This window comes from Anas acuta, chromosome 14 (genome assembly GCF_963932015.1).
Source record: "Anas acuta chromosome 14, bAnaAcu1.1, whole genome shotgun sequence".
Classification (NCBI taxonomy): Eukaryota; Metazoa; Chordata; class Aves; order Anseriformes; family Anatidae; genus Anas; species Anas acuta.
In genome coordinates, this window is record NC_088992.1 from 5,965,059 (window position 1) to 6,096,031 (window position 130,973).

Below are 130,973 nucleotides of genomic sequence, written 5' to 3' on the forward strand. Positions count from 1 at the left end.
ATAGGCCTTGCAAACCGACATTTTAGTCGAGATAAAAAATGACGGGAACGGAATCCAACCGTGCCTCGCTGGAACTATAAATGGAAAGGTATTGCCCGTGCTCGGCTCCAGAAACGCGGCACAAAGCGAAAGCAGGGGACGGAGCTCGGCCCCAGGATCCCAGCCGAGGTGGGACGGGGATCCCACCGCTGAGAAGTGAGCGTGGCACGGGCAGAAAGCACCTCCTGATGTCCCTGGGATCAAAGGACTGGCACAGACCCCAAACTCCAGGGCTTTGGGGAAGGGGTAAGCGCGAGCAGGGTTTTTGGAGCCGCTCCTGGTGGTGGGCAGGGGGTGCACGGCCCGGCAGGGACCGCGGTCCTGCTCAGCACCGTTAATTTCACGCCGCCGTGCGAGAAGATGCAGAGTTGCTAGGTGACAGGAGCACGGAAAGCACGGCGAGCATCAAGAATCAGCACAGGTCAGCCCGGCACGGACACGGGCAGGGGACAGACCCCGTGGGGTCTGCGGCGGTGCTGGGAGCCCTGGGGGTGCCTCCAGCCTCCCCCCACCCGGGACCAGGGCTCCTGGCCCCACCAGCCCCAACTTTCTCCCCCTTGCAGCTCCCACATTCCTGCTGGAAATGCCTTCTCAGCATCAAAAAGTGCCGAGCACACCCCGCAGAGCCCGGTCCCCCCACCACGGGCTCGTCCAAAGCAGCACCGCCGCGGCCGGGGCCTCGAAAATCCCCCTGCCATTAACACCAGGCGCGGCCAAAGTCAACACCAGATTTGCCAGAGGTTTCTGTGGGATGGAGGGCGGCTGAGCGAGCGACGCCGGGGGCAGATTTACCGTCCTGGTTCTCGCCCAGGGCTGTAAAACTTGGCGCGGTGTGGCTCGGTGTCGTTAACATGGGCCGTGGGCTTTCAAGGTGATGGCCGGGGAAGCGGTAGCCGGCGGTTCTGCGTGCTGCTTCGGGGCTGTTGGCAAGCCGCACGCCGTAAGCAGCCCCTCTTTCATCCTCCCAGCCCTGCCCACAGACGGAGGCAATGTTTTCTCCCTCCTACTCCCCGGGGAAGTCTTCATGGCAGATCCTGGGCACGGGCGAGGAAAGGTGCCCCCTTCCCTGCCGCCGCCCCATGAGGCTGGAGGAGAAGGAGCCTTTCTTCGTTTTTTTTTTTTCCTATCGAATCACGAGGCCGTTCGTACTGACCACTTTAAACGAAACCAGGCGGTTTAGCCCAAACGATTACTCATGAGCAGCGTCTAATTAGCTCTAGTATTTAAAGGGAAAATAGAAAAACCTCCTCGGAGCGCAGGCTGCACGGAGGAGCTGCCCGTCCCACGCACAGCCTCGGGGAGCCGTCAGCCCCTGCTCCACCTGAGCAAAGGCACCTGAGCCCAGGTGGTGCCCAACTCCCTTTTCAGAGCAGGCTTTTTTTTAATTATTTTTTTCCCTCGTCCTTCTATCAATCAAGCATGGGAGCGAGGGGATCTCCAAGTTCACCTCCCCGATCAGAGCCTGGCACAGGTCACCCCCCTGCCGGCTTTTCCTCCACGCGATGAGGTTACGGGGAGCTGGCCGCGGCTCCTCGCCGGAGATGCCGCCAAGCCCACAGCCGCTGCCTGGCCTCCTGGGACCGTGGAGGAGGAGATTTGGCCTTGGAGGAGCCCCAGAGCGTGTTAGTCCTGTCTGGGACGGTGCCTCGGGCTGCTGGGGCAGACGGGTGATGCTCCGGGAGCTCTCGGGGCAGATCAGGGTGCAGGAAGCCACACGCTCCCTGTGCACATCACACCGCGGGGAAGAGGGGACAGGCAAGGGCAGCGGGGACCACTGCTTGCCCCAGAGCTCCCCATGGGACCGAAGCACCACGAGGAGCCCAAAAGAATGGGCACGGCCACGGCTACAGCCTGTGCAGTGTGACAGCCCAGCCTGGGCTCTGCTGGGACAAGCCACCAGGGCACTGGGGTGTCCCGGTCACCGAGCCGCCCCCATCCCAGCCCCATCTGAGCCTGGGTGGCTCCTCAGCCCAGCCGTGTCCCCAGGTCCCAGCAGCTTCCCTGCAGGCAGCCCGGAGGTGCAGGGCAGGCTGGCTGTGGCCACTTGCTGAGGAGTTCTTCCAGGATCCCTCTGCTCCCTTCTTTGGGAGCTCTCCCCTCGTTTGGCGACCGGACAATTTTGCCGATGCTAACTGAAGCCAGGTGGAAAAAATAAAAAAGCTCTCAGCTTCTCAGCACTGGGATCTCGTTTCCAGCCAGCATTCCCTCGCACTGAGGACTCCAGCAAGGGTTTTCCAAGAGCCTCGGGTCACCCGATCCCAGCCAGGTCCCCAGGGTGGGCTGCTGTCCTGTGCCAGCTGGGGACATCCCGGGGTTTGTCCAGGGCCACCACAACGCAGGATGGGACTTTGTCACCCTCTTGTGGCTGACGGGCTTGCTGTGGCTTCGAGGTGGCCCCAAGCAGGGTCCCTACTCCGGGGATGGCTGGGGAGCACCTTGGGCTTGGCCCAAAGTGGGGGCTCCACACTCCAAGGGGGCTCAGGAGGGTGCTCACCATGGGGATCCCTGGAGCATCGCCTCTGCCCAGCTCTCCAAACTGCCTGCCTGCCTTGTGAGCTGTGTCTTGGTAATAATTGCTTGCCCATGGGGTTTAACACTGGCCAAGGAAGCCTTCCCCTGGTTTGGATAGCCCATGGCACACAGGAAAGTGCCCGCGATCCGCTCGGATCGGGTTGCTTTAAGAGGCTCCCTCCTCCCCGGTTTAGGTGGCTGGAAATCTCCCACCCCGTTCCCAACCCACCCAACGCTCGGCTGGGAAATCAGGCCACAGCAGCCTCAAAGGGAGAGGGAGACTCATTCAGCTTTATCTGAAAGCCATTTCAAGCATGTCCAGATTCCTAAAGAAACTTGGATAAAACCCCAGAGATTAATAACAGCGCAGGGCTCTTTGGATGCCAGAGCTTTGTCTGCTTCCAAGAGAAACATATAGATGTGCTTCGGTGGAATCTCGCTGTACATTTTTTTGGCAGAAAGGCTGAAATAAATCCCTTTGCTGCAGTAACCCTCAAGCGAGATAAGGCAGGGAGCTCTCTGCAGTCCCCCTGTGCTGCTGCAGGCAGATAGCAGGTGGCTCTCGTTGTGCCATCCCCTTGGAAGGGCAGGGAGGATGGGGACTGTCACTGCCGTCAGGAGGGTGCAGATCCAGGCTGTGTCCCACCACCCAGCTCACTTCTGCTGGGAGGAGGGGGACATCACCCCCCACCGTACGGGGCACGGCTCGGAGATGGAGCCTGCCCTGAACGTGCCAACATTTGGGCACAGGGAGCTGGCCACGGGGAGGCCGTGCTCCTCACAGCACTGCCCTCGTCCTCCCGAGGCCAGGGCAAGGCACGTGTGGAAGGAAAAGGGTCTGAGGGTCTGGGGGTCTGGGGGTCCACCAGGACTTCCCGGAGCACGGTGGCTTCTGGCACCCGGCCACTCCCCTCCCTCAGCCGCTGTGGCTTTTTCCATCTTAACGAGCAGGGAAAGCAATCACCGTAAGGAAGGTTCTCTAAAGCTCTCAGCACGGCACTCAGGATGTGCCGAACGAAATAAACACACATCAAGAGCTCCTTAATGGCCCTCTCGGCGTTCCCAGCAGCCACGGCCAGGCACGAGAGGGACCGGGAAGGGATGCTAATGTGCAAAGCAGAAACACCCGGTAAGAGGGGGGTGCGTTCTCACCTCCTGCTTCCCCCCCAGCTGAGGACAGCCCCCTGTACCCCTGTGGCTCCGTGCTGACACGGGGCTGTGCCCGCACCAGGGCAGCAGGACGCGGTGATGTCCCCAGGAGCACCCTTCTCGGCGTGCTCCTCTGCCTCCCAGCCTCCCAGGCACCATTTGCTGTGGGATTTCAGAGCAAATCAACGGGAAGGAGGCAGGTGCTGGCTATGGGTAGGGATTTGGGGACAGACCCCGGGGCTGGGCAGGACCCCAAGTCCCCATTTCTTCCCCCTCCACCCCCAGCCGCGTGGCCCCGCTCCCTCCTTCCCCTCCTCTTCCTGCTTTTGCCATGAGTTCAATCAGCAAAGGACGCCTGGCGGGGGGGAAAACAATCCCCCAAACCCCTGGCTTTGCAAAAGCAAACACAGCCCCTCTTCCTCTCATTTTCCTTCCAGGTAGAGCTGCTGAAACCTGGGCAAACACGGCCGGGCTGTTGGTGTTGGCCTCGCCATGCCGCGGTGCTGCCAGGCCCTTTAACGAGGATCACGCTCACGAAGCAGCCCCGAGCTGGGCGAAAGCAGGGGTGGGATGTGGGCTGCATGGTGCTAACAACCCTTCTGCCTGCTCCAGCAGCGCGTATTAGAGCGAACGCAGGCACGAGGCATTAAACGCCTTAATGCTGGCGGCTTCCCGGTGCCAGCGCCGAGTCTCTGCCATGCCAGGAGACACGCAGGCAGCTCGACATACCCAGGGACGCCTTTCCAAGCTCGATCGTTAAAATTAAGCATATTGCAACCAAATTTTAATGTCACGTCTTCTGCTCGTCGGAGCTCTCGAATCTGTTCGTGCAGCCACCCGAATTACAAGGCTGCTTTATGCTCCGCGGGCTGAGGGGTGACTTTTTTTTCCACGCTTAATTAGTTAAAAACCAACAGGGCTGGGTCACTACGGCTTTGGGTCATGGAGCTGCTGGGTTATGTGTGTGTATATATATATATATATATATATTTTTTTTTTTTTTTCACTTCTGAGCTGCTGTTTCTCATCTGGCAGCAGGCTGCCCGCCACTGAGTCAATATTATTTGATGCCTGCCCCATGGCTTGGCTGAAACGACCCCATCTCCCCGAGCAAACCCCCAGCCGCAGGGAACCACATCACAGAACCCATCCGCACGGCCGTGGGACGAGGGCTGGGGACACGGCCCCGCTCCCCAAAGGGGCCACGGGCGAAGCTGGAGGTGCTGGGGACAGCTCTGCTGTTCCTCTCCATCCTCCATCCTTCTGGGGACCGAGTTCCTGCACCTTGTGCGGAAATCCTATAAACGCAACATGGGAATTTGGTGTAATTTATAACCCCGAAGGCAGTGCGGACCAGATGTTTCTGAGCTAGCTGCTCTTTCTGCCAACGATAAGGCCCCCTGGGCTCGGTTTTGACTCCAGAAATGTGGCCGGTTAATTAATTAACGTGACTCGAACGCCCCGGTCCTGTAGGGCACCTGCCCCCGGTGCGGACACCTCCGTGCCCCTGGCTGTGCCCGTGAAAGCCGAGGCAGAAAGCTGCCGAGGCGAGGCCGAGCCGCAGCGGGGCCGTGCACACAAAACAATGCCGTGATTCATCGGAGATTGCCATAACCCATCGCGTTTCATCAGGATGCTGTGGCATTTAAAATGGCATTTCCTCCCATCTGGTGCGCATTAGCAGACAAAGAAAAAGGAGGAGGGGGGGGGGGGGGTGAGGAGGAAGAACAGCATAACAAAACGGGGAGAAAAACGGGATTCCTGAGTCAGGCTGTTCTTGCGGGAGGCTCCTCGCCAAGCCCGAGCCCACCCTGTGGGATGAGGGCAGGGGGATTCACCGCGGACCCCTCTGCCCCCACTGCTCCCCCGGGCCCGGCAGCGAGGGCTGCTGACACCCGCGGTGACTCAAAGCCTCGCGGAGCAGCACCTGGCAACCCTCTCCCCGCACACCCCGAGCTGAGCAACGCTGGCTTCGGGCTGGCAAACCGGGGGCAGGAGTAAAACCAAGCCCCCCGAGCCAGCCGCTGTTGTGGCTTTTATTTTTCCTTGGCCGTTTCCTCCTCTTCGCCTCTCATTTTCCATTGCCTCCTCCCTCCCCTGCCTGATTTTCCCTTGGAAATGAGGATTTTTACCCGTCCCCACTTCTCTCTTTCCTCTAGCTTGGCTCCTGTGCTCCCGGTTCCTCTGCTCCCCATCCCTTCTCCCTCCTCCTGTCCCTCTTGCGCTGCCCCTGCCCTACCACATCCCCACTCCTGCGCTGCCCTAGCAGGGAGCACCCTCAGGACCAGAGCAGCCAAGGCAGCGGGTCCCGTGGAGCAGCCACCCTAAAGATGCCGCGTGAAGCACCCCCAACGATCCTTCCCCTAAGGGGATACAAGCAGCACCCTGCGCTGTAACCCCCAGCAGCAGGAGGCAGAAACATCCTCAGGCAAGCAGCCTGGGACCCCTGAGCAGCCAGACCCCAGAGATGCCAGGGAACAACCCAGCACCCGCGGGGATCACGGCGTGCCCTCACTTCGCTCAAGGCAACCTTCATTCCCCAGCATCACACAAGCAGAAGCAACGCCTGAAAACCTCCCCTAATGTGTGAGCGGACAAATCCCTCGAGCCAGAGCTCGTAGCTTGAGCAGCAGAGAGCAGAAAAGTGTCCCTGCAAGCCCAAGGGTCCAGCAGGCGCGCTCAGAGCCCGTCGGCTCCCACCCGGCAGAGGACAGGCAGCAATTCCAGCTGCTAGCACGCTCCCCGAGCCCGGCTTTGGCCAGGACACAGGCAGTCATTCAGGACGGAATAGGGACAGAGCAGCTTTCCCCCAAGCTCTCGGCGTTCAGGGCTGAGGGCACGGCCGGGGCCGTGCGGTTGGTAGCAGACGGAGCTGAGCTGGCTCCCAAATTACGGCCGCCTTATCCCCGTCTGGGTTTGACACGGCTTCCTCCCTTCCCTTCGTGACTCAGTGCCTTGGCACCGCGAACGCATACCCAAGAGGTTAGCCTTTGAAAGCCACCAGGGACGGTTCACCTTCCTAAAATAAAGAGCGGGCGAAAATATTTTCAACATCCCTGCGAAAAAAAAAAAAATGCCCCCGAAAACATCGCCGCTTAATAAATGGATGTTGTTGGGCCTCAGCTGGCTCTGGGCTGAGGTAAATTTTCCTATTTATAATCACGCAGCTGTTGGCTGGCTGAATAACTGTATTTATTATTTGGCATGTTTACTAACCGCCTCAAATACCTTCTCTACCTGTAATTGTGGTGCAGCGTACATATATATGTATTTTAGATTTCTTCATTCAAGTGGTTTGTGTTACTCCCGGGCTCCGCACTGCGGTTTGCTGAGGGTGCCCATGGTTTGGAGGTATGGAGCTCTGGACTCGGGTGACCCTGAACTGCAGCAGACCTGCAAAGAGACACCTGGGAAAAAAAATTTAGACATTTTTTAAAGCCATTTGTCCATTTGCACTCTGGGCTTTAGCATACTCTATTTGCCTCTCTGATGAGCAGCACCTCCTGAATGTGTTTCCCCCTCATCTATGCTCATCTCTGCCTCTTAGAAACCTGGCCAAACGCCCCCAGCCCAGCCCCTGAGCCCTGCAGGACTCTGAGGGTCTCCCTCGCCCTGCCCGCATGTGTCTGCCCCTGTTATCCGTCCCTGTGAGTCTCTGGGATGTGCTCCCTGCCCCTTATTTCTGCAAGTGGATGTTCTGATGTTCCTGATGACTTGCTGCTTGCTCACCTGCCCTACTCCCAGCGCTACATGTCCCGTCCTTCCTCCATTCACCCCAATCTAAGCGCTGCTCTTGCAGCTCCCTACACCCCAAAGGACTCCTTTTGCATATGCCGTTTGGTGGGAGGGCTTCATTGCCTGGCAGAGGGGCTCCTCTTTCTGCCCTAGGCATGGGCAGCCCCTCCTGTGCTCAGGGGGCTCCTGTACAGCATGGGGTGTGCAGGGATAGGGGTGCAGGAGGATTGGTCTTGTTTTAAGAATTTATTTATTTTTTTAAATAGAAGAACAAACAGAAAAGGAGGTGTAAAAGCATTGCAGATGGTTCTTGTTCCACGTCAAAGTGGGTCAAAATCTGTTCATCGATAAGCTTGCAGCAGACAGCACCCTTTGTAAATCTCAGGGGCTGCATCTCAACCCAACCCCATTTCCAGAGGTCCTGGCCCATAACATCCCCAGGAAGCACCCTTCAGGGCTTTCTGCCCCGGGATACTCTCCTTACAGGGCTCTTCTCCTCCACTGGAGAGGAGAATTGGGTCTCCAAACCAGGCTGCTGGCTGATCAAGCCTTGCACCTCTGTGTGAGGGTCATCTCGGAGCAAGGGGACAACATCTCGGCCAGCCACGCCGTCACCCTCGCAGGGCTGCAGCTTCCACATTTACCCTGAGCCTCAATGACCATCTGTGCCGGCAGAGGTCACCCCCAGAAAGGACTGGCCAGGTCCGTGCCCCATTTACAGGGGCTGTAAAACCGCCACCTGGCCGCTGGCTTTATGGCTTTGGACGACGCTGGTGTCAAAGAAACTTGGTGCGGGAGCCAGCTGGAGCGGGGCCAGTTTTATATTTAATCTTGCCTATAAATGCAAATAAAGGCTCTGTATTTGGAGTGAGTGACAGGCGCACCGTGGACATTATTAAACCTTCCAAAAATAAACCTCTGCCAAAGTGACGGGAGCCAGATTTTTCCTGGAAAGTATCAGCGCGGGGAAGGGGGGAGCGCTAACGGGGCAGCCCCTCTGCCACGCAGCCGCTCTCCAGCAGCTGCTCCGTGTCAGGGGCTCCTTCTTCTCTTCTCGTTGTTTGCTTGTTTTAGCCCAAAAATGCCTGGGCAGCTCCTCACAGCAGCTTCACCTCCATCCGACAGTAAATCAGCCCGGAGGGCTCAGCTGGGGAGAGCTCTGGGAGCAAGGAAATTTTCCTCACGGCAGGAAAATGCAGCGGGTAGTGCTGCGATAACCAGCGCCCTGCCCGATAACCACCGCCCTGCCCGCACCCCGGTGGTTATCCACTCGTCCTCTTTGCTGGGGGGGTCTGATGGCCTGCTGGGGGCTGGTGGAAGGGGTCACGGCCCCTCCTGGGACACCCCATTTCACATCTGCCCTTAACTGAGCCCCCAGGTGGTTCCTGGGCTATACTCGGCTCTGGTGAGGCCGCACCTCGAGTACTGTGTTCAGTTTTGGGCCCCTCGCTACAAGAAGGACATGGAGGCGCTTGAGCGGGTCCAAAGAAGGGCGACGAAGCTGGTGAGGGGCCTGGAGAACAAGTCCTATGAGGAGCGGCTGAAGGAGCTGGGCTTGTTCAGCCTGGAGAAGAGGAGGCTCAGGGGCGACCTTATTGCTCTCTATACCTTAAAGGAGGCTGTAGCGAGGTGGGGTGGGTCTGTTCTCCCACCTGCCTGGTGACAGGACGAGGGGGAATGGGGGAAAAAAACAGGGTTTTAGGTTGGATGTTGGGAAGAATTTCTTTATTGAGAGGGTTGTGAGGCAGTGGGGTGGGCTGCCCAGGGAGGTGGTGGAGTCACCATCCCTGGGGGTCTTTAAATACATTTATATGTTGAATGTGGAGGTGTTTCAGAGATGTTTAGGTGCTGAACTCAGCGATATGGTTAATGTCCGTGGTGGTGATTCCAGGCCCCTGGGGTCCTGACCCCATCCCCCCGCACTACATTTCCCAGCAAGCCCCGCGCCTCCCCCCACCCCCCTCTCCCCCAGCACTACACTTCCCAGCAGGCACCGCGCCCCCATAGCGCTCCGTACCCCCGAGGACTACATCCCCCGGCAGGCACCGCGGCGGGGGAAGCGGAAGTGACGCGTGGGAGCGCGGCACGCGGCGCCAGGGGGCCTGAGGGGGAGCGAGGGCCGCGCCATGGCGGCGGCGGCGGGCGGGCGGCGGGAGCTGCTGGCCCTCATCCACCAGCACCTGCTGAGGGCTGGGTACGCCAGGGCGGCGCGGGAGCTGCAGGCACAGCTCGGGCAGGTAACGGGGGGGCGGCCGGGGGGGGCTCTGGGAGAGCGGAGGCCTTGGGGGGGGGGCCTGGGCCTGGGGGGGGAGGCCTCAGGGGGAGGCCTCGGGGGGGGGGGGCTGTGGGGAGGGGGCTGGGGGAGGTCTGAGGGGGGAGGTTTATAAAAGGGGGTCTGGGGGGGGGAGGTCTGCAGGGAGAAGCTTGGGGGGGGGGGCTCTGGAGGGGGGGGGCTCTGGGGAGGGGTTTCTGGAAGGGGGGGCTCTGGGGAGGGGTCTGGGGGGGTCGGTGGAGAGGGGGTGTATGGGGGGGGTGTTGGAAGGGGAAGGTCTGGGGGGTGGGGGCTGTAGGAGGGGTCTGGAGGGGGGTGGTATGCAAGGGGAAGCTGGGGGGTCTCTGGGGAAGGGTTTTTGGAGGGGGGGTCTCTGGGAGGATGTTTGTGGGGAGGGGGTTTTGGGGGAGGTCTTGGGGGGCAAGGTCTGGGGGGGTGTCTGTGGAAGGGGGTGTAGAGAGGGGGAGGTCTCTAGGAGATAGCTTGAGGGGAGTTCTGAGGAGGGGTCTCTGGAGGGGGGAGGGTCTCTGGGAGGAGGTCTCGGGGCAGGCAGTGGGTGCTGCCCCCCCACAGGGTGCCCAGGGGGTCCCAACGCCTGACGCTCGCTCTCTGCCCCCCCCCCAGAAGCTGCTGCCTTCCCTGGCCACCTCTCTGGAGGAGATCTTCACCCACTGGGAGAAGTAAGTCAGGAGCAGAGCTGCTGGCGGCCGGCCCGTGCTACACGTGCAGTGATTTGTAGGGGTTTCCCTCCACGTGCTCTCCTCCGAGCCCCTGGTATCGGGCGGGTTGGTTCAGAAGGTGTTTGATAAAGTTTCCCCAGGTTAGGGGTAAGCTTTTACGTACCTCTCAGAAGCTGGAGGTGCTTCTTGGAGGTCGATACCAGAGTGTTGTGGGGGTGTCAGAGGCACGCTGCACTGCCAGGATCTCCCCCCCAGCCCTGTTTCACTTTCTTTTTAAAGCCACGTGCTGTACGGGGAGATCAGCCCCAGCCACGCAGAGAACGTGAGCAGAGGCTGAGGTGTTCAGGGCTCTTACAGGGCCTTAAACCTCGGCTTGGCTCCAGCTGCTGCTTTCACCCTGCCCGTTCAAGCCCCTGCACGCTCAGCCCGATGCCTTCCTGTGCAGTTCTCCCACGGAGCGCCCTGCCTGCAGTGAATCTGCTCCTACCCCGTGCTCTGGGTGCCCGGGTGCAGTGGTGCTGAGCCAGCTGGGGGCTCTGCCTGTGGTGAGGAGCTCTTGTTCTCCTCAGCCTGGCCATTGATGCTGAGCTTACCCTGTGACAGTTGTGCTGGGGGCTGCTGCAACCCCTCCCGTGCATTATTTATTACTTTGAAACCTGGGGGTGGCGGGGCATTCGTGGTGTGTTTGATTCCTCGGTCTCTGGTGGCACTCGTGTCTCGTGGTTCCACCCGTAGTGGTTTGGTTTGTGCAGAATTTGCCCCGCTTAGCCGTGTGGGTGAGCTGTGGTTCTCATTTTTTGTCACTTCAGAGGGTTTTGGCCCCAAAATGCCCAACCTCAGACCCTGTGCCCTGACTTACCCGTCTAACTGAGCCCGACCTCGCTGCTTTCCTGCAGAACTCTTTCGAAGCCAAGCTAACAGTAGGGATTTGCAGTTATTAAGGAGTGGCCTCCCTCCAGGGCTGTGTTTATTGTGCTGGGCGGGCAGGGAAGGTTGCAGAGGTGCCTGGGTGTGGTGGGGAAGCCCAGCACGGGGTGCAGGAAGAGCAGGCAGAGCGCTGCTGGCCTCTGGAGCTCCAAGCTGCTGCCCTCCTGCACCCCGTATTCAGACCCCTGGTTGCACGTGACAAATCCTCACAGCAGCTTCTGTCCCATTACCAGCCACTGCAGAGTCGGGTGTGCTGCCTGCGTGTGTAGCTTGGGTTCCCTGGGTTTTATTAAAATAAAAAAGGGTAATTGGAGTAAAAAAATAAAAGGATAACTGGAGTAGTTAACGGGACTTTGTAACAGCAGATCTGCCTTGGGTCTGGCTTGGCTTAAAACAAACAAGTGGAAGTAGCCCTGCACAGCTGAAACACTCTCCCAGGAAGCACCATCTTTCCTGGTCAGATTGTTAACTGGACTTCTTTTTAAATCAGATCAACAAATAAAATAAGGCAAAAATAACTGGCACAAAAGTGGTTTCTTTGTTTTCTGCCTCTGACAGTTACATGTGTTTAAGGGCTTTTACCAGCTTAGAAATGCTGCACGTGTGAATCACACAGACATGTGCCCAGCCAGTGTTACCCTCCCAATAAAGCTAAGGTTTTACCCGTGCCTTCATTTGAAAAGTAACTTTAGAGAGAACTTTAGCCATGTCATCTGTCCTGCTGGTACAGGTAGGATTCCGAGCCTGGGAGCATCTTTCTCCAGTTTAATGTTTTAATCCAATTAAACAGCTTAGGAGTTTAACGATTGTGGCCTTTCCCTCCCTTTCTTTCACCACATCTGCTCTAGGGCCAGGCACTTCCTTTCATAAACCTGTCTGTAGCCTGACCCTTACCTCCTTTTGGTCTGTGCACCCAAGTTCAAATGGTTTTGCAGCCTTTAGGCTCACGTCTGAATGACACTACCTGTCCTCAGGGTTGAGCCTGGCCTGAGGGTGGATTGAACAAGTGTTCCAACTTGTTCATCGTTCCCCTTTTTGACACACATTCTGTTCCCTCAGAACTCCCTCGAATGCCAGGAGAAGGAAGCTGAGCGATGACGAGGCAGCCATCCCAGAGAAGATCAGAGTTCCTGATCCCGTGAGCAGCTCGGAGAGCTCAGAGAAAGAAGAGGACGAGAAAGAGAAGATAAAACCCGTGAACGGTAGGAGCCTGCCAGCTCCCTGGCAGGGTAGCAGCAGAGGGTTGTGTAAGAGCAGTCCGATTTGCTCTTCAAACGATGGCTATTCCCTCGTGCTCGTATGAAAATAGGACAACAGATTTGTCACCCCCTTCGCGTGTAGCGTTTTTGGAGGAGCACAGATGTCTGCCGAAGCCAGCGAAAATCTGTTAGGATTCGTTGGGAAGGGAAGGAATGGGTGTTGCAGCTGGGGTGAAGCCTTGGGGATCTCACACTGCCCACTGCGGGGCACCTTTTAGCATGTCCCAGCTGGCCAGCAGAGGGTGGCCTGATTTATGGGTGAGGGAGGGGCTTTTTTTCATTGCTCTGGGTAGTTCTGCTACAGCTGATGTGGGAGGCATTGGCTTGTGCAGCCTAACAACAAAAAACCAACATGTATCTGCAGTGTTTTGGCTCAGTCTCATCTGCTGCAGACCAGCCCCTGGCAGTGTGCAGGTCCTGGCCAGTTTCTTGCCTTGGCTGTGGGCAGGACGGGGTGCCAGGAGCAGGGCACCTGCCTGCTGGAGCCCTGCTGCACACCGGGGCTGGTTCTGATGTCAGAGGCTCTGTCCTGATTTCCTGGTGCCTCTCTGTGCAGCAGCCAGCCGTTCCCTGGTCACGAACTCAGCAGTGAGTGCAGAAAGCAGTGAAGATGACGACTCCTCGTCAGAAGAAGAAATGCCAGCTGGAAAAGGAGCAGTTAAGGTAAGAGGCTGCTCGCCTTGGCTTTGAATGCTAACAGTACTCTGAGGCCAGGGCTGGCCCACGTTCTTTGCCCTGTACAGAAGTGTGGGCTGGGGTAGATCCATATTTAAATGGCCCTTCTGTGCTGGTAGAAGCCTTCCTTAGCTGTCTCTTAAGTGTTACAGCTTGCCCAGCTGCAAGGTTGCTGTTTAAGGTTTGTTGTGCCCAGTTTATCCCCTCGTATATCTATGGGCTTCTCATTTATTTTCTTTCCTTTAGGTGCTACCAGCTGTGGAGAGCAGCAAAGCTGCCAACTCGCTGCATTCTCCTCACAAACCCAGTGCTCCAGCGGGCAAAGCAGCGCTGCCCTCTGCTGCAAACAGAACTGTGGGCTTGAATAAGCAGCAGCCCAGTGCACCGGCTGCGTCTCCAGCCAAAGCTGGGCAGAAACAGCCTGCTCCTGGGAAGCCTGCACAGGCTGCAACAGCCGTGAGCAAAGGAGGGCAAAGCAAAGCACCGGTAACAACCAAAGCAGCTGAAAGCTCCAGCTCCAGCAGCAGCAGTGGCAGCAGCAGCTCCTCGTCGGACAGCGAGGAGGAAAAGCAGGCTCCTGCTGCGAAGCCCCCAGCCCCCAAAGTGGGTAAGGAGCCTGCGGGCAGAGCGAGCGCACACGTGCTGCGGCTTTGCTGCAGGTCAGGTGTGAGCCATGCCGTCAGGATGTCGCTTTTTCCCTGCTGGGAAGCTCAGAGCAGTGCTTGCTCCTGGGGAGGCTGCAGGAATGCAAAGCAGGCAGCTCTGGAGCTCTGCTGGATGAATCCAGCATGTTTGCTTCCGCTCTGAGCAGCAGATCCTGTGCTGAGGAGTTTTTTGTGTGCATCTCTGGCAGAATCCAGCACCACAAGGCTGGAGACAAGCGCAGCATATCTGGAGGAGGTGCAGCACTAATCCTGTAGACACTTCTGGCTTTCTAGACAGGAACTTCAGCATCTTCTCTTTTTTCTTTTAAGTCTTTAGGGAAATCTCTTTTACCGCTTTGAAGAGCGCTTGTTTTGGGACTGAGGAATAGATTGCAGAAGCTCTGCAAATTGTCCTGCTCTTGACTCTTTCCCAGAGGAGGTCCAGCAGGGTGTCCCTGCAGGAAGCTGCGTGTGGCTGGGCAGCTCCCCACGGGGTCAGAGTGCCCAGGAAGGGATTTCCCATCTCAGCCTGCACCTGGGGAGCGGTGTTTGTGGCTAAACATTTGTCTGGAGAAGCTGTTCCCAGCAGGCAGCTGATGCTTTTGGCAAGACTGGGCCCTCTTCCCTGCAAATCCCCTTAGCCTCTCTCTGCTGCTTGATTTGTTTTTTCTGACTTCAAAAGCCGCATTAGCATCATGCTCAGGGAGCTCGGCGCGGGCAGCAGCTGTAACAACTCCTTTCTTCTGATGCAGAACTGAAGCAGGCAGCTGGGGCCGCAGAGAGCAGCAGCAGCAGTGAGGAATCAAGCAGTGAGACATCTGAGGAGGAGGAGCTTGCCACTCCAGCAGTCCAGGTAACCTCTCCAACCCAGGGTCCTTGTGCCTAGGAAATCATTTGCTTTCCCTTGAAGGGGAGAGAAGATGCTGCAGAGCTGTAGTCTGAGAACATCTCTTCCCCGGGGTGCGTGAAATGCCCAAATCTAAGCCCATAGAAACGTGCTGCGTGGCTGGGAGCTGCGCTAGCCTCTGCCAGCAGCAACCACTCCGTTCCAGTTCCTCCCAGTGCCTGGAGTGAGGGGGAGACCCTTTGATCTGTAGGAGGCGATTAAGCACAACTCCATAGATGTGACACTCAGGAGGAAGGCAGACAGGGCAGGCAGTCTGTAGAAGAAGCAGCTCGGCTCAGCTGCTCCACAGCCTTTGAGCCTGAACAAGCTTTTCCTGCTCAAACTCAGCACAGAGGCCTTGCATAAAACAGATTCCACGTAGCTGCACCTCTCAGCCAGTTTCTTCTCCCCCGAACCTGTAAGATGTTACCTGCTTCTCCTGTTCTTCCTGTTCCCAGGCAAAACCAGCTGTGAAAGCAGCGCAGGTTAACGCAACGCCTGTGAAAAGCCCACCTGCTGCTGCAGCGCCCGCCAAGAAGAGCGCAGCGAGGCCAACAGCAGTGCCACCGAGCCAGGCCAAGCCCACCCCAACGACGCTTCCTGGGGCCGTGAAGCCTGAGGACAGCTCGGAGAGCAGCGACTCCTCAGACAGTGAAGAGGAGAAACCTCCAGCAGGACCCCAAGTGCGTCTCTCCGAGGCTCTCTCCGTGTTTGCCTCGCCGAGGCTGGGAGTTGCAGCGGGAGGAGGATTTTGTGAACGGATCTCGTGTATAGCAAAGTCATCTCGGGGGTGGGAGGGAAGAGGCGTGAGGGGGAAGGGTGTTTAAAGGCACCTGAATGTCTTTGAGCTTTAATCAAACCTTTAAAAAATAACAAAATCCACCAGTCCTTTTGAATTTAAAAAAAAAATATATATATATCTATGTATATATACACTCAGCAGTTCTTTTCCCATCTGAAGAGGCAAGTTGTCATGGTTGGATTTGCCTCTCAGCTATAAATTGCAATAAATAGCATCTAATTTGGCAAACCGTCGTGCAGCTTAGCTTCCCTCCTGTGGAGAGTGCTGCTCCTTTACCTCACTGGAGGTGACTGTAGTACCAGAAGGCCGATGAGAAGTGTCTGGTCTTATTTTCTCATCTTGGGAAAGTATCCCCAGCCAGCTGGTTGAAAGGATGCCTCGTCTTTCCTGCCAGTTGCTAATCTGTCAGCATTTGCCTTTCCCAGGGGGCTCTGAAATCTTGCCTTGATTACGGTCTGAGGAAATGAATTATGCTAATACGGGATTTGCTTTCTTACACTGCTCTTGTGTTCTCCAGACGAAGCCACCTCCAAAACCCTCCCAGGCCATACCACCCCCCGTGAAAACCACACCAGCAGCATCGCTCACCAGCAAAGCAGCTCCAGCAAAACCCCTTCCTCTGTCCCAAGGGAAGCCAGCCCCAAAACCAGCAGTGCCAAAGCAGGCTAAAACCCTGCCGGGAAGGACTGCTGCTCCCGCAAAGCCTGCTGAAAGCATAAAGCCGGAGGAGAGCACTGACTCCTCGAGCAGCGAAGAGGAGGATCTGCCTGTGCCTGTCAGCCAGAAGGTGGGTGGTACTGCAGGCAGCTCGGTCCCGAGCTTTGGGGTGTGCAAAGCCACTGGGTGCTACCACTGATCAGGTCGGGTTGATGGCTGGATGTGATGGTCTCAAAGGCCTTTTCCATCTTAACTACTTCATGATTCTGTGCTCCTGAGGGTTCTCCAGATCTTTCCTGAGGGGGAAGTTGCAAAAGCTGTTGGAAAATGCAGCAGGCAAGCTCAGCTGAGGACTGGTATCCCAGCAGCAGGAGAATCTGTGTGAGGGGAAGAAAAGCCAAGTGCTTCTCGCCAACCAGTCTGATATCAACTGGTTCGTTCCTCTTGTGCCTTGCCCATCTGAAATGGGCCTTCTGTGAGGGGTCATCAGTGCCATAGTCTTGGCTCTCCTGCAGAGGCTTGTTTTGATCCCTCTCTCTTTTGTTGGACCACCAAATCCCTTTGTGAAAGCATCCTCAGCTGTAAGAGCATCCTCAGGTCCTTTGTGGGGAGACCTGCACTGCCTGGCAGCAGCAGGGCCTTTTGGAAAGTGCTCTGAGAGCAGCGTTTTGGAAATGGCAGCTATTATCTGCCGGGGAGGAAGGGAACCTGGGGGCAGAGCCTCACGTGTCCTTGCAGGGAGGCTCTTTGTCAACACATCCTTACAGTACTGACAGGCAGGAGCCAGAGAGGCTCCGCGTTTTTTGTCTTCCTAGCCTTGGTCTGCCGAGGTGGGTGGAGGGGGACGCATCTCGAACAGTTGGCTCCGTGCTGCTCTCTTCCTGCGTGATTACATGTGAAAATTCAGCTCGGGGTGGCAGGTGCAGCTATTCTGCTAGCTGGACCGGGGGGGCTCATTCTAAATCTCTTGAGGCTCGTCCATCCTAGCAGGGCTGTAGGTGTGGAGCGTGCTAGGGTGGGTTTGTTTTCCCCCAGTGCTGATTTGAAGCTGGCAGCAGCAGGTGACTGTCTTGCAGGGTCTATTTAACCACATGGGCATCTTCCCTCCTGCAGACTGGCTCTTACCCCTCACCAAATGCAGTCAGCGAGGAAGACCTGGTCACTAGGGGAGCTCTTATTTTTACCAAACTGGCCTTTTCTTCCCGTGTTAGCAGCCTACAGGCAGAGACCTCAAGCGAAGGCTGAAGATTAAACCATTAGCTTAGCTGTGTCCACGGTCCTGTCCTCCCAGTCAAACTCTTCTTAGCTCATCCTCACCATCTGCTACTTGGGCATATGCTAACCACTGACTTACTGCATCCTGCAACTTCCTCTGGCTCCTGTGCAAGATCCAAACAGATACAGAGCGTTGGAAGCTGCTTCGTCTTTCCCTGTGGGGGTGGATTAGCACAATTAAAATGAACATCATGCCTAAATTGAACTGCTTAATTGGTATGTTTACCCCTGAAGACTCAGAGAAGTTGACAAGGTGTTTGCATATTTTTGGGGAGGAGGCTGTTGGAGAGGGACAGCGCAGAGTGACCTTAATGATGCTGTGAGCGGCCTTTCTTCTGGAAATGTTAGCTCTGCTCTGCTTCCCCTCTTCTGGACGTGGTGAGCCACAGTTGGCACTCAGGCCCTTCGTGGACAGGCTTCTGTTTCTGCTCAGCAGGACTGGGCACAAGATGCACGTGTTGGGAACCTCTGTCATCCTCCAGCATCCCAGGAGAACCCTCATGGGCCGTGCTGGTAGTTGTGCCTGCAACTTTTTGTCTTGGACCAGAGGGAGAGAGCTAAATCTCCCATGAGACAGTCCCTGCCTCTCTTCTGACTCCTGCTGCTGCTCCTTGCAGGTGGCAGTGACATGTTGTGACACAGCTGAGCTGCTGGCCCCAGCCCTGATGCCCTGGCGGTGCTTCCCCCTGCACGGGCAGCCACAGAGTGTGATCCCTACGTGGCCTGGTGTCGCTGTCCCCTCCTGCCATGCAGCGCTGCATGATGCCAACAGCCCCGGGTGGCAGATGGGTTGTGCAGGAGCTGAGTCATCACTTGTACCGAGCTGCAGGCAGCTCCTGCCTCGGGGGCTGCAGAGGGAGCAGGAAGGATGATTTCCTCTCCAGTTATTTTCCTCTTCTCAGAGTTACTCCAGTACCTGTGACTCGAAGCTGTCACAACCCTCCCCTCCTCTGTCACCCTGCTCCCAGGGTGGAGTTGAAGCCACGCTGCTGGCCCGATCCCGTCTGGAGCCTCGCCATGGGAAGTGGCAGCTGCCTGGCAGGGACCGAGATGAGGTGGATGGAGGGACCTTGGACTCCCTCCAGGAAGATCTGAGGAGTCCCGAGGCTGTAGAAAAGCTCAGGGTGGTTTCTCTGTGGATGCTGTGCTGCTCTTTCTGTGCCAGGATGCTTCTGCACAGCTCTTCCGTAGTTTATCTCTGATCTCTTAACTTAGAAAAGCAAGCAGTCCTCATGCCGTGCAGCCAAGGAGAAGGATAACCCAGTCCTGTTGCTGTGAAGGTCTTAAAAGTGAGTTAGTGGGGCTGGATCTTGGGAGATTTTCCCCTTGCACTGCTTGGGAAGGAGAGGGAGAGCAGCTCATGCATTCGAGTGGACCATTTGAAGTCTCATTTCTGCTTCAACTAGCTCTCTTTCTTCAGCGCTGCAAATCTGGCCTCTCTCCTGGAGATAGTGACTCACTGGTATCAAAACAAAACAGCCGAGCGAGGTTTGCAGCCCCCCCCCCCTCCCCAAGTGCTCGTGGAGGTTTCTGTTTCTCTAAGCAGAGTCAAAATGTGCTTGGCTTGCTCCGCGGGCTGTTCCGTAATGGGATAAACATGCAGATGCTGTTGTCTGTTTGGCGTTTGGCTGGGGGATGATAAACACTGCCCCGGTGGCAGTCCTCGGTGGGGCTGTGCCAGGCAGCATGATAAGATCTGGCCTCCCGGGAGGCTGCTGGGCTGCTGGCCAGGACCAGCCCTCGGATGGACCACGGCTGTCGGGGGGCTTCTGGCCCTCTGCTGCGGGGCTGAGAGCAGGCGTGGGCTCTGCAGCACCACGGGATTGGGAAAAGGGGGTGGCAGGGGCCGTGTGGCAGGGCAGGAATCCGTCCTCCCCTTCTTGCAGCAGCTCCTGGGCCCTCAGATGGCACCGAAGCCGGCTGCTGTCACGTGCGGGGTGGGATGGGGCCTGCCCGCCCTGGCAGAACAGCCCGGAGCTGAGCGATGAGTGGAGTAAACTGAGTGGGCGCAGAGCGCTGCCAGCCTGCAGCATTTCTGCGCCTGGTGCAGCTTCCAGCTCTCACAGGGAGCACTCTCTCTCCCTCTGCTGCTGCTGGCCTTCAGCGGGGTGCAGGAGAGAGGTCTGCAGCCCTCTGCCTAAACCAAAATAGGGGCTGGGAAGTGAGCAGCTCCCCCAGCTCACCCCCAGTTGTGTGCCTGGCGCTGCCGTAGCTGTGGCTGCCTCGTGGTGACGCATTGGCTGCTTGGGAGCCACCTTGCGGCCCGTCCTGGGGCATCTGGGTGTGGATGGTGCTGTGCAAGGCACATCCTAACGGGATTTCTGTGGTGTTTAAGGATTTTTAAGTTCTGCTAAAGGCAGTGACTGAAGCCACTTCCAGTCGTGGCGCTCCTGAGGATGGAGTGAGTGTTGGTCACAGCTGTTAGGGTTAGACAAAACCCAGCTGGAGCTGAAACTGCGCTTAAACCCCTCAAAAACGCCTTTACTAACAACATTTTTCTTTGCCTGTGTTTCTTTTTGGTTAAGAGGTTAACAGAACAGCCTGGGCCCGTTCCCAACCTGAGCCAGGCTAAAGCCGGTGTGCCCGAGAAGGCAGCGGGAAGCACTTTGAAAAGCCCAACCTCAGAGAGCGGGAGCAGCGACTCGTCTGACAGCGAGGAGGAGTCCCCGGTGGCACAGCCGCAGCCTCCGCAGGCTGGTGAGTCTCTGGTAGTGGCCGGGATCCCTCACATCCATCTCCGTGCTTTCCTCTTCTGCCCTGCACGTGGAGCTGCCCAACCTGTCAGTGAGAGCAACCTCTGCTTGTGCTGACGATCTGTTTTTCTTCCCCCTGCAGCAAAAACCAACGCCGTGCCCCAGCCAATGAGCGTGAGGAAGGCCCCAGCTCCCACGCCAGCCCCGCTGCCAGCCCCAGCCCCTCCTCCTGCGGACAGCAGCGATGATTCCAGCGAGGAGTCGGACTCGGATGAGGAAGTGGTTCCCCCCACGCAGGTAAAGAGCTGCCGACCCGCCGGGTGGGGCTCTCGGGAGGTAGCACAGGAGGCAGCAGTCGGGTGGGTGACAGGGAACCTCCTGTCAGCTGGAGGAGGGTTTTTTGGCAGCACCCCCGGGTCTCAGTGACCCCTTCTCTGCATGCACGTGTCAGCAAGCTTGCTGCTGTCTGTGAGAGCGGCAGAGGGTGTGAATATTTTGGCAGGAAGGTGACTGGTTGTGCAAGCCTCAGCCTAGGCCTCCTCTGTCCCCTTGGCCCTACTTGAGGGAGTTAAGCACGCTGGAAAAGAAGTCAAAAACCTCTCAGGCGGAATTTTCCATGGGCAGGGGAGCTCTGAGACAACCCACCTGCTGGTTCCTCCAGCAGCTGGAGCTCTCTGGACTCCTGCTGACCAAACCTCGGGAGGCTGGAAGGAGCTCTCCTGAAGTGGCACGGCAGTTGTGCTGCCCTGCAGCCAGAGGAGAAGGCAGACCACTACTTTAGAGAGTGGAGGTGACCCCGTATCCACACAGAAGACACTCCTGAGTGGGTGTGGAGCTGACCCCAGCTTTGTAATTGGGTCTAGGGCCTGAGCTGCCTCTGTGTGAAGCCAGTTTGTGTGTCCCTGCAGCTCTGCTGTAGTTTGAGCCCAAGAAAAAAGCATGAGAAAGCCTTGACTGAGGAGCGTGGCTGCCATTCCTACATGGTGGGGGCTTGGCTGCGCTGCAGGGGCTGGTGCCATGAGCCAAGTGCACTTCTTGTCCTGCACACGCCTGCACACATGCGTCCCCTTTCTGGCCAGTACCCTTGCTGGGAGAGAGGGATTACGTGCGTTGAAGGAAACCCTTCCCCGTGTTGGCCCAGCTCTAGGACCAATGGAAAGGCTGCCTCTTCCCCAGCTGGTGGGAAGGCAGCCAGCCTAAGAAGTCCTTGCTTAAAGCTTGTTTAAAATACCAAGACTATAAACTAACGCAGTTGCTATAACTCGAGTTCTGTGCAGGACGGTGGAGAGCTCGCGTCAGGTTGGCGGCTCTCCGTCTTGTGGAGCGCTGCCTGCCTTCCTGAAGGCCAGATGTTGCGTGAGAAATGTCAGCCCACCAAGGCCCAGCTCCTCAGAGATGAGGAGGGCTGCCTGCTAAGCCTCGTTTGTAACACGGAGCAGGAGGCTGAGCGCTCCCTCGTTGTTCCTGCTCCCTCCTCTGCTGGCATTTGTGTCAGTGTCTGAGTTCTGTGCCCCTGGCTCTTCTATTTTTAACCCCTCTTACGTTTAGTTGGCTCCAAGTGTGAGGAAACACAACTGCTTCTTGTTAATTTGCTCTCTAATCCGTGGCTTGTTTGAGGACCCGAAGGCACGTTTGCCCTGTAGTTGGTGTCCTTGCTTTGTGTCTGTAGCCAGCTAACCCTCAACGTGTGATATAGTAAAGGGAAAAAAATCTGAGCATTAGGGCTGTGCTGAAGATGATGGAAGGGCTCAGGAGCTAGCGGTGGATTGCTGTGTGTTTCTCTTTTTCCCTCCGAGTAACGCTCTGTCCTGATTTTCTCTCCCATCTATTTCAGAGCCTGTCCCAGCAGAACATCAGACCAAGCACAGCTTCCAGCACAGCGGCTGCCAAGGCTGTTGCCCCGTCCCCTTCTGGGAAGGGGACAAAAACGCCTGCTGTCCCTCTGCTGTGCAGAGTGCCTGAGAGCTCGGGGAGCAGCACGGTGCTGGGAGAGGTAACGGCAGGGGAGATGAATGTGGGGAGCTCCCCTGGGGAGAGGTGGGCGGATGGGGTGGGTGTGCTGGAGCCTGAGGCTGGAGCCGCGTCCCCTGCTGTGGGAGCTTGTTCAGGGAGGAGATGGGGGAGCAGGGACTGCTCTGTTTTTCAACCACTGTTATCACACTGCAAGGAGTTGGGAGCTGTCTGCTTGCCCACAGCTCCCTGCTTCACCTGTGGGTCTGGGCGAAATGGGGTTTTCTGCGCCCTGTGTGAGAGCTTTTGGGCTATCTTTGACATGATATGGGACTGAAAGAGGGCTGAGGTGGTCCGAGCCCAGCTGCTCTGGGCTGCTTCGTGCAGCTCCCTGGCAATGCATTCCATCTTCCTCTCCTTAGGCCCTTCCTCCTCCTTGCCTAAAGCAGACGGCCTCCCCAGGGAAAGCTCCTGCAGCCAACGCTGCTGCCCCGCAGCCTCCTCCAGTGCTGAGGAGCCCCACGGACAAGTCGAAGAAGCCAGGCCTGCAGCCAGCACAGGACTCCAGGCTGAGCCAGGCTGCGCCCCCCAGCAAGGCAGAGGAGAGCTCGGACAGCAGCAGCTCCTCTGACAGCGAGGAGGAGACGCCCAAGCAGCCCCCTAAACCCGGTCAGTTCTCCCAGAGTGATGCTCTCAGTGCTGCTGGGCAGGCTGGGGTGGGACAGCTGGGAGGTGTCACCTTCATGTCACAGCTGGAGCGCAGTTTCTTTCTCTCCAGCTGTGCCGAGTGCTCCCCTTTAGAGGCAGAAGCCTCGTGGTGGCAGTCCCTGTGCACTGGGTAACTGAACTCAGCCCCACATGGCAGGGGAAGGTTTAACGGGGTGAACTCTGCTCCTCCAGCAGGCATGCTGCAGAAAGCAAGAGGGACTGAGCCAGGCCACAGCTCTTCCTCAGACTCCAGCGAGGAAGAGGAGGCAGTGTCACAGGTACGGGCAGACTGGGGTCCTCTCCTGTCTCACCACTGACTCCTGGGTAGAAGGGAGAGGGCTGAGCGAGTTCTCAGCCAGAGCAAATGGGTGCTGAGTGGGTTTGCCAGCAGGGGAGTGGGGGCTCCCTGCTGCAGCGCTGTGAGTAAGGCCGTTTGATGTGGGAAGAAGCAGCTCTCTGAATCTGGAATGCTTCCCCGGGCAGCCAGGCCTCGTGCTGAGGGCTCGTGGCACCTTCCCCTGCAGGAGGGGATGGAGGAGGTGGTGCCGTGCAAGGGTTAAAACAGAAGAGCTGGCGCGCGGTGCCAATAGCTGCAGGATTTTTCCCCCCTTTTATTTGTAACTTAACCCGTGTCCAAGCCATTAAATTCTCTTTGTAAGTAACGTGCAGGGCGTGCAGCACATCTGCAGTGCATTAGCTGTGCGTGGGTGCCCGCTAATGGCCAGGAGCCTCCCCCGTGGCTGCTTTGCTGGGCGAGAACAAAGGAAAAGACCCTGTCACTGTCAGCTCTGGCTGCTGCAACCTCAGACAGGGTCTGGCAGTGCTGCCCCCTCTCCTGGCAGCCCGGCCTTGCCGTGGCCTGTCTGCAGGGCTGGCTGAACCCTGTAGGATGGCTCTGCAGGTGGCCAAAGGGGGCTCTTTGCTTGGGGTGCGGGGGCAGTAGCAGAAAAGGCAGGTGTGTGTGCCCGGTGGGAGGGAGGCTGCCCTGCTACGACTCCTCCTCAGCGTGTCTGTGCTGTTTCAGTCCCTCCTCGCAGGCTATCCGGGCCCCTCCAGCACCCCGGCAGCACCTCAGGCACCAAAGACAGCTCCCCCCCAGCCTGTGAGCAAAGCAGGGCAACGAAAAGCAGCCGTGCCTGCCGCTAATTCCCTCGCCAAGGTCCCTGTGAGAGCAGCCCCAGCTGACAGCGACAGCAGCGACTCGGAAACAGACGTGGAGCAGGTGTCTGCAAACCACAGAGCAGGTGGGTCCCTTGGCAGAGCCCGGAATCTGCTTGGCCCGGGAGTAAAGCTGTGCTGGCACGGCCGTGTGACACTGGGACAGGGGCCTGCTCCCATTGCAGCTCTGCTGCAGAGCACAGCGTGGAGTGCTGCTGCCGTCTGCTGGCTCTCCCTGGCCACGGCGCTGTCATCTCCTCCCCGAGCTCCCCTCCTGCGCTGGCTGCGTCGCGAGAGCGTGCTCTGCGCTCCTGCTGCTCTGTGTCCCTGCCTTTTCCAAGCTCTGCTTTGACTGTGGTAATTAAAGCAGGAAGCAGGCAGGGCTCTCGCTGAAAACTTAAGTGCATTGCTGTGCTGTGCTGGGGAGGGCTTGTAGGGAAGGTTCAAATGCTGCCTGGAGAGCATCCCTGCAGTGCCAGCACCCCTGGGGTCTTTCTGGGCACTGCTTCTGGAGGGCAGAGGAGGTAAGCGAGCAGGAAGACCTGCAGAGAAGCAAAACATCGTGCCATTTCCCTGCCTCCCAGTTTGGTTTGCTGCACCCCTTCCACCTCGGGGAGCCCCCGACTGGCTGGCTGCGGTGTTCTGGGACGGAGCGCTCTGTGCTCGCCCTTCTGCTGCTGCTGTTCCCCCTGCCCTGGTCCCAGCTCTCCTGGGATGTGGCCAGGCTGTTGGGGCTGTTGTAAGCCACTTCCCAAAAATCTGATGGCAGGCTAAGGCATCTTTCTCCAGCCTTTTGGTAAGGGATGGCCAGCAGATCGGTGCTTTTGGGGAAAGAACCGGGTATTCCTCCGCAAATGCATGTTTTCCTTCTCTGCTGACTGCATTCTGTGCAATGAATGCTCCCAAAGTTATCTCTCTCTTATCACTGTTCCTGCAGAAACCAACCCCACTCCAGGACAGGAAGCCCCAGGAGCCTCCAACAAAGAGAAGGCAGCGGGAAAAATGGAGCCAGGTTATACCAACCTCAAACCTTCCCCGGTCAAGAAAGCCCTGGCTGTGAAAGAGAACGATGTCGGGGCAAAAGGGACGCCTGTGACCCCCGTGCCAGGCACGCTGCTCTCCGTCCCACAGGCAGAGGATTCGAGCTCGGGGAGCGAAAGTGACGCCGTAGCTGCCAAAATTCCAGCACTGCAAACGTTGGGAGGGCCAGAAGAGAAAAAGAAGAAGAAAAAGGAGAAAAAAGAAAAGAAGGAAAAGAAGAAAGCTTCCTCTGCGGCAGGCAAGGCTGTAAAAACATCAAAGAGCAAAGACAAAGAGAACAAGAAGCAGAAAGCATCGCAGAAGCGGAAACTGCCAGGAGATGAAGGGGCCGTTGGGCAGCCAAAGGAAAAGAAGCGGAAAGAACAAGCTAATGAAGAAGTACCCAAAAAGAAGAAGAAGAAAGCTGATGACCTGGGGAAGCAGACAGGCAGCAAGGAGAAGAAAAAAACAAGTAAAAGTGAGTACCTGTGTGCTGTCGCCTGGGGCTGCGTTTGCAGCATGGTTTGTGCAGCTGTTGCGTGTTCAGCCTCTGGTGCAGGACCTTGTAAGCAGCACCCACCTTGTAATTAGCTTCGTCTGCTTCCCTCCTGGCCCCCCAAAGCCAATGCCAGGTCCCTCACTCCCCACTCCACTGAATTTTCTGCACTTTTGGCACCGGGTCACGTTGGCAGGGAGCAAGCTGGGCACTCCTGTCCCACATCCAGCCTGGTAGGAACTGCAGCAGGTCCTTACTGATCCTTGCAGGGCGAGCTGATGTCCCAGTGTGTCTTCTGGGGCATGACCTGTCCCACCAGGCCATTTTCCTTTCCTGGCCTTTACCAGGGCTGGCAGAAGCTGGAATCAAGCCTGCGCTGAACCTCCTGAGGCCTCTCTGCCTCCACCTGCAGCCCACCGGGCTCGGGGAGAGTTCTCACCAGGTGTAAGCCACCAGACCTCGAAGCTGTTCTCTGCCTGCTCTGCCAGCGATGCAGAACAGCTCTGATAAACCAGCCCCGGCCCCTCTGACGTGCACTGAGAGTGAAGGGGAACCGTGGCAGGTTGCTGTTACCTCCCGAGGGACTGACTTGCTCCGAGCAGGGCAGAGGAAGCCCCCTGTCTGTATGCACGGGGCTTTGTGTTGGAGCTGCCTAAAAGTGAGTGGCTCAGCCAGGAGATCTGGCTCGGGGTTGTTTCTGCTGCTTTTAAACCCTTGGAGAAAGGGGAAGGCAGCAGCCTCCTGCTTATTACTCCCAGTTAAGCATTTCCTGCCTCTCCTGCCTGTGTCTCTGATGCAGTTTGCTGCCCTAACGCAGTGACCTTTTTTTTTTGTTTGTTTTTCCCATTGCAGTACAGCCTGCATTTGCAAATCCTATCTGGTTCGGTGCTAGCTGCTGCGGGCTGCTTCCTTCCTTATGAGAGACAGAGAGAGAAGATGGAAGGGGTGGGCCAGATCTAGGATTCCTGCTCTGTCCTCCTTCTTTTTGGAGGAGGCAGACCTGTCCGTCAGCCCTCGTGGAGGTGCACAGAGCTGCCCTGCAGCCTCTTGGCTGTGCTGAGCTGTGTCCATCTGCTGGTAGCTCCCTGTGCTCTGCTTTCTGGCACGTGCCCAGCATCCAGAGCTGAGTAGTTCCTTGGCAGCAGGAGGTGGGAAGAGAGAGGCAGCCTGCTGAATTCTGCGTGGTGGGATTAAAGTACCCTGGCCCAAGGGTACTGGGGAAACAGGCCTGGGCTCTGCCCTCGCCCCGAGGTACTGCTGGGGTTTGGATGTGACCAGAAACACACCAGGGACATCCCCCTCTCAGCAGAGAGCTCCCGCCGTTCCGTGTCCCCTCTCGGAGCTCCCAGCTGACTTTTGTTTCCCTCTCCCAGAAAAAAAGAGTGGGAAAGAAAAGAAGAGCAAAAAGGGGTCTGCAGAAGGGGAGCTGCCAGCAGACGGCTCTGCTGACGTTCAGAAGAAGAAGAAGAAGAAGGTAGGTGAAACACCCAGGCTGGGGCAGCGTGGGGCAGAGCTGCTCTGAGGAGGGCTTGTGACGCTTCTGCCTGGCATGCGTGAGGCTGGAGAGAAGCAGAGCCGTGTCCTGGCCTCCTGTCGGTACGGGGTGGCTGCAGTTACTTGTATCTAGGTGTTTTCAGCAGAAAGGGGAACTCCTGAGGGCTTTTGGGGCCGTTCCATCCCATCCCAAGGGCTAGGAGAGGGGGCAGAGGGAGGCAAAGGGGTGTTCCTTGTTCCGGCTGTGTCCCTGTAGAGCTGTGAGCTGAGGATTTTGGCTCATGGCTCTGCCTGGCCCTTTATTTGTGGTGCGGGCAGTACTGATTTGTCTCCCACCCTTTCCTTTTTTCAGAAGAAGAAAACATCCGAGCCTGAAGGCATGTTGTGAGAAGGTACATGGCCCGGGGGAGCTCTCAGTCGGTCCCTCTGAGCGGCGGTAACCTTGGCCAAATTCAGTCCTCCTGGGCCAGCCTTGGGAAGACAGTGTGCCCCCTGAGCACCCTCTGTGAGCCCAGCCGGCCCTATGCTAGAGAGCCAGGGAGCGGAGCAGTGTCAGGAAAGCCACGTAGAAGTGTGCTGGCCTCTGGATGTGCTTGACCTCGTCTCTAGCTGCTGAGAACTAAGCGGACGTCCAGCCGAGGCGTTGCTGTCCCCTGTCACCAGCCTCGCGGTGTCCGCGCTGACCACAGGGAGCTTGGCAGAGCGATGTGGATCAGCTGGCGAAGCTCTGGCCGGCTGCAAGTGGACCAGATGGATCTGCCCTGGCTCTGCTCAGCTGTAAGGCTGTTCCTCTCCTTCCCCATCCCTAACTCTTTTAAATCCTCTCCCCAAAGGTACCGCGGCCCTGTGATTAAGGATTTATGGGTGAAGATCAAACAGAAGAGCGGACAGGAAGCTCATCGGGAGAATTCCGACTTTTTTTTTTTTTAAACAATAATTTATAACTTCTTTTAACTGTGACTTTTAGAGCAGAGCAGTGTAACTTTCTGCCTCCTCCTGTCCTGCTGGGGCCCAGAGCTGCGTTTATTGCCCTCCCCAGCTGCACCAGAACTGCTCCGAGGGAGGCAGTTTGACCAGAGAAGACCCAGCTCGTGTAGGCTGCTTCCCTCCTGGTTGACACCCGGCCATCTCTTTCTCCTCACAGAGCTCTATTTTTAAGAGAAGAAACTTTTACTCTCTCTTTTTCCCTTCCATGACTCGTGGTGTCAGTCCTTTTGCTGCCCATGGAAGAGAGCTGTTTCGGTTTAGTTTTTATTCTAACCCTGCTGGGAATGGTTATCGTGTCCCGGGAGTTGCACTGAGCAGCTGTTTCCAGCAGCTGTTCTCAGCCAAGGCTGCATATGTATATTTTTTTCCTTTTTTTATGGAATACAAAATAAAAGGAACGGTCAGACTTGGCTTCGGGTGTGTTTGAGGGAAGAGGTGCGAGGAGCCCTTTGGTGGGGGGGCAACCCTGTGGGGTTTTGGAGGTGGGGAAGGAAGGACCAGCCCCCTCCTGCTCCTTCCCAGGCCGTGCAGGCTGGCTGTGGGCTCTGCTGGCTGCCACCCTCAGCACGTGTGAGGTGTGGGCACAGCAGGGAGCTCTCCTTGCACCCCTTTTAACCCCCCCCAAATGCCTTTGAAGGTGATTTCAGCCTCCAGAGCTGGGCATGGGCCACTGGACAAGTGGGGTAAGGAACATGGTGTGTACCAGTGTGCCCGCAGGGGCCCTGCAGTTTTCTTTTCCTGAAGTCTTCGTTAGGGCAAGGACCCAGCTCTGGGGCTGCTTGCTTCTGAGGCTTTCTTATTCAAAAGTTTATTTGAAATAATTAGCTTGTGACATCGTTTATCAAGGAAGTATCAGATCGGTCAGGAAGATTAAAAGCCCCTCTGCCTCCAGGCCTGAAGTTGAAGCTGAAGGTAAGCACCTATCCCTACAAAACTGAGTATTAAAAAATAAAACACGAGAAATAGGAAGCTTTAGTAGAGCCCCTACCTACAGACTTTAGTTAAGAAGCTGGTGGAGGTGGTTTTGCTGCGTTTAATGTTTGTTCAGGCTAAGAAAGCAGGCGTTAGTGGCTCGATCTTCAGCAGGAGCAATCACAGAGCCTGGGCTGGGGGAGAAGTGCCCTGGGGGCCAGGCACAGGGCTGGGAACCAGCTGGTGTCCTTCACACAACGCCCTCACTGCAGCTCGTACCCCATCAGCGACAGGGGAAGGGACTGGGGGTCTGCTGCGGCTGAAAATGCTTCCAGCCTGCTCCACCTCCAGTTTTAGGAAACGTTTCCTCTGTGGCATTTATCCTGGGGACAGCCCCAGCCAACTCTCATCGACCCCAGGCCAGGCCCTGGAGCAGGGGAGGGTAAGTGATCACGGGGAAGGAGTGCCCGGGGGTGTTTGGGAAAGCGAGGGAAGAGCAGAAAGGGGATAGAGCAAAAAAAAAAAACCCGAGCTGGAGTGCTGAAAGCCGTGTGGGCAGCTGCAGGTGTCCTCTTCTACTTGGCTGCTGGGAGAGAAAGAGAAGGGAGGGATCAGCACTGAGCCCTCTCTGCCCCTTTTATCCCCACGGTGCCCCCCAGCAGCGCAGGACCCCCCGAAACCCAGACCTGTGTCCCCATCCCCTCCCATACCCGTATCCCCGAAGCCCACCCCTTTTTCTCACCTTTCTCAGCGCCCAGCTTGAGCATGTCCACCCCGGAGAAGATCATCTCGTCGGGCTCCGTCAGCGCGGCCCCTGCAGGGGGGGGACAGCAGCAGCTCAGCGTGGAGCCCCCACGGCCTCACCCAGCACCCTGGGGGCTCGGCAGCACGGCGCACGGGGCTTTAATTGTATTTTGGGGAAGATTCATGCAATTCCTCAGCTCCTGGGGCACCAGGAGTTGAGGGGACGGGTGCCAGCCCCGTGCTCTCCCTGGCTGCCTCTCCCTGACCGTGAGCTGGGCACGCTGCTCGCCCCGCCACCTACCCGAGCAGTCCAGCTCTCCCCGGGTGGCCGTGCCCTCAATCTTGGTGCCGTTTTTGTAGCAGCACCAGCAGTAGCCCGTGCCGGCGTGGCACTGCTTGGGCAGGTAGTCCCCGTTCTCATCGCACTCGGGGCGGAAGCGACCCGGATGGACACCACCGAAATTGGCCTCTGCCTGGCACTTAGTTTGCACTAGGGCAATAAAAAAAAAGACAGGAGAGGCCGTGAGCTGCTCCCTCGGGCTCTGCTACCCCCCAGGAGCCCAAAGGGCTGCAGCAGGGGGCAGGCAGCGGGGCGAGCCCATTTGGGGAAGCAGCAGCACTCGGGAGCGTGGCCTCGCTGGGATTTCCCCAAGGAAACCCGTTTCCCCTGGTGGGAGCAAGCACCGTGACCCTGCCTCCTCATCTAGAAGCAGCTAATTAATTTTAGAGATCCGCCTTGAGCAGCTAATTAACTTCAGCGAGCTCCCTGAAGCAGCTAATTAATTTTACCCCCCCCAGTGATCCCCCTGAAGCCCCGGGGTAACCAAACCCCGAGGGGTCCGGGCGCTGCTCTGGCTTTTCAGCCTTGCTTTTTCTCCCCAAGGGCCTCCAAAGGGAGGCTGACCACAGGAGGAAGAGGTCAGGAGGCAGGGGACAGGGGGTGCAGCTGCCTTTGGGGTCAGCCCTAACCCCCCACAAGCTCAGGGCCCCCACCCTGGTTACCTTTCTCCGCCGGGATGGCTTTACGCTCGTCCGGCTTGGGGCTTTTGGCCATCTCGAACAGCAGCCACTTGTGCATCCAGGACTCGAAGGACTGTGGAGGGGAGAGCAGCGTTAACTGGGGGCTGCCCAGGGTCCCCAGCCCCGGTACCAGCAGGATTTATGCTGCCCCCCCCCAGGCCATGGCAGCGAGGGAAGGGCAGGAGGACAGAGGCCGGCACCAACCTTCCAGTCCGCGTCGGTCATGGTCTTCTTCAGGCTCTTGAGGTTGCCCAGCAGGCTGTCCTTCAGCTCCGGGAACATCTTCTTCGGGTCTGCCTGCTGCAGAGGGCGCACGGGGTGAGACAGAGGGAGGAGGACGTGGGGATGGGGTGGGAGGAAGCCCGGCTTCCATCACCAAACCCAGGAGCTCCAGGAGCCCAAGGAAAACCCAGTCCCAGCCAGCAGAGCTCATTGTCTCATCGCCTCATCGTGGGGCTCGGTGGAGCTCCTGGGGGAGCTTACCAGCAGCAGGTGCCTGACTTGGTCCTCGGTCTTGTTGCTGGGGGGCCCCATGTCCTTCACGGGCTGGGGAAGGGAAGCAGAGGTGGGGGTGAGCACCAGGGAGGGCTCTGAGCCCCGCACAGTTTGGGGCATGTGGCCGCAGCGTGGCTTACCGTGTCATCTAGGGAGGGGGCGAGAGGCAGGACCCTCATGGCCAGGGGGGTGTTCACCATCGACATCTTCATGTTGCCGGCGGACTTGCTGCCTGCCAAGGGGGGAGCGGTGTGAGGAGCAGGGCACAGCCCCTCGCTGGGACCCCCCCGTTTTAATCCCCTGGCTCCAGGTGGTCCTAGGGCAATCCCCACACCCCCGGGGACCACCAAGCCCTCGCTGTCTCCTGGCTTTGGTGGCAGAGCAGGACCCGGTGCCTCTCCCCGTGCCCCCCCCCATCACGGCGATGCCCCGGGGGGTACTGACTCTTGGGCAGCTTGCGCTGCAACGCCTCCAGCTGCAGGTTTTGGGAGGTCCTGGTCAGCTTGCTGATCTGCCCGCTCTGCTGGTACACGAAGTAGATGGTGACGGCCTGGCCGGCGATCAGCAGGGCCACCAGGATGGACAGCGTGGACAGGGCGGCTCTGCGCCCGAAGGCAGACCTGCGGGACACACGGGGGGGGGACCCGGTCACGATCGCGGTGCGCATTGCCAAATCCCTTCCCAATGCCCAATGGAGGAGCCCTGTGGTTCCCACTGTCCCCAAACCATCCCCAAATCCTGCTCCGAGGAGCTCGCTGGCACCCAGACAAATGCAACCCCCCCCCCAGGTGCTGCACGAGCGATTTGGCTGCGCTCGGGTGGCCGCCGCGCACCGGGAACTGAAACCGAGGTGGGGACACGTGGGGGCTGCCATGGGGCTGGGGTGTCTGGGGTACAGCCCTACGTGGGGTGGTGAGGCCGCCCGAAGCCTGGCTGGTCCCCGGGGTCAGAAAACACGCCCTGATTTATTTATTAATTAGTACAAAAATTGGAGAGAGCAGAGGAGCGAAGCCCCCGCTCTCCGCAGCCTGGACGCGTGCCCGGGGTGCGGTGTTGGGATCGCGCACAGAAGCCAAAAAAAAGGCAAAAAAAAGGCAGAAAATGTCTACGTGGCCTGGCCCCGAGCCCTTCTGGACCATGTCCTGCCCCAGGGAGCCGCCCGTGCCCTGCGGGGTGCAGCACCCAAGGGTGCTCCCTGCACATGTTGAGATCTGGCCCCGCTGCCAGGCTGTCTGCCTGGTGACCGATGATGTCACTGCTCCTGGATTTTTCATTGGCTGGGGGTGTTAAATTGGGGGGGCAAGGAGGTTGGGGGGGGGCTGGCTGGGGCATGGCGGTGGCCCCATGGGGCTGTGGGGCCATGCTGTGCCCTCGTCCGCCCTATAACCAGAGGGGAACCTGCCCGCCCCTATAACGGGGATGGGAACCTGCCCCACAGCCAGGACAGGACCCCCCCTCACCCCACAGCCTGGACAGGACCCCCCCCTCACCCCACAGCCACGCCGTGCCCCCCCCAAACCCCACAACCAGCACATGAAGCTCTCGGCCCCATAACCACGCCATGCCCAAAGCCACCACGCAGCCACGCCATGACCCCACTGCCCCACCGCCACACCGTGAACCCACCCACCCCATACCCACCCCATACCCCAATCACCCCAAAAAACCCTCCGCGACCCCCCCTCGGCCCCCAATCCTCCCCCACCCCATAACCACACCACGCTGCTCCATATCCATGCCGCGACCCCTTCCACCCCATGGCCACGCCGCAGCCGCCTTCGCTCAGCCTCACCCCATTTAGCCCCCCAGCGTGACCCCAACTGCCCCACAGCCCCTCTGTCCCCCCGTGCCCCCCCTCTGGGACCCCCCCAGCACCTTTGGGTGTCCCCCATGGGGACCACCCCACTGCCGCGGTCGGAGATGAGGTCCCGCTGCTCCTCGGCCATGGCTGCACCGTCGGCACCGAACCCAAACCCGATGGGGAAATGAGAACCCTGGGGGGGGCCAGGGCTGGAAATACCCCCCCAGGGCACCCCCCCACTGCCACCCCCGGCGGGGGGGGGGCAGGAAAAAAAAAGCCCCATTGGCTGCTGGCACCCGCATCAGCTGTTGCCAGGCAGAGCTTTGCTCGGAAGGTCTCTGGTCCAGAGATGATGCCGGGTCCCGTCCCGTATATTGCAGCTGGGTGCAATCCCAAATATCTCGCTCCCATCCCAAATATCTCACTGCCACCACGTCGGGCATCGCCCCCAGTCCCACTGCCATGCTGTGACACCCGGCACAGCACCACGGGGCTCTGGGGTCCCCAGGGGTAGGGGATGGGGTGTGGGGTACAGGGTATAGGATGGGGAAAATGGGATGTGGGGTGCGTTGGGGAGGGCTCCCAGCCACCAAAGGGGCTGAGGGGCACCGTTTAATGAGCTGCCGGGTGTTCCCAAGCCCTCACACCCTGCCTGCGGTGGGTTTGGGGTGCCCATGAGCAGCCCCCACCCCACAGCCCCCACCCCAAAGCAAGGAAGGACGAGCAGCCCCACAAATTGGACCCCACACACCACAATGGGGCCGTGCAGCCCCCATCCCTGCACAGTGCTGGTGATTTTACAGAGGGATTTTACAGCAGGAGCACGGCCCTACAGCTCCACGGCCCCAGCTGTGGGACCCAGCAGGGCTGCAGGCAGGGAGAGCAGAACTGGGAACGAAATTAAAGGGGTGGCGATAAAGGTGTCACCAGTCACCGGGCAGCACTCGGCGCGCGGCTCCTGCTGCACAAAGTTGTGGTGCTGGGACGAGGACAAGCGGGGTTCTTTAGCAAATATTCCCATTTCCTTGACTTCTGTGCCAGCAGGGACTGCACTGAAAAAATAAAAATAAAAATCTCAGCCAGGCAGCTGAGAAATGTGGCCTGGGGAATAACCGGAGTCACCCCCTAGGACTGGGGCAGGGGCTCGCAGAAGCCCCCTTGCACCGGCCCCAGAGGCAGGCATTAATTAATGAAGATTAATGAAGAACTTCTGCTGCTCTGAGGGCAAACAACTCTTTAGCACGTCCATAGAAACCAGCAACACACCCTGGGCATTCAAAAGGGAAAAAATCCCATAAAACCACCCGGTAACACCTCCGGCCCTCCCCGCACCCAGCCCAGGGAATTTGGTTTCCTCGGCCCCTCGCTGGGTGCAGGGGGAGCGGGGCTGTGAGCCCCCAGCCCCGGGGCCGTGCCTCCACCACAGCTTTTGGCCCGAAGGGGGAAGTGGGGAGAGAGAACAGGAATTTGGAAAGCGAAAGCAGCGATTTCATGGAGCTCTGCCCCGTGCTGCGGGCCAGGAGCCGCGGGGGGAGAGGGAGCAACCGAGCCCTGAGCCAGGCCTGCCCCTGGCACCGAGCCCCCCGCGGGGCTTTCAGCACTGCATCAGCCCCGGCTCTGCACGCAGGGTTTTAATTAAAAATAAAAATTAAAAAAAAAAAAAAAAAACTTCTACTGTACACACGTGGCTGTGGCATTTGAAGTTTTGCAGAAGTAAGTTACCGGTTTTCCTAGGAAGATGGCGACCTTCCCTTTAGCAGCTTTCAGCCTATTTATTTATTTATTTATTTATCTATCTATTTATTTATTTATTTTCCCCAATGTCTCTTCCATCGCCTCAGGGCTGTGCCCAGCCCCCACCAGTGGGGTGCAGCCCCCAGCCCCACGTCCCCCACAGCCCCAGGGCCCTGTCCACGGGCATCCAGAACCGGGCCGTGGACCGAGACCATCCCAAATCCCTCCCCAAACCAGTCAGCACAGCTCCGTTGTGTGCTGCCCATGAGAGCTGTGACGCTGTTACAGGGGCTGGGGAACCGGCTGTGTTTTTTGGGGGCAAACCGAGCCACTTTGACATCTGGGATAAGGAGCAGTTTGGGGGCTTGGTTCCCACTTGTGTGCTGCCCCAAGGCCTTGACCCAGGCCTCAGAGCCTTTATTTCAGACATGTTGGTGGAAATATCCCTGGGGACACTCTCCTGACAGGGCTTGGTTCTGGCAGCCCGTGACAGCAGGCACAGAGCCGGGGGCTCTCACAGGGCCCTGGGAGCTACCAGCGAACACAAACCCATCGCTGCCACGTGCCTGCCACCTCTCGGCTCTGTTTTTGGGGGTATTTTTACAGGACTGGCGGATTCACACATGACTGCACGAGATAAACCAGCTCAACAGGGGCAGGAAGGGGCACAAAGCGCGCGAGGCCTCTCCAGGAGGCCCCGCTGGGCCCCGGGCCCTGTGCTCCCACCACAGGCCGGCTCTCCCCTTTCTCTTCCTCATTTGCTGTTTTCTCTTCTGGGGGACTTCACGCTGCTGCGGGAGGTTGTTCCGAAGACGTCAGATCAGCTGAAAAAATAAAACAGTTTGCCATTAAGCACCCAGCCCACGCACCGTGCTCGGTGCAGCAGGAGCCCCCGGCTCACCAAGGAAGGGCTCAGCGGCTGCTCGAGCAACTGGTGGAGAAAAAAGAGGCATGAATTGGGGTTACAGCCCCCGGTCCTGTGGGGACACAACCCTGCGGCCAGCCCTGACCCTCTTGTGTGGGAGAGCTCAGCCAGGCAGACCCAAAGCTGCTCTCAGAGCACACCTTCCCCTTTCTCCGAGCTCCCCGCACGGCGGCTGTGCTTCCCAGAGCTTTCCCCAAACACCCACCTCCCGAAGCCACCCAATTAACATCACCATGGACAGAGTAACACCAAAACAACAAGGTTTAACTGTATTTAGGATTATTTTTTTAATAAGGATCGCACTGAGTGGAGCTGCGGTGCCACGCAGCTCCCTGCTCTCGCACAGCTCTGCCCCGTCCCCTCCTCAGCACCAGGCTACATTCAACTCCGTGCTGCCTGAACAAACCACCCTTGGCTTCATTTTTTTCAGCATTTTCTCCACACAAAGTTCAAAGAACACTTAGAGTACAGGAAAATGGCTATTTAAACTGCAATAATGCACTTTTAAGGCAGAAGGGAAAGTTTATTTCTAAAGTTTTCCACAGCCGCGTATAAAATTACAAACAAAACACCCCGGCTATGCCAAGAGAAATGCTGGCTTAGGAACATGGGCCCAGGCAGAGATTTTTTTTTCCACACAAACGGGAAGTCATGTATTAAGCAACAGCTTGCAGAAAACCCACCGCTCGTTAGCTCGCTGACAAGCGTAGCTTTCTTTTCCACAGCAGGGACACCTCGAAGAGATCGTGACTAACTCCGAAACCACAAGCATCCAAGCTTTTTTAACTACAGAAAGTAAGGCGCGCCACGGCTTCAGATCAGTCTCATTTCCTCCACCGACTTACATCCCCTTTTACTGCGAGAGCTGGGGAGCTGAAAACGGAGCTCGGCAGGAGCAATGTGCCCTGGATCTCCTTTGGGGTGAGCGGCCTCACTGGAACAGAGCCTGCTTTGAAAGCAGAGCGCCTCCGACAAAGCTGCTGGCCCAGGTATCCTTTCTGGTAACGAGGGAGGTGGGTGGGTGAAGGAATCCTGTGAAGTATTTTAAGATACAAAGGTGTGGGAAAGCCTGCAGGAAAGGAGTGAAGTTCTCAGACATGAGGATCTTGAGACAGATGGTGTCCAAGGGCCCAGGATCTCAAGACACTGCCTTCCAGCTTTATTTGTAGGCCACACAGCAGCATTTATACAATGATTTATATTTGCCATGGAAGTGTGCTAAAAATTCTAAGTTTTCATCAATCCTGATTAAGACACAGCTACCATCACTTAAACCTGACTGCAAGTATTCCTGGACAACTGTTTTAGAAGTGCTCGCTCATTGCCAAGACAGACTCTCACTGCAGAGCATGGAATTGCAGCTGAGGAGAACCTGCCTCTGAAATAAGCTGCCTGCTGCCCTGCCCTCGAGATCAAAGGAGAGCACAAGACTGACCCACATCACCACAGGCACTGTGCAGTATTAGGGCTGTAGTCACCATCTCACAGGAGGAATTTTGATAATTTCATCTCCTGAAAGGCAGAAGCCACTATTTTAACCGTCAGCTTGACACTGTGAGCATACAGGAACTCAGCCATCTTAAACTGTACTTCTCCCTATGCCCACACACCTTCCCTTGGTCTGAAATCTTTCTATAGCCAAGGAAGTGACAAAAACAGGTAATTTAAAAGCTTGGAGAGCTGCGAAGAGAATATTTTAAGAGGTGGAAACGGGCATTTATTCCACGTGATGGCAGCACGTTCAGTGTAAGGTAAACATCAGCGCAGGAAGCGGGGCACAGCCGGGAAGTGAGGAGTCATTTTTCTGAAATACATCTGGCAGCATAAACGCATCAGCAGAGCAGCTGAGGGAGCTGTAATTTCAGTGCTTTTAGAAGCTTTTCTGGTGTACGTTCAAGCACACACAGCACCTCTGTTGTGGCTGTCATCAGAGTAAAGCTGCTCAACTTCAGAGCACGCCTCAGCAAGCAAACACACAGAGAAAAGGTTTGTAAGAGAGCTTTAATAATGAAAGGTGCAGCATTGTTTACAGACGACGTCCACGGCGACCACCCTTTCTGCGAGTACTGTCCGAGGGGATGGGAGTGACATCCTCTGCGGGAGCAAAGAAATAAAAACCAAGCAGTTAGCTTCCAGAGGAACCCCAAAAAAACAACTGGGCAAAGCCACCCACCCCAAGCAGTCAGCCCCAACATCCTGCACCTCAGCAAGCAGCTGTTGTAGAAGCCACGCACTGGCAGAACAGTCCGTGGGAGGTAAAGTATCCGTGAAATCACCAAATGCTGGTACCCGAGGATTTTAATGCCAAGGATGCAGAAATCCCCATCTTCCTGCCCACCTAAACCAAGCACTTCTAACGAAACAGACCGCACACAGTGCGACTTTCAGGGCAGCCGGCACTACCGCATCTTGCAACTCCCCTACAAAGTTCAGGATTCTCCCTCAAACAGTTTGAGGAACTCAGTTTAAGAATGAGTAAGTAATGACTACGACCAGCACGGTACTTCCAGGTAACCCAACAGCTCTGGCACAAGCAGTTACAGCACAGGCCCATCACGGAGCCAACCACTTGGAATCCGGAGCCAACTCACGCCACCTCCTGGTGAGTCTTCAATTAAAGAACCCCGTGGCATGTAGGCCCAGAGCTCCTTCTGCTTAATAATTCCTCAAAACTTTACTTTAGCAGTGAGGCCCCACACTGACACACGGTGCCGCGTGCCTCCATCACTCACCGATACGGCCGATCTTCATCCCGGATCGGGCCAGAGCTCTCAGGGCTGACTGGGCACCAGGACCGGGAGTCTTGGTCCTGGAAGGGAGAATCACAGCCATCAGTCTCTTAAAGATTCACAAGCTGAACACAATTCACAAACAATTCATTTAAAAAATCAGTTTCCTCACTTCAGAACATCCCAGTACTGGAATTCACCTTCCTCCTGTCTCAGACCCAAACCGAACTGGTTCCAAGAGCAGGCACACCCTCTGTGTACCAGTGCCCGACCCCTCCAACGTACCTATTGCCACCAGTTGCCCGCAGCTTGATGTGCAGGGCAGTGATGCCCAGCTCCTTGCACCTCTGGGCGACATCCTGAGCTGCCAGCATAGCTGCGTAGGGAGAGGACTCGTCTCTGTCAGCCTTCACCTTCATGCCACCAGTCACACGGCAGATGGTTTCCCTGAAAAAAAGAAAACACGTTCAGAAAAAAGCAGTTTCCTTCCTACAAACCAGCTTCAGCGTGGTGATGGAACGAGCCATTCTGACACACTGCTGGATCAGTAAGCCACTCTGCAGTGCCTCAAGCACAATATTCACCATAGAGGTGCACAGCAAGACATCGATGATCGCAAACACAAAGCATCTTATCTTATAGCTTCTCAAGGACTGCCGTGCATCTTGCCAAATACAATCTTTGTTTTCAATAGTGAGAAAGCCAGGTACTGCAGTGAGGCGACCAGTGTGCAATACTCACTTGCCAGAGAGATCAGTTACGTGGACAAAAGTGTCATTGAAGGAAGCGAAGATATGGCAGACGCCGAACACGTTCTCTCCTTCAGCCACCTGAGGTCCCAAGCTGATGACCTGTTCTTCCTTCTTCTCCTTGCCCTTACGGGGTGCCATTTCTGAACAAAACCAACAAAATAATGCATTAGTACATGAAATACGCACGATAATAGATTTCGCAGCATTCTCTTAAAGGATTTTATGAGCTGCACTGCAATTGCAACCTCCTACAAAGCAGGACAACAGAGTTCCTGATGGCAAAATGCATCTGCCAATTTTGAGGTATAACTAGACATCGTAAAAATAATAATAATAATAAAAAAGAAAACCAAACAGGTATTTACAGCTTTGCTGTATGCTGGCAAGCAGGCCAGCACCCACAACTGCTTAGAGGGGTCTCAAGCTGCTGGTGCTTCTGCCTTTAAAGCCTACACCTCACGTGGATGGTGGCAAATGGAGCAATCAGGCATGTTTAGTTAGGTGCTTGGTGATCCCACACATCTGCTCGTGAAGCACAAAGTGATGGTTCCCTGTTGTCCTCTCTTGCCAAACACCAGCTACAGTAGGTGCTTTGCAGCAGAGAAAAATATAGCGACTTCATTAAGAAAATGAACTCAAGGCATGACCTACTTTTATCCACAAGCCTTAGCCTGGCGGCCTCCTGTTTACTTAGGAACAGCACGTAACCCTGTTAAATCAAGGTCTAAAAGGCCACTACAGGGCCACTCCAACAAATATTTATGGCATGCCCAGTGAAAGGCTGCATCGACATTACTGTCCCAAAGCAACTCCACTGCTTACAGGCACGTAAAGCCCAGCAGCATTCAATTCCCAAAGCAAAGTGAGCACTAAGCCACAGGCAGTTTTTACCAGGCTCTGCCCCAGCGCAACGCGCCTGCTGCTCTTCAGCACCCCACTGAGCACACGCTGGACGTGGACCCGGCACCCAGGAGGCCCTAAGAAGCCGCCACCAGACCCAGTGCAGCCCCCAGCCCCCCAGCCCTTCTCCCGTTCCCCCCGGCTGGCCGTGCCGTGCCCCTCCCGGCACCCCGGCCCTCCGCCGGCCGCCCACCTACGGCAGCCCCCGGCTCGGCCGCGGCCTAGCACCGGGCTCCGCCAGGACCGCCTCCCTCGGGCAGCCACGGGGCCGGGCAAGCGGGCGGCGAGCGGGGAAGCCGGGGAGGAGCCGGGGGGGGGACCGGGGAAAGCCGGGGGAAGGTGGATGTTATCGGATGTTGCCGGATGGCGGCGGGCGGCCCGCACTCACCCGCCCGTCTGCTCCGGCGGCCGCCGCTGGAAAGGAAGTGGCAGCGCGAGGGGGCCGGAAGGGGCCGCGCTCAGCCGGAAGGGATGGCGGCGGGAGGCCGGCTTCCGCCCGCACGCCGTGGCTGACCTCCTCAAGATGGCGGCGCCCGCCTCCACCGGGGTTGCCCTGCTCAAGATGGCGGCGCTGGCCGCTCAGTGTGCCCCTCCCCAACATGGCGGCGCCCGCCTCAAACGGCACCGCCCTCCTCAAGATGGCGGCGCACCCCCCCCATCCCCACCCCGCCCCCTTCAAGATGGCGGCGGTCGCCTCACAGCTGTCCCTTCCCCAAGATGGCGGCGCCACGCTTCAGGGGGATGCGGTCCCTCAGAGCCTTTCTCGGTGCCGTTGGGCGGTGTTTTGCCGTCATTAAACGTCTTCCTAAGCACTACACAGTGGTGCCACACGGCCCAGCTGTGGTGGCATGGGTCAGTGTGTGTGCCAGGTGTGGGGGCTACGAGGGCTGCCTCAAATGGCCACCGGCCCTGCTTCAGCTCCTCCATCCCGTTGTCCCAGGAGGCCGTCAGGTCTCTGTTTTAACCTGGTTTCACCAACAGAAGCCATCCTGAAGCAGAAGCCGCAGTGCAGAGCTTTCCGTTGGGCTTTGTGCACGCATCCAAGTTCTGTTCAAACATAGCATAGCCATGTGGCAAGTTCCCCCCGTATAACATGATTCAGTGAAACAAAATAAATGAGACGGGGAGCACTTAATACTGGAAGCACATGCCCGGAGCGGTTTCACAAACCAGCAGGAGGATTTGGTGCAGCTCATGCATGGGGACGGGACCTCAGGGCCCCCTGCTCCAGCAGCTGCCCTGGCACCGGGCAGAGCTGGCACCGCGCCTGGGAGGCCCCGGCAGAGGCCGGGCACCAGCTGCTCCTCCTGCACTGCTGGCGGGTGGCTGAGCACAACTGCATCTCCTGTGGGATCCAGACAGCCGCCCGGGTTCATCGGCTGTAGGAGAAGCTCAGACATGTTTGCTCCAGAACGCTGGAAAGGCCTGGAGTCCTGCAGGGCAGGGCTGTTTCTCCACCAAGACCCCATCCACCCGCAAGACTCCCAGGTATTGACAGCACCGGGTCTAAGCTTAACGTCTTCATCCAGGAGAACAGCTACCGCTCAGTTCAAGGCTTTCGATTAAGACCTTAAAGCCCTAGCTTAATGTGCAGCGACCTTGCCTGACCCATTAAAGAAAACCAAACAGAAAGACTCTCTACAATCAACATCTCTGCTGACATCTTAGACCTTCAACCTCGTTGTTCAGCTGCCTGATCCCAGGAGACTCCTAGATGAGGCTTACCTGCTAATGTAGCCCAGCTGTACGTGCTTCTTTGTCCTAACAAATTTCTGCGGGAATCAAGCAGGTTCCTAATGTTGTTACTGTCTGCCTGATTTCCTCCTCTAAGAGCTGGTTGCATAACACTTTCTATCATTCTCACAGAAAATTCATCACTATAAGACCATAAGGAGGTGTTCGGGAATTTTACCCGTAAGGGGATGTACATAGAGACTTTAATATGCATAAGTCTTTGGAGCATTTTCTCCTTAGGAGCTAATGGGAGATATTTAAATACACATAATTCTCTGCTGGGAAGTCAGAAGGCTGATGTAAGTGGCACAGACTTTATAGCTGTGAATGATGGTGCCGGGACTCCCTCCTGGAACAATTATCTGGGGAGACTTCTTACACCTCTACAGCAAATAGAATGTAAATTTGTAAAGTTTTACATTAAGGCAATCCAGCAAGTGAATATTTAAATCAGCTCCAACTGATTTAAATGGGGCTCAGGAGAGTAAAGATGGGAAACATCAAAGACCTTTGGAAAAAAGACAGATTGAACCTGACTTAATAGCACTTGCGATACGCTTCCTGGGCCTGATCCTGCCCCGCTTCTCCAAATACCTCCTCCGTGAAACCAGGGGAGCAGAGGAGAAGCAGATGGCTGTAGATGAGGTCTGAGGGAGGCTCCGTGTAATTGTTCCACCGGAGGGATTGCACAATCTGAAGGCCCGAAAACCCTTCTGCAGGGAGGGTCCAGTGCCTCTGCTTGGACAAAGGAATTTGCTGCTGGCTGGTGGGAAACTTTTGAATCCCCTTAGTGCCTTGCCTGGTGCTTTTTTGCTCTGGCATGAAAAGAGGCCAGTGCAATGCATTTGTCTGCTGCTGAGTCCCCTTGGATAGCACCGTCTTCTGCTTCTGATGCAGAGGGCTAGGAAGGCTGAGAAATCCTGGGGTGTTGAAATTTTTTTGTCCCTCCAGGGAGAAGAGATTTGTTCTGTAAGGCTTCCCTGCACCTCCCTGTGCCTCCTCCCAGGAATGATAAAGCCCACTTAGCTCCGTGGGCCACCCTGCCTGCTCCTCTCTTCATTAGCAGCTTGCCGCTGCACCGGGGATCTTCCAGTTTAAATATTGAATGATAGTCTTTTAAAATATACATTGGCAGGACTGCTGTAATTCCAGCCAGGGGCTCCAGTGACACCGGCTGCGGGTTGATTTGACTGACGAGGGGAAGGACGGGGCTGGTGGCCTGGGCAAGGCTGATCCCCCCGTCACTGCTGCCCTTTGCCTGCCCTCTGTTCTGACACAAATCCCGATGGCAGGGACTCCTCCGTGCCCTATTTTTACCCAGATTTGAGGGGTGCTGATTTGAGGGGCTGGGTTTCCCTCTGTTTTGCCTTCCCTCCCTTGAATCTCACCTCCCTGAGGATCTTTCCTCCCCTTTTTGCTGTTTCTCTGCTTGCTCAGTGCAGCCCCGTGTGCGTGCACAGGGCAGACAGCGCTGATCTTCCCCGAGGCTCGCACCCGCCTGCAGATGATGTCCTTGTGGAACAGATGCAAGCCAGAGGCACGGAAACGGGCGAGCTTCCACGTGCGGGGTTACGGGCTGAAACAACCACTGGCGCTCCAGATGAACCTCCAAAAAACCCCAACAACCCAGCGCTTCCCAGTTAAACGTTGCCCACAGCCCCAGAGCAGCTGGGAAGCAGGCTGGGCCGAATCCCTCAAGGCACCCTGCGGGATGGGGTTTTCCTACTCCCAGGGAGGAATTCTCCCCTCTCTCTTTGCCCCAGGCTTTGCACCAGTCCTGGTGTGTCTGCAGGGGAGCTGCCCAAATGCCATCAGGACCAGGCTGCCGAGGACCCAGGAACATTCCCAGGCTGGGATGATTCACAGGAGGGGCACCCGGCAGGGACTCGAGGACTGCGTCCTCCAGCCTGGTGGGAAGGATGCTCAGGCCACAGCGAGGTCAGTGGCAGAGACGATGTGTATTTGCTTTGAGAAATCCCTCAGATTTAGTTCTTAAACATGTAATTAAAATTCCAGCCGCTCCTTGGTTGTAGCCTCTCCAGCCCATGGGAAACCCACAGACAGGGTGACGCTGCAAGCGGATTTCGTAACTCAGCCAGTGACTAAACAAAAAGGGAGCCTGAGAGCCGAAATGGGAATGCTGCTCTCCATCCCTCATCCTGCCCAGGCTTTGGCCCTGGTGGAAACCAGCCCTGGTTTCCCACTCACTGCGTGCTGCCGCTAGACCGATGGCCTCACTGATGGCCTTGAAATGGAAACTGGAGGAAGAAGAGGCCGAAGTTATTCCTGGAGGCTGAACTCTTGCCATCTGCCTGGTGTGGAGCCGGGTTTGCGCCTGGGACTCTCGTGGGGCTGGTGGGCAACAGCTCCAGGCCCTTCACATTGACATCGTTCCTCTAATAACGCCGATAAAGTGAAATTCAGGGCCATGAATGCAGCCATTCACGGGTTTAAAAAATGAAAGAAAAGTTTTTCCTTTCACTTCTAAGGCCATCGGGCTTCTTAGTTTTAGAAATGCCGTTTGTGCATGCACACATGTAGAACGATGTGTCAGAAACAGGCATAAGAAGATTAAAAAAAGAAATCTCCAACGCTGAAGTTAAAGCACTTAAGGAATTGGCAGAGACTTCAAGAGCCGGTGTCTGGTCCTAATGAAGTTGGTGGAAGTGCTGCCATGGACTTCAAGGGGACTGTAATTTGGCTGTAACTCAGTAGGAAGCTGAAGGTGTTGATTAATAAATTGGAGACAATGCAGAGGAAAGCTGCTAAACTTCTTTCCAACAGATGTGCTGAAGAGGAGCCTGCAAGTCAAAATATGTAGGAAAGGAACTGGTTTCCACTCTATTTGCAAACAGAACACAGGGAAAAAAAATAGCTGTCTGATATTCATGTAAAACGGTGGAACTGGTATTAATAAATATGAATGTATTTATGAGCAGCCTTCTGTGTCCAGCGAGGTCATTCTTTTCGAAAAAATTGTATTAGCAGATGCCTGAGCGAGTGTTCAACAAATTCCTTTTCCTCCAAAGTAAGTGTTCAGTGGAAAATTTTACCACTGGAGACTGTGGATTCTGGAGGTTGTCCCCAGATTTTGGTGTGTGCCTTTGATTACTCATCGTTGGCTTTTTGTTCGATGATTTGTACATGAGTTTCCTCTGCTAAAACTCTGACAGAGGTTAGCTTGGCCTCAGAAAGCTATTCCTAGTGCAGATACTCTTTCAGGCTGAGTTTGCGAATCGTTTAAGGCTGAAAAAAAAATTCCTTTAATATTCCTTACAGCAGCTCGCAGTTGAAAAATTTCCTGTTTGTCCCTTTTTATTTTCCGAGCTTTCAAGTAACTTTGGCTTAGGCATGATATTCAGAGATCTTTGGAGAAAAGACTCGTGAGAGAAGTGGAATGTTTAAGGATAAGGAGTCTTTGACTTCAATGAATGCTTCAGAGTGCGTTAGAAAATTTGCAGTCATAATTGTCTGCGATTCTTTGCGTCTCCTTCCCTATTATTTCCTTTTCTTTCATTCCCTTTTTTTTTTGTTTTGTTTTGTTTATCTGCTTGTTTCATTTGATTGAAATTGCTTCCTCGCCTCCTGTCGAGTAGGAAGCTCTCCTGGAGCGTGCTGCCAGAGCCAAACTCCAGACAGACCTTCTGCTGCGTCTCGTCCCCGTGAGCTGGACACGAAACCTCGTGGGGTCTTCTTCATGCCCTGCTGGGCACGGCCAGCCCCCGCAGCTGCCCCGGGGTGTGGGTAATGCACCCAGCCGGGCTGGGAGCAGACACAGCCCTGCAGGCGCAGCACGAGCTCCTGTCATGCCTTGGAACGGATGTAGGGAGATCTCAGAGAAGGTGTTTTGTTCTCAGCATTGCTTTGAAACGCCTTGGCAAGGCATTCCCCTGTCGTACGCAAACACGTCAAAATCCGGGATGGGAGCTCAGAGCCTTGGGGATAGGTCGGACGGGTGCGGAGCTCCCAGCTGTTCCTTCCTCTGCTTTGTCTTGTTTCTCCGTTTCCGAGTCAGCTCATCCAGCTCCACGCATTTCCTCTGCTTTGAGACGAGCCCACGCTACCCCGCGCCCTTCTGCAGCACTCCAAACTCCCTCCAGCCCCTCATGGGCTGCTCCCAGGGGCTGACCCCTTCCTGGAAGCAGGGTCCTCGTACCACGGGTACAGAGGGCCCTCTGCAGCCACACGGTGTGGCTCGTGCCACCCATCACAAACTCCTTCCCGATGGGATTGTGTCTCCACATGGCTGCAGAGCCCCTGGCAGCCCCTGTTTTAGCCCTCTCTGAGGAATGAAGGGAATCTGTGTGTGCACAAGGGTCCTGGAGGCAGCCAGCCCTTGACTCAGATGTACACCTTGGAGTTGGGGTGGGAGAGCTGGAATTTGTCATGAGGCAGCACTTTGGGATCAGCCCTGGGTTTTGCAGCTGGGGAGGAGGATGGGGATGACCTCGGGCTTAACCGGCTTCAAAAATGTGACGTGGAGTGTGCATGGAGAAAGATAAAAGGGCTTTTTGTGGGACACAGCAGCCCGGCACACCAATTACACCAAACTTGAGGCTGGGGCCGCATCCTTCACACACCCCGCTGCGCTCACCTCAGGGAGCAGCGGTGGGAGAAGGGCCCCGATGGGACCCTCACTGAGGGGATCAAACACGTCCCAGCCCCGGGGGGTGGCTTTGGGACCCTTTTGGGGACCCTTTTTGGGACCTTTTTGTGGGGAGATCATGGCACAGCCAAAGTATCTCGACGTGACGGGGGCTGAGCGCGGCTCCCCCCAGCACCATGAGGCGGGGAGCGCCGCCACACTGGGACCGTGTGGGGACAAACGGCGGGGACCGGGCTCCGCGCTGAGGGCACGGACACCTCGGGGGGGGCCATCCCCGACCCCATTCCCATCCCCAGCCCCAGCCCCGGCCGTGTCGGCCCGCAGGGGGCAGGCTGCGGGAGGCGGGCCCGGGGGCGGCGCTGGCTGCGGGGCAGGGCCGGGCCGGGCCGGGCCGGGCTGGGCTGAGCCGAGCGGCGGCGGCGGCGGGGCCGTGGCGGTGGCGGCGGCGCGGAGCGGAGCCGGAGCGGGGCCCGAGGCCGGGCATGCAGGTACGGGAACGGGGACGGGGAAGGGAATAGGGACGGGAACGGGAACGGGGGCAGGCAGGCAGCAGGCAGGAGGAGCGGGGCCCGCAGACAAAGGGCGGCGAGGCCGCGGGGACGCCGAGCTCCGGCCTGGTGCTGCTGGTGGTGGGGCTCCGGGGCTCCACGCTGGAGAGGCCGAGGGGACCCGGTGCTGCTGGTCCTGGTCCTGGTCCTGGTCCTGGTCCTGGTGCTGGACCCAGTCCTGGTCCCGGTCCCAGTACTGGTCCCAGTCCTGATCCTGGACCCGGTTCTGGTCCTGATCCTGGTCCTGGTCCCAGTCCTGGTCCCGGTTCTGGACCCAGTTCTGGACCCAGTCTCGGTCCTGGTCCCGGTGCTGGTCCTGGTCCTGGACCCGATTCTGGTCCTGATCCTGGTGCTGGTCCCAGTCCTGGTCCTGATCCTGGTCCCGGTTTTGGACCCAGTCCCGGTCCCGGTGCTGGTCCCGGTCCCGGTGTGCTGTGCCTCTCCCCATCGTGGGACCGTGCCTGGAAGCCCCCCGGTCTCTCAGCACAGCCCCGCAGCCCGGCCCCACACGTCTCCATCCCACCACCGCCCTCCCAGCAGGTGCCCACCGCCATCACCTCTCTGCCCCTTGCAGCCAGCGCCCGGCCAAGCTGTGGGGCTCACGGAGCCCCCCTGGGATCCACATGTTTTTGGGGCAGCTCAAGACACGACGCAGGTGCCTGCGTTTGGGTGTCTGGGCTCTCCTCCTGTCCTCCTGCTGCTGCCCGGCTCACGGAGCTAACGGGGAGTGAGGAGGAGCAGGGCTTGCTTTCCCCAAACCCGCCACCCCCTGCGCAACTTCATGGCTCTGCAAGCTCCTGGCTCCATCAGGCCTCGCATCCCTCGGGGTCCCCCAAGCTTTCCATCCCCAGTGTGCCGCGCTGGGGGCTGTGGAAGAGCAGAGGGAGCAGGACGAGCCGTGCAAGGTGGATACGAATGCCTTCGCTCCACAGCATCGGGCTCCGAAGGGCTCCTGACCTCTGTGCGGTACCAGGGGATGATGCAAACCGGCGCTGGGAGAGGTCAGAGCCGAGCTGCAACGTGGGCACGAAAGGCGTGGGTTGTGAGGCCTGTGGTGTCCCCACTCCCGAAGAGCATAAGCGACGTTAATTAAAAATAATAAAGGATTAAAGGAGATCCAGACAGCGCAGCCAAGAAGCGCCGTAATGGTCCACTCCTGGCACTTGGCGCGGCTTTGCTGTTCTGGCTGGAGTCTCCAGAAAGCACCTTATAATCCCCTCTAGAGGAGATCCTGGTATTTAGTCAGCCAGGAGTGAACTCCCGGAGCTTTAATGCGTAGCTGTATTCTTTCCTGCCCAAAAATCTTTTGGTTTTTGTCTCCGCCTTTGCCTTTGTGCAGACAGGTTGTCCCCTCTCGCTGGGGGACAGCCCGGGGTTCCCAGCGGTGCCAAAGCCGTGCAGTTTGGCCCTTGCTGTCACCTGGAAGGCTTTGCTTCTCTCCGAGGCTGCTGCTGGGGATGTGTGGGGTCAGCTCACCCCTCCTGGCGGGCTGGGGTCCTCCTGCGAGCAGGGGCTTTCCCTCCCCACGTCCTTGCTGGGTCCTCACACTACCTGCACTCACAGGCTTGGGGAGCCAGCGCTTTGTCAGCGGCAGCCTTGAACCAGCAGCTCTGCCCTGAACCAGCAGCTCTTCCTGCAACAAAGCAGCATCTTGCTTCCTTCAGCCTCAGCAGTGTGTGTGTTTTACCGGGGCTGAGCTGGCTCGTTCGGGGCTGAGGCGCGAGCAGGGAGCTGAGCGAGCTCCGTGCCTGCTCCCGCTGGCCGCGCGTGCGGGGAGCACGGTGGAGGAAGGGGGTGTTTTCCAAATCCAACAGCCGGGAGGAATTCGATAGGAAATAAGCTCCTCGCTTCTGAGGGATCTTGCCGTGGGTGGAGAAGAAGAAGGAAATTAAACAATAGCAAAAAACGTGCGTGGCGTGACAGGACAGGAAAAAAAAAAATCCTCGCTGGCCTCTGGCGGGGTGTCCGAGCATCTTCCCTCCGCCCGTGTGAGCACGGGGAATGATGAAGGTGGCAGCAGCGATGTTTGTATGGGATGTCCCTTTGTAGGAGCATCAGTGTGTGGGTACACTTCACCCCAAGACCCCATCCCACTGTCTGTGCGAGCCCACCTGCAGGCTGCAGCCGGCAGATCCCCCCCGTGCTGCATCCCCTGGCTGCGGCGGGGCACGGGCGGTGCTGGCAGGGCTCCGACACGCTGCATGTTTCCCCTCTTTCCCCGTTCCCTGTGTCTTTGGGAAGCTGGTGGCTCCGTTTTGTGTCTGTTTGAGGTGAGGATGGGAAACCCATCCCAGCCCAACAGGCTGCCTGTTAGAGGTGGGCTCGTTCCTTCCTTTTTCTTTCGGCGTCGAGCTGTCAGTGCTGTAAAGCGGGGCGGATTGTAACGCGCTGTTGGTGGTAACAGCAACAGCAGAAGCAAGAAAGATGCCTCGCAAGTCAGAAACTAGGCTGGAGCGAAGGGAGAATGATTAATATTATTTTTCTCAGTGCTGTGTCGTGGTGAAATATCGCGCCGCTGAGCTGCAGGGGTGGCACCGGCTGTGGGGGTGCCTCTGCCAGCGGCGCACGGCGAGGGAAGGCGCCTTCCACCCTCCTCCCCGGCACGAGGCAAACACTTTCTGCTTGCTTAACGGCCTCGTCTCAGCTCCTTCAAGTTCCTTCTCCTTGCAAATGGTATTTTGGGCTGCGTCTTCAGCGGAGGAGGTCACGGAAAGGGGGAGCCAGGTAGCAAGGTGCGAGCCGGGGGCGTGCGAGTCCCCAGCAGCTGGGCTCGGTGTGGGGGCTGTTTGTAGGGGGCTGGTTGGGAGGGATTGTGCCTTCCACGTGTGTATATATATTATATATATTTAAATCTCTTGCAGAGAGGCTGTTGACGTAGATCTTGCTGGAATTACAGTAGGACTGAAGGCAGGGAGAAGCAAAGTGCAGGTGGTTTTGGAGCAGGAGGAGGCAGGGAGTCGTGTCTTGGGGTCAGGGCGGAGGGGACGTCAGCTGCTGCTTTCTCAGGGCCTGTCACAGACTTTGGGGCCCCCGGGTGAAGACAGGGTCCCCGAGTGCCTCCTCACGAGGGCTGTGTGTGTGTCGGGCCCCCTGCACGCCCTCGCTGTGCCCATCCTGGTGCGTGGAGGAGCGGAGCCGTCGCCACCGCCGGACCCCTGGCGAGGCTGGGTGAGTCACGGTGCGGCTGGAAGGAGAGGGCAGCTGGTGATTCATTTTTGTTTCTCTGCAAAAAGCCATCGACTGGAATGGCAGGGCTGGCAGGAGACAAATCGATCCGCAGCCGTAAAATCCTGCCTGAGCCTGCAGGCTGGGCAGCGAGGGAGCTGGGGTGGGGTGGGCGGCTGCTTTGGGGTGAGCGTGGGGCAGGGGTGAGCAGCGGGATGCTGCGGGTGGGATCACTCCTCGTGCGTTTGCTCGGAGCCCCTGAAGAGGAGGAGGACGACGAGGCAGAGCTGATGCAACAGGTTGCACGTGGGAATCCTGCTGGGTTCGTGCAGCCTGGGGACCTGCAGCCCCGATGCTGCGCTTACGGGGGACAAATTGGGCTTTACCAGGGGTGGGTGAGAGGCTGGAAATAAATCCTGCAAGTGCCCCCTGTGCTCTGCACCTGCTCCCGGGCTCTGTTTGTGTTTCTCCTGGGCTGGTGGGCACCGCGGCCGCCTCTGCTACATTTTAAGGGTGGCAAAGTTTGGGCGGAGAGGTAATGTCTTTTATTAGCCCGGCTAATACCTTTAGGAAAAAGCAGATGTGCTGTGGGGCCGGAGGAATGCCCGCGTGCCCCGGCCGTGCCAGCTTTCCCAACTGCCTCCGTCGGTCTAATAAAAGATCCGACCTCTGCCTGGGCTGGCCCCTGACCTTGGGCTGGATTTGGGGAGCCAGAGCCTGCCTGGAGCTTCCCTGGCCCTTCGGAGGCTGAATTCCTCCCAGGGAGGCTGCCCCTGGCTGCAGGGCGGATAGAAGCCAGAGGGAGCATCCCCAAAAGCTCTGCGAGGAAGGGGCAGCTTGTGGGGGAGAAGCAGTGCAGACCATGAGCTGAGCCCTCCCTCCTCTTCAATTTGCTGTAGGACCAGGGAAAACCTGGTCAAGCAGCGCTGGAAATAGCAAAAGTTGGCATTGGAGGGGGTTTAATTGGTGTTTTTTTGGGGTTGGTGTCCTCATAGCAGGTGACAGTGCAGTGTGACTCCTTGCCTGCTCCCAGGGAAATCTAAAAATTCACATAAGATTATTTTCCTTTAGTCCTTTCTCTTCTTGAAGGTGCTTGAAATTCAGACCCTGCTCATCCAGAAAGGCTCTTGGACTCTTGGAGAAGCAGGAGAACGGACACAGCGCATTTCAAAGCAGTAAAATCTGATTCATCGAGGGGATTTTTCCTTCCCCCGTGAACCCACTTAAAATTCACGGAGAGTTTTGTCAGTCAGAACCCGTTTCAATTAACAGACAAAAGAAACTCTCCTCGTTAAGCGTCGCTTTCAATTAGGGTTGGGGCGAATTCCCCAGGCTCCCCTTCCTAACGCAGGTTCCTCATGAGTGCAGGCGTTCCTGAGGCTTCAAGGGCAAAAAATCCACGCCAGGAGGAGGAACCTACAGAGCTCCCCAGCCTTTCTGGGGGGAGCCCCGATTCCAACCTGGCCTTGGGCTCCTGGGGCTGGGTTCAGACCCCAAATCTCCACGTGGTGTCCTTGGGCTGGAAGGGACCTTAAAGATCACCCAATTCCAACCCCCCAGAATCACCTTGGGGTGCCCACGGGGCTGTGCGAGACCCCAGGGCCTCTGGGGGGGCAAAGGGAGGCGTTGGAGTGGACAGAAGTGTTTCCAAATTGCTGAGCTGAGCAATGCAATTAATGTCCTGCCCCTAAATCCTCGTCCAGCCAGGCTTAACCCCGTGGGCTCGCTTACGTGCGGGAGCGCGGTGCTTATCCCGTGTCCTGGCTCTGCTGCGGGATCCGGGAGCCCGGGGCCACGTCCCCATCCCAAAATCTGGGGGGACAGAAAGGAGAAGGGTCCCTGGGGGGGCAGTGCCCGGGGTGCCCCTCCAAAGGGTGCCGGTGGGGCGGGTGGGATGTTTGGGGAACATCTCCGCGGGTTGTCTGAGCGATGGGGACTGCGAGCTGCTGGAATTGGGGTCTGGACATGGGGTCCTTGCCCTTGTGGGGCTGGGGGCTGCCCCCCAGGAAGGTCGGTGCTCGCTGCATCCCCTGCAGCCCTTCCCGAAGCCGTGCAAGGGAGGCACGGGGGAGATTTGGCTCCCCCTCGGCCACATCACTCCCTCCTTTCAGAGCTCACACCCGTGCCCGTGCCGTGGTGCCGGGCCAGCTGATTTATCAGAGTTCAGGGCTCGTGAACCACCTGCGGCCGGAGCCGCGGCACCCCCGGTAAATCACAGGCTGCCGTGATGCTGATGCTGTTTGTCAGCCTCCAGGATTACGAGCACCGGCGCTAAGCCAGCCGCCAAGCGGGTGCTCCCCGCGTGGGGGAACGTTTTTCTTCTCCCTCTGCCCCTTTTTTAGCTCTGCCCTTCAAAATTCAAAGGGACGGAGGTGTTTTCACAGTCCTTTCTGGTTTAGCCCCGCTCTGTGCCACGGTGCCCTGGGCTGTGCCCCTGCACATGGGGTCGGGCTGCAGGGTTTTTGGCTGCTGTCTTTTAAACAACCACCGTGGGTTGCAGGAGGCACCTGAGCAGCTTCTGAGAACCAGGTTAAGGGGAAGTTTAGCTCCCGCTGTCCCCTTGCCAGCTCTTTTGATTATTTTTTGTTTTCCTATTTTACTCTTTCGGTTTTGTTTCTTCTTTTTTTTTAGAAAAATAGAGCAAAACCGTTGGTGTGCGGAACAACTCCTGGTCTTGGACCTAAACCCATGGCAGGCTGGCAGCGGGAGCTGACAGTGCCGTGCTCCCAAACACGGACCTGGCGGCTCTGCATCCTCCCCTCCCTTGCTGGGTTACTCCTGGCGGCTGCAAGTAACGGGAGAAATAAATCCAGGCGACAAAATCATCTTTATTAACGACTTTTTCTATTAATTTTCTTATTCTCTTCCCATTTAGCTCCCTGGGGAGGAGGCAGCGGGATTCCTGCGGCTTCCAGACCCCTGGGACACCGGGGCTGGGGGCTCGGGTGTGGGGCAGCCTCGCTCCCCGGGGAGGCAGGAGAGAGGCAAGGGTGTCATTGGATTGTTTATTTTGAAATTGGGGGGAAATGAAGGAGAAAAAAGCCCTCTCAGGGTATTTTTAGCGCCAGCAGAGCATTTTGGGGCCAGGAGGGAGGCATTCGGCTTGGCGCTTACCTCTGTAGGGTAAAGGGTGAGCTCCGTGCCCGCTGTGTCCCCGTGTCCACCCCTTTCCCTCACTGCCCTGTGTTTTGGTGCTGTTTTTTCCCCCAAAACTTCAGGCTTTTTTATTTTTTTTTCATTCTCCCATTGCCGGGAGGTTCGGGGAGCAGCCCGGGCGCGGGGCAGCCCTTGCAGCAGGTAAGGGCAGGAATGACAGGATTACCCTGCAAAGCCGCACCGTGTAATCCCCGTTCAGCTGGCCACGTTTAATCCCGTTACCGCCCGGATTAGCTTTGTCTGCCCCCTGCCCAGCCCGGCCTGGCTGCGCCCCTGAAATGCCCCACCAGAATCAGTATCAGTGCCAGAATCAGTGGTGTCTATTCCTTTTTTCCTCCTCTTTTTTTAAGCAGCCCTTTTACAGGGAAAGGGGAAAAAAAAAAAGAACAATTCCCAAGGTCCCTTTGGCTCCACGGGGACGCCCCCGCTCGCCTTCGCCTTCCCCTCGGCTTTGTCTTGCTGACCTTGGTGGGATCTGCCCGCGGCGCCTGGCTGCCTGCCCTCAGCCCTCCCCTGCCACCGGCCGTGCCTGGAAGGGGGCCGCGGCTCGGGGACGTGTGGGGCGAGGAGGGCAGCGGGGTCCCGGCCGTCCAGAGGGGCTCTTTCATCCCTGTACCAGCCCCTGGCCTCCTTCCTCGCCCCGCTGCCAGCTCTGTGCCTCCAGCCTCCCCCTCCTGTTGCTCGGGGTCCCGTAGGATCTAAAAGGGGCGCTTGGTTTCCCTGCTCCTGCTTCATTCCTGGAGCAGCCGGGCTCTCGCTGGGTGCCATAAAGCGGGGAGAAAGCGGGCACGGCGCGTGCCGAGGGACCCGACCGGCACAGAATAAAAGGGTGTGGGCCACGTGCTCGCAGCAGGGAAGGGAGGAGCGGCACTGCTGCGTGGTAGAAATGCTCAGCCAGATCCCAGAGCCGAGTTTGGGGCTGCTGGGGACCCCCTGGTGCCCCCACCAACACCGGGACCTCGCGGCACGCGAGCATCCCGGCCCCGCCGCGCGCTCGAGGCGCTTTCACTGCAAGCCCCAGCACGCCGGCACCTCTCCGAGGGAGCTGCTGGAGCCTCACGCCTGCCTAAACCACCTCCAAATCACAGGGCTGCGCTCTCCGTGCCCCCCTCTTTGTCCTCTCACCCCTTTTTTCTCTCTTGCAGGGCAGCGCGCGGAGCCGGGAGCCCCGGGGAGCCGCCATGGGCGCCCGCCCGCCCAGCGCCGCGCCGAGGCCGCCCGCCGCCCCCTCGCCCCTCTGAGCCCATGGAGCTGCTGTGGGGCTGCGGCCGCTGCCACCGGGATTTCGGCTGGCCACGGGGACCCTCGGTGCCTCTGCCATGGTGACATGAAGCGGGCGGCGAGGGACGCCGGGCTGCCGGAGGGGAGAGAGCCTGCGCGCGCACGGGCGCCCCGCGGGGCTTTTTAATTTATTCTTAGTCGCCTTGCTCCAGCTCCTTCGGCTCCTTTTCGTATCGCGGCGGTGGTGGACGTCTCTTCCCCTCCCCTGGGGCTGGAGAGGGGAGGGGAGCGGGCAGGGCTTTTGGGGGCCCCCGACTCGCCCGTGGATGCAAGGATGAGCGTGCTGGCGAGGGCGCGGAGGGGTATCCGCCAGGTGTCTCCCCAGGTGGTGCTGCTGCTGCTCTTCGCCTTCTGCCTGCTGAGCGTTTTCGTCTCGGCGTATTATTTATATGGCTGGAAAAGGGGCTTGGAGCCCTCCGGGGACGTGCCGGGGCCGGACTGCGATGAACCCAAGGTTGCCCCTTCCCGCTTGCTGCCGCTGAAGGCCCTGAAGGTGGCCGATTCCTCCCGCACGGACCCCTTGGTGCTGGTGTTCGTGGAGAGCCTCTACTCGCAGCTGGGCCAGGAGATTGTGGCTATTTTGGAGTCGAGCCGCTTCAAGTACAGGACAGAGATCGCCCCGGGGAAGGGGGACATGCCCACGCTGACGGACAAGGACCGCGGGCGCTTCGCCCTCATCATTTACGAGAACATCCTCAAGTACGTCAACCTGGACGCCTGGAACCGGGAGCTGCTGGACAAGTACTGCGTGGAGTACGGTGTGGGCATCATCGGCTTCTTCAAGGTGCGGGGCCAGAGCCAGCAGGGTGTTGGTTTTGGGATGAGTTTGCCCCGGGGCTGTCCCTCTGCAGGTCCCCCTGTGCTGTTGAGGCGCTGCAGGGGGTGGGAAAGGCAGCTTTGCAGATGGTTGCAGGTGAGGGAGAAGAGAGGGGAGGGATCTGGCAAGGGCACAGGGTGAGGGAACACGCCTGGGGTGGGCAGGAGCCCCCTGAAGAGCCAGGCTGAGAAAAAAAAGCCTAGAAATAACAAAAAGCAAAGCTACGTGGCGCTCGGCTCTCCAAACACCCTTCTCCCCAGCCTCCCCGTCTCTGCCCTGTCTCATTTAACCCGTCTCTCCCCCCGGCAGGCCAACGAGAACAGCCTGCTGAGCGCGCAGCTGAAGGGCTTCCCCCTCTTCCTCCACTCCAACCTGGCGCTGAAGGACTGCAGCATCAACCCCAAGTCGCCCCTGCTGTACACCACGCGGCCCAGCGAGGTGGAGAAGGGCGTGCTGCCCGGCGAGGACTGGACCGTCTTCCAGTCCAACCACTCCACCTACGAGCCCGTCCTCCTGGCCAAAACCAAGTCGGCCGAGTCCATCCCCCACATGAGCGTGGACGCGGCGCTGCACACCACGGTGATGCAGGACCTGGGCCTCCACGACGGCATCCAGAGGGTGCTTTTCGGCAACAACCTCAGCTTCTGGCTGCACAAGCTGGTCTTCGTCGACGCCGTCTCCTTCCTGACGGGCAAGAGGCTCTCGCTGCCCCTCGACCGCTACATCCTGGTGGACATCGACGACATCTTCGTGGGCAAGGAGGGCACCCGCATGAAGGTGGAAGACGTCAAGGTGCTGCTCTTACGTCCTGGCTGCGTGGGCAGGGGCTGAGTGGGGCTGGGGGGGGAGTCCGGGAGCTTTTTGTGCTTGTTCTGGGATGCTCCTGGCTCCAGGGATGAGTTTTCCTGCCCTCGGAGCATCCTCTGGCCCCTGGGAACCCCTTTCCTGGAGTGCTGCCGCTGCAGCTTCCTCAGGGCTTTCAGGGGTGAAGGTTTTTGCCCCGCTTTGCTGCAGGTTTGGTGGTGAGGCTGTGCCCTGCTGCCCCTGGCTGAGGTTGTTGTGCTCTCTCTCCCCCCTCGCAGGCGCTGTTCGACACGCAGAACGAGCTGCGCACCCACATCCCCAACTTCACCTTCAACTTGGGATACTCAGGGAAATTCTTCCACACAGGTGAGGAGGCCGAGGGCTTGTGAATCCAAAAATCCCAATCCAAAAAGGAGGGGAGAGGGGCTGCACGACACCACCCCAGTCCAGGAGCCTTTCTACTCCCCCTAGAGCACCCCTTGCAGCTGGCACCCCATGCTAGGACCCCGTACCCATTCCCTATCTCCGTCTGAGCTGCTCCCTGCCCATTTCCAGGGTTCCCTTCAGCTCTGTGTGCCCTGCAGTGACAGCAAGTGTCATCCCCGCAGGTACTGACGCCGAGGACGAAGGCGACGACCTGCTGCTGTCCTACGTGAAGGAGTTCTGGTGGTTCCCGCACATGTGGAGCCACATGCAGCCACACCTCTTCCACAACCAGTCAGTTCTGGCCGAGCAGATGACCCTAAACAAGAAATTCGCTGTCGTGAGTAAGACGCCGCCGGCGGGGGCGCTTATGGGGCCGGGAATGGGATGGGGCGAGGGGTTACAAAGAGCTTTTGTAGGCTGGGCTGTGGAGGTGTCCCCACGGTGCTCCCTGCGTGGCTGCAGCTGCGCACACATGGCCAGCACCGCTGCCTGCCCTGGGGCAGCGTTAGTGGGAAGGCAGAGATCACACCCAGAGGGCAACGGAGGGAAGCAGCCGCTTGGGTTTGTGCCTTGGACTTCACCCAAGCCTGAGGTTTCTGTTCAGCACGGTGTGGTTTGCTGCTGCCCTGACGCTGGCCCCTGTGGCATCCCGGAGCGGGGTCAGCGCGGCTGCGTCGGGGAGGCGCCGGCTGCGGGGAACTCCCTCTGCAGGCCGAGGTGTTGAGGGACTCGCTGGCTTTCTAAGGGCAGGCTCTGACCTTTGGCTTGGCTGGGGATCGTCTGTCCTCTTGGAAAAACCTTTATCGGGCCCGGATAGAGGCAACATTGACACCAAGTCATGCTGTGATCAACTGAGCTGCTCATGACCGTCATCAATCCAAGCCCAGTAAGGGCAGACCCAGTAATAACAAATTGGGTCCTACGGCCTGAGAGACGGCTCTTCATGCCAACCTGAATTCCCTGTCTGTTAATTAGAGGTGCTTAATTAAAGAGAGGGATTGGACCATCTTGACTTGCGTTGAAAGAGATGGGCATAGTGTGCAGCTTAAAATTTCCACGTTGCTTTATATCTCCTGCTGTAAACCAGCGCCGCAGCCCTGTGTGGCTTTGGCTGCTCGGTCTCCACTGACGAGCTTTGCTGGTGCTGGCCTCAATGACGAGATGGCAGAGGTGAGGAAAGTCCAGGAGCAGCAAGTGTCCACCCAGCGTGCCTGCTCCTGGACCCCCTTTTTCTGGAAACTGCCCTGGTTTAGAGAGGGTGCACGGGTACAACCTGCCCTGCTTGCAGTCCAGGTGCTTGGAGCTGGGCAGTTCTTGGGGGGAGGCTGGTTTGAGCCGGGAGGCTGCGGTTTTGGGATCTCCCTGCTCACCCAGACCCCGATCCTTCCCCTGCAGGAGCACGGCATCCCCACCGACATGGGGTATGCGGTGGCCCCCCACCACTCGGGTGTCTACCCCGTGCACGTGCAGCTGTACGAAGCCTGGAAGCAGGTCTGGTCCATCAAAGTGACGAGCACGGAGGAGTACCCCCACCTGAAACCCGCTCGCTACCGTCGCGGCTTCATCCACAATGGCATCATGGTAGGTAGCCAGGCTGCAGCTCTGCTGCTTCTCTCCTCTGCAGGAGATTCTCCTCTCCAGAATCTTGCTGTGTGGTTTCTGGGCGGCTCGGCTACTTCAGCCCCAGCTGGAGGAGGCTGAGGGGTCAAGGATCCCTTGCTAGTTTGGGAGGAGGAAAGGGATCCAGCCCCAGACTCCAGGAGGAGGCCGTGTGGCTGTTTGTTTCCTTGCCCCAGCTCCTCCACCTGCTCCAGACACGTCTCTCCCTCACCCCAGGTCCTCCCCCGGCAAACCTGCGGGCTCTTCACGCACACCATCTTCTACAACGAGTACCCCGGGGGCTCCAGCGAGCTGGACAAAATCATCAACGGGGGCGAGCTGTTCCTGACCGTGCTCCTCAACCCCGTGAGTACTGCCTGCCTGGGGACAGTGGCACATAAAGCAGTGTCCCCAACGATCCCAGCCGGAGCGGGGCACCCTGCCTGTTGGTGCAGGGCGGGTGAGGCTCTGCTAAGCCCTGCTGCGTTCCCTCCTCTTCAGATCAGCATCTTCATGACCCATCTGTCCAACTACGGCAATGACCGCCTGGGCTTGTACACCTTCAAGCACCTGGTCCGCTTCCTCAACTCCTGGACCAACCTGAAGCTGCAGACGCTGCCGCCCGTGCAGCTGGCACAGAAATACTTCCAGATCTTCTCCGAGGAGAAGGATCCGCTGTGGCAGGTAGGGAACAGGGGGAGCAGCCCGGTTTGATGCCCCAAGGAGAGGGAAACGGGGCTTAGCTGCCCTGATCTGTGCAGGAGGTTGGGCTGAATGGCCTCCTCAGCTTCCTCTCAGCCTGCATTTTCCTGTGATCCCATGGATAAGTGTTTTTTTTCCACCTCTTTGTGGTTCTGCGGGCAGTGCCAGGGCAGAATTTGCCCCACAGACCTGGAAATAACCCCAGTGCTTTGCCCGAGCAGCCAAGTAGCAGTGTAGGGTCGGTCCAGGCTGCCCCATCTCTGACCCTCCTCCTCCTCCTCTGTGTTTCAGGATCCCTGTGAGGACAAGCGGCACAAAGACATTTGGTCCAAAGAAAAGACCTGCGACCGCTTCCCGAAGCTTCTCATCATCGGGCCCCAAAAAACAGGTACCTCCCTGCACCCCCCGTGCTGTGTGCGTGCCGAGAGGCGTGCCGGGTCCCCTGCACCCCACAGCGAGCTCCGCTCGGCCCTGCTGACCCGAAGCAAAGCAGGTCTGGCCCAAATCAGCTCCAGTTTTCTCTGTCTGAAGGAACAACTGCCCTTTATCTCTTCTTGGGGATGCACCCGGACCTGAGCAGCAACTACCCCAGCTCAGAGACCTTCGAGGAGATCCAGTTCTTCAACGGACACAACTACCACAAGGGCATTGACTGGTAGGTCCTGGTGGTTCCCTGCCACGGGGGCAGAGCTGGGAGTTCTGGGCCCTTTGGGAGCAGGAGCATCGTTGTGAGGGTTTCCCATCACCCTCACAGCCGCTGGGCTCTGGGCTGAGGGGCTGGGGGAGCCCGGTTGCTGCGAGGTGGGACGGATCCCACACAGCTCTGCCCCTTGCCGTCCCCCAGGTACATGGAGTTCTTCCCCATCCCCTCCAACACCACCTCCGATTTCTACTTTGAAAAAAGTGCCAACTACTTTGATTCAGAAGTTGCTCCCCGGCGAGCTGCGGCCCTGCTGCCCAAGGCCAAAGTCATCACCATCCTCATCAACCCTGCAGATCGAGCCTACTCCTGGTACCAGGTGAGCTGCCTCGCCCCCAGCTCCCACTGGGCTGTGAGCTTCCCCCTCCCAGCTCGGTGTGGGACCTGGGCTAGCTCCAGGATCCCTGATTTTTGGCACTGAGCTGAGCGGGAAGCTCAAGAGGGGTGACCCAGGAGCTGCAGCGCTTCGTGGGCAGCCCGGGGTTTGTGTCCCGCGGGTGTCTGCTCTGGGAACAACCCCGCCTTGCTCGTGTTTGACAGCACCAGCGAGCCCACGACGACCCGGTGGCCCTGAAGTACACCTTCCACGAGGTGATCACAGCCGGGCCCGAGGCTGCTGCCAAGCTCCGGGCCCTGCAGAACCGCTGCCTGGTGCCGGGCTGGTACGCCACGCACATCGAGCGCTGGCTCAACAGCTTCCACGCCAACCAGGTAGGGACAACAGCCGTGGCACCCCGCTCACCCCGCCAGCCTCACCGCAGCACCGGAGCGGGACAAAAATAGCAAGCCAAGCTGTTCCTGGCTTCGAGCTGCCCTCAGGGGTAATCGGGGCTAGATCCCGACCCTGCTGTGACCTGCGTGGGGAGGGAGAGTGTGCTGCTGGCGGTGTACGGGCCGCGTCAGGCGATGCTGCCCAGCTCCTGAATGATTTTTCCATCATCGTTCAACCTTACGAAGCCTGTTAGCTGTCTGGTTCTGGCGTAATTGCTGTAATGTAATCCCGGCTGGCTGTGGGTTGGACAGCCCTGAGCTGAAGCTCTCATCTTGTCCTGGGTAGATCCTGGCTCTGACTTTTATTTGCGTTTAATTTTCCAGCAGCCAAGGTAAGTGAGCACTTGGACATGTTCACCCTTGGCATTCAAAAGGGGAGGCTGCGCAGACTCGTGGCAGATTTGGCTCTGAGGTGGCAAAACACTCGGGGAAGTGTTGAAGAAGAGAGGAGCAGGCGTTGTTACGCCTCAGGAGAGCAGGGCTGGGAGCCAGCGGGAGGTGGAAAGCTCACAGCCCTGCCTTCTTCCTCGCAGATTCTTGTCCTGGACGGCAAGCTGCTCCGAACAGAACCTGCCAAAGTGATGGAAACAGTCCAGAAATTCCTCGGGGTGACCAACTTCATCGATTACCACAAAACCCTGGCGTAAGTCCCGCCCTGAGCAATCCCTTTCTCGGCCTGGAGAGGGAACCTGCTGTTCCCCAGGGCACAGAGCAGGGCGTTGCTCCCGTAAATTCGGGGAAACGGGAGCACAGAGCTGTCCCGGGACAGCACCCAGCCCCTGGGAGCTCGGAGCAGACACCAAAGACACTTTCAGACACCTAAGTCCTCCATAGGAAGCAGAACCCTTCAGAGCTCCTAGAAAAACACAATAATTTACCTCTGTGCTGGTCTGGCCTGCATGTCTGGCCACCCTGAGTGTGGGCCAAGGTTCTGCGGGGTGCTGAGGGTGTCCAGGGCTGGAGGGCACAGCAAATACCAGCCAAAAACCCACGCAGCTCCCTTGCTTCCTCGCAGCAGGGCAGTGTAAGTAAGAAATGCATTTTTGTCCGGCTGTAGGGAAAACCTGTTGTACAAGTTGGTCGTTAATGAGCTGTTAGCTGGGCTGCTAATTAAAATGAGGCTCCGGAGCAGCAGAGCAGCAGCCGGGCAGCGGGGCTTGCCACCAGCCCTGGGAGCCCTGGGTGAGGCAGAGCTCTCCGTTCACAGGTTTGACCCAAAGAAAGGCTTCTGGTGTCAGCTGCTGGAAGGAGGGAAAACCAAATGCTTGGGGAAGAGCAAAGGGAGGAAGTACCCCGAGATGGATTCGGATGTGAGTATGCAGAAAGCCTCCCGGGACGCTGTTTTTGGTGGTGCTGTGCCCGAAACACGCAGCAGGGGGGGAGCTGGGATGGGGCAGGGCCCTGCCGGGTGCTGGGGTCGGGTCTGGGTGCATCGTCCCGTCCCGTTAACCCTCCTCCACCTTCTCCTCCCCTTGCAGTCGCGAGCCTTCCTGCGGGACTATTACCGGGACCATAACATCGAGCTCTCCAAGCTCCTGTACAAAATGGGGCAGGTGCTGCCCACCTGGCTGCGGGAGGAGCTGCAGAGCACCAGGTAGCTGCTGCCCCCAGCACCAACACGGCCCTGAGCAATATCCAGCTGCGGCCTTCCAGGGGACCCCCGAAGCCCCCCCGCAGCCCCCCGAGCGGGGCTGCCTGGGCACCGGGCTCCTGGCCCAGCACCGCCGCCTCTCCGCCTGCCCCGCGGCCGTTTTGTTTCTTGTTTTCTTCCTTTTTAATTCCGGGGCCTGGTGGTGAGGTCCTTTCCCGTCCCGCTCTGATGGGAGAAACTGGGAATTGGCACAAATTCCCCCTTTCTCAGCCCAAAACTGGCCCTGAGTCCCCTGGGCATGCGGGCGGTGGCAGAGCTGCTGTGCCTCCTCGGGAGGTGATGGAGGAGCAGCTCCGGGCGTGCTGGAGGTGACTGGTGCTGAGCTGGAGCAAAGGAGAGGAGCTGCTGAAGAGCCGACACACGAAGTGACCCTGCCCCTCACGGCAGGAATTGGGGATTTTCTGGAATTCCCCCCAAACCCAGCTCTAAAAACGGGAAGAAAGACACCGTTTTGTTTCACGGACTCGGATGCTGTTTCCTTGGTCGTCTCCGTTTGTTTTCACTCTCCTCCTCCTCCTCCTCCTGGTCTGTGAGCAGTGCGGGGGGACTGCAGTGGAGCAGAAAAAGGGTGCGGGGTGCTCGCAGCCCCTGCCCGAGGTGTTTTACACCCGTGGTGGTTCCTGTGGTACAGCCCCGAGGCGCCCGGCGGCCTGCGGGACGAGGCAGACTTTGAGATAACTTCAGTCGGAAGGATGCTGAGAACTTGGAACCTCTTGAATATTAAAAGCTAAAAGTATTTTAATAACGTCGGGGCGTGGGGGGGGGGGGGGGGGGCGGGAGGGGAGGGCTCGTTTCGTTCTCGTTTTGTTTTAATTCGGTGCCAGAATTTGTACCTGAACCTCGAGGGTTTTACGTGGTCTCAGCTGTTACACGCGACGGGGACAAAAATCGGGGGGGTGTGGGGGGGAACTGGGGCAGGTTTCCCAACCACAGCCGTGGCTCCAGACTGCAGCGGTGACGTGCAGGAGCTGCAGCCCCGCTTCTGCCTCTCCCTCACCCCCTGTCCGTGTGTCTGGGTGTCTGCTGCCACCTCTCAGCAGCGGGGTTTGCCAGCGTGTCCCCGTCCCCGTCCCCATCCCTGGCTGTGAGCGTGCACCAGGCTGGGAGTGTGAGCGTGTGTGTGTGTGTGTGTGTGTGTGCACCAGTGCCACCACTGAGCCGTACTGGGCTGCTGTGGGGAAGGGCCTCAATTATTTCCTCCTGGCCTCTCCGGGATGTGTGTGCCAAAGGCTGGGGCAGGGAGCAGCTGGGGTGCAGGGGGGGGATTTGGGTGCTGTGCGGCCCCAAACTGCCTGGCTTTGGGGTGCAGCGCGGGCACCCCCTTCCCGTGGGGACCAGGGGGCTGCCTGCCCCCCTCCCGGGCAGCACAGCATCGCCGGAGGAGCAGCCAAAGGTACGGGAGAGGATGGGGAGGAGGGAAGGACGCGTGCTGTCTCCAGCCCCAGGGATATTTGGGGTCGCACGGATGAATTCGGGGTGCTGGGGACCCGAGCCAGCCCCCGCCGTGCCCAGCACCCAGCCACGTGCAGGCAGTGAGGGGAGAGCAGCAGAACCGTGGGGCTCTTCCCCCCTCATTTCACATTTTGGAGGATGGAGCCCCGCTCCCTGTGGGGCCCCCAAACCTTTTCTTTGTGCATGAAGCTCTGCAGGGGCCGCCCTGCCCCTCCTCGGCTCCGTCCAAGCCCGTCCTTGGGGTTGCGTTCAGAGCGTCCCAGTGGCTGCTGTAAGGTCCTGATGAACTGCTAATAAAAATAAAAGGGGGTGCGCTGGTTTTAGCCGCTGCTTGTGCCTCGTTCCCTGCTCTTCTGGCTGGAAGGAGACATCCTGCGTTTCCAGGAGAGCTCCTGGTTTCCAACATTTCTGCCTGGGGTTGGAGCTTTTTGGGGGTGCTGGGCAGGAGCAGCACCCGTGTAGGGGCTGGGGGAGGCGGGGGGAGCCAGGACTGTGCTGGGGCTTGCGGGGCCTCGTGTCCCTTTTATCCCCCAAGCACAAGCAGGGAGGGAGCGAGGCCCCCAGCCTCATTTTCCTTGAGGTCTGGGCCCCATGGGGGTCCCCGGTGCTCGGATGGAGGCTGGGGGTGCTGGGAGGTGGCACCTGGCCCTTTTGGACCCGGTCCCGTTCCCATGGCACAGATCTGCTTTGGTGGTTATGGCCCCGGGCAGCCCGAGGGCTTGGGGAGGATTTGGGGAGGAAAGAGGTGGATTTGGGAGCAGCCTCACGGCTCCATGCACGAGGTGGCAGCAGCCGTCTAGCGCTGGAGCCGGCCGCGCTGCACAGCCCGCAGCGAGCACCCGCAGCCCTGTCCCCTTCCCCAGCCTCGTGTCCCCCTGAGCCGAGACCACCCTGTGCTCCCCCTGCTCCCAAATTGGGGCACAACCCGGTTTTTGGGGTGCTGATGATGCACACACCGGGCAGAGACGGCTGCAGCAGCCCCTGGGCAGGGGTAAGGCACAGCCTGCAGTGCCCCAAAACCCTGCCCCAGACCCCAAAACCCTGCCCCACACAGCACAGCTTCATGGCCATAAGCGCTGGGGCTTTGGGGGCTCCATCTGGGGAGCCCGCTGGCCTTTTTTCCTACAGATCCAGCCCGCCTGGCTGCTGCCTTCCCCCTCCTCCCTGGCCCCTGCAGAAAGCTGGAGGAAACGAAGCCGGAGCCTAATTAATCCCAGCCAGGCAGCGGCGGGGTTTGTTTGAACCTGTCCGAGTGACAAACGATGTGCGGGGCCGGAGCGGAGGGGGCCGCCGCCTGCCCCGGGGCTGCCCGCTCTGCTTTAGGGTTTTAATTTTCGGCTGTGCTGGAGCAAATCCCAGCCACGCGCCCTGTGCCCGTTCCCCGGGGTTTTCTCCCCAAAATGGACCCGCTTGGGAGAAGGTGGCCCAGCCCCAGTGTTGGCACGAGGTCCCCCTGTCCCCTGCCAGCTTGGGGCCGTGCACCCCCCCGCCTCACCCAGCCTGCTGCAGGTGGGACCAGCTGCTGCCCGGAGTTAATTGCTTGTTAATTAACGGGGTCAGGAGCTGGATGGGGTGGCCGGGGCGTCGTGGGATGCGCCTCGGGGCTCAGCTCCTTGCAGCAGCCCCAGCGTGTGGGTGAGGAGGAGGAGGAGGAGGGCAGCAGGCAGGAGGAAGGCTCCGACCTCCCCTGGCCCTTTGGCACCGGGGGTGTTTTCCAGCTCCTGCGTCTGTGGAAAATGTGCAAACGAGGCGAAATCTGGGCCGGGCTGGGCAGGGGCCAGGGGCTGGAGCGGCTGGGGCTGGCGGGGCGCTGCGGGGAGAAGCGGGAGCCCCGGCCAGCGTTTTGGGGGACCCAGCACCGCTGCACCCAGGGGTGCTCCAGCCTCCCCCTGCGGGCACTCGATGCCCTCGGTGAGCCACATGGGGCTTCAGGCCCTCCACGAGGCCACCTCGAGCCGTGCCTGGCACATCCCCGCGTCCTGACGCATCCCCTGGCCGTGCCGTGGTGCATCCCGCATCCTCCCTGGGTGCTCGGCGGTGCACAGGGGTGCTCCGGAGGATCCCCGCTGCAGGAGCGGTGCCCAAAAAACTGGTACACGGTGCCGGGCACCCCACGGCCTCGGCAGAGCTGCGTCGGGGCCAGGCTCTGGCCGGGAGAAGCGCAGTGCTCCCGACAGCCCCGTGCTGCCGTTCTGGCCGCCAGGAGCGGGGCTTGGCAGGAGGGGACGGAGGAGCCCGGCTCCAAAAGCTCCCGCGGAAGGTTCTCGAGGGGGAGCGGGAGCTGCAGGAGGAGAGGGAGAAGCCGTGAGATTCCCGGGTTTCTGCCCGGGAGTTCTGCCTGATCAGAGGGCTGGCGAGCTGGGTGATTTATGGCCCCCCCGCTCCCCCATCTGCTAGCAGGGAGCGCGGCTCAGCCGCACGGTGCGCGGCCCGGGAAGGGAGAGCCTTAACGTCCCGCTCCTAAAGGAGGGAGTTTGCAGCTTCACAGCCTTGCTTGAGTTAGAAAAACCCAGAAATGTGTCTTGCCGAGCCTCGTGGGGGGGCGAGGAGGAAGGCAGGGGCTGGGGATGGGCTTTGTAGCACCTCGAGCCAGCACAGGGGTGCAGGGGGCCGGGGTGGATGTGCCGCTGTGCCAGCTTTGAAATCAAGCTCTGCACAGCCTGCAGGTGGTGGAAATGAGAGTGACTGCCACCAGGAACCGGCCTCCGGAGCTGCGTGGAAGCATCGAGCAGGGCAAGAGCAAACCTGCCCGGGCTGCAGCCCTGCAGCGGGCACAGCCACGGCAGCTGCTCCCTCGCAGGGCGCAATAGGGGTGCCCTGGAGCATCAGGGACCCACTTGGAGCATCAGCTCCGGGGCAGCCCCGCTCTCAGCTTCATCCCAAAGCCTCCTGCGGGGCCCCAGGTCCCGTGCCCAGACCCAAACATGCCGGGGAAGAAGCCGTCGGGAGGTGCCCTGTGCCTGGAGAGCTTTCCAGGGGACCTACAGTGAGGCCGGGTTTGTTTAGAGAGGGTAATCAAAGAGGAGCCTCTCCTTGAACGAGAGCCATGCAAAATATTTCTTCTGATGTCCCGTGACTCCAAGTGACGTAGTTACATGTCCTATAAAGCGACGCCAGAGCCTGGTATCCAAAAAATGTCCGCGGATTTTTTCCTGCGCTGGGGGCTGTGTCCTGCACCGCCGGCACAGGGCATGAGAGGGTTTTTTGGGGGCGAGGTGTCCCTGCGCCAGGTGCCGTGGGTGCTCCCTGCACCTTCTGGCACAGCCAGAGCCGGGAGTCCCCTGGGAGGTGCAGTGCCCGTGGAAAAAGATACGGGCTGGTAGGAGATGCTGCTTTAATAATGCAGGAAGGCAGCAGGGGAGCGCACGGGGGCCGACCTGGTCACCCAGCCAACACCGCTGGCCTGCAGAACCAAACCCCAAACACCCATCTCCGTGCGTCATCCCTTAACCAGGGGCTGCTCGCATCCCTGCTGCCTGCCCCCGAGGCTCGGAGCATCCCCACGGGTCCCTCTCTGCCTCCTCCCCAGGACAGCACCCCCGGCTCCTCGGCGGGGCACCCGGGGAGCGAGGGAGGCGAAGCTGCAGCTGGAGGCAGGGCTGCCCAGCGGCACGTCCAGCCCTAGGTGCAGGCAGGGCATCGCCGAGGTTTTCCCGCTGTCCCACATCTGGGTTGAGTTTCCCCTCCAGTCCCTCCCCGCGCACCGCGGGGGCTCGCAGAGCTGCGCCTGCCCGTGGGGCCCCATCCTGCCGGGAGGGGTGCTGGGGGACGTCCCTCCTGCCCCAAACAGCGGGCTCAGCACCTCTCAGCCCCCCCAGATCCCCCAGCTCATCCCCAAAGCCCAACACCCCCAGCCCTGCCCCGCCGACCACCCAGGCGCACTCAGATGCCGAGGGCAGCCCCCGCTGTGCTTCACCTCCAGCTGGGGGGGGACACACGGCCCCTCCCCACCTCGTCCCTCCCCACCATCCCCACCCCACCCTGTGCCCCCAGCAGCCTTCCTGGGCTGGTTTCTCCTCGTTGCCCCTTCGAAGCAGGGCATCCCCTGCCTGCTCCCCTACCTGGTGCCACGCGGGCACCCCGCTGCGGGGTCCTGGCCGTGTGCGAAGCCACAGCCCTGCCACACGCTGTCCCCAAGGCCAGCAGAGAAGGAGGTGTTCCCACAGCTGCTGTGGGTCCAGGATGGGCTGCGGGGGGCCCTGCGGCAATGGGGAGGGGATATGGGACATATAGGACCGGGAGGGGGGGGCTGGACCCCACCCCGGGCTGCTGCTGGGGGTCTCTGCCCGGGGCCACACACAGCCCCGTGCGTGTTCCTCGGGGCTGGGAGCAGAGCACCCAGCCTCCACATGCACACGCAGACCCAACACGATTCAAACGCCTCGGAGTGAGCCAGAATAAATATTTTATGGTAAATTACCGAGGGCTAATAATTATAAAAATCTGTACTTCTGACCTGGAGCCAGGGAATGCTTTCCAAGCAGCTGGTGGCCACATGAGCACCCCGCTCCCCAACCCGGCTGCCGGCCCCCTCCCGCTCACGGCCCCCGTGGGGAGCGGCAGGGGGGTACTGGGGGGTCTCTGGAGCCCCGTGGTGGGGGTAGGGGTCTCCCCATGGCTGTCCCCATCAGCTGGAGCCCCCCACCTTTGCCCCTATCTCCGGTCGGGGCTCTTTGAAGGACGGGAGATTTGAGCAGCCTGGCGCATTCGGTGCTTCCCCTTCCCCCAGCGTTTTTCCCATCCTCTTTGCATGGATTCTGAGAAAAAGAGGCCAGATTTCAGGATTTCAGGCCCGGCTCTGCCTCGCTCCACTCCTCCGGGCTGGCCACGGCCGATGACTCAGGCAGCAAGCAGCATCCGCAGCTCGGCCCCGCTTGGCTCCGCTCCTGCCTGGGACAACCTCGGCAGCGGCGGTGCTGGCCCTGGGCGCACGCCCTTGGCACCGCAGGCTCCTCGCTGCGAGGCACCCACTGCTGGGGGGCTGCCCGGCCCCCCCAGGCAGCTCAGAGCCTTTGTCCTAAGCCCCCAGTGCCCCCCAGTCCTCCCCACAGCAGGATCTGCAGGGGGCTCGGTGCTGCCCTGCGCTCGGCGCCCCCCTCCCTCATTCACCCAGCTCCCCCCCTGCGCCGCTGCAGCCCTTGGCGAGCGCGGCGCTTGGCTGCCGGCGATCAACAGGAAGCGGGAGATGGATTTCGCGCTAAACTCGGGCTTTTCCATAAACAGTCTGCGGGGCTGACCCGCGGCGGCGGGAGCAGCGCCGCGCCAGGGCCGGGGCTCGCGTCTGGTTATCGCATTTTTGTGCTCTGGTTTCCTCCCCGCCTCGCCAGTGCACACCCGGGGGCTCCACAGCCCCCTTGCCCTGCTCACCGGGGCTCTCTGTGCTCGTTCTCCCCACCTGGGGCTGGCCCCAAACTGCTCCGACCCCACAGGCACACAGCCTCCAATTTTTCGGCAATCAGCTCTTGAGAAAACACGAGCTGACCCCGAGAGTGGAGAGGGGACCTGGCGGCGGGGGCAGCGCCTGCTTCCCATTAGCAGCGCTCTCCCAGCCTGGTGAGCTCCGTTATGTCCCTGTGAAGGTCCTGGCCATGAGGGAATTATCTGCAGAGCATCCCCCCGTCTGCCTGTCCATCCCTGTAGGATCACACCGTACCCATGCGCCCATACGGACCTTCCCGTGCACCGATCCCAGCCGGAGAGGTGACGTTGGGGCTGCCCCGTCCCCGTCCCCTTTTGGGCCAGGCTGGCTGTGTTTTGGGGCGGTGGGGGGGTCAGGGCAGGCGCTGGGGTCCGCCAGCAGCGTGGGCTGTGTTTGCAGAGCCGAACAAAGGGGCTTTCTTCCAGCTGCAGCCCGGGGGGGTGAGGACCGTCTGGAAGCGGAGCCGCCTGCGTCAGACGGCGGCGGGGCTGCAATGGAGCCCCCGGAGCTGCCGGGAGCCACTGCGGGGACAAGGGCTGGGGGAATTCGTGCCCTGAACCCCAGTGCCCCGGGGCTGGATGCTGGGTGCACGCATCCAGATGCATCCCTTGGACAGCCCCCGTCCTCGTCCCCGGTGGAGAAACCTGCCCTGGGCACTGCCAGCCCGTGCCACGAGCCGAGCAGCCCCAGCTTTGTGCTACAACATTTTTCCAGCTTTGACAGGCACAAAAGTGCCCCACCAAAAGGAAAGAGCTGGTGCATGGACAGGTGGCAAAAAAAAATAAATTGGGGAGGACCTGGGAACACCCTGATTTCAGCAGGGCTGCACCGACAGCGAGCACCAACCCCTGGCGGAGCGCCGGGCACCCGGCGGCCCCTCAGCAGCGCGCAGCAGCCGGCAGGGCCAAAACCCTCCAACAAAAGCCACTTGTGCGCCCCGCCACTACACAGCCTGCTCTGTGCCGCGGCACAGGCGTTGCTGGCATGTGCTCCGTGCGTGTTTTGGCACGGGAACGCACATCCTATTTCCACACGCCGGCCCCGCGAGCAGCGCACTGCCCCGCGGAGAGGGGACGCACAGCTTGGGATGTGGGGAGGTGGCATTTGGCACGGCCCCGGGGGAGAGCTGGGCTTCGGGAGGGGGCTGGCACCTGGGGGTGCTCGTGTGTGAGGACGCTGGGCTGCGTGGCGAAACAGAAGGGTTTGATTTTATTTTAGTTTTTGTTGTTCATTGGAAACGGCTTTTCTGATCTCTTGGAACAGAAAATGAAACATCACCGAAGGAAAACAAAACAAAACGCAGCGCTAACCGTTCCTCCCCGCCCTGAAAAATCCCCTTTGCTGTCACATTTTTTTTTCTTGCATGTTTGCTCTGCTGCCTCACCACCACGCTGGGCCTCAGATGTGGCTGTGCCGTCCCCAGGCGGGGATGGCAGAGCCGTGGCCTTGTGCTGGCACCAGGAGGATGCTCTCTGAGCAGGGACACCCAACCACGGGGTGACGATGGCAATGTTGGGCGGTGATGTGGGTGAAGATGGGGGCTGTGCGACCACCTGGGCTCCTGCCAGCGCAGCCACAGCCCCCTGGGGGGGTCCAAGCCCCCCGCTGTAAGGAGCCAGCAGGGGCTGTCCCAGGGCTGGGTGCGGACAGGAGAAGGGCACCCATGGGTGCTGACACCACCCCGTGCCAGGAAGCCCTGGGGTGGCCGAGCCAAGGCCCTGCCCCGTCTCGGCGCTTTCCCAGCGCGCCGCCAGCCCCGGCCCCGTGGCTGCGAGGCGTTTTGCATTCCTCCCCGCGCCGAAGGGATGCTTTATCGACGGCTTTTTATTATTATTTTTTTTTTTTTCCTGCAGACTATTTTCTTTTCATGAAAACATGAAATGGTCCGAGAGATAAGGAGCAAATTTATAGCAGTTCACACCAAAGCGGCCAAGACGCTGGCGAGGAAAAATGCCTTCCCCCCGCTGCCCAACCTCCCCGCGCGCGGTCCCCACCCCGGCCGCTTCCTCTCATTCTCTCCCAATTCTCGTGACTCCCACGACCAGCCCGGCTGCCCCGCTCCCCGTTCTTCCTGCCCGAGGCTGGGCTTGCAGCGAGGTCCCCACCGAGCCCGTGGCACGGATGGGGTTGGGGTTTCTCCCCCTGTGAGCCTCGCACGGCCCCGGGGATGCTGGCGAGGAGCGCGCCGGGGCGATGCGGCTTGGGGTTAGGGGCACACAGCCCGCATCCATCCCCTCGCCTTGGATAAAGCACCTGGGGCTTCAGGATCCTGCTGCTGCAAGGACTTCCTAACATTATAAACGAGTCCAAAATTGTTTTTGGGGGATGTTTTTGGGGCTCCCTGCAGTGGCAGTGCTGGCATTCGGGGTGGAGCCGGTGTGCTCCGTGCCGCATCCGATGGCGAGGGGCGAGCGCGGTCCTGGCGCAGCCGCTGCCCCCCAGCCCCCTCCCCTCTCCTGCCCCCATAAAGCTCCCCTTGTCCCGTCCCTGCCGCTGGGAGCCTGCTCAGCACAGTGGCCCCGGGGCTCGCCGCGCTGCAATGTTTAACTTACCGAAATCTGCAATAAATTTTCCTGGCTGCCCCCAATCAGCCGGCCCCCTCACTCCGCCGCTGCAGGTTTACGAGCTCTGAAGAGCTGTAAAGGCCTTTTACGGGCTGTGTTTTTTATTTCAAATTAGGGTCCGACTGGATAAACACCGGACAAAGTACCAATTGACCGTGGCTGCGCCGTGGCCGTGCGCCCGCGTCCTCTCCTGCCCGTGGGGTCGGAGCCGACGCCTCCTGTATGGGGAGGGGTGTGCAGTGCCAGGGATGCCCTCGCACGAGTGGTGCCACCCCGATTTTGGGGTGTCGTGGTCTGTCCCCGCGTGCCACGGAGGGAGGCACAGTGAGGAGACCCAGCACAGGCATTTTCCAGCCCTCCCGTGCCTGCTCGCTGCTCTCAGGGATGGTTGAGTGTCTCGGGGATGGGATGGGATGGGGCGAGCTGCCGGCCCCTCTGCCACCATCAGCCACAGCCCCACAGGCCCCCGTGTCACTGCCATGTCCCCAAGGCAGGGGGTGAGATGGGAGGGGAGGGTTTGGGGGTCTCACACCCCATGGATCTCCATCGTGGGCACACACATGTCCCTACAAATGGGGACATGGCCTTGAATTTGGGAGATTTGGCTGCCCAAAGCCAAGCAGGGGGTGATTCAGGGCTGCAATTTGGGCTCCCACCCCCCGAGGCAGGGGGGGGCCGGGGGCCGGGGGCCGTCTGCTGCTGCCTCCAGCCATGCCCCGCAGCCTAGCGCGGGGGCTGCGAGCGCTCGGAGCGCATAGGTGGTTAATGCCTTCAGCATGTATGAAATATCCCATATGCTGCGAAACAAAAGGGGCTCTGTGCTATTAAAGTTTCATTTCCCCACTCCCCTCCTCCCGCCCCTCTCCCCCCCCCCCCGGCTTCTCCCTGCCCTGCGCGGCGGCTGCAGGAGAGCGGGGCGAGGAGAGCCGGGCGCTGCCGGCCCCCGGCCAGGACACAGGTACTGGGATATGGGGGGGGGACATGGGGACGGGACCCCAGATTTGGGGGCACGGGGCTCCGCGTGGAGGGCAGAGCTGCCGTGGGGCTGTGTGTGATGGAAGGGGCAGAGCAGGAGAGGAAGGGAGGGAGAAGAACCGGCTGGGGGGCAGCAGCCGTGTCCCCCCACCCCGGAGCATCGGTGCCCCCTCGGGCACAGCCCCAGACCCCGGGGACAGGCAGGGGCTGTGCAGGGTTTGTCTCCAGCAGCTCCATCGCCCCCATTTCTGCCCCTCACACACCCACAGCCCCATCCTAAAACCTTTCCATCGCGCCCTGCAGCACGCGGCACCGCACGGGGATGCTCCGGGGCGCAAGGCTCCGGTGCTGGGCACAGCCCGAGGGGGCTCTGCTGCCTCCTGCTCCCCCCTCCTCCTGCCCGGAGCCTTGGGATGGAGCAAACCCCGTGTCCCAAGGCCACCATCCCGCAGTGCCGCCGGGCCAAGGGCTGGCAACGTGCGTGCGCTGCGCCTGGCTGCGTTCCCGTGGGGTTTTGTTTCCCATGGGTTGTCCCTGAGCGCTCACCGGGGGGCTCGGAGGGTCCCGTGCTCAGTGCTCGCAGTCCCTAAAATGGTAAATTGTCCTTTTTGGTGTGGTTCTGGCTGTCCCCAGGCTCGGCTGTGTGTGTGCAGCCATCTGGCCTCGCGCTCCCACCCTGCCTCCTGGGGGGCACAAAGCAAAGCGCTGGGGGTGCAGGAGCTGCTTCCCCTCTCCCAGCACCCGGCCCCCCTTCCCCAGCCTGGGGGGGGTCACAGTGGGACCAGCAGATGGGGTTTGTGCGGGGCTGAGCTGCTCCATCCCTCCATCACCCTGCTCCAAGCGCACGGAGGTCGCCAAAACTGGATTTGGGAGCTGCTGGGGGGTTTTCCTGCTGGGTGAAGGGGCCGTGAAGCACGTCTGCGGGGGGAGGCAGCCCCACCACACCCCCTCCGTGCTGCTGCAGCGGGGCTGTGCCTAATTAGCGAGCGTTCATCAGCACACACTCAGTAGCGAGAGGGGCGAAGGCTCCATCATGCCTGGCCCCTGAGCTGTGGGGTTTTAGTTTTGGAGAGGCCAAGCCGTGGTTTCACCCCTGGCACCCCACAGCCACCCTCCAGGGCTCCAGCCGAGCGCCCCAAACCCTGCACGGAGCTGGCCGGGGGTCCCCAAAGCCCCCCACCCGCCCTTCTCGGTGGCACGGGAGCCCTGCTTGTGGCACCCGAGGTCTCCAGCTCAGCCAAGCTGGCGCTTTCCTCCCCGAAACCACCCTGAGAGTGCTCCCGGGCAGATTTGACAGCCAGGGTGGGGCCGTCCTCACCTCCAGGAAGCTCGGGGGATCAAACCGAGCTTCGGCTCTGGCCTCGCAGGGTCCAAGATAAGCAAAGGGCAGGGCAGGCAGCGACCTGCCCCGCGCGGCGCTGAGCTGTGCGCCCCGGCACCAGGCGGCTCCTGCCCTGCCCGCGGCCATGCCCGGGATGCTCAGTAGGACCACGGCTCCGGGTGGCCCCGTTGGGGAGGACAGGGAGTAGGAAGACCTCCAAACCCCACCGGTAAGCACAGCTCCACCCGGGTGCTGATTTTTGGCAGGTGCAACCCCCCGCGGGGCACGGCGCATCCACGGGATCAGCGCCCCACGCACCCCGACCTCCCCCTGTCCCTGTCCCACTGCTCGGGGACGCCGGGGCTGGCAGGGGTTGCGTGGGGACAAGCTCTCAGGAATGTTGTTTTTTCCACCCCGGTTTCCGTCCAGGTAGTAAATCAGCGCTGCAGAAGGCTGCAGAAAGCTTTTGTTTTCCCTGGCACGCTGCTGGCTCCGAGCTACCCCAGCACCACCGCTGCCAGCCCCACGGGTTGGGGCCGTCCTCGGCTCATTTTGGGGCAGGATCCGTCCCAGTTTGGTGGCCCGGGGACCTGTGGTGCCGAGGGAGCACCCTGGTGTCTCCAGGGCTTGGCCACATCCATCCCTTTGCCATCCCAGCCCCGCTCTGCTCGGGGTGGCACCGAGCTGGCCCCAGCCCCTGCAGCTTTCCAGGCGTGGGGACGCAGAGGGGGGGTTCTGGGGGGGCACAGGATGGTGCTGGGGGCTCGGCTGTGCCTGCAGGGACCCCGGGGGTGATATTGGGTTGCAGCAGAAGGGCGGGCAGCCGGGCACAGGGTGGCTCGGGCACGGCTCCAGGCGCCGCTGGGTGACGGCGCAGCACCACGGGGACGGCTCCGTGGGGGCTCCCTCACCAAAACACGGGGGGGCTGCCACGTTTGTCCTGTGGGATGCAGCCGATCCTGGTGCTTGGCTGTGGAGGGACGGTGCCGCAGGGTCACCCAGCCCAGGGAGCAGCGGGGTTGGGGCTTTTTGCTTCATGGCTCATGAAAACGGTGCAGGAATCGCGCGGGGAGCAACCTGAAGGGGTTTGGGGCGGGTGGTGGCAGGAGCAGAGCCCTGCGCCCCTATCCCTGGGTCCCCACTGCAGGGATTTTGGTGTCGGGGGCCGAGATGCTGCGCCAAGCTCCCCCCCCCCCACACACACACCCCCCAGGGACATTCAGCTGCTGGCACCCAAAGGTGCAAAAGTCCCCAGCTGGATGCGCTGCGCCCGGTCTATTTTGGAAAGGGAAGGCGCCGATCTTGTGACCGGGGCTGGGGACTGAAAGTCTGGGCAGCAGGGGCCTGCCTGAGTGACAGCGCCCCGCTGGGAAACCCGAGAGCCTTCACACCCCCTGCCCCCCCCATCCCACCCCCTGCCCGGCCGCATTTAAGGGTGATGGAAAGCGAGCGGAGGGCGGCGATGTGTGCGGGGACACGGGGACGGACCCCCTGCCCCACAGCATCCCCGTGGCCCCACAGGGTGGGGGGCACCCCAATTTACCCCCATTTATCCACCCAGTGTCCACGTGCGGAGCTGGGACGGGAGCACCCAGGTCACCGTGGTGCCCCAAAACACCCCCCCGAGCCAGGTTTTGGGGGGTCTTTGGGGAGCTGTGGGCAGACGGAGCCGGGGGGGAGGCTTTGTGCAGGGCTCGCATCCCCGGGATTGGCAGCCCGAGTGCCAGCAGCGCCTGCCAAGAATATTTGTGTGGGAGGTGGAAAGTTAACTTTAGTTTTCCCTTCTCAATTTGGGGAGGGGGGGGGGGGAGCAGGCTGCGAGAGAGGCGGGCGGGAGGGGGGGCTGCTCGTCAGACCCCAGCGAGTGGGCAGGGACAGATAGCGGAGAGCAAGAGGGCTTCCTGCCGCCAGATTTCAGCACTTGGCGAATTTGGGGATATAGATAGAAATTTATTTTTTTTTTACTCTTCCTTCCCTTGGCACCGTTTCGCAGCTCACACATTTCCTAGGAGCACTGCAGCCCCCCCACCCTGGGCAGCCCCCGCTTCTGCTGCCTGCTGGGCTGAGCATCCCCTGCTGCCCTACAGGGCACCCCAAAACGCCTCCCCGGCCCCAATTTGGCACGGGTGGGCACCCTCCCTGGGCACCCTCCCTACCCATATTGGTGGACGTGGTGGCTCTCCACAACTACCAGAGCCCCGAATTGCAGAAAGAGCAGGGTGAGATCCCTTTTTTTGGGAAGAGAAACGCTGAAATCTACACCCCCACCCCCCCAGGATCAATTTGTGGAGCCCTCGCAGGCCGAGCGAGGCAGGGGGAAGGATTGCAGAAGTGACAGAAGATTTCCTTTGGGCATTTTCCAAAAAATGCAGCGTTTCACTTGGGAAATGCCCGAGAGCCTGGTTGAAACCCTCGCAGCCAAGCTTTCGCTGCCTGCTTTCAAAATGGCCTGCCTTTTTTTTTTAATTATTATTATTTTTCCCTTTCTTTTTCCAAACCAACCTCGCCAGGAGCAGGCAGAGTCCCCCAGGCGGGCCGTGCGCCCCGGAGGGAGCCGCAGGATGCTCGTGGGGCTGAAAATCCCGGCAGCGTTTTGGGGCGGATTTGGGGTCGGGCGGGCAGCACCTCCCTTCCCTCCCGCTCTGCTGCGGGGTGGCTGCGCCGGGGACTCAGGGCAGAGGAATTTCCCCTTGTATCCTGTCCCCGGAGCGAGGCCGTGCCCCAGCCGAGCAGGAGGAGAGGGAAGCGGCTCTGCCCGCGCTTGTCCCGGAGCCGTGAGTCACGGAATGGTTAAACACAGCCCGGCTTTGTTAGCTGAAGGATGGAGACGGAGCCAGGGCTGCCGCCGAGCTTGGGCAGGCACCAGGCTGGAGCCCTGCCTCTCCAAAACCTCCTGCCTGGGCAGACCCCGGCCCAAAAGCGCCCAGGGTGTGAGCATTTCGCCTCCCGGTGTGGTGACACGGGGCTGTGGGGTGGAATAGGGGCATCAGCATCCTGGGGGGGGCTTCCTCGCCCTGCCCAGGCTGGGCTGTGAGCGCAGAGGAGCTCGGTGCCGGCACTCAGCGCTCCCCTTCCCTTCACACAGGTCCTGGGACGCCGCTGCTCTGCCTGGCTGGAAGGGAGAAACTCCTGCAAAAAACCCCCCCCGTGGGTGACACCCCCTGAAGGCAGCTCCTCGGCTGGGATCCCGGAGCACACCCCGGAGCCAGACACCAGATTTCGGAGAGGAACAGCCCCGGGTGCAGCAGGGGAGCGAGGGGCTGATGCGTGGCCGTCGCCTTGAGCCCCCCACGTTTCCCGTGCCCCCCCTGCATCCCGAGCAGCCCTCGGACTATGAGCAGCGCCTTGGCTCTTTGGGGGCTTGAGGGGTCGCTGAGCACCGCTCCCAAAGGCACTGACGGCGGCCGGCAGGATGCCAGAGGGGCACACAGGGCTGCTGGCGGGGCAAACAAGCAGCAGGGAGCCCCATGGGGTCAGTGGTGATGTCCCAGACCCCGAACTCACCGGAGGCAGCCTGGCCGTGGGGGCCGAGCCCGCAGCTCCCCAAAAATCCCCCGACTCTGCCCCAGAGCTGCTCCCCACAGCCGCCAGCCCCACGGCTGACCCCAGCCAGGAGTGGAGGGTGGTGAAGATCAAGAGAGTCCTCATCAACCCCGCCAGCGAGCCAAGGAAAGCGAGTAAGCAAAACCCCCTCCTGCCACCTTCTGCCCTCCTCCCCCCCAAAAAAAAACCCGGCTGTGGATGGGGCTGGGGCTGCCCAGCAGGCTGTGGGGTGCTGGGCTCTGCCCATGCAGGACGGTGGGGACACATCTGAGGTCCCAGCCTCCCCGCTGAGCCCTGGCACGGGCTTGTTTTGGGATGATCTCCATGGCCTCAAAACCCTACAGGAATCTGCGGCTTCCCCCGGGAGCAGGGGGAGGCAGCGGGGGGGGGGTCATGCTCCAGCTGCAGCCCCTCTTGTGTCCCCGGGGGGATGCTCCTGGGGGAGATGCTCCAGCAGGGTCACCCCCGCCCTCCTGCAGGCCCATTTTTAAGCTCTGTGTCCACCCCTCTGCCTATTTCTCTCCCGAGCAGCTGTTACCTCAGCTGCTGGGGCAGGTGTGTCCCCATCCCGCTGGGAATTGGGCTCGGGGGGGGGGTTGTTTTCCCCGAGCAGCCCCCGAACCCAGGGAGGGATGGCACCAACCTCTCTCCTTTCACCCAGCAGGGCTCAAAATGAAGCAGGTTTCCCAAATCCATCCCCTGGGCTCCCTCTTTTTGGGTACCCCAAGCCCTCAAAGGCAGCACCCCGGGGACGGGACGAGGGCTTGCTGATGGGAGCCTAAATGCGCCCGCAGCATTTCGGGGTGCTGTGAGCAGAAGGGACAGCCCCAGCCAGCCCTCCCTGTCCCCCCCCTGCTCGGGACGGTCGATTTGCAGCCGAAAAGGTCAGGCCTGCCTGTGTCCGGGCTCAGCGTGTTCCCAGCCCGAGCTGCGATCCAGCGGTGCCGCTGCCAGGCTGGAATTTTCAAGTAACTCAGCAGGTTTGTTGGAAAGAGCGCGGCTGCCCCGCTTCCTCCTCCTCCTCCTCCGCCTGAGCTCACCGCCGGTGCCGCCGTCATTCTTTCCAGGCAGGATGGCACCGAGGGTCCCCAGCCCTGGCAGCAGCACCGGGGCTTCCCCCAAACCCCAAAAAATAACCCTAACCCTGCGTGTCCGTGAGGGGCAGGGCACCAAGCAGGTGGCTCCGTTTGCAAGAGCATCCCCGGGAGGTGTCAGGAGGCGCCTGCTTTGCTCCTTTTCCCCTTGTCTGGTGGCTCTTTGCGCCCATCCCCACCCAAAATTGGTGCAGGGGAGCCCCCGAGCTGTGCAGAGCCACCCAGCAGCTTTTGGGGAGCACGGGGAGCCCCGGCTCAAGGCTCGGGCTGGGAGCTGCAGAGGCAGGACTGGTTTCTCCGTCTGCTGTGCAAATCACCAAAAAGGTTCGCTCCCCGGGGGCTAGCGCCAGGCTCCCTCAAAAACCAGAAAAGCACACCAAAAAAAAAATAAAAAAATAAAAAAGCAAAGACCGGCAGGAAGAAAGGAAATTAGAAAGGCAAAAAAATAAAAATAAATAAGGCCAGGAGCTCATCCTGCAGGGCACGGGGCAGGTTTGGGGCGTGGGGTGGCGCCCAGGATCCCCCCGGCAGCGGGGTTGGGGAGCAGGTCCCCGGGTGGTGACACCGGGCTTGGGGTTTTTGCCCATTTCCAAGCGTTTTGGGGAATTGGGCTGCGGGGGGGGGCACCCTGCTGCCCTGCCTGGGTCTGAAACGGAGCTCGCTGCGCGTCCTGGTGGTGCTAGGGGGGGGGCGAGGGGGTGCTCAAAATTGGGTAAGGGGATGCTCAGGGTACCAAGGGATGCTCAGGGGGGGACCGATGGGATGCTCCGGCCTCTCTCACCCCCCCCGGGGGGCTCAGGGCAGACCCAGCGGGATGGGACGAGCAGGGCCGGGTGTCCCGGGGGGGTGCCAGGGTGGCATCAGGGCACCGGGAGCGGGGTCCCCATCCCCATCCCCATCCCCTCCCCTCCCGTCCCGTCGGGTTTGCTCCCCCCCCCCCCCGAGCCGAGCCGCTCCGTTGCACCGGGACGGGCACGGGCAGGGCCGGAGGGACCCGCAGCAGCCCCGGCCCGCCCGGCCCCCGCCCGCCGCCCCCCCCCGGGCTCTCTCCGAGGGCGGAGCTGCCGCAACTTTCCTGCCCGCCGCCTCCTCCCCCGGTGCAGTCGGGCGGCGGCACCGGCACCGGCACCGCGGGTAGGGGGGGGGGCGGCAGGCAGAGGCTGCCCCGGGGACGGGGGGGGGACGGGAATCGGGCGGGGGGGACACGGGGGAAGCGAGCTGGAGGGCGGGGGGTCGGGGGGGCTTGGATAGGGACCGGGGTTACGAGGGGCGCACGGGGGGCGCACGGGGGGGAGCGGGGATTTGGGGGCGCACGGGGGGGCGCGGGGGTTTGGGGGTGCAGAAGGGGGTGTGGGGGGGTCCGGGGGGCGCAGCGGGGTGAGGAGGGGTGCGTGGGTCGGTCTGCATGGGAAGGAGCCCCCCCAGTGTGCGCCCCCGGGGTGCGGCGGGCACGGGGAAGGACACGGATGAGGTGCCCATGGGGTGCCCACGGGGTGCCCAGGGAGTGCCCACGGCCCTGCCGCTGCGGGGGGGTGGGTGGATGGATGGATGGATGGCAGGGCTGCCCCGCTCCAGCTTCTTTTGGGAGAGCTGGCAGCTTCATTTTGGCCGGCCGGGGGAAATGCTGGCTCCACGTCGGTGCCAGCAGCAGCCTCTCCTTCCCCAGCGCGGGTGCGAGCAGGGCTGGTGCTGCCCGCTGCATCCCCTCGGCTGCTGTGCCCTAAAAAAAAAAAAAGCAAAAAGCCCCAACCCATCCCCTTTTTCCCCTCCGCTGGGAGATGGGAGCCCCGGGACTCGCTGCTCGGAGACTTTGGGGCGATTTCAGGCAGAATCGGGGCGAGTTTGGGTGCCGAGGGCCGGGCAAAGCCAGGGCACGGCCACGAGCCAGGAGCAGCGCGGGGCAGCGGGGAGGCAGAGAGCTCCAAATCCAGCAAAGCCCTCGCGAGCTGAGCGCAGGGAAAACTTGCAAGCGAATCGAATTTTCTCGCTGTGCCAGATCCTGTCGCTGGCAGAGGCACCCGCGAGGAGAGGCCCCGCGCTCTGCGCCCTGCCAGGCAGCTCAGGGCTGCTCCCACCACCCGAGCCGGGGGTCTCGGGGTCTGCCGAGGCCAGCACGGGTAAAAAACCTGATGGAGTTGTTATATCCAGGCTATGGGAGGGCTGGAAGCTGGGAACGAGGCAGAAAATTGTCGTATTTTTATCCGTGCATGTTAATTGTTCCTAGCTAGCCAGACTGCCTGCTGGTGCTACCCTTCTTGTTTTCCTAGCAGCAGATTATTTGGGATAACTGGGAGCTGGAGGGAAGAGCAGGCTTCGTGTGAGCGCGTCTGTGCGCCCTGCACAGCTGGAGTTGGGGCACGAGGCCAGCTGGCTTCCCTGCCCCAAAACCTGCTTAATTTCCGCGGTGTCCAAAGCCCTCAGCGCTGGGGTGGACACACGGGGTGCCCCCTCCCCAGCACCACCCGGCCGTGGCTGTGTTTTTTCGGGCTGGCCAAGGCGCCATGGTGTTGGGGTGGCCGAGCACCCTGGCCAGGAGCAGGTCAGAGCCCACGTGGATGTGTCAGGTGCCAGCGGGGCCCCAGGTTTCACGTTTCCCCTCGGGTACCTCGTGGCTTCTCCCTGCGAGGACGTCTCACACCCGGTGCTTGTGGCTGCCCAGCCCTGGCAGGTGACAGCCCCAAAATCACTGCTTTTCTTCCCAGGATTGCTGCGTAATTCTCTGCTTTGGGGCTCTTTCATGGCACGGTGGAGCTGAGTATGGCGCACTTGGGCCTGGGGCATCTCCCTGCCTGGCAATCTGGGGCCAGCTCCTCGCCTCATCCCAGCTCTGGGGGTTGATTTTTGGGCAGGACAGGCTGCGTTTGGGTGTGAGACGTCCTCCAGCACCATTTGGGGTCGGATGGCAACCCCAGCCTTTGCTGGATGCCTTTCAGATGCTCCCCAGTAGCCCGGCGAGGGGGCCCCCATCCTTTGCGCGGAAAGCTGAGCCAGAAGGATTTTTCTATTCCCATCTGGCCAGGAAGGGGGAACAACAAAAATGCCTTTCATCGCCCTCATCACCCTCACTGCAGGAGAGAGCAGAGTGTCGGTGCGGGGCGGCTGACAGCTCGGGGAGAGGCTGGGAAGCCCGGCGCTTTGGGGCTGCTGCTGGAACGCAGTCCTGGGGCGGCTGGAGAGCTTGGGACAAGAACCTAGGTAGGAATATGGACAGAGTTAGGGGCCGTGCTGGCCCCAGATGAATTGCTTGGCACTGAAATGATGCTCAAGGTGCTCACACGTGCCAGGGAGCACCTCACCTCCTGCCCCGGCATCCCAGCAGCGCAGGGGCTCGGGGATGTCCCCGGAGCGTTGGCAGAGCTGGGTTCATTGTTCGTGGCAGGAGCGGGGACATTTGGGGTTGGGAGACGTTTCCTTCCTGAGAGGCAGCGCTGGCGAGCCGGTGAGCGGCGTGGGAAGGAAGGAAGGGAGAGGGGAAGAGCGCGGTGAGAGCCACTCAGCCTTTGGACCCGAGCTTTGGACCGGGCTCCGTGCGTGGCCGGAAACCTGTCCCAGCACCGTGCGGACCTCGGATGCCCCTGGCTGCACAGGGTTTTGCTGTCACCTCCTCTCCAAGCTGCCCAGGGCTGCCCGGAGGCAGGAGGTGGCCCCCGGCCTTTGCTTGGGGGCTTGGGGTCCGTCCGTGGGGGCAGATCCTGGCGGATCAGGCGTGTCCGTGTGGGATCCCGGGGGCAGATCCCGGGGGCAGATCCCGGCTCTGTTTGGCAGCACAGGGCTGCGGGGGCTCTGCCGGCAGCCGGTCCAAGTGGGAAATCTCTGCCCCAGGGCTGAGTCATCCCCCCAGCACGGAGGACACCCCCGGAGAGGCAGCAGCGAGGCCGAGAGGCTCCCAAACGGCTCCGCGGAGAGCTGCGCTTCTTCGGCGGCTCTCGGCCTCCAAGGGAGCCCGGGCTGCTGGGGTCGGAGCACGAAATTCTCAGACATCTGGAGCCTGCGGCCGGTTTCCCAACAGCTTCCCGGCCCCCTTCTCCCCGCCGCCCCGCGGATAAACACGGCGAGGGCGCGCGGCGGAGCGGGACCCGCGGTGCTGGCCGCCCTCCAGCCAGCCCGGCCTCGCCGCCTGCCGGAGGAAGCCGCTTCCCCGCTCTGTGCCGCCGCCAAGGCAAATAGAAAAGTTGCCTTAAAACAATGCCCGGCCGCGGGAGGGAGAGGGTTGGGATGCCAGCAGCGCTGCTGCAGACGGGGATCATCATCCAGGAGAGTTTCCACTGGCGGTTCTCTCCCTCCTTGGCCCGGCTTAAAACCCACCCGCTGTGGGGCCGCCCGAAAGCTTGGTCTCCTTCCTCCTCCTCCTCCTCCTCCTCCTCCTCCTTCTTTTCCTCCTTCTCCTCCTCTCCAGCCCCTTCCTCCGCACCGGCTGGGGGCTGAGCTGTTTCTGCAGAGCACCGAGATGCAGGGCAGGGATTCGCACCCTGCTCAAGGGGTTGGTGGCCGGGCTCTGCGTGCTGCTCCGTGCGGGGCTCGGTGGCTTGCAGGAGTCCCCTGGCACCCCGTAAATGTGGTATTGCCCAGCCTGGGGCTCCTTTCATCCTGCAGCAGGTCAAAATGCTGTGAGCCTCCATAAGGACGTGGCATGCGAGGGATGGGTGCTGCTCTGGGGGATGTTTTGGAGGTGTGGGGAAGCCGCCAGCAAGGGCTGGGTGTGGGCGAGTCCCCTAGGCTGGAGGGAGAGGTGCCACCCATGGGTGCCACGGCACGGGGACACCGAGGCTGGGAGGTGGCGGGGCCACCCTGCATGCCCGAGGGGTGCCGGGGCTGGGACTGGCCGTGAGGATGGCAGGGGAAGGCAGGAGGGCTGCAGGGTGAGGAAGAGGAGATGCCCGGCACGGAGAAGCCTTCTCGCTTCCCCACGAGCTCTCTGGAAGGATTTGGCTTAGTCACTCATCCCTTCCCTCGCTGGTAGGCTGAACCACCGCTTAAAATATCCTGGAAGGCTCCCAAGCGGCACAGAAGGCAAGAAAATGAAAAACACATGAAGGGAAAGGGGAGTGGACGCTGCCTGCGCCCGAAGGAGCTGGGTTTGGGGCGGGCAGCCCCGGCCACCCACCTCCAGCCCCTGCATGGGGGGCGAGCAGGGGAAGGAGCCCCCAGAGAGGAGGCCGGGGGCTGCCCCGACCCCACTGCAGCGGGGACAGGTCCGAATGTGTCGGGTGGGAGCTGCCGGGCGCTGGCAGTGGCCTCGGAGGGGCTGGGGCTGCCCGGGCAGACGTGCGCGGCCGCGGGCGTTTCAGGGCGCGCTGGTAGGAAATGTCTCACCCCGAGAAAATGCCTTCCCGGCAGCTCCACATCCTCCCGGTGGCTGGGAAGGGCTTTCACCCTGACCTTTTGGCCAGCGCTCCCGAAGCCCGGCGGCTCTCACGGGGGCTTTCAGCGGGTTCAGCAGGCGCTCGGCCGGCTGTTTTTAGCACTTTTATAGGCTCCGAAGGAATGAGGCTGGCGCAGAGCTGAGGGCTGCGTTGGACGGGGTCAGGCTGTGCACGGCTCCTGTCGGCTGCTGCCATCTCGTGTTGCTGCACCAAGAAGCCCTGGGCTGGCCACCAGCCCCATGGAGAGGTGATGGGGGCCGATGCGGCCCCGTTGGGTTCGTTCTCCTGCCCGCACGGGGCTGTGCACAGGGATTTGGGAGAGGGGACACATGCTGGCCCCTTCCCTGCCCCATGCGTGTTGGAGCCGGGGGCTGAAACCCTGCGAGCTGCAACCTGAAACCTCCCGAAGCCTTTGGAGAAATTCCTTTCCCATACGGTCACGGCGATCGGCGCACAGAGCCCTGCAAGATAAGCTGTCCCGCGGCCGGCGGGGCTCGGGGACGCGCTGCTCCTCTTGTCCTTGTTCGGGGGCAGCGACGGTCAGGACAGCCCGGCAGCGGCTGTTTTCGGGGCTTCAGGGGTTGTTTCCAGCAGGAACAAGTCCCTGCTCCCGTAGGCAGCGTGTTCCAGCTGAAATAAGGCTCGGAAATTAGGAGGTGGGGCAGGGTTCTGCGTGCCCCCGCGCTTTGGTGGCTTTGGGATCGCACCGCCCTGCAGAGCTGCAGCCCAGCACCTCGGGCAGGGGCTGTGCTGGGTGGGGGAGACCCCCGTTACCCCAAACCGGGGTCCCCCCTTCCCACCCCAACCCCACACATCCCTCTGCTGTTGGTGAAGGGCTGGGGATCCTGGGGAGACCTCGAGGAGGGGCCGTGGGTGCTGCAGGGGGTGCCGAGCCCCGCTAACCCCCTCCCCTCCCTGCTCTCTCCCCAGGTGTCTCCCGCAGCTCCAGCCTCTCGGAGAAGGAGCTGAAGGAGGCGAAGGCGCGGAGCCGCAGGATCGTGGCGCAGCTCACCACGGCGCCCGGCCCCAGCTCCAAGGGCGTGCTGCTCTTCCACCGCCGCAAGCAGCGCGTCGACGGGCTCACCGGCACCGGCGCGGGGCATGGCACGGGGCTGCCGCTGAGCCCGGAGCCTCGGCGAGGAGCCATGGAGGAGGGCGAGGGGCACGGCACCAGGGGGACGCCGCCGGAGCCTGCCGACGCGCAGCAGGTCCCGCTGAGCGTCTACCTGAAGGAGAACATGGCACCGGCCGCCACCAATGGGCTGCACGAGAGGGAGAGGGCAGAGGGAGAGGCGGGGAGGCTTGGGGGGATGCAGGATGGCGTGGGGGGCAGCGTGGCTGCTCCTGTTCCGTCACAGAGTGTGCGCATCCCCGAGCAGAAGAATGGAGAGGTGGCCGGTGCGCCCGTGGGGACAGGCAGCATTAGCATAGGGACAGGTAACGCACCCATGGGGACAGCCAGCATAACCCTGGGGACAGGTAACACACCTGTGGGGACAGCCAGCGTGACCCTGGGGACAGGCAACGTGGAGATGCCCAGTGTGCCTGTGGGGACAGCCAGTGCGCCCATGGGGATGGCAAACCCACCCATGGGGACGCCAAACACACCCATGGGGACAGCCACCGCACCAATGGGGACAGCAAACTCACCCATGGGGACAGCCAGCGTGCCCATGGGGACAGCCAGCGTGCCCACAGGCATGGCCAATGCATCCATGGGGATGCCCAGCGCACCCATGGGGACGGCCAACACATCCATGGGGTCGGCCAGCGTGCCCATGGGGATGCCAAGTGAGCCCATGGGGATGCCCAGCGCACCCGTGGGGACAGCCAGCTCACCTGTGGGGACAGCCAGCACCCCCCTGGGGACAGCCAGCTCACCCGTGGGGACAGCCACCCCCTCCGGGCAGGCGCAGAACGGGGCTCGGAGCAGGCAGTACTACGAGGTTCACCTCACCCTGGCCAAGCCCAAGCCCGTGAAGAACCGCACGGCCAGGCCGTTCGGCACCCAGACGCCCGCCACCCCAAGCCAGGGTCCCGAAGGGGTCCCAAGCCAGCCCCCCGAGAGAGCCCCCCCTGCCCCCACCGAGCTGCCCCCGCCGCCCACCTACGCGGAGACGCTGGGCAGCCCCCCGCCGCTCAGCAGGGTCCGCTCGCCCCCTGCCTACTCGGCCCTGTACCCCCCCGTGGAGCAGAAGGTGCCACAGAGCCCCGTGCACGGGGCGGGGGCCGTGCCCCCCCTGCCCAAAACGGGCATCCTGGAGGAGTCGGCGGCCCGCAGGGCGCACAAGAAGTCCATGTTCACCTTCGTCGAGAAGCCGAAGCTGGGCCCCAACCCCGACCTGCTGGATTTGGTGCAGAGCGCGGACAGCAGGAAGAAGCAGAAGGAGCACGGGGAGCCCGGTGCCGAGGACGAGCCCTTCGCCCTGGGGGCAGAAGCCTCCAACTTCGTCCCCAGCAGCGCGGCCAGGGGCGGGCAGCACCTCGCACCGGCCGACGATGCCCCGGCGTGGTCGTCCTGCCTCAAATCCCCCCGCATCCAGCCCAAACCCAAGCCCCAGCCCAGCCACAACCTCACCGAAGCCAGGGGGAAGGGGGCCGAGCTGTTTGCCCGCCGGCAGTCCCGCATGGAGAAGTTCATCATCGAGGCTCCCTCCCAGCCCGAGCTGCTGCGCTCCCCGTCGCCCACCATGTCCCTGCCTCCCTCCTGGAAGTACGACGCCACCGCCTGCCTCTCGCCCATGGTCTCCAGGCACCCCGTGCAGAGTCCCTGCAGGCCCTCCAAAACCCCCCCGGCGTCTCTTTACGGCGCCCTGGCGGAGAACGAGGCGTCCCAGAGGGAGCTGGAGCTCTCCAAGCACCAGCCCTACCAGCTCCAGCCTTCGCTCTTCATCCTCTCCCCATCCAAAGTCCCGCCGAGGGCCATGCCACCGCCCAGACCTTCCCTTCCCGACGCCTACCCCTGCCCGCAGCGAACGTCCTGCCCGGCCTCTCCATTGCCTCCTTCCCCCGTTTGGCAGCCTCCTGCCATCGGGGCGGCCTCCAGCCCCTTCCCCGGTGCCAGCGGGGCTCTGCCCCTGCCTCCGAGCAGCCTCCCCGCTCCCGGAGCCTCGGCGGAGCTGCTGCTGGCCTCGCCGTGCCGCCGAGTGAAGGGGGGCTTCCAGGCGCCCCGGCCCTCCTACTCCACCAGGAACGCGGGGATCGAGGCGCAGGTGTGGAAACCTTCCTTTTACTACAAGTAGCGGGGGCGGAGAGACCACGGAGAGGGTTTTGGGGCTCCCCTCCGCCAGCCGAGTCCTCTCCGATTGCTCACGGGTGTGCGAAAGGCCGAACCGAGCCAAAAAAAGGGGGAAAAAAAGGAAAAAAAAGAAGTAGCTCAACGGCTTCCAGGGCGGTGCAGGGGGCGAGAGGACGCGGTGCCGAGCCCCCCGGTGCGCCAGGAGCCGCGTCTTTGTGCCGAGCGGGGCGGGGGGCATAAAGCACAGGGCCCCCAGGTGGTGACAGGAGCCCGGCCGCCCCGCAGTGCCTCCGGTGCTTTCCCTCTTCTCTTCCCTGGAAACTTTCCGGAGCATCGCAGCTCTGCCTCCGTCTCTTTTCTCTCCTCCTGCATTTCCAGCCCCTCCGACTCGCAGCCTCCTCGTACCACTCACTGTGCCTGCTCCTGTCTCTCCTGCTGCTCTCTAGGGACTTGTCCTTTGCTCCCACGCCGCCGAGCAGAGCCGCCAGCTCTGGGAGCAGCTTCCCGGGCACGCAGAGGCGCTGAGCTGCTGGGGCTGGTGCTGAGCAAGGCGGGCGCAGCGGGGGGACGAGGGATGGGCACGGGCACGGCTCGGTGCCGGCGCTCTGCAGGCAGTTCCCACGGCTGTGCCAGCACGTGCGGGGTGCTCCTGGCTCACCCCGGGAACAGAGGTGCCCCTCGCCCAGATTCTGGCCTCCTCGCAGCCTGGATGTTGGCCCCGTGCCTGCCCCAGCCTCTGCAGGGGGAAAAATCAATCAGGGTAGGGATGGGAACAGGGGGCTGCCTGCGCCGAGCTCCGTGAGCCCCTCTCTCCTGCTGCTCTCCGCATTAACGAGTTGCCTTTTGACTGTGCTTTTATTTCTCCTGCCTTTTTTTCCCCCTCCTCTTTCTGAATACACTCTCGTGCACTCTCAGACTGTCTCTTCTCTTTCCTGCTGCCTCGGGAGGAGCTGCGGGGCGGTGAAGCCTCGCCGTGCTCGGCACCGGGGGCTCGCACCCCCAGCACCTCAGGGGGCTCTGGCCCCGCCGTGCTGTGCCACCAGCACATAGAGACAGATCCTGGCTCCTATTTGGGGCAGGGATGATGAAGCACACCCTCGGGGGGGTCGTTAATGGCCCCAAATACCCAGGCAGGTGCAGGAGCCTCCTTGCAGGGATTTAACCCAGCCCCAGCACTGCGGCGCAGGGGGATGCGCCCATGTACCCGCACCTGCCTGGAGCTCTGCTTCACCTCCAGGGCTTCAAAAATGATCTGTGATAACGGTGGGGCATCAGACCCATTGGCTTCTCACCCCTTTTCCCCAACACCGATGCTCTGTCCCCTTTCCCCACCCCGGTGGGGCCGCTAACCTGCTCTCTGTCCCCTCCAGGACAGGCGCACGTCCCTCCCCGCCTCACCCACCTGGACGCCCCGATCTGCGCGGCGCCAGGGCAGCCTGGACGGCTGGGCCAGCCCGGCCTCGGTGCCCGAGCTGGACGAGGGCCCCCCCAGATCCCCGCCGTGGAGCGAGAGGTCCCTGTCCCCGCTGCGGCAGGACGCCGACCCCCGGGCCAGCCGGCAGATGCAAGCGCGGCTTGCCAGGAACATCATCAACGCTGCCCGCAGGAAGAGCTCCTCGCCCAAAGCCGTGGGGACCGAGGGCTCCCGGCCCTTCACCCCCCCAGCCGCCAGCCCCCAGGTTATGGGGTCGCCCGGTTTGCCCCGATCCCCCCGGCCGGAGGGGTGCAGAGCCCCGGCCCCGCAGGTGGCCACCTCCGCCTGCAGCGTGCCGGCCGCACCGGGCAGCCCCTCGCCCGGCTACAAGAGCCCCCTGCCATCGCCCCGGGTGGACGGGCCCCGCTCCTGTGCCTCCCCCGGGGTGTCCCGAGCCACCTGGGCAGAGGGACGCCGGCTCCTGCTGTCCCCAGGCTCCGCCGGGCTGTCCCCGACCCCCAAGAGCCCGCTGCCATCGCCGGTGGTGGGCGCGCGCTCCCCAGCCAAGCGCTACAGCTCCCGGTCCCCGACGGACTCGGACGTCTCCCTCGACTCCGAAGACTCGGGGGCCAAGAGCCCGGGCATCCACAGCTTCAACCTGTGTCCCCGCGGCTGGACCGGGAGCCTGCGGCTGAAACCTGGGGGGCTGCCTTCGGGGGCCCCCTGCACCTCCTAAAGCAGCCGGCCCCGGCCACGCCGCACCGCCAGCCCCCCGCGGTGCCACCCGAGGGGGTCCCCGGGCAGGGAGAGGCACGGGCAGGGGCTGGGGATGCGCGGAGCGTCCCCGTCCCCATCGGCGTGCCGCCGGGGTCAGCTGCCTCCCACCTGCCCGCGGTCCCATGGCCCGGCTCTATTTTTACCAGCCTAACCTTTCGGGGCAGGACTGCGTGGTCAGCAGGGAGAGCGGGGCAGCTGGCGGGGGGGACACAGCCCCTGGGTGTCCCCTGCAGCGCTGGCACCCCCATGGGGTCACCGTGCGCCCCTCGGGTGGGTGCCGTGGCCGGGACTCCCTCCCCCAGCAGGGTCTGACCCGGCTGGTTTCGGCCAAAACCAGATCTGGAGGAGGAAAATTCATGTTTTATTCCCCCGGTCCCCAAATCCTGCTTGCTTTTTTTTCAACTTTTTGACCCTAACTCCATGCAAATCCCCCCAAATTCCTCCCCAGTGATGACGAAGAGAGCCAAAGTTATTTATTGCCGTGCCGAGGGGACCATGGGCAGTCACCTCCCACTGCGCCCGGGCAAAGAGAGGGCCAGCGCCACCCCCAGCACTGTCCCTGTCCCCAGCACTGTCCCTGTCCCCAGCCCTGGGCTCACCCCATCCCCATCCTATGGGACCGAGGGACCCGGCAGGGACGGAGGGCACAGAGATGGGGGGGTTGTGGGGGTCAGAAGGCAGTGGTACAGGTTGCAGAGGGTTTGGAGGAGGTCTCGGTGCGGGAGGTGACGCTGAGAGGGTCCCAGGGACACTTTGGGGGCCCCACGGGAGGCAGCTCCCTGCACGGGGCAGAGCTCGGGGGCACGGTGCTGGCGGGGGGGTGCGCAGGGTGATGGGGAGGGGGGCAGCAGGGTGGGCAGGGTTACGTGGCAGAGCCCAGGGAGGGCAATAACGGGCCCCCACAGCGCTCCCCCTAAAAACAGGAGCCAGCCTGGGGTGCTGGGAGGTGCCAAGGCAGCGACCCCATGCCCAGGGGACGCAGCGTGCGTGGGCCATCGGGGCACGGCCCCAGGTAGGGGACCCCCTGTCACCCCACCCCGTCCCTGCTCCCTGCCCCTCCGCCCCCCCAGGAGCTGCCCTTCCCCACCACCGCCTTCGCCACCCCGTTGTGTACCCAGCTCAGCAATAAAGGGCCGTAACCCCACCGTATCCCACTGCCTGCCTGCCTCCCACCCGCCCCGAGGGGCTCGGACACGTGCGGCCACCTCCTGCTGGTGACACCGCCCTGGTCCCCAAGGATCAGCCCCACTCGGTGCCGGGGTGACACCGCGGCGGTCCCCAAGGGCTCACCCTGCTCCTCCCCCTTTCTCAGCCAGAAATAACTGCTGGCCTGCTGCGGGACCTTGGCACCCCGGCCGGAGCCCAGCACGGCTCGGGGCGAGCAGCAGGGAGCCCCAGGTGCCGCACGGAGCCAGCTGGGGCCACCAAAAGCTGGTGGCTGTGTCCTCGTCCCCAGCCCGGGCAGAGCGCATCGCCCCGGTATCACAAGGAGCCCCCCCTGGGCAGGTAGGGGGGGGTGAGGTCCCAAATTTGGGTCAGTGGGTGGGGGGCGCGCAGGGCATGGGGACAGCTGTGGGGTGGGGAGGGCACAGAGGGAGCGGGGAGGGGGTTTGGGAGAAGGGGTGAGGGGGTCCCGGGGTCTCCAGCCGAGGATGGGAGATATGGGACGCGGAGCTGGCGGGGAGCCCTGTGCCAGGCACCAGCCCTGGGGGGCCCTGCGCTGCCCGGGGCTTTTAGGGGATGGGGGCAGCTTTAGTTCGAGCCAAGAGATGCGGGATGCGCCCAACACCAAGCCCCCAAAACTCTCCGTGCTGCTTTCCGTGTCGCACATCCCGGCTGCTGCAGGATATTTTGGGCGGGCAGCACAGGGGGGGCACCTCCATCCTGCCCCTGAGGAGACGAGCTGGGAGCTGAGGAGCCCCCCAGCCCCACCGGGGGGGGACAGGAGGCGTCCCTGCACCCCGGCTCACCCCACTGCCAGGGCTGGGGTGGCCGTGAAGGGTCGGGGCTGCGGGTCCTGCAGTGCCCAGGAGCTGAAAATAGCTCTGCTGAGTGGCTGCGGGGCTGTCAGCACCTCTGCTCGGCCTGGGGGTGCTGCTCCGAGCGGGGCTCAGCCCTGGGGACACCGGTGCTGGGGACATTTTCTGCCCTAAAGAGGGGAGATGCCGGGCGTGGGGCAGTGCTCTCCCCCACGGGTTAACGGGGGCACCCCTGGGCCCTGCACAGCCCCGGGGGGTGTCGTGGGGAGCCCCCAAGCACCCGAGGCGGGGGAAAAGAGGCGACCCCAAGCACTGCTCCCCGTGCCCAGCTGTCACCCGCGGCCACCTCTCTCCTGCAGCTGGCCGGGAGCCGTCCCCATCCCATCTCCCTGCCCCAGGAGCGCGGCAGCGGGCGATGACCATCATGAAACCAGACCCTGGAGATGGTAAGTGCGTGAGGGGGGGGGGCACAGGGAACGCCACCAAACCGTGCGAGGGGCACCCCCGGCAGCTGTGCCACCCTCTCCCCTGGTGTCCCCAGCGCCCCGGCTGGACCTGGGCAAGAAGGTGAGCACGCCGCAGGACGTGATGCTGGAGGAGCTCTCCCTGAGCACCAACCGCGGCTCCCAGCTCTTCCAGCAGCGCCAGAGGCGGATGCAGCGCTTCGTTTTCGAGCACCCCAGCGGCTACAAGAAGGTGGGAGCCCAGCCCCGGGCAGCAGGGTGCCCCCTCCACCCTCGCATCCCTTCCTCGCAGGGCTCCAGCGGAGCAGCCACGCTCACTGAGGCTAAAAGGGAGGAGAGGGGACGGCTCGGCAGGGTGGGTGACACCAAGGGGGTGCCCCACATTCCCCCACCGACCCTTTTCCTCCCTCTCTGCAGCTCTCAGCGCCGGGTGGCTCGCACGGCACCGAGAAGGCTGGGCTGGAGGGGATGGCGAACGAGCGGCCGGTGGGTACCTGGGGAGGCAGCAGCTCCCCCTGCTCAGCGGGACGGGGATCCTGCCCCCATCGGGTGCTGAGCCCCGAGCCTTCCCTCCGCAGGCTGGGGATGCCGAGGGCCAGCAGAGCTTCCACTCGGAGCTGCACGTGGCGGCATCGCCCCAGGGCGGCCCCCCGGAGGTGCCCAAGAAGTCGGAGAGAGTCTTGCAGATGGGCAGAGTCCTCAACCCGGACAACCTGGCCCCAGGTGAGCGCTCGCACCCCAAAACCGACCCCGCTGGGATTGCCGTGCGGTGCCACGGGGACCCCCAGGAGCCCCCCCCCTAGCTCTGGCCCTGGGAGGAGGCGATGTGAGCGCTGGGCTTTCATCCTGCTCCCTCGCTGGGTGCCCTGGGGGGCTTCTCCTCATCCCTGTGAGGTTACGGGACCGAGGAAGCAGCCCTGCTGCACAGCCTCCTTGATCTGGGGCTGTGTGACCACAACCGGTGTTATACACACACACATAACCTCTCCCCCTGGCAGGGTACTCGGGGCCCCTCCGAGAAGTGCCCCCGGAGAAGTTCAACGTCACCGCCATCCCCAAGGGCTACCGCTCCCCCTGGCAGGGGCTCCTCGGTGACAAGGACAAGGCTGTGGGCAGGGAGAACCAGCTGCCCCTCCGACCCTCCTACGGGGAGTTCCTCAGCTTCAACAGGTAAGGCTGCCCGAGCTGCGGGTGCCACCGTCCGTCCGTGCTCCCCGCCAGGAGCAGCTCGGGGTGGAGGAGCAGCAGGGGCAGCCCCAAGCTCTCCGAATTTCCCCGGGTACCCGAGCAGCTGCTGGAAGTGCAGGGGTGCGGGGTTAATCCCCCCGCAGGGTGCTCAGAGGTCACCAGATCCCTTCCAAACGGGATCTGGGGGGGCAGCACTGGGGCAGAGCTGAGGGAGAGGAAACCCAGCGGGCAGCCAGGGGAAAGCAAGGAGAAGGCAAGGAGAAGCCCAGGTGCGATGTCGGAGGAGCTGCTGCGGGTGCTCAGCTCCTTGCTTCCAGCATTTCTCCCTTTCCAGCCTCAGCATTTGTTTGTGGGCAGGGACCGAGGCAAGGGCATGGCTCTGAATAATGCTTTCCCCCGAGCCGCTTCTCCCCTCTCGCACGCTGCCGTTCTATTTCAAGGCCCGAGCTGTTATTTAATACAGATGGATGCTAATTTAACACCGAGCCTCTTGCCACCTCCTCTAATTCTTCACTGAGGCATGAAGACTCCGACAGCCAATCTGCTTTTAACGGGGCTTTTCATGATCTCCCAAGCTGGTGGCTTTTAACTCCCTCCTCAGTTCGTCAAATACCAAACGGCACAGAAACGCTTTTGGGAACAGCCCGGCTAGCCAGCAGCCAGCAGCCTCGCCTCGAGCTAGGTGAATCCCAGCATGGCCGTGTGTGTCCCGGGGCAAGGCCAAGTTCACCACCTCAACAGCAGCCACAGGGAGGCAGGCGGATTTAATCCCAGCTTTACAAATCCGGGCTGTGATGCAGGGACCCCGCGACGGTGTGCCACTGGAGGAGAGAGCCAGAACAAAGCCCTGCAAGCGCCTGTCTTTTCCCAGAAAGGAGGCTGTTTCTGGAGCAACCCCCCCCCTTCTTTTACCTTTCCCCCGCTAATTTCTCGCTAGGACGCTGTTGCAAAACAGTGCCACATTACTCATGCTCCAGCAGCTTCCCAAGGCAAACACTCCCTCGTTGGGAGGTCAGCCGTGCCGCGCCGCTCCAAAACCAACATTCCTGGCGGCCGGGGAGCTGGCACTCCGCACATTGCTCCGGGAAGGGATGACAGCTCTTGCCCCCGCACTGCTCCTCCTCTTAGTCAGAGGTGGAGAAGCCGTCCCAAAAGGCTGGCTGGAACGGGGGCCAGGAGAAAGCCTGCACATGTGCTAGAGCAATCAGGAGGCAGCAGGAGGAGCCTCGGCCCCTGCACAACACATTAGCTGCAGACAAGTCGCTGGTGGGTCCATCACCACCACCTGCTCTCCTAATCCGAGCCCTTTCACATCTCTGGCTGGTGGCAGAGCCCGTGGTGAGGCAGCAGCACGCTTCCCCCCTCCCCGTACAGCCATGGGTGCTCACGCACCCAGAGCTGGAGCTGAAGGGAGCTCTGAGCAAGGGAAGCACCTTGCGGGGCGAGCAGAGGCTGTAACAGCATCCTGGGAGGGGAAAAAAGGGGGTGGTCACTTGTCACGGCTATCACTGATTGCTGCTGGGCTCCTCGAGGTAAAACACACTTTTTCCTCTCTGCGATGCGCTAAGTTCACTTGTCCTCTGCAGGACTCCCACCCCGTTTGACAGAGCAGTGCTCAGCGACCTCTTCTACGTGCCCCCCGCCGAGGTGGACCCCCTGAGCGGTCTGGAGCTGCTCGCCCAGAGACGCAACTTCAACAGAGTGCCGCAGGGCTGGGCGCGGGTCCTGCCGGAGAGCGACGAGCTGTAGCACCCCCCGCTCCCTTCCCCGGCGCCGCGGATGCTTTTCTCGCTAGACTCAGCCGTAGTAGGGGAGAGGGGAGTGAGTGCCCTCGCCTAGAATTTCGGGAAAGCCAAGCTAGAGGTCTCGGATCGTCCTCCTTTTCCTCGGGGTTTGAACAAGCAGCGTGGGGCCTCGCTGCTGCTGCGCTGGCACACAAGCCCTGCTCTGACAGGTGGTGTCCCCGGGGAGGAATTCCACCCGAAGGACAGCAAAAGGAGGCGAGGACTGCAGGACAGCAGCAGGACAAGAAACCAGAGGCATCAGCACGTTAAAAGCAGTGACCCAAGGCTTGGCTGGACAACAGCAGGGATGAGCTGGTCACCTGCCTGCTTACTGCGCTGCCCGGACAGGGAGGGGAGCACTGGGAGCTGGAAACTTGTGCCACTTTTTCCAGAAGCTCCTGGCTAGCACGTGACTGCTGTTTTTTGGGCTTCCCACCTGCACGCCTCGCTCCAACATCTCAGCCCTTCGATCCTCCGGTGCCAAGTTTGCTTCATACGGCCGGTCCAAAACTGCGCCAGTCTGGGGAGTCTGAAAGAAACTGCTGGGGGATTTGAGCAACTTCAGCATCAGTGGGAAGGAAAAGCAGTGCAGTCGCGTCCCTACAGCAAGCACGGACTTCTTAAATGCAAAAATCAGCAGTGGGGATTTGACTACACAGTTTTTTTTCAGCGGTGGGACACGCAGCTAGAAGTTCGTAGGAGAGCCAGCAAAAATTTAGGGAAAACCCTGCCAGCCGCTACCAAAGATCCCTGACACAACACGCTTTCTACAACTGCTTCTGTCAAGTTCTTTCTGTCACCCTTATTTAGCCCCATGAAACCAGGAGCACTGGGATAAAAGTATTTTTTCCACCGCTGTGGTTAAACCAGGTAAGTAAATTTTGTGGTAACGCTGCAGTTAACGGCTGCCTTGCTTGTACCGCGCATTGTGATGCCGTGCAGAGAGATTCCCAAGCAGGGATTCTGCTGTGACAACACAGCATTGAGGCAGGACACCCGCATTTCTGTTCTTCCCACAGCAGCATGAGGGGATAAGCAAATGTAAAGAATAAAGGTCTAGTCCTTTAACATTAAACATTTGTGATGTACGACTGCTGTCCTGTTCTAAACACACCTCTCTTCCCTCTGTCCATCAGCTGAAGAACACACACACCTCTGGGGAACCTGGTTGGAAAATAAATAAATAGCTGTAATGCACACCTTGCTTGCATCCAAGGTCTGTCTGCAGTGCTCACGGGCCCTGACTGGAGCCTTGGGGACAGAGCAGCAGCACACAGCACAGCCCTCCTGATCCCCCAATGTGCCTCAACGCCCCCAACACTGCCTGGGATGTCTCTTACCTGACAAAAACCAATTACCTGTGCCCACAGCTCAGCCCTTCCTCCAGGGAAGGCCAGCTTGTGCTGCAGCCCTGCCGCTGGTGCCATGGATCCCCTGGCACAGCCCACTCCTCACCCCGGCTTTGGCAGCAGCTGAAAAAATCAAAGTCCTCAGCCGCCCTGCTCCAGGAAGCAGGGTTTAAGCAAAGTGTTGAAAAACTCATGTATTTAATGTATTTTTTTTTAAACAAGCAAAGGAGTCTTCAGAACAGGTCCATCATGTTTTGCTTTACAGAAAGATGCCCACAGATGAGTTACATGAAAGCAGCAGACATACAGGGATCTCAAACTCCTCTAGCCATGTGCTCGTACGTCTTATTCAATGGCAGGCTCCATGCAGTTGCTCCTACACAAACGCTATAGTTGGAGCACAGAAAGGAAAGTTTCAGGTCTTATCAAATCAGAAAGGTGCTGGATCCATCCCAGAGTTTAAGAGGAGACTCTATCCAACTGCCTTGAAAGCCCTGATCGTGTTCTGAAAATGCACAGGATGAGTGTGCAGCCGTGCTGTGCTGCTGACAGCTGCAGGGGGGGCACACGAGCACCTTCTGGGGACCCACACCAGGTTAAAACTGCCAACCTGTCACTCCAGGTCACGCCTGCAGCACCAGGGGGCTGCTTGCACAACCCAACTTTTCTTGCTCGGGACACGCAGGATTAGAAGTGAAGCACCAGAAGGTTTTTTTCTGTTACAAGTCTTTAAAAAGTAGGGAAAAAAATAATTCTGTGGCGCTAGTAAGGCAAAGCCATGGGTTTGGCACATTGACAAGCTTGTTTTTCAGCTCTTCTTCAGTCCTGGCTCAATGCTACACGATTAATAGGTCATTAGGGTCACAATTCAGTGGCTACTTGACACAGAGAAGTCTCTCGTTACACTTAAATAGTCCACAGTGTTCAGACTGAGGATATCAAACGGGCTTGAAGAGGGTTTGGTTTTTGTTTTTCCAGAAGTTTATTTCAAAAGTGTGCAAATGGGATACACTACGAGCACTTAATCCTGGTACACCTGATCCACAGCCCCCCCCCGACAGCCCTTCTGTCTGCCCCCCACCCCCCGGTACTAAACGGAAGACCCGGGCTGCATCGACGGTAACGGTGACGCGGAGCTCAGCCTGCCCAGCGTCTGCAAGCAGGGAAAGAAGGCTGCTCTAGCTCACCCACAGCTCAACATACGGCACTACCATGGTAACTAGAAAATGACATTTACTTAAATGACAAGGGCGACACGATATGCTAGGGGCTGCTGTGCTTTCCCGCGTGGGCACCCATCCTCTGGGGATCTTGGGACGGGTAGTGAATGGGGCCCGGAGCTCTCATGAAGGGAGGCGGCGGCCCCATGGCGTGGAACATGTGTGGTCCAAAACCTGCAGGAAGAGTTGTTGCGTTGAGACACAGCACGAGAGCAAACCCCACAAATATCCCGCTGTTTGAAACTGCCGATGGAAACTGCTTGGCCACCAGCTGCAACTCAGAGAGGCGCACAACTCCCACAACTCCTCAAATTCCTTCCCTCTTCCCAGTAAAACTGGGAGCAATCCTTACCCAACACACTCCTAGTCACAGATATGAGCTGGTGGGGGACTGGCATGGGTGACTATCTAAATGCTTTATGGGATTTATGGGATGCCAATCTAAATGCTTTCTGCTCAGCTGTGGAGCAACTAGAGACTGACACCCCACAAAAAGCCCTCCAGACAGATGCATGTGCACAAACACAGGCTTGTGTTCAACCAGCTGTGGAAATACCCCCTGAAGTTCAGGTCAGTGCAGCGTTTACACAGCCAGCAAATGCGCCAGGTAGGTGTGAATACCCATACCAGGGATCTGTAACGTGCCTGAAAACTTGCAGGTGATTACCCACCACAACAGGCAGCTCAGTTTAATCAAACTGTGCTGACAGCTCCTTTTATGGCATTGTTTCAGCCTGTATCATCAGGAAAATCAAAGCAGGGATGCCTCAGTGCTGCAGTTAGGCTGAGCAAGGAGGAGCAGACCTCCAGCCCGCTGCGCTGGAACACCAATTTAGAAACCCTCATCAAAGAGGAAAAACAAGTACCTGGAGGTGGTGGCGGAGCAATGCCAGGAGGTGGTGGCAAGGCAATGTTCACCACAGCTGGAGGGCCACTTGGAGGTAGGTTGAAGTAATTTGCAGAAGCCTCCTCTTCTGCAGCTGGAGGAGGTGGGAGAGCTGCAGGAAAAAAAAAACAACAAACACGTACTGTGGTTATGGAAAACCTCATCTCTCCATCAAGAAATGCAGGCACATCTGCCTCCGAGGAGGAGGCACAACCAATTCTTCCACAAGGGCAAACTGCTGCTACTGCCACATGTTCGAGGTGGAGCAAGGAACAGAACTGCACCAATCCCCGGAACACTCCCCACTTTACTCCAGCAGAAACCAGCTTTGCTTTTTCCTTCACACAACACTCAATGAATTACAAAAACGTGAACAGCGTGGGTTGCCAGTATCTTGGACCTGAGTAACATTAATTAATGCAGCCTTAACTTTTCACTCATCACATGACAACCTCTCTTTCCAGCAAGAATTTGCTTCTAGACAAAGCTTGTTTCCCGTGCCAGGTTTTATCTGCTGCAAACCCACAGTCAGTGACTGCTCTGGGCTCACCAGTGCCTCTAGTGTCCTGAATTTAAAATGTTTTCAGAGGTTAACTCCAGCCTTTCTCATGGAAGTTCAGCATGAAACGTTTCAGTGATGAAAACTACTCCCTTACCTCCGGGAAGTCCTGGAACTGGTTCCAGCTTTATCCCAGATTCTGTGGTACCTTCTTTGTCCTTCTCTTTTCCTCTTGCTGCCTGAGACCTAAAGGACAGACAAAAATTTGAGAACAAGGATAAGAAAAGGCAGGATAAGCAGATATTTATACTGTAGTGGTTCCACATCATCTAATCTGGATCCATTTCTTCAGGCCAAGGATGAAAACCTCATTCCCAAAGATGGCTGATACAAAGTATGTAAATAACATTCACAAGGCCTGGAGTAGAAGCAGAACCATGAAACTCATCCAATGCCCTCAGCCAACACAACCCTTACACAGTTTGTGTCATATCCAACCCAGATCCTGCTACTGAAAGAAAAACAGACTGCAAGAGAACCCCAACTGTGTATCAGCTCAGTGCCTACTTCAGCTTAACGTCCATTGCAGCTCCTCAGGGCTGCATAAACTGAACAAAGACCCACAAAAAATGAATTCCATTTAAGAATCGAGCCCCTGAGGAGAGTGCTCACAAAGCATCTGAGAAAGAGGTAACGAGTGTGCACACCTCCCACCCCACTCACCTTCCCCATTTGACATTGAGCCTGCGGCCGTTGACGATGAGCTTGTTGAAGGATTTCTCAGCAGCCACTTCTGCAGCTTGCCGGGTGGCAAACTGGATGAAAGCACACTGCTGCCTCTGCACCACAGTTATCGTCCGAATTTCCCCAAACTGGTAGAAGTGATTTCTACGTGGAAAAACATGCATGTGAAATCCCGTTCCTCCTAGCTGCAGGGTAAGGTTTTGTGTGATGAAATCGATATGATCACATCCTTTCTTTTTCTCCATCACCACTTCTGAACAACCACTACAAATCAAGTCTCTTGGCTCCTGTGTGTCATTATGGAGCAATAAAATCACTGCAGCAGCTTTTCTCAGCGGTTGGCTAGACAGAAGGTATGGGGCCTTGTTGCAAAGCATAACAGTACCCCCAAGAGCTCAGGAGAATGACTCATCGTTAAGATTTCTCTCTTAATCAAAGCATTTTGAAGCATGCCTGTTTATCTGTTCTCCAACAAGCTGGTACTCCTCTCTACTTGCCCACCAACCAGTTCCCCATTAAGGAACACTGAAAGCCAGTGTTGTTTTGTTTTTTTTTCCTTGCAAGACAGATTCCCTCCCTTGAAGATGAGCAGCAGCCAAAGCATCAAATACAAAGGCAACACAGCTGCACCAACACACCTGAGATCCGATTCAGTGATGGTATCTCCGAGCCCTCCGACATACAGCGTAGTGATGGTCTTGTCATCAGGAGGGTCCAGTCGAGGCATGGTCGATGCTCGTTTCAGAAGCTTATCAGCCACGGGATCGTTAATTCCATAGTAACGATCTTTGATGTTCTGATCAGCCAGAGGATCATCTGGATCTGTAGGCTTCTCATGCCTAAGGTTCAGCAAACAAAGCATTTCTTAACACCAGTCACAGCTGCATCAGGTTGAAGTGACTACAACTGCTCCTCTCTCCTCTAAAGAACGTCTGGTTTGTAACCTTGTTGACATAAACAGGCCAAAATGCAACAAAAAGCCCCAAGAGCTTAGACTGCAGCTAACAACACGCTACAGGCAGGACCGCCTTCAGCTCTGAATGAATGGCACTTCTGAGAGCCGAGTATTCAGCACCACAAAGCACAAGAGCTGGATTTCAAACGGCCTCTTGTTCAAACACAAAGATCTCTGACGGAGGGGACTGATGCCACGAAGGGACGAAATGAACTACGCAGAAGAGCTGCAGTCACTGCTTTGGCCAAACACTACAAAACCACGCAGCAAATGCCTCACCACCGAGCTTGTCACAACAAAGATCCATTCAGTGGTGCTGCACGCCAGCTCCTTCAGGTTTCACACTGACCCCAATAATCACTGCATTGTGTCCCCTACCCACTGCAACATTTCCTGCTCCTCAGTCCCTAGGGGAAGATGTATCTGGCCACAGGGAACACATTTAACTGTTTGAAATGTACGTGTACCTGTAAGGACACTCTTCTCCTCGCTTGCATTCTCCTTTAACCCAGAAGGAGCAGATGTGAGGACGGTTACGTTTGTAGTACGGCGTGGTCCGCGCCAGCTTCAGTAGCATGTCACTGGTGGAAGTCGCTTTTCCTAGCGCGCCCACTGGTCTGGTGCCGTCAGAGTTGGCTATCTACACAGAAGTTAAAAGACAAATGATTTGCTGAGAGCTGTTACAGTATCAAACACTGTATAATATAAAAACATCAGAAGTAATGCACAGAATCAAAGCAAGCACGTGATTTTAAGATGACAGGTAATTCTTTTTCAGAGAAGGTGCATTTGGCCCCTTCCCTCCCTCATACACATCCACACAAACAGAACATGATTAAACCACACTTTCATACCTCCCGTTCCATGTTCTGGGTGTAATACTCTTTATTGACATCAGATTTAGGCATTTCATCCTTAAGGGAGAGTCCTGCATCTCGGACTTGGATTGGCAAACCTAGAATTAAACAAGCAAAAAATCCCTATGAAGCAGAAACCGAAAGAACAAAAAATAGCTCTTACATCCTGCATCAGCCAGAGGTAACTTATCTACTGCCCAGGTACACCAAGCTGTCCCTGAACCTTGGAAGAGATCTTATCAAGACTTGTTCTTCTCAAAGTCTGTCTGCAGACAACCACACCAACTTCATGCACACATTTAAAGCCATTTCACCAACTTTCATTTCAGAGGCAAGCAGAACTGCTTCCTCTCTTAGTTAATGCTTTTTGGTACTCACCATACTCCAGGTCAAGCAGGCAGGTCTGACAGACGTTCTTCAGCTTGCTGCACGTCTGGCACACTTCTGTTTTCTTGAAGCGCATGCGAACACCAGGGCACCAGCGGAACACTGTGAAGGGCCTGGCACAAATCTGAGAGACAGAAAGCAGAGAACTGAATCCCAAAGCACTGAACTTACCATTCAGGGTCTTGCATTATTAAAGATAAATTGGCAATTATTTGTAAATTGAACAGTCAATAGAATAGCAGCAAGCCCAGGGAGAGGTTATGGGACTTTTGGTCCAGATAAAAGCCACTGCCCTCTATGTTATCTGCAGGAAAGATGCATCTGCAGCCAATGCACGTGCAATCTGAGGAAGGAAAGCACGATTTCTACTCAAACCTTCTCCCCACCTCAGGTGACAACTGACAAAAGAAGCAGGGATGGACCTTAACTTCCATCAAGCCACAACAACTTTAAATATTTCCATCCCTCTCAGAAATAAACCTGGGTTATTTCTAACAGTAATCTCTAGCTGGCCAAGAATGACATGTTCACAGCAAACCCAAAACTCCAGTTATTTATGCACCGCTTAACAATAAAAAGAAACTTGCAACAGAAAGGACTGAACAAATTTAATGTTGCAATACCTTTAAACACAGTACAATGAGATTAGCAAAACCTAAAGATTCTGATAAACACGAGCAAACCCGAGGTCTGTCTGACCAGTAGTTTGACTGTTACAAGAACAGCCACGTAACAAAGCAGATTGTTGACCGACCTAAAATGTTACGCAGTTATGTATGCGTTAAGATGTTAACCCAGATAAGCACTTTCCTGAAGGCAGCAGGTATTTTATAAACATCACAACGTATTGCTCCTAGACGTGCTTCAAAACACAACAAACATACCTTGCATTCCTTTCCATACTTCTCTTTGGTCTGAAACACAATCAAAATCAAAAAAGAAAATGTGAGATATCATTAACTTGACCAAAAAAGACACAAAATATCAGTTACAGCACCGCATCCTCTCCCTTACATGCTGCACCAAGGCTCACCCACCCCCGTGTTTTGTGCTTAAGTGGAATCTTCCTTGGTTGGTGAACAGGACAAAAATAATCCTAAGAAACTCTCAACCCATTTTAGAATCACTCGTTTAAACAGAGTATGATGAGCCTTGCTTCATGTACTAGGAGAGGTGCAAATGAAATGGAATATTAATAGCCATGTTTAAACAAAGGTGATGTAATTATCTAAATCGAGCACAGAAAAACAAACCATTTCTGAACCCTTATTTCTATCAGCAATAAAATTTTGTTTCTTAAAAACGCTGTAATAGGTCTCAAAAAATTTGTGGAAAAGGAAACAAGGAGGGAACCTAAACCCTCATCCTCAGTAACACAGAAAAGCGGCACAGCACGGCCTGACTCAGCCTGAACGGACAGAACCAAGGTCAACAAGGCTTTAAATGACTGCCAGGATGCCTCCCTAAGGCAGCCTTAGCGTACCTTCACGGGTACAAACCCTGCACATCACAAACTGTGCTCATCTACTTAACGTTCCAGCAGCTCCCTGCAGCACACAGTTTCCTGGTCCCAGAGCTTTGTTTTCTGCTGTTTCCTGCCACCTTCCTCCCCTTTTTCCTAGCTTATTCCTACATCCTGTGCCCACCACCACGACATGACACACCAACAAAGGTATGAGCTAGATCCTGCTGTGCACAACCAGCTAATTGGGAGTGCAAACAGCTCAACCTCCTGTTTTCCAGCTTAGTTTTGCTCTCAGAACCGCAGAGTCCCTGGGCAGGCATCTGTGACTGGCCCAGCACAGGGCTGCTGTCACCACGCACGTACCATGCGAATGTAGGGGTTCTCTCCAAGACATGTCTGGCACAGAATAGGGAAATCCTGAATCGAGCAGGAAGAAAGAAAATGTGGAATTAGCAACGAAATCACTGCCGCAGGGCTTTAATCACCTCCTGCGCTAACACACCTGACTGTCACCCACCTGAGCACTGGGAGGGCACCAAAAGGCCGCCCTCAGGCACAGCCCCGAGCCCCCACCCGAATCCCTCTGGTGAGAGGCTCACAGCAGGCCGGCTGCTCCTGGTTTTCCCCTTTTTCGCCCAATTTTTCCCCAAATTTTCCCCCTTCTTCTTTTTTTCCCTTTTACCCTATCAGTGCCCGTCCATTTTTTCCCCTTATTCCCTTTTTTCTCTTTTTTTTCCCTTTTCCCCTGTCAGTTCCCGCCCCTCCCTGTCTCTGCCCGCCCCCCCCGCTGGCGCCCCTCACCCCCACACCCCGGCCTCGGGCCTGCCCCACGCCCCCAGCCCCACCCCGGGCTGTCCGAACGAGCCCATCCCCGTCCCCCCCGTTCCCCCCCAGTCCCCCCCCGGTGGCGGCGCTCACGGCGTCCTCCCAGTTCTGCCGGTTGTAGGTGTTGGAGCCCAGCGACGTCGACATGGCGGCCCCCGCGCCGCTCCGCCTCAGGGGGGAGGCGGAAGTGGCGTCACTTCCGGCGCCGCGGCGGGCGGGGCTGAACCATTGGGGCGAGGGGGACGGAACCATTGGGACGGGAGGGGGGGGGGGAACCCATTGGGATTGCGGACGAAACCATTCGGGCGGTGACAGGGGGGGGGAGATGGGGGACCGAACCATTGCGGAGGGAGGGGGGAGCCCAGAGGGAATGGGGGGAGAAACCACTGTGGAAGTGGGGGGGGCGCTGCCATTTTTATGCATTTATTCCTTTATTTTAACGATAATTAGTGTGATTATTTGCGACGGACAGCACGGGAGGCCGAGAGGCAGGCGGCTTTATTACTACAGCAGTCAAGCAGAAGGGCGGGGGGGGCACTCACACAGGGACAGACAGACGGACACACAGCCCCCACACAGCCCCAGGGGGCAATTTTGGGGTGTTTTTGGGGGCAGCGTTAAATTAGTGGGGTACAGGCAGGAGCTCCCGGCTGGCAGAGCCCCACATGAGCGTCTTTTGAGGAATTGAGCTGCAGGGGGCTGGCAGGGGGCCTGGCCCCCGCCACCACCACCACAGCAAGGCCTTGAGGCCAAGAGCTCAGCTGGGAGTGAAACTGGGGGCTCCTGAGGAGGGATCTGCTCCTGGAGGCCCTGCCCGTGATCACTGCTCGCAGCAGGGACTGCGGCCAGGTCACACCGCAGAGATCTGTCCCCATGGGTACAGGGTGCACTACTGACAGCACAACGCTCCTAGTACAACGCTCCTTCCTCCTGCACTCCCCTCCCACAACTGGAAAAAAAGACAAAGCACCAACCTGGCCAACCTCTGCAGCTCCTTTTTGTATACTGGGCCTAACTTGAACTCTCCACGTTTAAGTACTCTTCACTTGCTATCTTTTAACACACACCTATTAATACCAAGACTGCCAGGCAGCCTCTCAGGACCGCTGCTGCCTCCGCAAAGCAAGGCAGCAGGATCTGCTTTCCCAGCTCGTAATTATCTATCATGCTGGATCTGCTTTCCCAGCTCGTAATAATCTATCATGCTACCAACACCCAGCTCGCAACACAACGGGCTCACAGCGCAGTTGGTCACCACTCAAATCCACGAACACTACAGTACACTACACTGGGAGTTTAAGGGCAAACCGACCATCTCCTTTGTGAAAAGACGCAGCACCCCGGCTAAGGAAGCTACATGTGCCAGGGGCTTTTCACGAAAATAAAAGGGTTTCGTGTCCGAGTGCTCCACGGTTACTTGAGGTCTCCTACAAGGAAGCAGAAAAAAGAGAAGAAAGCAGCATGCTGCTGGCAACAGACTTGCCAGAACGCAGCAGACCTTGCCACCTCCTAAAATACTTGTTCGAGAAGGGCGTAACTCTGTGTGAGATGAGACATTCACTATCAGGTACGTAACATTAGGTTTGCAGGCTGACATGAAGAAAAACCAATACGGGTTCTTTTTTTTTGTTGACACAGCCAAATTCAGCCAGGAGTAGTGCAAACCTGGAGAAAGCTAGCTCGTTCTGCGTGCTAACACACGTGCTGCAAGTTAAACTAGCCTGTGGCAGTGTAGGGAAGCAGAGCGTTAGTGGGCACTACGATAAGAGGAGAACAAACCATCCCGAAGCACAGCACCCCCACCCCGCAGCCTCCTCCTCGTGGCCTGGCTGGGTTGCGTGGCGCACACCCACACAGCAGAGGAGCTGAGAGAAGGTTTCACCAGGGCGCACTCGTTCACTGACAGTCCGTCCTGCGGCCAGCCACTGGGACACAATTCGGGAGCTTTTAGGGGAGCACTGGGCCGAGGCTGAGCTCGACATGGTGGGTGAGCCAGATGACCTCGGAGATCTGGTCGCCTTCCTCGCTGGGCCGGATGGGAGCAGCCAGGTTTTTGAACTCGTGCTTCATCTTAAAGCTCACGGTCACTTCGCCCTCCTCTTTCTGTGGGGTGACCTTGATGAAAACTCCTACCTTATTGGCTTTTCGGAAGGCAATAATGCTGCAAGGCAGAAAACAAAAGAACTGGGTCAGCCGAGTTCTCCAACAATTGTTCTGAGAGGCTCATTCTGGTGCCGTGTCAGAGGGATGCTCAGTTTACAGCCCGCAGGCTGCACATGCCCTGCCAGAACAATTCTCCTGGTGTGTAGCTTGCTCCCTGCTGCTCTTCTTCCAGGAGACAGCAGCCCCTCCTGCCCCGTGAGCAGGATGTGGTACCCCCTTCATGCTGGCAGCTGACAAACCCACCACACAGAACAGGCCTGCTTTGGCCACAGGAGTTACAGACCCCGTTGTGCAACAGGGAGAGGCTGTAATATTTTAGCTCCAGTTGCTCTGTAAGAGCCTGCAGAGCATATTCCACTCTGAGGCCTGGAGGTACCTCTGTTGCACCCCTACTGCATAATTCTGGGCACTCCTGTGAACCCTCTGCTTACAGAGGAGAGGATTTCAAAGTATTCCCAGAGAGAATCAGTACCAGCACCTGTAACCCAACCCTTGCCTTAGATCAAACATCTCCTGAAGAGTCCAAACCACAAACAGAAAAAAGATTTGCACTGCTAATCTCTGACCGAAATATGTGGTCAATGTAACATGAAGTACTGACGAGAGAGGAGAGCAAATTACTTGGTTCAAGTGCCAAGTATTTAAGGGGCAGGATGCCCACAGAACAGACCGCACTCACTCAGGGTCATCCTGGAAGTCTTGAGGCTCTGCCAGCTCATCATACTCTGCTGCAGCATCTTTGCCAGCCAGAATTAGCTCCTTGGGAGGAACTGCCACCTGAAATGACACAAAGAGAAGCAGCCTTTTAGTACTCACCACCTACACTACAAGCAGGGCAGAGCACTCCCCTTCTGAGGCCTGCCTTACGATGGCTTAACAGAAGTGATTCATCCTTGGCTTTCCTCTCTAACAGTGCCCAGTTACCACTCTGCCTAGAAGTTGTGCATTTCTCCCCTGGGCTCTGGATCTCAGTGAGCAGACACCATTTTAAAATGCATTATGAGCTGACGCTTACACTGGTGATGGTCATTTAAGCCTCCAAGGAAGAAAATCAGGAGGGCACAGTACCTTGGCAGTGCTGTTGATGTTGTCAGGGTCTCCCTCCTCACACTCCAGCAGCGTGACGTGTGTGATGTTCTCCACCGGATTGGTCAAAGTCAGAAGAACTTGGCTTTCCTGGAAAAGATTCAAGAATCCCAGGTCAAGAAGTAATTATTCTAAAAGTCATCTTTACTGTGAGCACCCCCACATCCTGTGACTGATTAACACCTTCAAAATTGTCTCAGGTACTCAAAGGACTGAAAGCAAAGAGCCCCGTTCTGTACAAAAGGTGGCAATGTCACACAGCACTCTTTTTAATAGCAGAAATGCATGTCTTTGGACTCTAGCCCAGATAGCAACCCCACACCTTTTATTCATCAGCTATAATCATGTACTTGCAATGCCAGACATCACAGCACACCGTGATCTACTCATGCAGAGTGACAAGTACACGCAGCGTTATTCTGACCACTCCCTTAAACCCTGTGCCCTCTCTGCAAGGAGCAGAGTCTTCAGGAAACATTCATCACACCGTGCAAGCTCCCAAGAAGATCCCACGTGCACACCTCTCAGCTGTGACTCACCATAAAACGTTTCTGGAAAAAAAAAAAAAGCACTGACCTTCATGTAGCGCAGGTTGGGAATGGACATGATCCTCACTTCAGGGATATAGTTCCTGCAAGGAGAACAAAGCAAATGGGCACAAGGAACTGTGCAGCTGTCTGAAACCTAAGTGTGTAGTCATAGGCTTCCAGCAAGACACGTTCTACACTACAAGAGTTGAGCTTACATCAAACAGATAAATAAAGTGCCCTTTTGCTACGTAAGGCTAATTCTTTTAACTCCCGCTATGACATGGGGCTGGAACAGCACACCATCCCTTCTTTTAAACTGGTCTTCAGCAGATTATGAAGCAATCTTACTGAAAATTTACCCAAATAAATACAAAAGGCGATTACATCATTGTAAGAAATGACACAATCAATCATACAAGAGGTCAAATCAAAAGCACAAAAGAAATGGAAATACAAGGCTTTAACTAAGCGTTGGTAGGCAGTTGTTACTCCCAGCCCCTGCATCTTACTTACACAGCAACCAGCTGGATCTTGAACTTGATAGATGTTGGATTGAACTCTGGTTTGCTCAGGTTATGTTCACATTTCTAGAAGCAAAGATATTTTAGTAAACACCAGAAACAGCGTGCAGTCACAAACTGATGAATCAGAGCTGCAGGCACAGTGCCACCAGCCACAGCACTACCCCTCTAGCACAGCGCACGTAACAGCTATCTTGGGGTGCACGCAGTCAGACCGGTGTCAGGTTATTGATATTTTTGAAAACGTCATTCCAGCAAAGCTAGTGCAACCTCAGAAACACAGGATTCAGAACCAGGATGAAAAATACTCAGACACTGAATGCAGCAGGAAGAAGGCACAAGTAACTGCAGCCCTTTGACTTATGCTCCAAAATCCATTGAATAGCCGACAGCTGCAACCCAAAATTGATCTGCTCACAGACTGCTCTTCCAATACAGGCCCAGCCTGATGTTAATTATTTCTGAGAAAATAATCTGCATTTGCAAAGCACTTTGCATCTTGAATACTTAGGAGAATACTGCTCTATTAGCCTGGGAACTAGATCAATATCCCCATTTCACTGAGAAAGCAAGCAGCTTTCTGAAGATGATGTAGCAAGTCAAAGGCAGAACTTGGATTTAATTCTTGCTTGTCTTTGCAGCTCTCTGCTTTTCCACTCTTTCTGCCTTCATTCCAGGGGCAGTATCACCACTCTACGGTGCCTATCACTAATATGTTGTTTACTGACTTGATTTTTGTCTTTAATAATAGCAGAATTTTGTAATGCCAAGTGTACTGGCTGCTTTCTTCAAGTCCTCTGCTAGGCACAGTGCACAGACACTTCTGCAAATCCGCCTTTGTGCCTTTGTGTGTCTTTGACAGTGTGGCTACCCCTTCACATTTGTAGTCCCATCAGAGATGTGACAGTTTCCCTTGTAACTGATAACAGCACCGAGAGAACGTTCTAGAGAACTTACAACAACAAGAAGCATCTGAGCAGCTTCTTCTAAAGAGAAATACAGAGCCCATTTCCCCACAGCCCAATTTCTGTGAGCCTACAAGTGCTGTTTTGTATTTAGCCACCTACCCGGCAGCGCAGCGAGCGTTTGATCAGGAGATGCTTGTGACGTGGGTAGAGCTGGGAAGCACAGATCGGCTGGAAATCGGGCTGCAGCAAACGCTGATGCAGGGTCGTCACTGGGTGCACAAGAGAACACAAACCAAGTTCAAGCCTTGCCCAGGCACTCGAACTCAAGCTAGACTGTAAATATGTGCTGTGCTAACTGCACGTGTGCAGTGCGCTGTGCAGAGTTTAATTTCACCTGCACCCACTAATTCAGAAGCCACTGGTAAGTGTCGCTGCTCCTAGCAGTGAATGAACACAAGGGTAAGAGGGGTAAAAAGGGCTGCCCTGACTGGGCATGGTAACATTTGTACAATACAAGTGCCAAGCCAGGAGGAACAAGAAACCCCGATCTGTTTTTGAAGCTCAGCTGAGATGGCAAGAGTATTTTATTGACATCTAGAAAACAAACCATGCTTTTGCAAAGGGCAAATCAGATTTCATAGCCACAGCAGGGCACTGCACAAGTAGAACATCCAGCTTCTCCGTAAGGAGTTTGCATAATTCAGACTCATGCAGAGAATTAGTGACTGCATAGTTCCGAAGGCAAGGAACCACAGTGGCCAAACTCCCCGTGGGTTTCTCCCCCAAAACAGGCTCCTGGTGAATACCCCAGTGCCTAACAGGCCGCGAGCCACCTGGCTGCCCCCCTGCCAGGGAACCACTGTGAGTTGTTTTCTCCACCAGCATCGTATTTTCACAACTCTGACGGAGTTTTACCACAAAGATGCTCTGCCCCGTTCCAGAAAGCTCTCATGAACTGATGTTGGTGGACTTCGTGGTCCCACAGAACTACTGAGGACACCCGACCTGCTTAAAGCCACCTCAGCAGGAAGTCCACATCGCTTCCTGTACCCGCTGTTTTGTCCCATTCACCCCCCAGTTTTCTGGGCCGATTTACAATATTTGCTGATTAAATCACGAGCCAGCTAAAGCGTCCGCAAGCTGTTCCAAGCTGATGTCAAAATAACGCACAATTGTTACTGAACAGGCCAATTAAAGCGCCAACTCCCCAGCAGCACAACCACTTCCTTATTTCCTGCTACTATTTGAAAAAGAACGTCAGCCCTTTCCTCCATCCAAATCTTGACATTTCGCATGCAGAGGAACCAAGACCAAAAAAAAAAGAGGAAACAATAGTAAAGAGGCCTGCTGGTTTTGGCTCTGAGCTTTTCTCATATAACACAAAGCTGAGCTGCAATCAAAATTACCATTTAAAAGGTCAAAAAAAAAAAAATCACACCATTTCAACAACAATGTAAAAATTACTAAAGCCTCAGAGCACTAGGAACTCTACTGGCAAGTCTCCAAGCACTGCCCATGTTATAAAATGGAACGGCAGAAGTGCCGGGCCATTAAGGCATTACCCTCTGTCAGGTTGATTGGTCTGGTGTAGTAATCCTCAGGAAGAGGTTCCACTTCTTCCACTGCATCAGCTGGCTCAATCTTGATCTCCTTTTGGTCTTCACCTTCTTTCAGACTGATACAAAGTAAGGGAAAATGTGGTCAGAGAGAACACCTCCTCCCCTACACCTCCTGTCCTTCCCACAGAGATAACCCCAACCCAGGAACTCACGAGAGTCCAGCGAGAGCACTGATCGGGGCGCCGGGCCTCTGGCGTTGAAGCCTGGTTCCCAGGCCGTATTTGTCCTACAGGGAAAAAGGTGCTGTCAGAAAAAAGCTTCTGTCCTGCTTCCTGCCAGGACAAAAAGACCTCCTGCAAACTCACCCTTTAAAAACTGCATGACAAGCATAGGGAAACAAGCAAATTAAAGCAAAAAGGGAAAGGTATTCAAGGCCTCCCAAGATTATTTTTCCTGCTCAAGCTGTTAGTAAGGAGAAAACAATTACCACTACGCTGCAGCCTGGAAGAGGCAGGTGTGTGTGCACTGCTTATAAAATTGTTTCTTCCCTTAACCACCAGCCTGCACTACTGACGTGTTCTCTGTACTGAACAAGTAGTGCAGAATGAGTTCAACTGCCTAAGAACTGGGTAAACACGATTATGTGTCCATCTGAGATGCTCTGCAGCGCTCCTAGAAGCAGCTGGAGCCTTCAGCTTCCTCTGAGCCTTGCAGCTCTAACTTAGTTACTCTGACTCTCTTGCAAGGCACCACGGCTTGGCAGGAACAGCTGAGCTACCCCCCAGCTTCCTACAGCTGAGAAGCACACAAGACGTTAGGAAGCAATCTTCCTTCCGGGCAGAGCTGAAAATCCAATTCTCACCAAATGAGAAATGTGAGCGTCAGCCCTGGTGATTCTTCAAGGATCAGGAGACTGATGTCAGTGCCGTTTCCCCCCGGCAGGTAAGATGTCTGTGTCTTGGCCAGGCTTTGTGACGGAATGCTTTTAAACCACATGCTACTTACCCAAAGGCACTGCCTGCTTCTAAGCTAATAAGCAGTATTTTTTGCAACACGTTACCCTCTAAACTAGCTAGCCCTCGGGTGCCTTTGTTCTAGGCACGTCCAAGTCAGAGGCCCTGAGGACAGGTGACGAGCAGGACACGTTACTGCCCTTCAGTTGGTACCGTGAGAGCTTTAACAGCAGCAGAAACCGGGAAGAGACTTACCACTACGTGTATAGTGTGTTGCTGTGGAGAGCCCCCAAAATAGCAGCAGGTAGCAACGGAGACAAAAAATGCAGCCATAAGACACAAGCAAGGGCACAGAGCAGGCACAGTTAATTGAGAAGTAGCAAGCATACGCAGTACCTAGCTGAACAAAGTAAGCATTTACCTGGCAGGTACAATAAACAAGTTATTCAGGCCATAATCGAGTGTTAAAGTTCAGTTCAGATGAGATTTCACGCAGCAAAGCGCAGGATAATTCTGATCTGTTACCGAGCAGTGGTATGAAACTGTCCTGAGAGCTACCACTGGTATCATGAGTGCAGTTGTGCTGCATTTCACTGCTGGATAACGTATTCCTTCAGCTGGCAGCTACAAACCCTTCTGGTGCTATCAGAGAGGACTATCAGAGAGTGAGGCAAGGCAATACACAACGCGGGCAAAACTGCTCGTCCCCAAAGAAACCCAAGTGCCCTAGTGCATTTTCTTCATGATCTCAGTTAGGAACAAATAAAAAAGCAGAGCAGCCCTATCATGCTACCACTCGGCTAAGTTTCCAAGCTGCTGCTGCTGCACATCGCTGCTCCTGCGCTGGCAGCACGGTGCTCACAGCTCACCGAGAAGGCCAGCGGCATGTAGTTTCGGCGTCGCACCAGCTTCTTGCGGTCCCGCTCGATCTTCTCCTTCTGAGCCAGCTGCTGGTAGTACTCCACCAGCTTGTTAATCTGCAGGGACAAGGAGGAACAGATACACGGTGAAAGGAGAACAAACGCCAGACCAGCTGCAGGAGCCGGCGTGTCTTAATATTTCTGTGTCTTAATTCTGTGCCTCAGCAGTTTGGGTTAGTGCTGCAATCAGCACCTCCCCACCCAGAGGCTGATTTATGTTCAGTGCAGAGTCCTGACTGGTGGCAAGGAAAGGTCACAGAGGTGCAGTTCTGTTTTCCAGATCCTCTAAGCACTGCTGATCAGAAAGTAAGTTCTGTTCACATGAAGAAAGCCCACCAAGTATACTGCATGGCAGTAACTGGGCATAAGCCCCTTTTAGATTCAAGCCTTTTCTTCTTCCAGAGCAATGTGCAAGTTTTTAAACTTGACTGCAGTAAGAGTTTTAAATGGAGACCAGTAAAGCAAAATCTGATGTGCTCTGTCACAGGCTAGCAGCACTCTCCCTTAGCTAGCAGCCTTCCCCACGTTTCCCCAGTTCCCCAAGACACGCAGACACAACATGCTCATTAGTTTCATTTTAACAGTGCTGCTAGACATGACGTTTGCAACCAAGTTTCTTCTGAACTTGGATTTCACACCTTGGCATCCATGGAAGAGCCTCTCAGAGGCCTCCCTTCCACTGAATTCAGTCAAGATAGAGATCATGAGCTGGACCTGGCATCTGGAGAATTACATAGGTGCAGAAAAAGCGATCGAGAGGGCTCAGCACCTCTAACAGCTCTTTCTAGCTGATGCCACCGCAGCCTAAGCACGGCCTTCTCCTTCACTCACCCTCTGCGTGTGGGGATTCTCTGGTTCCTGCCAGCCGCCACTAGCTGTGTGAGAAAGAGAAAGAACAAACTCCTCAGGAGAAGGTTTCTTGATTCTACACAGAAATCACCAATACGCTTGAAACATGACTTGCCCTATGCTCACTACGCTTATCATTACAGATCTTCAAGCTCATACCTGCATAACTATCTACCTCTGAAAGCTTTTCCCAGGCAGGTTTGGGTTGAAGTCACTTGCCCAGCTTTTATACTGTGTTTTTAAACAACTGCTGCTTGACAGATGCTCAGCACAGCACGCAGCAGCATGCAATTAAGTTTACAAGAACACTCTCTTATTTCTAGCTGCCCGTGTCCCTGCATCTTCAGCTCCAAGTCTACAGTCACAGGAACACCAGAAATCAAAGAGGACCTGCTTGGTCTACTCAGCCTCGCTCCTGGAGCCAGACAGACGCTTTCTGCGTGCCTTACACGTCAAGAAATAGATAAAAGCTTTGTTCCAGTGCTGTCATTAAGAGAAAAAAAAACAAGTGCAAAGACTAGCACCTCTGAAATAAGCCTGAGTAAACAAAAGTGACACAAAATAAACTAGGTTTCTATGCTGTTAGACTGAGCAACTTCAAAGACTCTGAAGGCGAACGAGCAAGCTCTCCAGAAGGGGCAGAGCCCACCGACTGACACAGCCCCGTGTTTTACAGCTTCCTCACGAGGCAGGTAACACGAGCCTGGCAGCAGGCCAGATGTTACACTCACTCAGCTCTGCAGCCAAGACTTCAGAGACAAATCATTTTCCTGTGAATTCCCCAACCGTGACTCAAAACCTAGACAAACATTACACCCACCATCCAGCCAGAAACCACCTTTGATTATCTTTTAACTTCCGAAAGACGCCGGACTCCTGCTGTTAGCCTCGTGCCTTTGCCTGTCACTTACCAACAGACTTATCTGCCATGCCCACATCCCGGGAAGTCCAGCGGCAAAACCCGCAGGCCAGGTAATAAGCTTTCTTCATCGTAGTTTTGGCCGGGTCATCGGGGAGCGGAGCAGGAATACTGGTGGCCCGGGTAGAAAGGGTGTGCATGCAGCAGGGGCAGTCAAAGCAGTTGGCACACCTGGAAAAGAGGAAAGCCTACGTGTGAGAGGGAGCTGACGAGGCCCAAACGCAGCCCACAGGCACAGGAGAATGCTTTCAATGAGCAAATCATGATTAAAATAGTAAATGTTCCTATCTAATGCAGCAGCACTAGAGGAATGGAGGAGTTTAGGGTCAATGGCAGCAATGAGAAATGTCTGGGTGATAGAAGGAACGCTTCTCTTTGTGGTTTGAGAGCAGGTCACCAAAAAAAGGATGACACCAAGGGTATGTGGCACATTGTGGGAAGGCACTTTGTCCCCTAACGGACTAAAACAACATGAGTGATGTGATTTCTGAGGAGAGCTTCAGGTGCACGTGGCTGAGGGGAGCGGAGGAGCCGCCCTTACCTGTTCTTCTTCAGCTTGGCTTCGGCAGAGGGCATGTTTTCCAGGCAGCTGGGGCAGTAGTGCGAGTCCACCTGCGGAACAGCACAGGGACGGGCCCAGGCGCCCCGTGAGGCCCCGGGTTTGGGGATATTTGTGGGGTTTGGCTCAGATCGGCCCCTCCCAGCCCAAACTGACCCCACTGCCCCCAGCCCCAATTACTGTTTAATTAATCCCTGTGTGGGGAGGCTCCTCAAGGCGAGGGGCTCAGACCAGACACGAAGGGGCCCTCCTCAGCCCCCGGGGCTGCCCGTGGGGGCTCCGTGAGGCACGTCCCCTTAATTTGTGCCGTTATTGTGTCAGAAAGCTTCAATAAACCACTTTTTTCTTTATTTTTCCTTTTATTTTCCTTGGTCACCCACCAGGCCAATCCCCACACGTTCCCCAAGCGCCTCCCCCCTGCCCTAGGGCCATTTAATTAATATTAATTAACGCTGTGGCAATTAGCCAGGAGCAGGCGGCGAGGCCTCCCCTCCTCTCGCCCTCCCCCCGCCCTGTCACCGCCCGCCGCCCCTCACACACCAACCCCCCTCACAACTCCCGCCCCCCCAGCCCGTCTCCACCAATCCCAGCCCTCCCCGCGCTGACTGACAGCACCGCTCAGCCAATCCACGTGCCGCGCCCCTCCCCCTCCCACACCCACCGCTCCCCGCTCTGCGCCCGCCCCCCGAGCCCCTCCACCAGCCAATAGCGAGGCTGGATGAGAAAGATCGACAGGCGAGGCGGCCAATGGGAGGGCAGCGGCGCGGCCGGGCCGGCGTTACCTCGTGCGAGACGCACTCGAGGGAGCGGAGCTCGCTGCAGTAGCGGCAGAAGTAGAGCAGCGGCAGCGGCGCCCGCAGCTCCTTCTCGCCGCGCACCAGGTACAGCACCCGCTCCGACTGCAGCAGCGACGCCATCTTGCCGGGGGAGCTGCGGCCGCCGCCGCGCCGCCGCGCTGACGTCACCGCGCAGCGCGCGGGAGGGACACGTCATCGCCCCGCCCCCTGCTGGGGGGGGTGGAGGCCACGTGACCAAAGGGGTTAACCCCTGCGGTGCCGCGGGGGAGCGGGGGGTGTGCAAGGGGTGTGCACGGGGTTATGTGTGCAAGGGGTTGTGCAATGCACAATGGTTTAGGCAAGGGTCTGTGCAGTGTGCAATGGTTTATGCACGAGTTTGTGCAGTGTGCACAGATTTATGCAATATGCAAGGGTTTGTGCAAGGGTCTGTGCAACGTGCAAGGGGCTGTGCAGTGTGCAAGGGGCTGTGCATGGATTTATGCAGCGTGCAAGGGTTTGTGCAAGGGTCTGTGCAATGCACAATGAGTTAGGCAAGGGTTTGTGCAGCGTCCAATGGTTTATGCAACAGTTTGTGCAACGTGCAAGGGTTTGTGCAAGGGTGTATGCAGTGTGCAATGGTCTGTGCATGCTTTTATGCAGCGTGCAAGGGTTTGTGCAAGGGGCTGTGCAATGCACAATGATTTAGGCAAGGGTTTGTGCAGTGTCCCATGGTTTATGCAAGAGTTTGTGCAGTGTGCAAGGGTCTGTGCATGCGTTTATGCAGCGTGCAAGGGTTTGTGCAAGGGTCTGAGCAGCGTGCAATGGTTTATGCAAGGGTTTGTGCAACGTGCAAGGGTTTGTGCAAGGGTGTATGCAGTGTGCAATGGTCTGTGCACGGCTTTATGCAGTGTGCAAGGGTTTATGCAAGGCTCTGTGCAATGTGCAATGATTTAGGCAAGAGTCTGTGCAGCGTGCAAGGGACTGCACAGATTTATGCAGCATGCAGTGGTCTGTGCAAGGGTCTGTGCAATGCACAATGAGTTAGGCAAGGGTTTGTGCAGTGTCCAATGGTTTATGCAAGCGTTTGTGCATCGTGCAATGGTCTGTGCACGGCTTTATGCAGTGTGCAATGGTTTGTGCAAGGCTCTGTGCAGCGTGCAGTGGCCGTGCATCACCTGCATGCCCCCCGCAGCATTGCAGTGGCCGTGCAGTGCTGTCAGGCGTGCGCCTGCCCGAGCAGGACGTGGTGGCACAGGGCACACCCTGGTAGCAGGGTCCCCACCTACCCTGTGGGTGCTGCGGGGCGCAGCAGTGCCCAAACCAAACCAAACCAAACCACACCAAGCGACCCAGCAGCAGCCCCGTGCCGTGGGATCCACCAAAACGCCCCGCAGAGTGCTCAGAGGGCACAAGGTGCAGCAGGACCCGGGTCCTGGCAATGCCACCGAGGCTCCCCGCGGGGTGTCCTGCAGCGTGTGCCCCCCCCAGCCCTGTCCCCAGCCCCTGTCTCTGGGTGCAGCTCCGGAGGGAAGCGGCGAGGCTTCCTCTGCGTGCTGATAACCCCCCGGCAGCGTCATCTGACGGCAGCAGCCAGCCCCAGGCAGGCTCCGTGCCCTCCTGCCCCATTGCTGAGTGCTCGTGGGCCTCTCCTGCTGCTGGTACCGTGTCTGGCCCTACAGCTGTCCCCGCGTCTGTCCCCATACCTGTCCCTACGTCTGTCCCCATATCTGTCCTGTCTGTCCCCATACCTGTCCCCACGTCTGTCCCTGTGTCCATCCTTGTGTTTGTCCCCATATCTGTCCCTGTATCTATCCCCACGTCTGTCCCTGTGTCCGACCCCATACCTGTCCCTACATCTGTCCCCATATCTGTCCCCCTATCTGTCCGTGTGTCCATCCCCTATCCATCCCCAACCCCCCCCGTGCCCGTTCCCGACCCCAGCCCCTCGTTTCCCCCCCCCTTGTCCCGGCCCCCCCCGTGCTCCCCCTTCCCCTCCTCTCCTCCCAGCCCTGCCCTCCCTCGCCCGGCCCCATCCCTTCCCCTTTCCCTTCCCCTCCCCGCCCCGTCCCTCCCCCTGCAGCCGCCCCGGGACCGGGCTGTGGGATCGGGGCAGGACGGGGACGCGATCGCTCCCCGCTGCAGGTGAGGGTCGGGCACCGGGGGGGGGGGGCTTCGGGGATCGTCCCCACGGGGTCTCGGGACCGCCCGGTGCTGCTGGCCCCAGCCCCAAAACGCGTGGCCCCCGGGGCACCCCCGGCACGGAGGGGGAGGGTCCGGGGGGGTTCTCCCTGTCTGTGGGGGGGGGAAGCACCCCAAGGGGGTTGGGGTGGGATGGGGTGGGATGGGATGGATGGGGCTGAAATGGATGGTACTGGGATGGGATGGATGGGTGCTGGGGCTCAGATGGGTGCTGGGATGGGATGGATGGGGTTGGGGTGGGTGCTGGGACTGGGATGGGTGCTGGGATGGTGCTGGGATGGGGTGGATGGGACTGGGATGGATGGGACTGGGATAGGATGGATGGGTGCTGGGGCTGGGGTGGGTGGTACTGGGATAGGATGGATGGGGCTGGGATGGGATGGATGGGTTCTGGGGCTTGGATGGGTGCTGGGATGGGTGCTGGGGCTGGGAGGGGTGGTACTGGGAAGGGTGCTGGTACTGGGAGGGATGGTACTGGGAAGGGTGGTACTGGGAAGGGTGCTGGTACTGGGATGGGTGCTGGTGGTGGTGCTGGTGGTGGTTCTGGTGGTGGTGCTGGGGCTGTGATGGTCGGGTGCTGGTGCTGGGAGCTCAGCCCCACACACCCTTTGCACCCCAAGACCACCCCGATGCCCTCTGTGCCCTTATTCCATTAACGAGCCGTGCTAATTAGGCTGTGTGACTCAGTGGGGAGCTGCAGGAGGGGCTGCGAGGTGTGGGGGTGCCGTGCTGGGGGGGTTGGGACCTGTTGGGGTGCCCAAAGCAGCCGCTGCCCCCCGGGAACCTGCCCTGCCCCCCCCCCAGAGCCTGGGCACCCCGCTGCGGGGCTGGGGCAGTGCCTGGGGGGAGCGGTGGGACGCCGCCTGCCTTCATCAGCTCCTCTAATTACAGCAGCAATTAGCAGGGAACTTTTTTTTCTTTTTTTTTTTTTGGCTTTCATCCAGCCGCATCAGAGCGCGCCATAAATCCTCCCTCAGCCTTCCCAGAGGAGCTTTGGCTTTGTGCTCTCCGAGGAGCCCAGGCTGGAGGCGATCTCCCCGGGGTGCTGAGCACCCTGCGGCTCGGGGTGCCCCCCCGTCTTGCAGGATGGACCTCCCGGACCCCACCGCCCTCCCCAAGCACATCCTGGACATCTGGGTCATCGTCCTCATCATCCTGGCCACCGTCCTCGTTATGACGGCCCTGGTGCTCTGCCCGGCCACCGCCGTCATCATCTATCGGGTGCGGACTCACCCCACGCGCAACAGCATCGTGTGAGCCCGGGCTGGGCACCAGGAGATGGGGCAGGAGCCGGGCTGAAGGCACCGAGCCCCCCCCGGGAGCAGCAGGGAGCCCGTGGCCCCGGAGCTGGGGGGCTGTGGGGACGGGGAGGTGACGCCTGGATGGTCCCACGGTGCCGAGCTCGCCTTTGCTGGTGACCCCGGCCCCTCGCAGCTGTGTTGTTTCCCCATCGGGACCCTCCCTGGGATCAGCAGCTGGGCAGCAACGGCCCTAAATGCCCAGCAAAGCGGCTCCCTGCTGGGTGACCCAGCCCTGGGGGTGCTTGGAAAAGAGGAGTGGAAGCAGGAGCAGGGATGCGGCTTCTGGCTGCGCATCCAGAAACTCTGCTAAAGAGTCGGTGAAGGAGCCTGACCCTGCTGCAGGGCTGAGCAGCAGCTGGCAGCAGCTTTTCCACGTCCCAGCTATCGGCTGAAACTGCAGGAGAACTCCGTGGGGCGCTTGGGTCCTGCGCATCTCGTGGGGTTGAGGAGCGTGGGCAGCCCATGCCCGCGTGCCCCTCACCTGCCCCACTCCCTGTGGCACAGGCAGCAAAGGGGGCTCGTGCCCAGGCACTGAGAAGGGCTGAAAATCTTTTAGACTGCTCAAAAATAAACAGGACTTGGCTCCACGCGTGCGTCCTGCAGCTCCGTGCAGGCTGCGCTTGGTGTCGGGGCGCACGGCGGGGCCCCCTGGCTTGAATCAGCCCCCACAGCACGAATCCTCAGCAGGGGCTGCCGGTGCCCAGGGGGCTTCCTGGTGGTGCCGAGCACATTTTGGGGCCGGGGCCACGTTTCTCAGGCGTGGGCGACCTGCGTCACTGCCCCCACAGCCACCCCGGCTCGCCAGGAGCCCTGCACGTGGCAGGAGCCCCGCGGCACCCGGCGTCCCGGTGACTCAACGCCAGAGGGGCTGTGAGCAACGGGGTGAATCAGGCTGGGATGTGGGAAAGGCGGCGGTGGGAAGCGGGTTAAACCCTGATTGCACTGCCGAGGAGTCGGCCCCTTGGGTGCTGAAGGCTGGAAATGGGGCTGGGGGTGGGGAAAGAGCTGCTCAGGGAGCCCGGTGTGGGGATGGGGACCCTGGGGAGTGGGGATGGCCACCCTGGAGCTGTGGGATGTGGCTGTGCCGGGTAGGGGCACCCCCATATTCCTCACCCTACCTGGAAAAGCATTTTTACTCAGCTCTCCCCTCCTGGGAGGTTCCACCCGGATTTATTTGTCCTCCACCCGGCGCTGCCCGTCCTTTGTTCCTCCCTTCTCCCTCCCTCGCTGGCACACGCGGTGCCGGCGGCTGGAGGCGATGACGCCGGGTCTGAGCAGCCCCTGCTCTGCTCCCCCCCCCATTGCTCCCCGTCCCCCCCGGGCTGCCGGCAGCCTCGGCAGCCCCCAGGGAAATCCGCAGCGACGGCGGCACCGCTGCAGCTTCCAGGAATCGGCACCGTGAGAGGAAGAGGCAAAACCACGCGCCAGGCTGTGGGCGGCGAGGGAAGCCTGGCCGGGGGCGAAACGCTGCCGAGGAAAAGCCTGAGCAGCTCCCCCAGCCCTTCCCGGGGCCGTTTCCAGCTCCCCCGAACCTCGTTTTCTCCTGGGGGGTGTGCGTGAGGTCGCTTTTTGTGGTGGGAGCTTTCTGGGAAGCACGGCAGAGGTTTCCAGGAAAGGCAGTGAAAAGGAGGCTTTGTGCAAGGAGGCAAGAAGCCACTCGGAACAAAACAAGAGGCAACAGAGGGGAGGGCGAGGGGGAGCCGAGACATTTTTAAGGCATGACAAGAGGGGGGGATTGGGCTGGGGCTGCTGCACACTTGGAAATTCCTCCCGAGAGCCAGCAAGAGAAGCAAATCCTCGCGGGGCCCTCGCTTGGAGCAGCGCCCGAGGTGTTGGGCAGCTTTTCCCTGGGGTTTTGCAGGAGAAAAAAACCTGCTGCTGCCCAAAGGGAGCCGGGGGCTCGTGATGTGTGCGCCCAGGGGGGGTCAGGGCAGGTGCTGGGGGGAGGCTGCCGGCCCCAAGGACGTGGAGGCTGCTTGCGGCGAGGCGCTGACGCAGGATGTTATTTTTCAGCTCGCTTCCGAGCGGTGACGAGAGCTGCCAGGAGCACAGCGGCAGCCGCATCGCCTGCACGGCTCCTGCGTAACGCTGCCCAGCCGCGCCGAGGAGGTGGGGGCTCCTCGGGAGGGTCGCGGGGGGCTCCGGCAGCAGCCCCCCTGTGCTGTCTCCAGCTTCTGAGCCTGTCCCTGCAGGTCCCAGGGAAGGGGACGGGGTTTGTGCAGCCGTAAGAGGTTTGATAACGCATTTCCAGAGGAGAGCAGGAGCTGACCCCAAACATCTTGGCCAGGGGGGCTGAGGCAGCGTTGCCTGCAGCAGCTGCTGGCACAGGACCCAGACCAAAACCCTAAAGGGAGGCTCACGGGCTCCCAAACCTCCCTCTGAGCTGGCTGCAGTGGAACAAACAGCAGAGTCCTCGCACCCTGTGGGCTCCTCATTTCTCCACTTTGGGAAGGAACAAATCCCAGCTGGGGGCATGGCCGGGGGCTCCTCCGGCCGGAGGGAGATGGGGAGCACCCAGCGGCCACCCTCATCCCCTCCCCTGCCTGGCCGAGCCCCTCTCCCATCAGAGTTTGTTTTGCTTTTCCCTCCCGTTGCACACCTAGAACAAAAGTTCAGAGGTTGCCCTGGGACTGACGCTGTGCCAGTGCCACGCGCCGGCTCCCAGGCTGTGGCCAGGGCGCACGGGGGGACCCCTGGTGCTGTGGAGAAGGGACAAGCACCGCCAGGGGACACGGGTTTGGATGGGATCAGCCAAAAAGCACCTGGTGCTGTGCTGTGCACCCGAGCGGTGAGGGGCAGGATGCTGCTGGCCCCCGGGGAGGTGGGGACGGGGGCTGGAAGCGCCGCTGGCCCCCAGCCTCAGCCCCCTGCCAAACAGCTGCAGCAGGCGGGGGCTGGCTCCAGCCCGGCTCCGGAGGAAAAACATCCGAGGAGGGAGGTTCACGCGTGGTCAGCCCCTTATTTTAGTTTGGTTTTGGAAAAAAAAAAAAAAAAAAAAAAGCAGTTCAGGAGCGGGTCAGCTCTCCCGTGCGCGTGGAGGCGATTGGGGATGTGTGGGGAGCCGTGGCTGGGTGCAGCCCTCCTCCCGGCCCCAAATCCCTGGGAATGATAGAAAGCTACCAAAGCCCCACAGGGGCAATTAGGGCATGGAACAGGGGTGGGAGGCTCTGCCCGTGATGGGAAATAGCGGGGAGGGGGTGCAGCCCCGAGCAGCTCCGTGTGCCCCAGGGTGTGCAGCCCTGCCGGCTGCGGGACGTGAGCGACGTGCCGGCCCCGAGCTGCAGCCCCTCCATCCCAAACACCCCCCGAGCCCAGGAGGTGGGAGGGGAGGGTCGAGCCTGCTTTCTCTGGCTCTTGCAACCTCTCTGGTTTTGGCAAGGAGCCGCCTCGCACCGCCCACGGCCACGTCTGCGAGGGGTGAGCGGCGCATCCCGAGCACCCCCTGCCACGGGAGCACAGCGCTCGGGGCTCTGAGCGCTCCCCAAGCGGGGGCTGAGCGCTGTGGAGGATTTCATCTCCCACCCTGCAGCCCGCTGCCCGAGCCAGGAATCTCCAGCCGGGGGTGGAGAGGTCAAAAAGGCACTTTTATTTTTTGCTGTTGTTTGTGTGGAGCGGGAGGACCGCCCTGCAGTGCTCCGGGACAGGCTCTAGGGAAGGGCTGTGCCGCTAATCCTTGGGGAAAGGCCACCCAAAGGACAGAGGGACCCGCAGCGACTGCCCCACAGCCTGGCTGTGGGGTCCCCTCCACCCAGAGGCACCACTCCCTCGTGCAGGGAGCTCCCTGTGCCAGCTGTCCCCTGCCACGGGCATGCCCTGTCCCTAGAAAAGCCCGGAGGTTCAGTGCTCGGCAGCCCCATTTCCCCGATTTATTGAGCAATCCCAGCTGCTTCCCATCAGCAGCGTGTCCCTGCCTGCCGCATTTCCCCCCACGCTGGCCCCGAGCAGCCCCCAGGGCCGCTCACCCCAGCACGGTGAGCGTCCCCACTGCTCCCTCCTGCACCAGCATCAGCCCCCAAATCCCAAACCGCTGCCGGTGGGTGCCAAATGCAGCCCCCCAGGGTGCCCCTTCCCACATCCCAGCTCCTCTGTGCACCCAACGGTGTTTTGTAGCCAGCCTGTCCCAGCACATCCCGTTCCTGCCTTCCACGTGGGACGGGGATCGCTCCCAGCCTCCCCCAAAGCTGTGACCTCGCTGCCCTTCCCGGGAGGCTGCTCTTGACAAAGCCTTGGCAGGGCTGGCCCTGCTTTCTAGCAAAGACAAACTCCCACGCCGGTGCTGGCAGCGGGGTGTTTGGGGTCCCCCGGGGCTCCCCCACTGCCACCCTTTGCCCCGGGGCGGTCACCCCCTGACCGCAGCCTCCCCCCCAGCTCCTCTCTGGCTGGTCGATCCTCCCATTAAATTATTTTAAGGGGCTTAAGGGAATTTACACCTCACCACGGATTATTTCCTTGGAGCCGGCCCAGGATAAATGTTTGCATTCCCCGGTTAGGCAAGCAGGGCCCTGGAAATTCCTGTCCCTGGGGACAATGAGGGCTAAGGGACCGCCGTGCCCTGCCCCCGGCTGCTGAACACAGCATCTCTCGGGGAGCAACGCCCCCCCAAACCCGGGGTGGCTTTGGGGAAGAAGAGGAAAGCCCCATTTGCTCTGGCTGCAGACGTGAAGCTCGATGGATGCTTCTGCACCCCTGAGCAGCACGGCCACGGGGGGAGAGGGCGCTGGAGCTGGGGGGGGGACCCCACGGACCCCTGCCCAGGCTCCCGAGGGATGCTGACGGAGGGATGTGATGGGGTTGGTGGTGCTCAGCTCCCAGCCCCAAGCCCAGTGACCCCAGACCTCGTCCCCAGCCCGGTGACCCACTCCGCGCGCTGCCCCCCACCCAACACCCCCTCCCTTTCCACCCCGCAGCGCGTTGCTCCCCCAAAACCCAAACCCCACGCCCCAAAAATACCACCTTGGCCTTGCCACCTCCCCCTTAGAAAAAAAAAAAAAAAAAACAAAAACCCTTAAAAATCGCCCCCCCCCGAGGGCGGGGGCGCTTTGCGCAGCGGCCGCCCCAGGGCGCACACGGTTAACGCGCGGCCCCGTCCCTCCCGGCGGCGATTGGCTCCGCGGGGCGGCCCCGCCGCTATTTCCCCGTCGCCACCGGGCTGGGAACGGGCAGAAGGCGACGAGGCTGAGCCCCTCCGTGCCGTTTTGCCGGGGGGTGCCCTCGCCCACCCCCCCCCCGCAGCCGCCCCCAGCCATGGGGAGCTGGTGCCGGGGAGCTTGGATTTTGTCCCTCGTCTTGGCCGGGTTCGTCCAGCCGGGGCAGAGCCAGGAGAGGGAGAAGGTATGGGGTGGGGGGCGGCCCCCCCCAACACGGGGGACCGCGGGGATGGTGGTGTGGGGTCGCGGAAAGCAGCGGGGGGGAAGCCTCGTGTGCGCCCGGGGTGCGGAGCGGAGCAGGATCCGGCCGCACGGAGGCTGAGCCCCCCCCCGGCAGAGCCCCCCTCCCCGTGACTCTGCGTCCTGCCAGCTCCCAAAATAGCCCCCGGGTGCCACTTTGGTGCCCTGGGAAGGCGAGGTGCCCCCCCCCGGGTTAACCCCTGCTGCTCCACCCTCGCACTTCTCCTTGGGGACCCCATCCTGCCCCGCTCCGCCCGGTGCCCGGTGCCCGGTGCCAGTCCTTGTGGGGCTGTTTTCCTGCGGGCGCTGGCACGCTGGGGCTGCTGGCTGGCCTCTCGCCTCGCTGCGAGATCCCTGCTGGAAAAAAAAAATAAATCCCTGCTGAGCCCTGACCCCGCTGCGTGAGCGTGCACCTCTTTTTGCACACGCGTGTGTGCGCAAAGCTGCCCGGCTCACCGCAACCAGGGGTGGCAGGAGAGGTGAGGGTGACAGCCACCGTCCCCGTGCCGTGGGTTTGGGTGGCTTTGGGACACCCCCACCCCGCTCCCCGTCCCGCAGGTGAAATGCTATGACTCGGTGCGGGGCACCATCTACGACTACGGGGCCCTGACCATCGACGGGGACGAGTACATCCCCTTCAGGAAGTACGCGGGGAAGATGGTGCTCTTCGTCAACGTGGCCACCTACTGAGGGCTCACCCTGCAGTACCTGGGTAAGGAGGGGACACCTCGGGGCCCTGGGGACCTGGGGAAGGGGGGACGCTGCCCCCCCAGCAGCAGGATCCTGGCTCCCGGTCCCATTAACCCAGCCCCGGCTCTGTTTGCGCGCAGAACTGAATGCACTACAAAATGAGCTGGGGCCCTACGGGCTCGTGGTCCTGGGCTTCCCCTCCAACCAATTCGGGAAGCAGGAGCCTGGCCAGAACTCCGAGATCCTCCCGGCGCTGAAGTGAGTACCGCGGGGGTTGCTGATGAGGTTTGGGGGAGCCCCCCCTGTGGGTGAGGTGTGGGTCACCCCCTGCTGTCCCCCCGCAGGTACGTCCGGCCAGGAGGCGGCTTCGTCCCCAACTTCCAGCTCTTCCAGAAAGGGGATGTGAACGGGGCCAAGGAGCAGAAGGTCTACAGCTTCCTGAAGGTGGGTGTCGTGCCAAAGGGGGGGCCAGCACCCAGCGCGCTTTCTTTTTGGGGAGGGGGACACACAAGGCACTGACCTGTCGCCCCAACCTTGCAGAACTCCTGCCCACCGGTGGCGGAGGAGTTCGGGAACCCCAAGAACCTCTTCTGGGAGCCCCTGCGGAACCACGACATCAAGTGGAACTTCGAGAAGTTCCTGGTGGGCCCCGACGGCGTGCCCGTCATGCGCTGGTACCACCGCGCCAACATCGCCACCGTGAAGAACGACATCATCGCCTACATGCGGCAGCAGCGGGGGCAGTAGGGCCAGGGAGGAGGGGGTCACCCCAAAATGCCCTCTCCCCCCTGAAGACCCAACCCCATGCTGCATCCCCATCCCTCTCCCCAAGGACCAGTCCCCACCGCCTCCTTCCCACCTCCACCCCTGCTGGTGACCCCCCCCAAGCCACCAGCTCGGCCACCAGCTCACCCCAAAGCTCAGCGGGCGCAGGGGTCGCCCCCCCCGGGGGCAGAAGTCCGCATCTCCATGAAGGTCTGGCCTGAAAGCCCCCGCTGTGGGGCGGGCCGGGCCTGATCCTGCCCGGGCGCGGAGCAGCTCTTCAGTGCATTCAGGCTGCCCGCGGTGCCGCGCAGGGACGCGCTCCTCTCCCAGCCCGGGGGGCCGGACCCCGTGTTCCCCCCCCCCTTAGAAATGCCAAATAAAGGCTCTGCAAACGCGCAGCCCTGCTTCTGCAACAGGATTGGGGGGGCACCGAGAGGGGACACAGGCGTCACCTACCTCGGCTATGGGGCAGGGGACAAGCCGAGGATAGGGGACAGCATTTCCAGGCAGGGATGACAACTGCAGCCACCCCCGGCTGGAAAACCTCCCGGTGTTTATTACGGCTTACAGCAATCACGGATTTATCAGCCTGGCTCCAGAGCCCCTGGCCGTGCCAGGCTGGGAGGAGAGCACTGATCAGGTTTCAGTCCAGAGCAAAGAAAGGAAAAACCACGGGCAAAAACAGGCAGGAGGAGCGCTGCTGCGAGCTGTAAGCAGCACCCAGGTCCTGGAGCAAAGCATGCCCCGGCTGCACGGCTCCTGCTGGCTCACACGTGACAGTGACGCTTGCAGGCTGGGTTTTATTTTTTCCCCCTCCAGACTTGTTTTCCTGGAGCGAGCTCAAGTTGGAGCAGCTGGCCCCGGCCGCAGAGCCGCAGGGAGCGGGGGGACGCAGGGGACAGGGGGCTGAGCAGGCAGAGCAGGAGCTCAGATAAATAAATACGGGGTTGCTTGTGCAGCGATTCGGTTCCTGTTTTGCTCTGGACACGTGGCTACATGGGAACAGATCTGGAAAAACAGTCTAGACAACTCCCACCTCGAGCATTTACACCGAGGCTCTTCCGGAGAAAGCTTTTCTTTCAGGAAGAAAACAAAGAGATTCAGCTTAGCTTCGGTCCTTAAATAAATACGACGACACCAACCACCCTCGGCCCGGCTGTTCGCCTGCGGGTGCGGGCTCCCCCAGCGCCGGGAGGGGACCCGCTGGGGAAGATGCTCCTCATGGGGAGGAGGCAAAGCTCCTGGACCATGGGAAGCCCCTGGGCAGCGCCAGCTCCTCTTCCCGAAGACGTGGCCCCGCTCGCCCAGCCGGGCACACGGCCGTGCCACCCGCGGGCCCTCCGGTGGCGCCGCGCTCTCCTCGCAGGGCTGTCCGGCTCCGCGCAGGGCGAACGGCCGGAGGAAGGTCCTAGCTCTATGTACACGGGCACACACACACATCCTACTTCCTTCTGCTGCTAGCCTGTGGCACGGCGACGGCGCTCCTGGGCGTTACGGCAATCCGGGGCCTGCCTGTTCTGAGACAGGAGAGACACCAGCACGGCCTCAGCACCGCTCCTCGGCCACCGCGTCTCACTCTGGGATGAGGGGCAGGAGTGCAGGGCCCCAGCCCACTGCCATTCCCACCCAGTGCCATAAACCCCAGGGATGCTCGGGGTGCAGCGCCCGCAGGCATTTCCAGCACTGCTACCAGCCCCTCGTGGCTGGGGGGCTTTAGGGAAGGGGATGAGCAGGGGGACGGAGAGGGGACTGACCCCACGGCCAGGCTGGGTGCTGCACACTGCTCATCTCCTCAGATCAGTGGGGGCTGAGGGGAAAGCACTGCCTGGAAACCCATCCCATGCCTCCCCAGCAGGAGTGCTGCCTGCTGTTTGGGGCTCTGGGGCTGCAGAAGGAGCCTTACCCAAATCCTTGGGGACCGGTTTCACCCCAGGCACGGCCGGGGCGTTCTGGCTCCGGGACATGGCGCAGGGCGGGCGCCAGGGATATTCTGGCTGCAAGAGCAGATGGAAACAGAACCGGTGAGTGACCAGGCATGTACGGCACGAGACTGCACTCCATGCAGCCCAAAAAACCCCAAACCCGCTTGCCCAGGGGACTTTGTGCTCCCCGTTGTGCTCACCGGGGGGAAATGGTGGAAGTTCTGTCCCGGCGCGTGCTCGCCCGGCATTGCCGGCGGGTATCGGATCTGCTGCCACTCGTCGAAGCCGTGGTAGACGGGGTGAGGCACGGGGGGGCTGTACTGGTACTGGTACATGGGGCAGGCGGGGCCCAGCGGCCCCTGCAGTGGCTCGGGGTGCAGCCGCTCTCCAGAAGCCTGCGAGGAGCCGGGGGAGATGCTGAGAGCCCGAGGGCAGCCCACCCACGCCAAGCACCGTCCTCCAGTCCCCCTGCCCGAGGCTAGGAAGGGTTCTTCCCTCATCCCACCTGTTTGTGCTGCTTCAGCATCTTCTTCAGCTTCTCCTTCTCCTCCTTCTCCCTCTGGCAGTCGTCCTTGGAGGCCCGAAGCTGGGGGCAAGAGGAAAGCTTAGTGCAGAGCCCACCCTGATGCCCAGTGCCCCGCAGGACTGCCTGCACCAGTCTCCCCAAACCGGACCTCCAGGAGAAGAGCAGGAGGGAGATATTTGGGAGGACATAGCCCCAAAGCCTTCCCCATGGGCACAACCACGTCAGGCTCACTGTGGATAGCTGCTGACACCTTTCAGAGACACCTTCCTGTGCCAGGCTCATTTGTCACCCGTCCAGGCAAACTTCAGCCTGCCCAATCCAGCTCTGGCAAGGACAAGTGGCAGCAAAACCACCTCTCTGCCCCCTCCGTCCCTCCTCACCTCCTGCTCTGAGCTGGGCACGGTGACCTCCATGCTGACGGGGACTTGCCTCTGCAGGACCCGGCGCTGCTCACCTGGTTGTTGGAGACCACCAGCTGCTTCTGCAGCTTCTCCAGCTGCTGCTTCAGCTCCTCCTTCTCCTCGTTCATCCTCTCCCTGTCACTCCGCTCCCTCTGAAAGTCCTCCTCAAAAATCTTCACCTGGTGGAAAGCAGGGCTGGGTGGGTGCCTGGCTTTCCCCAGGCAGGCACCGCTGCTGCGTTATCATTCCCTGAGCCCATCAGCTGCACCAAGCCCCCGGCACGCGTGTCCAGCAAAGGACTGAAGGTTGCTGAGCTCCCCAGCCCTACCGTGCCCCTTGTTCCTGTCCTACCTGCTGCTTGAGCAGCTCGTTCTGGGTCAGCAGCTCCTGCTGTGGCACCTTCCCGGCCGGCTCCAGGGTGGCAGCGAAGATGGGTGGCGGGGAGGCTTGGACGTTCAGGGCCTCCTCTAGTGCCTGGCGAGGGAGAGGAGGGACACGGAGGGTGTCAGAGTGGGTGACATCTCTGGGGGGCCGTGGGAAGGGGGTACAGCTGGGAAAGGGCACGAAGGACTACAGATATCCCCACTCTGGGGAGCCCAGGGGGATGGGGTGGGCATCTCCTGACGCTGGCACCCCCCAAGGAAGAGGGCAAGCAGAGGGCAGGGGGAATCTTCCATGGCTCCTGGGCAAGGAGCTGGGCTGGAAGGGGCTGAACACGATCAGGATGTGAGGGAGGAGAAGAGCACAGAAGCCATTTTTCAGGGGCCGTGCCCCGTCCCTCACCTTGTTCAGCCGCTGGATCTCCTTCTCCTGGTACTCCCGCTGCCTGGTGACCGGCGCCAGCTGCTCCTGCAGGAACCGCATCCTCTGCTGCAAGTCCCGCACCTCCATGGCCAGCCTGTCCTTCTCCGCCTGCAGGGTTTGGGGTCAGTCAGGGGAGGGGGATGGGGCCGGCAGCCTCCCAGCGCCTGACCCCGGGGACTCACCTCCTCCGTTTCGATGCGGGATTTGGCCAGGAGCAGCTTGCGGTCGAAATCTCTCTGCTTCTGCTCCCGCTCTGCCTCCATCTCAGTCAGCGCCCGCCGGGCCTCGGCCAGCTCCTGGTGCACGTCTGTCATCTGCCAGCAGGGAATGGGGACATTGAGGCCACCTGGAGCTCAACAAGGCACAGCCCCAAGCCCTTTCCCCACGCGGTGTCTCCTCCGAGCACCCTCTGTGCCCAGCAGAGGGATGAGCCCTGAGGACACAGTCCCAAGCCCTACCTTCTGCTCGTATTTCTGCTTCATGGCTCGGAAGTGCTGGTCCCACTGCTTGTTCACCTCCAGCAGCTGCGGGCAGAGAATCCTGGCTGAGCAGGGGCCCAGCACACAACCCCACAGCCCAAACCCACCCCGATCCTCCGTGCTGCTGCCTCCGTCCCCGCCCCATCCTCACCTCCCTGCGCTGGTGTTCCAGGATCTTCACCTTCTTCTCCTTGGCCTCCAGGTCTCCTCTGCCCAGCGCTTTCTCTGCTCCTGCCCCGCTCTGCTGTGGGTGCACACATGGGGTTTTTGCAAGCTGTTTTCCTTCCCACAGCCACCCCTTCCCTAAAGACCCTGAGAAGGTGCTCCAGTCATACTGGGAGAGAACCCAGATGAGGTGGGGGATATCTGCCCAGGTGTCTGCTGGCTCCCTGCTCCCTCAACAGCCCCTCTGAGGACAACACTGCCCCTGTACCTGCTGCTGCTCGGCAGCTTCCCTCTTGGCACTTTCCTGGTTGCTCAGCGTCACCATTCTCCGCAGCTCCTGGTTCTCACACCTGCAGGCGGAGACCCCCGGGTCAGTGGGGAGAAACCCCCCAGGGCGACCCCATCCTCTTGCTGCCGGCCACCCTCACCTGAGCTTCTCCAGGGCCTGGTTCCTCTGCTCCAGGTCCCTCTCCAGCTTGGTTCGCAGCTCCTTGTTCTCAGTGTGCAGCGTCTCACACAGCGTCTGCGGGGTGAACACCAGCAGCGTGAGGATCCCCCCGGCACCACTGTACACAAACACCCTCCTTTTAGCAAGGCTGACAGCCCCAAGACCCTCCCTGGGTGTGCACCAAGCCCCTGGCATGAGAACCTCCTTCATTCCCAGCTGTAGGGGGGTGCCCACCTCACAGAGCTGCTACAAAGGGGGTCTGGTTAAATAAAAAGGGAAAAAACAAAACTAAACAAAACCCGAAATGGGCAGGGTTGACTCACCTGCAGGAATGACGTCCTCTGCTCGTTCTTGTGCACCTTGGAGGCCAGGCGCTTGAGCTCGGAGGCCAT

General features: G+C 59.4%; 11 protein-coding genes across 26 annotated transcripts in view; 6 read left to right on the forward strand and 5 right to left on the reverse strand.

The window, feature by feature from the left end:
• Positions 1-9,497: 9,497 nt before the first annotated feature.
• TCOF1 (treacle ribosome biogenesis factor 1) lies at positions 9,498-28,423 on the forward strand. 7 transcript variants are annotated; one of them, XM_068697852.1, is made up of 18 exons: positions 9,498-9,671; positions 10,331-10,386; positions 12,373-12,515; positions 13,129-13,235; positions 13,494-13,854; positions 14,644-14,744; positions 15,236-15,460; positions 16,097-16,366; positions 20,037-20,208; positions 20,347-20,501; positions 22,039-22,197; positions 22,577-22,823; positions 23,055-23,140; positions 23,887-24,106; positions 24,958-25,528; positions 26,918-27,010; positions 27,383-27,422; positions 27,864-28,423. In XM_068697852.1, the coding sequence occupies exons 1-18, from the start codon at positions 9,561-9,563 to the stop codon at positions 27,882-27,884; spliced, it is 3,138 nt and encodes a 1,045-aa protein (XP_068553953.1). In that variant the 5' UTR covers positions 9,498-9,560; the 3' UTR covers positions 27,885-28,423. The 7 variants fall into 7 exon arrangements, with proteins under 7 accessions (XP_068553953.1, XP_068553956.1, XP_068553950.1 ...); XM_068697855.1 differs by having other exon boundaries at positions 24,958-25,518; positions 26,910-27,010; XM_068697849.1 differs by having other exon boundaries at positions 27,383-28,423.
• A 613-nt stretch (positions 28,424-29,036) lies between these two features.
• On the reverse strand, positions 29,037-33,221 carry CD74 (CD74 molecule). 2 transcript variants are annotated; one of them, XM_068697857.1, is made up of 9 exons: positions 33,064-33,221; positions 31,633-31,808; positions 31,329-31,420; positions 31,177-31,239; positions 30,898-30,993; positions 30,676-30,766; positions 29,975-30,163; positions 29,672-29,743; positions 29,037-29,512 (listed from the first exon to the last, which is right to left on the reverse strand). In XM_068697857.1, the coding sequence occupies exons 1-9, from the start codon at positions 33,132-33,134 to the stop codon at positions 29,505-29,507; spliced, it is 858 nt and encodes a 285-aa protein (XP_068553958.1). In that variant the 5' UTR covers positions 33,135-33,221; the 3' UTR covers positions 29,037-29,504. The 2 variants fall into 2 exon arrangements, with proteins under 2 accessions (XP_068553958.1, XP_068553959.1); XM_068697858.1 differs by lacking the exon at positions 29,975-30,163.
• Positions 33,222-37,630: 4,409 nt separating this feature from the next.
• On the reverse strand, positions 37,631-40,576 carry RPS14 (ribosomal protein S14). The gene is made up of 5 exons (XM_068697914.1): positions 40,418-40,576; positions 39,119-39,269; positions 38,663-38,824; positions 38,381-38,457; positions 37,631-37,742 (listed from the first exon to the last, which is right to left on the reverse strand). Exons 2-5 carry the CDS (start codon positions 39,265-39,267, stop codon positions 37,675-37,677), a joined length of 456 nt encoding a protein of 151 aa, XP_068554015.1. The 5' UTR covers positions 39,268-39,269; positions 40,418-40,576; the 3' UTR covers positions 37,631-37,674.
• A 6,130-nt stretch (positions 40,577-46,706) lies between these two features.
• On the forward strand, positions 46,707-63,764 carry NDST1 (N-deacetylase and N-sulfotransferase 1). Its single transcript, XM_068697960.1, has 15 exons — positions 46,707-46,857; positions 54,384-55,303; positions 55,646-56,128; positions 56,419-56,506; positions 56,749-56,903; positions 57,962-58,147; positions 58,403-58,531; positions 58,667-58,849; positions 59,159-59,255; positions 59,399-59,522; positions 59,712-59,886; positions 60,108-60,278; positions 60,872-60,981; positions 61,546-61,648; positions 61,817-63,764. Exons 2-15 carry the CDS (start codon positions 54,794-54,796, stop codon positions 61,934-61,936), a joined length of 2,634 nt encoding a protein of 877 aa, XP_068554061.1. The 5' UTR covers positions 46,707-46,857; positions 54,384-54,793; the 3' UTR covers positions 61,937-63,764.
• Positions 63,765-72,266: 8,502 nt separating this feature from the next.
• On the forward strand, positions 72,267-90,298 carry SYNPO (synaptopodin). Of its 4 annotated transcripts, XM_068697895.1 has the most exons (4): positions 72,267-72,382; positions 76,806-77,397; positions 84,651-86,932; positions 88,329-90,298. In XM_068697895.1, exons 2-4 carry the CDS (start codon positions 77,133-77,135, stop codon positions 89,106-89,108), a joined length of 3,327 nt encoding a protein of 1,108 aa, XP_068553996.1. In that variant the 5' UTR covers positions 72,267-72,382; positions 76,806-77,132; the 3' UTR covers positions 89,109-90,298. The 4 variants fall into 4 exon arrangements, with proteins under 4 accessions (XP_068553996.1, XP_068553995.1, XP_068553997.1 ...); XM_068697894.1 differs by lacking the exons at positions 72,267-72,382; positions 76,806-77,397 and adding an exon at positions 79,730-80,474; XM_068697896.1 differs by lacking the exons at positions 72,267-72,382; positions 76,806-77,397 and adding an exon at positions 80,548-81,796.
• Positions 90,299-90,446: 148 nt separating this feature from the next.
• Positions 90,447-95,639, forward strand: MYOZ3 (myozenin 3). 2 transcript variants are annotated; one of them, XM_068697911.1, is made up of 7 exons: positions 90,447-90,683; positions 91,488-91,574; positions 91,670-91,824; positions 92,010-92,078; positions 92,171-92,315; positions 92,591-92,762; positions 94,367-95,639. In XM_068697911.1, the coding sequence occupies exons 2-7, from the start codon at positions 91,544-91,546 to the stop codon at positions 94,527-94,529; spliced, it is 735 nt and encodes a 244-aa protein (XP_068554012.1). In that variant the 5' UTR covers positions 90,447-90,683; positions 91,488-91,543; the 3' UTR covers positions 94,530-95,639. The 2 variants fall into 2 exon arrangements, with proteins under 2 accessions (XP_068554012.1, XP_068554011.1); XM_068697910.1 differs by having other exon boundaries at positions 90,447-90,655.
• Positions 95,640-96,092: 453 nt separating this feature from the next.
• On the reverse strand, positions 96,093-103,995 carry RBM22 (RNA binding motif protein 22). The gene is made up of 11 exons (XM_068697905.1): positions 103,845-103,995; positions 103,290-103,343; positions 102,346-102,375; positions 101,453-101,585; positions 101,072-101,172; positions 100,685-100,857; positions 99,901-100,101; positions 99,242-99,406; positions 98,676-98,764; positions 98,000-98,131; positions 96,093-97,307 (listed from the first exon to the last, which is right to left on the reverse strand). The coding sequence occupies exons 1-11, from the start codon at positions 103,896-103,898 to the stop codon at positions 97,177-97,179; spliced, it is 1,263 nt and encodes a 420-aa protein (XP_068554006.1). The 5' UTR covers positions 103,899-103,995; the 3' UTR covers positions 96,093-97,176.
• A 163-nt stretch (positions 103,996-104,158) lies between these two features.
• On the reverse strand, positions 104,159-115,697 carry DCTN4 (dynactin subunit 4). 2 transcript variants are annotated; one of them, XM_068697906.1, is made up of 15 exons: positions 115,501-115,697; positions 114,701-114,771; positions 114,152-114,330; positions 113,223-113,266; positions 112,341-112,448; positions 111,727-111,747; positions 110,731-110,804; positions 110,522-110,634; positions 109,119-109,228; positions 108,044-108,117; positions 107,577-107,631; positions 106,983-107,090; positions 106,594-106,691; positions 104,967-105,912; positions 104,159-104,928 (listed from the first exon to the last, which is right to left on the reverse strand). In XM_068697906.1, exons 1-14 carry the CDS (start codon positions 115,633-115,635, stop codon positions 105,699-105,701), a joined length of 1,404 nt encoding a protein of 467 aa, XP_068554007.1. In that variant the 5' UTR covers positions 115,636-115,697; the 3' UTR covers positions 104,159-104,928; positions 104,967-105,698. The 2 variants fall into 2 exon arrangements, with proteins under 2 accessions (XP_068554007.1, XP_068554008.1); XM_068697907.1 differs by lacking the exon at positions 111,727-111,747 and having other exon boundaries at positions 115,501-115,695.
• A 1,769-nt stretch (positions 115,698-117,466) lies between these two features.
• Positions 117,467-119,581, forward strand: SMIM3 (small integral membrane protein 3). Its single transcript, XM_068697909.1, has 2 exons — positions 117,467-117,636; positions 118,638-119,581. The coding sequence occupies exon 2, from the start codon at positions 118,780-118,782 to the stop codon at positions 118,948-118,950; it is 171 nt and encodes a 56-aa protein (XP_068554010.1). The 5' UTR covers positions 117,467-117,636; positions 118,638-118,779; the 3' UTR covers positions 118,951-119,581.
• Positions 119,582-124,083: 4,502 nt separating this feature from the next.
• GPX3 (glutathione peroxidase 3) lies at positions 124,084-126,234 on the forward strand. The gene is made up of 5 exons (XM_068697913.1): positions 124,084-124,325; positions 124,940-125,093; positions 125,212-125,329; positions 125,416-125,515; positions 125,612-126,234. Exons 1-5 carry the CDS (start codon positions 124,239-124,241, stop codon positions 125,816-125,818), a joined length of 666 nt encoding a protein of 221 aa, XP_068554014.1. The 5' UTR covers positions 124,084-124,238; the 3' UTR covers positions 125,819-126,234.
• A 138-nt stretch (positions 126,235-126,372) lies between these two features.
• The window catches only part of TNIP1 (TNFAIP3 interacting protein 1), an 11,976-nt gene continuing 7,375 nt past the window's right edge, over positions 126,373-130,973 (reverse strand). For 2 of the 4 annotated variants that reach the window (XM_068697902.1, XM_068697901.1), the window contains exons 6-18: positions 130,905-130,973; positions 130,562-130,656; positions 130,402-130,483; positions 130,120-130,212; positions 129,948-130,013; positions 129,672-129,803; positions 129,469-129,597; positions 129,037-129,159; positions 128,739-128,864; positions 128,264-128,344; positions 127,959-128,153; positions 127,740-127,830; positions 126,373-127,348 (exon numbers count right to left, since the gene is read on the reverse strand). The exon at positions 130,905-130,973 is cut by the window's right edge and continues 123 nt beyond it. In XM_068697902.1, coding sequence (XP_068554003.1) covers positions 127,278-127,348; positions 127,740-127,830; positions 127,959-128,153; positions 128,264-128,344; positions 128,739-128,864; positions 129,037-129,159; positions 129,469-129,597; positions 129,672-129,803; positions 129,948-130,013; positions 130,120-130,212; positions 130,402-130,483; positions 130,562-130,656; positions 130,905-130,973 — 1,353 coding nt within the window. In that variant the 3' untranslated portion in view covers positions 126,373-127,277. Of the gene's footprint in view, positions 127,354-127,739; positions 127,831-127,958; positions 128,154-128,263; positions 128,345-128,738; positions 128,865-129,036; positions 129,160-129,468; positions 129,598-129,671; positions 129,804-129,947; positions 130,014-130,119; positions 130,213-130,401; positions 130,484-130,561; positions 130,657-130,904 lie in introns of all 4 variants that reach the window. The other 2 variants (XM_068697903.1, XM_068697904.1) reach the window with 2 other exon arrangements.

What these genes read in the sequence shown, in the direction of transcription:
- TCOF1 (XM_068697849.1), top strand. Translation starts at nt 9,561, where the DNA reads ATGGCGGCGGCGGCGGGCGGGCGGCGGGAGCTGCTGGCCCTCATCCAC. An exon ending in AACCTCCAGCAGGACCCCAA is followed by an intron (nt 15,461 to 16,096) that starts GTGCGTCTCTCC and finishes TGTGTTCTCCAG; the next exon opens with ACGAAGCCACCTCCAAAACC. An exon ending in AAGTGGTTCCCCCCACGCAG is followed by an intron (nt 20,502 to 22,038) that starts GTAAAGAGCTGC and finishes CATCTATTTCAG; the next exon opens with AGCCTGTCCCAGCAGAACAT.
- CD74 (XM_068697857.1), bottom strand. Translation starts at nt 33,134, where the DNA reads ATGGCCGAGGAGCAGCGGGACCTCATCTCCGACCGCGGCAGTGGGGTG. An exon ending in GCAGCGCAAGCTGCCCAAGA is followed by an intron (nt 31,421 to 31,632) that starts GTCAGTACCCCC and finishes CCCCCTTGGCAG; the next exon opens with GCAGCAAGTCCGCCGGCAAC. An exon ending in AGCCATCCCGGCGGAGAAAG is followed by an intron (nt 30,164 to 30,675) that starts GTAACCAGGGTG and finishes TTATTGCCCTAG; the next exon opens with TGCAAACTAAGTGCCAGGCA.
- RPS14 (XM_068697914.1), bottom strand. Translation starts at nt 39,267, where the DNA reads ATGGCACCCCGTAAGGGCAAGGAGAAGAAGGAAGAACAGGTCATCAGC. An exon ending in GTAACTGATCTCTCTGGCAA is followed by an intron (nt 38,825 to 39,118) that starts GTGAGTATTGCA and finishes TCTTTTTTTCAG; the next exon opens with GGAAACCATCTGCCGTGTGA. An exon ending in CGGGCAACTGGTGGCAATAG is followed by an intron (nt 38,458 to 38,662) that starts GTACGTTGGAGG and finishes TCTCCCTTCCAG; the next exon opens with GACCAAGACTCCCGGTCCTG.
- NDST1 (XM_068697960.1), top strand. Translation starts at nt 54,794, where the DNA reads ATGAGCGTGCTGGCGAGGGCGCGGAGGGGTATCCGCCAGGTGTCTCCC. An exon ending in TGAAGGTGGAAGACGTCAAG is followed by an intron (nt 56,129 to 56,418) that starts GTGCTGCTCTTA and finishes CCCCCCTCGCAG; the next exon opens with GCGCTGTTCGACACGCAGAA. An exon ending in TGACCGTGCTCCTCAACCCC is followed by an intron (nt 58,532 to 58,666) that starts GTGAGTACTGCC and finishes CCTCCTCTTCAG; the next exon opens with ATCAGCATCTTCATGACCCA.
- SYNPO (XM_068697894.1), top strand. Translation starts at nt 79,763, where the DNA reads ATGGGAAGGAGCCCCCCCAGTGTGCGCCCCCGGGGTGCGGCGGGCACG. An exon ending in GTCTGCCGAGGCCAGCACGG is followed by an intron (nt 80,475 to 84,650) that starts GTAAAAAACCTG and finishes CTCTCTCCCCAG; the next exon opens with GTGTCTCCCGCAGCTCCAGC. An exon ending in ACGCGGGGATCGAGGCGCAG is followed by an intron (nt 86,933 to 88,328) that starts GTGTGGAAACCT and finishes TGTCCCCTCCAG; the next exon opens with GACAGGCGCACGTCCCTCCC.
- MYOZ3 (XM_068697911.1), top strand. Translation starts at nt 91,544, where the DNA reads ATGACCATCATGAAACCAGACCCTGGAGATG. An exon ending in GAAACCAGACCCTGGAGATG is followed by an intron (nt 91,575 to 91,669) that starts GTAAGTGCGTGA and finishes TGGTGTCCCCAG; the next exon opens with CGCCCCGGCTGGACCTGGGC. An exon ending in GAGTTCCTCAGCTTCAACAG is followed by an intron (nt 92,763 to 94,366) that starts GTAAGGCTGCCC and finishes TGTCCTCTGCAG; the next exon opens with GACTCCCACCCCGTTTGACA.
- RBM22 (XM_068697905.1), bottom strand. Translation starts at nt 103,898, where the DNA reads ATGTCGACGTCGCTGGGCTCCAACACCTACAACCGGCAGAACTGGGAG. An exon ending in CCTGCTTGACCTGGAGTATG is followed by an intron (nt 101,173 to 101,452) that starts GTGAGTACCAAA and finishes GTTTAATTCTAG; the next exon opens with GTTTGCCAATCCAAGTCCGA. An exon ending in CTCAATGTCAAATGGGGAAG is followed by an intron (nt 98,765 to 99,241) that starts GTGAGTGGGGTG and finishes TCTGTCCTTTAG; the next exon opens with GTCTCAGGCAGCAAGAGGAA.
- DCTN4 (XM_068697906.1), bottom strand. Translation starts at nt 115,635, where the DNA reads ATGGCGTCGCTGCTGCAGTCGGAGCGGGTGCTGTACCTGGTGCGCGGC. An exon ending in ACATGCCGCTGGCCTTCTCG is followed by an intron (nt 111,748 to 112,340) that starts GTGAGCTGTGAG and finishes GGCTCTCCACAG; the next exon opens with CAACACACTATACACGTAGT. An exon ending in AGTGCTCTCGCTGGACTCTC is followed by an intron (nt 110,635 to 110,730) that starts GTGAGTTCCTGG and finishes ACTTTGTATCAG; the next exon opens with TCTGAAAGAAGGTGAAGACC.
- SMIM3 (XM_068697909.1), top strand. Translation starts at nt 118,780, where the DNA reads ATGGACCTCCCGGACCCCACCGCCCTCCCCAAGCACATCCTGGACATC.